Source organism: Triticum aestivum, chromosome 2A (assembly GCF_018294505.1).
Source record: "Triticum aestivum cultivar Chinese Spring chromosome 2A, IWGSC CS RefSeq v2.1, whole genome shotgun sequence".
NCBI classification, from domain to species: Eukaryota; Viridiplantae; Streptophyta; class Magnoliopsida; order Poales; family Poaceae; genus Triticum; species Triticum aestivum.
In genome coordinates, this window is record NC_057797.1 from 222298031 (window position 1) to 222442209 (window position 144179).

Below are 144179 nucleotides of genomic sequence, written 5' to 3' on the forward strand. Positions count from 1 at the left end.
GCGGACATGTCCGGCGGCGCGGAGGGAGTTGGGTCTAGGGTTGGACTGCGCGAAAAATTCGGGGAGAGCCACATATATATAGGTAGAGAGAGGTAAGAGAGTCCAAATGGGGTGCGGTTTTTGGCCACGCGATAGTGATCGAACGACCGAGAGGATGGAGGAGGTTTAGGTGGGTTTTGGGCCAAAATGGAGGGGTGTTGGGCTGCAAGTCACACGAGGCCTTCTCGGTCCCTCGGTTAACCGTTGGAGTATCAAACGAAGTCCAAATGATACGGAACTTGACAGGCGGTCTACCGGTAGTAAACCAAGGCCGCATGACAAGTCTTGGTGCAATCCGGAAATGTTTAATCCCCACACATGAAAGAAAGGTAGAAATGACCACCGGAGGAGAACGAAGCGCCGGATTGCAAAACGGACTACGGGGAAAATGCTCGGATGCATGAGATGAACCTGTATGCAAATGAAATTCACATGATGACATGATATGCAATGCCTGACATGCAAGAAATGACAAGGAAACAATAGCGAATAACTAGAGGACACCTGGCACATCGGTCTCGGGGCGTTACACCAACCACCTCTCAGGCCAGCGAAGGGGCGCACACCGCGACCTTCGGCCTCGGCGGACCGCCGCGCCATCACCCCCAAGATGGCGCTCCAAGCCAAGCTGTGTGGCATGCGGGGTGCTACAGCGAGGCGTACGGGGCGGCGACCCCGGAAGCTTATGTGCCCCGCATGGTAGATCTGGGGTGCGCACAGGAGGAAGATCATGGCTCATTCCTCGGGCTAGGCTGGGGCGAGGAGACGCCAGAAGTTGAGCTCTTTCAGGAACCCCAGGAGAGCCTCGACAACTGCAGCGGTGGCGGCAACTATCGGGTACCACTCATCCCTCAGGAGCAAGCTTATGCTAACCATGGGTCGCAGGAGATACACGTCGCCGCAGCAGGTGGCTGCCCCAATTCTGCAGCCTCATACCCCTCGGGAGGAGGGCGCAGGGGGCTGCAGGAGAGGGGCCGAGATTCAGGTTCGTCCCCACGGCGGTCGGAGCAAGGCGTTCTCAGGAGGTAGGCCCCCTGTCGGGGAGGTGCCCCAGGGCCTTCCCCCGGCAGGGGACCTGTGGTCATCGGGGGAACCGCTGGCGACCGCTCTGCCTCATTGGCGTCGTCCTGGTTTCCGGTCGCCATCGATGGCGGTAGAGTGAGGCGCAAGGCGGGGCCCTCGTCTGGCAATATGAAGCAAGGCATGTACCTATGAAGAAGGCCCAGTGCATGTGAAGCTCGCCGCCCGTGACACTCTCACGTAATAATGAGTGGGGCTGTACACGCCCCGGAGTCTCCAGAGAGCTGCCCTCGGGGGCTCCCGCCCATGCCCAGTTGCAGCACTTAGCTCCACGCTGGTGAGAAGACGTCGAAGACTAGACTAGGTGCCGGACGCGGCCTTTTGCTTTTGCCTTTCCATGTTGACAAAGTTCTTCGATTTGGATTTAAGTTGGATTTGAGCTTGATGCTTGCGTGTGTTTGGGGGAAGGGGTGTTTAGTCTTGTTCGAGCAATCTCTTGCGTTCTGGTTTTAGCTTTGCGTCCCAAGTTAGCATCGGCTGCCCCCCCCCTCGCGAGCCCCTCGCGAGCCGGGCCGGGCCAAGCACATTTACAACCAGGACCGCTGTTACCGCACCCATTCCGGAGGTTTTCATCCCGGAATCTACAAGTTAATCAGAAGACACCCGAGGTGCGGCGGCCCCGCAGGCCCGCTCGGGACTCGTCGGGGTCGGAAGGTACACAAGTCAGCTGACCCATCACCGGGCCAGCGGCTAATTTCACACGTAATGTTATATTTACCAGGGTACTAATTGCAAACCTTTACATGAGGGGCTTCCCCTCCCAAAATGCTCCTACATTCTTCGGGGCCAAGCCAGAACCTTCTTCGTGCAGGATAAATAGCAGTGACATGCGGTCAGTCGGACATATCACTCACCGCGTCTTCTTGGGCATCCTCGGAGGCATCACTGGAGTCATTAACATTGCCGTCGCCATCATCTCCGTCAGCGCCAGGCTCATCCACAACACCGCCTTCGTTGGCGGCCACGACCACGCCGTCATCATCAGACGCAAAGGCCCTGACAAGGGCGTCCACGTTGTCCTCCACCCATCGCGCCAGGCCACCCCGGACGACTATGGGCACGGGTGCGATGGCAGCGTTGAAGTCAAAGTGGGAGTCCCTGTCCAGCAGATAGCTAAAGACGTGGGAGAATGCATGCCCGAGCAAGGCTCGGCTCCTCTCTTCGACAAGCCAACGGGACCTTTCGGAGCAGTTCTCTAGAAGCGTCACGACATCGGTGAAAAAACTGGAGGTTGCCGGCGTAGTTAACCTCGTGCGGCTCCTTAGCGGCGGCCTCGCAGATGTTGCCCAAAGCTGTGTTGGCCCTTTCTCTGAGCGTCTGAAGCATGGGGGCATGCTCACGCTCCAGAACCCGCCGATGATGGATCTCGTCCTTGTTCCGCTGCGCGATGGCGTCGGCGTCATCAACCCTCTGATGGAGAAGAAGCTTCTCGGCCCTGGAAGAGGACAGCTCCGCCCGTGCTGCGCTGAGGGCAGCTGCGGAGGAGTCCGCACGCCGCGTCACTTCGGCCAGTTTGGCCTTGAGGGCTGCGGTCCTGCCCTCAGCCTTGGCCTTGATCAGCCCCAACCTTGTCTCGTATTTGCGCTCGAAGGCCGAGCGAGCTTCCGCCACGCGGCGATCGAATTCTTCCTGGGCCCGGGCTTCGTGCGCGGCAACGTCATCCTCCGCCTGAGCCACCAGGCGCTCCCTTGTCTCCAACCGCTCAAGATTAAGGTTGCGCTTAGCGGCCTCCAGCATTAGCGCCTCCTCGCGCTTCAGAAGCTCTGCCCAATCAACTTGCTACTCTAGGGGGTTGCCCCAGGAAATGAGCTCCCATGCGCGCTCCTCCGCATCCTTGTGCCTTCGGTTTGCTTCCCGAGCCTCCTCGACGGCCTAGGAGCAGGCCTCCCGCGAGGCTGCAAGCGACGCTTCAGCTTTCGCGTTGTCGAGATCACATTGGTGACGCGCAAGGGCAACGGCAACCTTGAGTTTGTGCCTCTCCTCAACAAGGCGCAAACCTTCGGCCTCGAGGCGCGCATCCTCGTCAGCAAGCTCTTCCTGATCTGGCTCATCGCATCTGCCGTCCTCTGGAGGAACTCTTCACGAAGGGCGCGTCGCTCCCGAGCACACCCGAGCACGTCTTCCGCATCACCCTCTTCCACCGGAACATGCGGAGGGCCCTGAGGCGGTAGGCCCCCTCTCGGCGCGGGGCTGGGGGCTGGCACCCTAGCCATCGCCAAACGGACCTCTTTGGGAATCTGTCCTGGCATCGGCCCACCCACAGAGGAGGAGCTGAAGACAGACTTCAGCCATTCACCATCTATGATTAGAGGAGGAACGTGGGGCAAGCCGGATGTGCCCCAGGAGGACTCATGAAGAAAGGACAGCAGGCGCGCAGGCTCGAGGTGCCCTATGGAACGGACCACTCCACCAACTGGTCTGGCAGCAGGGGTGCCGCTCAACCTCGGTGAGCCCAGGGCCAGCGAAGAAGGCAAAGCTAGAGGGGATGGCTCCCGGGCTGGCTCAGCGGGCTTTGCAGGGCAGGGCCTGAAAGGGCCACAATCAGTCGCAGGGATAGAAAAGTAAACGAGCAAGGAAAGAAGAAGACTTACTCGTCCATGGCAAAGTACTTCCTGCGCTTCAACAAGCGGCAAGGGCGGTCATTGCCACCCAAGGCCTCCTTCCTCTTGCGGAGGGCCTCGAAGTCTACATGGAACCGAACTAAGCGCCCGGCGCAGGGGTCGGCCCCTGGTGCGCAAGAAGCGTCAAGATGATCAGCGCTGGAGGATTCAGGGATCGCCTCGCGAGGAACGGCTGGGGGCTCGGAAGCCCCGGCCTCAGGAACCATAGGCCACAACTCCGCACCTGTCGCCGCTCCAGGGCGGGCCTCGGGAGACGCCACCTTCGAGGCTTCTCGCGGCATCGGCACCTCGACATCGGGCACCTCAACCCTCGCTGGTTCTCGTCTCCCCGCCCTGTCGCCCGAGGAAGGACTGCTGTGGGTGGCAGGGGAAGCAACCACGGTGGCTGGGTTCTCGCAGGGCCCCATGAAGCCAGCCGGGCGTAGTCCCCACTCGTCGAAGCTGGGCATCTGCCTCACAAAGTCGGCCCTGCCGGAGCAAAGATACAAGAGGATACCATTGCTCCGAAGGCTGCCGGGGGAAGGATCACCAGTCAAGACCCTGAGCACCGTCCGTAGCACTTCAGGCGCCAAGTCCTCCTCCTAAAGCCGCATGCGGTCTCCATGCCCTGCAAAGTCCCACATCCGACAAGAGTGGCACTGAAGAGGAGCAATGCGACATTGGAGGAACTCCTTCACCACCTTGGGCGCTGTCACATTGAGCGCCCTCAAACTCTGGAAGCGGCGTCAGACGAAGGCGAGCCTGGGGCTCGCGAGCACCTCATGGTCCCAACCCGCGTGAGGAACAGCAGGCGAGGTCGGGTGCGAGAGTAGAGGGTTGGGCACTCCAGCGTCCACGTATAGCCACCGCTCTCTGAACCTGGCCTCAGAAGGAGGAAGGCCGAAGTCGATCCCTGAAGCGGCCATCTCTGGTACGGCCAGGAAGCTCACACACCCTAAGAAATGAGTGGGATCGCTCTGGCGCAAGGAAAAGAAGTGGCGCAGCAGGGCCACGGAAGGGGGAATGCCTATCATCACCTCGCAAAAAAAAGCGAAGACAGCCAAAAGAGTAATGGACTCCGGCCCGAGGTGCATCATGCGGATCTGATAATGGGAGAGCACCGCATTGAAGAAGGCAGAAAAGGGGGGAACCAGACCCGCCCATAGGGCATCGGCGAAGAATCGGACCTCCGTGACGATCCTATCAAGGGAGGCATGGGACGCAGGCCAGACCGTGGCCCTGCCGCACTGCATGGATCTGATAATGGGAGAGCACCGCATTGAAGATAGTTGCAAGGGCGGAGCGGAACTTGTCCAAAGCTTCTGGATTGAGTATGATCGACCGGGCGACGGCGGGGGTCGCCGCTGGAGGTGTGCGGGGTGAAGACGCAGGCTTCTTTCCCCTTCCTTTCTTCGATGGAGCCATGGCGGTGAAGAGGAGGAATAACTCGAGCCGGATTGTTGGCGGAGGCTGAAGCTCGAAGAAGAAGGAAAGGTAGGAGGCGGGCGAGCAGCGGAAAGGTGGAACAACTGTGTGCAACTACAGGTCCGCTTAGCCGGGCGCGTAGCAAGGTGTCATGGGGAAGCGCAGACGCACACGTCCAATGAATCGCCACGCGGCGCCCAAGGCCACAGGCTATTGGGGCCTGCGGCGCTTCGCGCTCGCCCCTTCACTTCCCTGCTAGGCCAAGCCCGGGCGTGCCTTGGGCCTGGGGGCTACTGTCGGCGTTCTGGGAACGGGGGTCCCCAGACTTGCCTGCCTGCGGCCTGCGGCGTGGCTCAAGTGGGGGCCTAGCGCGGCCCACCTTCATCAGCTCAAGCTCAAGACCCTCACGAGGGGCCAAGCCTCGTGGGGCGGACGACAGGAAGCTTCCTCAGAGGCAGCCTCATCAGGCAGGCTTGCGAGGAGGCGGAGAGATCAAGGTAGGGGTACCTCGCGAGGAGCCTGTGACGCAAGCCATGACGATCGAGACCAGGCGGGCACTAGGCAGGCGTCGGCCTGCGCAGTGTCCTTGTTTCCCCTTTGGTGCAAAGGGGGCAAGCACAGGCCAAGGCACCGGGCAAAGGTTACCATTCTGGTGCAACGAGACCAAGACCAACAGAGCGGCAGGACGGAGGTCACCGTGGAGCCCAAGACGGCGTCATCACCAGTGCTTTTGGCAGCCGAAGACCGCCTTTGGTCAGGATATCTTGTACTATATGTTCCCCTTCAAAATGGCCAATTGTTGGCGCCCTTCCCGCTCATTATTTGGGGAGAGGCCCAGGGCCTCTATAAATAGAGCTAGCCACCATAGAGTAGAGGGACAACGAGAGATATGGTAGAACCCTCACAGAGAGAGAAAGAGATGACTGAACTCACCCCAGCAGTTCATCGCACTATCTCAAGAACACCTCTCGCGAGGCTATTCTTCCCTTGTACTATTCATCATCAACCCTGAGGCAATCCACCACACCACACACTGGAGTAGGGTATTACACTACAACGATGGCCCGAACCAGTATAAATCTCGTGTCCCTTATGTTGTTCGTTGTTTCCAGCTTAGATCACGCAAGGAGATTGGACGTAGATCGGTAGGGGAGAGATCTCCGCACGCACCCCAGTGTTCGAACCTTAAGGGTCTGCCGGAACCTGAAATCCGACAATCGCAAACGTTTTGGTTAGAACACCCGTATGCAAACCTACAGCTTCCCTAGGAAGCCAAGGGAAAATGTGCCGAGCAGGATTTGTGCAGCTCTTGATCGCAAGTGTTTTAGATAGAACACCCGTATGCAAAGTGAGAGCTATGGTCTTCCCTCGCAGTGCAGGATTTGTGCATCCCTTCAACGCAAACGGTTGTTTTGCATGACCTGCGTGCAACCACGTAGAAACAATTGGATAAGATTTGTATCTGTTATTTTGGGTATGTTGCCATTTGCATTTGTCAACCACGTAGTAACATTGCCATTTGTCAACCTTGTAACACTGTGATTTGTCAAAATATGCAGCTAAAAATCACTAGCACTATCTAATTTTTGCAACTAAAATCACTAGCACTGTTCATATGGACACCACTAGCAGGCGTGAGTTGATCGACGCATATGCAAATGTACCATTGATTACATACAACAAGTCATCAACCCACAATGACAACGACAATACACGTTGGATTATAGATCATTTCCAACAAAACATTCTAGTAAAGTAAAGTTTTTCTCACACAACAAATAACAAAGCGATGAAATGAACTTCAGCTCAACCACTCGTCAGTGTTGGAAATGCTTGCTATGAACCAGAAGTGATTCTCTGGGAAGGGCCAGCTATTGTCAATCTCGAGACCAACGTAGGACTGGTCATCTAGGCTGAAGCGGCCTATGTTAGGACCCATATTGGGACGGTAGGGAAGCATGGCAATGTCAGAGGTATAGATTCATTTGCTTCTCATAAATGGTAGTAACATTGTGTCAACAGCAGCTGGATCGCCTTCCACCATCATTGGATAGTTTTGTCCAAGGAAGAGTGAGTTTCCTCCAAGACTTTCAATACTGAACTAGGGAGAAGGTGTTGGCGCTAGTGCACTAGTATACGTCCCGAATACCCTGCAACGGATGTTGGAATAGGTCTGGAGAGTGCGACCATGCGAGACAACACCTGCTTCCTTAGTAACATCAGCAGTGCCCTGTATACAGACAAGAAGAGGTGATCCATCGGAATAAGTTGCCAGGCGCCACTCAGTATATGGGTCATGCTCGTCCTCATGCTCGTGATCATCAGCATCGTCATCTCCCCTTGGTTATAAAAATATTCAAGTATAGGTGGTGGAATGTGTCAGGACCCCGACTCGATGTCACATCGATCTAGCTGGTAACACCTCATATCACTTTGCGGCCTCACGCACGGTATCCCCATGGGTGTCATCTTACCTTTTCCCGGGACCGTTTGCGCCTTTTGGCTCACGTATATGATAGTGTCGCTAGCATCCATATGATAAGGAGCCCGGGCTGACATGACTAGTCGTAAACCCAAAGTGGCACAGACTTACAGGGACAGGCATCCATGACCCAGCTTCGAACGTGTCGGTCATCAGCAAGTGGGTCCGGGCTGTAGCACTGGGCTAGCAGGACTCCGGTAAACTGGGCTGTAGCGGGCTAACAGGACTCCGGACTCAAAGCGTGACATTTCCCCGAAGGGTCAGACACAGGAACGAAGAAGGACACATGCCGGCCAGCCTAAGTGTTCCAGAGCAGTAGCAAGCTACCATGGCTCAGCGGTAACACTAGGAGACATTTCCCGGTAAGAGAGGCTACTAAAGATAAACAACTAGATAGTCAGATCCCACACATACCAAGCATTTCAATCATACACACAATATGCTCGATATGCGCAAATACAACGAAGCATCACAACATGACTCTACGACACAAGTACTTTATTTAAGGCTCAGGGAGCCATACATATCATACACAAAGGTACGGGTCTCACGACCCAACATACAAGTCATACAGTCATACAAACCAGCAGCGGAAGTAACTTGTCTGAGTACAGACAACTAGTAAAATAAAAGAGGCTTGGAAAGCCTAGCTATACTACGTGGTCCTTCACAAGCTCAGGGTCACCACCTGGGTCTTTAGCCTACTCGTTGATGTCAACGTCTACATAGAACCCATCAGAAGGGGTTACAGCGTCTTCTGTAAAAATGTAGATTATAGCAACATGAGTACAAAGGTACTCAGCAAGACTTACATCAGATCCTACATACATGCATAGTATCAAGAAGGGTTGGTGGAGTTATTGCAGCAAGCCAGCTTTGACTCTTGGCTAGACTATCCTACGATACTCCAACTTGAAATGGTTTTGCGCACACGAGTCCACTACTCACCACTTCAATACACTACCGAGGATCCGCCTCCGTCTTCCTACGGAAGAGCCATCCTCGGCACTCACACTTATCTTGAGGCTTTTAGTAGTTTCCATTTACTTGTCTATGAACTGTATAGGCAACCAAGTAGTCCTTTACCGCGGACGCGGCTATTCGAATAGATTATGATAACCCTGCAGGGGTGTACTTCTTCACACACGCTCTCACCACTTACCGTCGTTTACACGACATGTACTCGGCAACCTTCAAGCGGAAGCCCAACGTGGGTGTCGGCCACGACCTACCTAACCACCTAAGCCTCCAGTCCAGGTTTATCGCCTATTCAGGTTCCATCCGCAGGGAGTCCGGCCGAGGTTTCCCATACGGCCCCGAACGATGTGAACAGGGTTCCCGAGATACCTAACGGGTATTCGGTACACCGTGCCACGTACCTACCGCATCACAGCCCACCCCTACGGTCAGCGCTGTCCACGGCCTCCAGTAGGCTACAAACACCAGAAACTACTTGCAACTCCTGGACAGAGAGCTAGGGTGAATAAGAAGTCGAGCGGGGTCATATTTCAGGGCCCAATGCATGGTAGTAGCTGTATCTTAAATCACATATACAGATCTCAGTGCTTAAGGTCGGCTTCAATGAAACAACCCACCATGTACTCCTACATGGCCTCTCATCGATACCTTTACCAAATCATGTTCACCACACCATTCTCATTACCGACATAATCATTTCACTCTAGCCCATCACCCAGATGAACCAGACCTGACACGACTCTAAGCATAGCAGGCATAGAAAGGTAGGAACAACACATACATAGGGCTCAATCAACTCCTACACATGCTAGTGGGTTTGATCTAGTTACTGTGGCAATGACAGGTCATGCAGAGGAAATGGGTTCAACTACCGTAGCACACAGCAGTTTGAATCGCGTTGTCTTAATGCAGTAAAAGAGAGCAGGAGCGAGAACATGGGATTGTATCGATATGATCAAATGGTTGGTTGCTTGCCTGATGGTTCGATGCACTGATATGGTTCTTCGTCAGGGTAATCACGGTACTCCTCGGAGGCAGAACCTGTCGCAAAGGACATCGATACACAAGCATCACCAAACAATGTGCAACAATATGATGCATGCATAAAACATGGCAATATGAGTGTGTTGGGCTAATGCAACTAAAACCAGAAGGGTTTGAACAAATTTGAATCAAAGATTCAAATTTCAAACTCCAAACATGGCCTTTTAAAGTGCTTTTCCTTGTTCTGCTTAAAACATCAATTTAACTTGTTTGATCATGCATGAAAATAGTACAGATGGATAGATTGGATTTTTCTGATCATTTTTCATATATAATTTGTCCAATTTGGAGTTACAGAATAAAAGTTATGAATTTTTGAAGTTTAAATAATATTCTGGAATTTCCTGATTTAATTTAAATCCAGAAAATCAATTACTGCGTCAGCCTGATGTCAGTGTGACGTCAGTGGTCAACTGAACAGGTCTGGGTCAAACCTGACAGTGGGTCCCGCATGTCAGGGTGATTATTTTAATTAAGATTTAATTAAAATTAATCATGTATAATTAGCAGGGCTGGGCCCCACCTGTCATTGACTCAGGGGAGTCAACCAGGGCCCACCCGGGGTCAAAGTCAAAGCCAGCGACGCCGGCGGTTAGCCGCCGGCGAGCCAGACGTGGCGGCGGGAGTGGTTTTGGCCATTTCGGCCACCAAAGGGGCCGCGGAGACCACCGGAGTGGAGCTGAGGACAAACCGCAGCTCTTGGCGGAGTCCGTTAGGGTCGGGGTGGCCGGAGTCGACGGCGGCGAGCTCGGCTGCGGCCGCCGGGGTTCGGTCGTGCACGGGAACAGGGTTGGAGCTCGAAGTCGAGCGAAGCGAGGCGCTAGGGATGCTCTACGGGCTCTTGCGAACTCGTTGGACTCGCCGGGGTGACCAAATGGTCACCGGAGTGCGTCGACGGCGAGCTCGGCGACGGCGGAGGTTCGGCCGTGGTGGGGAGGAGGCTACGGTGGGGGAACGAGGGGGAGGAGAGGGGGAAACGGTGGCGTAGCTCACCGCGGTTGCAGTGGGCGTCGAAGCGGGCTCGAGGACGCGCCGGAGACGACGAATTCGACGGCGACGATGGTCGGAGCCCGAAGAGGGGAACGGCGACGTGGCGGCGATGCAGGGCTTCCGGGGAGCTGTGGAGCGGTGGGGAGGAAGAGGGGGTCGTGGCGGAGCTTCTGAGCTAGTCGGGGGAGCGAGGGGTGGCCGGAGATGGCTGCTACGGCGAACGGCGGCGACGGTGGTGTTCGGCCATGTGAGAGAGAGAGCGAGGAAGAGGAGGGAAGAGCCGGGAGAGAGTGAGAGAGAGCAGGGGGGATCGGGACGGCCTGCGGGAGTCGTCCACGCGGCCAGGAGCTCGTCGGCAAGCAGGAGGTGGCCGCGCGGCCGTGCGCGTGCGGGCACGCAGCAGCTTCGGGGCGAGGGGAGGAAGACGACGGAGGGCTGCAGTGGTGGGCTGGGCCGGCTGCTGGCTGGGCCGGCCAGCTGGCTGGGCCGCACAGTGGAGGAGCCCAGGTAAGCTCCTCCTGTTATATATTTTTCTGTTTTCTAATTTCTGACATTTGTTTTGATTTAAAAACTATATTAAATCATTTATTTAACTTATGCCAATTTTTGCAGGAGCTATATATATTATTCCAGAGCTCTTTTATAAATGGCATAATATTTGGGCATATATTAATATATATAATTAATATATTTCCAATGCAAATACTTATGCATTAATTCCAAATGCCCAAAATAAATGTCCATGAGCCACTAAAAATATTGGTTTGATTTTTATCTCTGTCCAATATTTTCAGAGAGCAACATGAGCATTTTCTTGGATCCTTTTGGAGAAATTTTTATTTGGGTCATTTTCAAAATGATTCTGAGGGTTTCACAGATCCCCATTTCAAGTTTCTGATGAAGGAGTAAACATGATGCAACACTCTAATGCATGGCTAACTAGGATGTGACAACTCACCCCCACTCAAAAGAATCTCGTCCCAAGATTTGGGTTCCTCCGGGAAGAAGGCGGGATACTCGAGTCGAAGACGATCCTCCCTTTCCCAAGTTGCTTCATCCTCAGAATGGTGCGACCATTGAACCTTGAGAAACTTGATATTATGACGTCGCGTGGTACGTTCGGCTTGATCGAGGATACAAATGGGGTACTCTCGATATGTAAGATCATCTTGGAGATCAAGCGTTTCGTGGTCCACTCCACGGATAGGATCCGAGAAGCAACGCCTGAGTTGAGAAACGTGGAAGACATCGTGAACTCTGGAGAGGTGCGGAGGTAGTTCCAACTGGTAGGCAACTTCTCCTCGTTTGGCAAGAATGCGAAAAGGTCCAATGTAACGAGGAGCCAATTTGCCTTTGATACCGAAACGATGGGTTCCCTTCAGAGGGGTGACCCGAAGATAAGCCTTCTCGTCAACCTCGAAAGTCATAGCCTTATGTTTTCGGTCATATTGACTCTTTTGACGAGATTGGGCTGTTTTCAACTTTTCACGAACGATACGAACTTGTTCTTCTGCTTCCTGAATCATATCCGGGCCAAAGAATTGTCTTTCCCCGGTCTCTGACCAATTAAGGGGTGTTCGACATCGTCGTCCATAGAGAACTTCAAAAGGGGCTTTACCCAAGCTAGATTGATAGCTGTTGTTGTAAGCGAATTCGGCAAATGGAAGGCACTTCTCCCAGTCCATTCCGAAAGAGATAACGGAGGCTCGAAGCATGTCTTCTAGAATCTGATTGACGCGTTCCACTTGACCACTTGACTGAGGGTGGAAAGCGGTGCTAAAAGAGAGACGAGTTCCCATAGCATTTTGGAAACTTTCCCAAAATCGAGAGGTGAAAAGACTTCCTCGATCCGAATTGATTTCCAAAGGAACACCATGGAGAGACACTATCCGGGAGATGTATAAGTCTGCCAGCTGACTAGCGGTTATACTCTCACGAACAGGTAGGAAATGAGCTACTTTGGAAAGACGATCGACCACGACGAAAATAGCATTATTCCCTCTCTTGGTCCTGGGAAAACCGGTAATGAAATCCATACCAATTTTATCCCATTTCCATTCAGGAATAGCTAAGGGTTGAAGGGTGCCAGCAGGCCGTTGATGCTCTGCTTTTACACGACGACAGACGTCGCAATTAGCAATATACTGAGCAATTTCTCTTTTCATCCTAGTCCACCAGAACCTCTGGCGTAGGTCCTGATACATTTTAGTACTACCGGGATGAATGGTGAGAGGAGATTCATGAGCTTCCTTAAGGATCAAACGCCTCAGGTTTCGCACTTTGGGAACCACTAGTCGATTCCCGAAGTATACGACCCCTTGATCATTAATGGAGAAGCAATTCGCAATTCCTTTCTGAATGTTTCTCTTGATGCGGGAGATTCCCGGATCTACCTTCTGTGCTTTGATAATTTGATCCGTAAGGGTAGGTTTTGCCACCAAGGTGGAAAGAAAACCTTGAGGTACAATGTGAAGGTTAAGCTTCCGAAATTCCTCATGGAGGAGCGGTTGACTTTGTTGTAACATCAGGTTGTTACAATAAGATTTACGACTTAGCGCATCAGCCATGACGTTGGCTTTCCCTGGGGTGTAGGTTATTCCTAAGTCGAAGTCTGTGATCAGTTCAACCCAACGTCTTTGTCGGAGATTCAAATCCGGTTGGGTGAAAATATACTTCAGACTTTGGTGATCAGTGAATATTTCGCAACGATTACCGAGGAGGTAATGTCGCCAGGTCTTAAGTGCATAGACTACGGCTGCAAGCTCTAGATCATGAGTAGGATAATTCTCCTCATGTGGGTGCAATTGCCGTGAAGCGTAAGCAATTACGTGTCGATCTTGCATGAGAATGCAACCTAGTCCTTGTCGCGAGGCGTCGCAGTAGATAACAAAGTCCTTGGGGAAGTCTGGCGGTACCAGTACGGGAGCAGAAGTCAGGCGTCTTTTCAGTTCCTGAAAGCTGTGCTCACATTGTGGAGTCCATTCGAACTTCTTATCTTTCTTGAGGAGTTCGGTTAGGGGTTTAGCAACTTTGGAGAAGTTCTCGACAAAGCGACGGCAATAGCTCGCTAAGCCTAGGAAACTCCGAACTTGCTTGACCGATTCGGGTGGAGTCCAATTAAGGACGGCTTGAACTCGCTCAGGGTTAACAGCAATACCTTTACCAGATATTACATGGCCCAGATAGGTCACTTCAGACAACCAGAATTCACATTTAGAAAATTTGGCATAAAGGCGATGCTCTCGAAGTTTCTTCAACATAGCCTTAAATGTTCGGCATGTTCTTCCTCGTTCTTGGAGTAGATGAGTATATCATCGAGATAAACTACGACGAATTTATCCAAATACTCCATGAAGATTGAGTTCATTAACCGAGAAAAGGTGGCTGGAGCGTTGGTTAATCCGAAGGACATGACGGTGTACTCGTATTGGCCATAACGAGTAACAAAGGCCGTTTTAGGAATGTCCCCGTTTCTGATTTTGATTTGATGGTAGCCCAACCTCAAATCCATCTTGGAGAAGACTGAGGATCCAGCGAGCTGATCATACAGATCGTTGATCCTGGGAAGTGGATATTTGTTCTTGATTGTGACCAAATTGACAGGTCGGTAATCTACAACCATCCGGTCCGTACCATCCTTCTTCTTGACGAATAGGACGGGGCAAGCCCACGGAGATGAACTAGGGCGGATGAAACCCTTTTTCAAGGATTCATCGAGTTGTTTCTTAAGCTCGGCTAGTTCTAGTGGTGCCATCTTATAGGGTCTTCTAGCAATCGGAACGGTTCCGGGGATGAGGTCGATTACGAACTCAACATCCCTGTCAGGTGGAACACCTGGCAATTCCTCTGGAAAGACATCCGGGAAGTCACAGACTACCGGCACGTCCTCAAGGTCTAGCAAAGGGCTGGCGTTAAGAGAATATAATTGTCGCTTGGCTATTCGGGTCAAGACATTGACTATCTTCCCCGAAGGATGGGTGAGTTGAACAGTCCTAGAGAAGCAATCAATCTTGGCTTGATGAGCTGACATCCAGTCCATACCCAAAATGATATTAATATCTGAAGATTTAAGGGCTATCAAAGATGCGAGAAAAACAAGTCTGTCGACTTGGATTTCATTTCCATGGCTTACTCTAGAGGTTTGCCATTTGGATCCCGGAGTTTGAATTACCATAGTGGTTGGCATATCACCGAATGCGACGTTATGCAAGCGAGCATAGTTTTCAGATATAAAAGAATGAGAGGCTCCTGTATCGAAAAGAACAGATGCTGGGTGGCAATTAACAAGAAGCGTACCGAGAACGACGTTGGGATCCTCTTGAGCTTCTTCGGCAGAGATACAGTTGACATGGCCACGTGAAGCGGTGACCGGCTTGGCGTGGAATATTTTTCCTGTCGGCTTGCCACGGCCAACAGCTTTAGCAAACTGGTTGGGGTTGGTCTGGGGACACTCACGCATATAGTGACCAGATTCCCCACATTTGAAACAAGTCACGGAACTGGTACGTGGAGGAGCATTATTGGTTGGACCCCCATAGGGTTTGGTCGGTGCAGACTGTTGAACAGGGCGAGGCGCCTGGAAAGATGGCCTCGGTGTGAACCTGGGTGGCAGGGCGGTGTTGGGCACCCACACGCGGCGCTTCTGAGGACCAGCACCGGATGAGGAACCCATGTCACGGCCATGCTTGCGTGTTGCATCATAATCAGTCTGACCAGTTTCAGCACTGATGGCCTTGTTAACAAGTTTCTGAAAGGATGTGCACTCATGCAGACGGAGGTCACGGCGAAGCTCAGGACTAAGGCCCTTACGGAACCTTGCTTGCTTCTTGGCGTCAGTAGACACTTCCTCAGTTGCATATCGGGCGAGATTACCAAACTCCCTGCTATAGACATCCACAGAAAGTCGGCCTTGGGTGAAACTGCAAAATTCTTCACGTTTACGGTCCATGAGACCCTCCGGAATGTGATGTTCACGGAAAGCCTCGCTGAACTCAGCCCAAGTAGTGACATGGCCCGCTGGGCGCATAGCTCCATAATTCTCCCACCATAGACTGGCGGGGCCTTCAAGATGATATGCAGCAAAGGTGACCTTGTCAGCCTCCGCTACCAGCGTGGAACGCAGTTTGTGAGAGATACTGCGAAGCCAGTCATCAGCGTCGAGAGGCTCGACGGAGTGGTGGAACGTGGGTGGATGCAATTTGATAAAATCACTGAGTGACACCACGTTAGCCCTCTGATGGTGTGCTGTATTCTGTTCAATACGCTCCAACAAACGGTTGGTCTCCCGCTTGTTTCTCTCAGCTTCCATCATAACCTCGGCTAGTGAAGGAGGTTGAGGCAGATTTGCATCCCTGGCTTCACTGCCTTCGGCCTGCTCTTGGGAAGCAGGGTTAGCGCGCGTGTTGACCATCCTAGGTAAACAAGACAATGATTTAGTCAGAATGATAAAATTCCGACATAGGATACATAATGTAAGGAATAACTCGGAATGCAAGATGATCATCCGTATGACATGGTAGATACAGAAACTGCTTCTTTTATTCCATCGTCATACACACCATACAAGGTTTAGTACAAGACCAAACAAAGTACTATTACGGTGAGAAAAAGGATTACATCTCATCGGAGGCATTCCAAGCTCCTATACATTATTTTTCTACACCTCCGGAAAGAGTACAACTAGGTCATATCCCACGAGTCACGCGGGACGATAGATGACACAGCTAGTGCGAACTAGTGATACTACCCCTAACTCAGACCGATCCGTAGTAGTCCTCATAGAAGTCACCTCCATAGCCTGGAAGCTCAACATGATCATCCGGAAACAGACGGTCTCGCGGAGCTTGTGGACCATAGGGGCTAGGATGAGGCCTTGGACCAACAGACGGTGGCCTGCGGGGACCGCGAGGTGGGGTGATGCCTCCTACATCACGCCAAACCATCACGTCTGGCAGAGCAGATCTCACAGGATAGAGATCGCGCATATCTGAGAATCCAGCTTGTACCGCCGGTGCGAACCGAGTCAAAGTGGCCCAGTGGTCAGCACGGGTATTGAAAAGCTCTAACCTTAAGGCCCGATTTTCACGGTCCTTATCCTCGAGCATCTCAGCAGTGGTGCGAGTCCGTGAATCCTCCTGAGTGGAGTCAGCATAAATAGCCTGGAGATATCCTTGTGCTCCCGGAAGTGATCCTGGCATATACCGGAAATCAGAGTCCCGAAATAAACCAGATCTGACTCGCATAATGGTCATCATAGAGTAGGCGGCGTCCTGCACAGCCATCTCAATAGTAACCCCGAGTCCATAGGAGCAGTGAAGAGGCTCGGTGGATCCAGGATAAGATGGAAATATCCTGACAGTGCAGAGATACTGGCTTTGATTAAAATCTCGGAATTGCTCTTCGACCGTGTACTCGGGATACCAGCGGTATCCAGCCTCAGTCATTACCCTGACCAACTTAGCAGTATGGCCGGGTACATCTAGACATCGAGTCAGGCGAACCACTTGATTGAGGTCGCGAGTGGCCATCTGAAAGCACAATCATAATGCAAAGGCATTAGAATTTCTAGCAAAATTTCGGCAGCATAATAGCTGTAAATGCTCAAAAAGGATTTTGAGACATTTGACAAAGGATTTCGTACACACTCAACATCACCATATCAAAGTTCTGAAACCATTCTGGCAACATAATGTGGTAGTAGAACTGAACTAGGCTTGTAACCATCAAACTTATAAGGTAATACTAATTAGTAACACGTGATCCTGATAGAGAGAATAGATCCTAATTCCTTAACCCCCGGTGGAAGAATGGACTGACTCAGATCAGAAAGTCATAAGGTATAAGGAGTAAAAAGAGCCTTACGTTCCAACCCACAAACAATTCCCCTACATATAACTAAAGAATTTCTAGACTCAACATCGACCAGTTTGGCTTGGAGAACCTACAGGCAGTCCGGCTCTGATGCCAACGCTGTCAGGACCCCGACTCGATGTCACATCGATCTAGCTGGTAACACCTCATATCACTTTGCGGCCTCACGCACGGTATCCCCACGGGTGTTGTCTTACCTTTTCCCGGGACCGTTTGCGCCTTTTGGCTCACGTATATGATAGTGTCGCTAGCATCCATATGATAAGGAGCCCGGGCTGACATGACTAGTCGTAAACCCAAAGTGGCACAGACTTACAGGGACAGGCATCCATGACCCAGCTTCGAACGTGTCGGTCATCAGCAAGTGGGTCCGGGCTGTAGCACTGGGCTAGCAGGACTCCGGTAAACCGGGCTGTAGCGGGCTAACAGGACTCCGGTACTCAAAGCGTGACATTTCCCCGAAGGGACAGACACAGGAACGAAGAAGGACACAAGCCGGCCAGCCTAAGTGTTCCAGAGCAGTAGCAAGCTACCATGGCTCAGCGGTAACACTAGGAGACATTTCCCGGTAAGAGAGGCTACTAAAGATAAACAACTAGATAGTCAGATCCCACACATACCAAGCATTTCAATCATACACACAATATGCTCGATATGTGCAAATACAACGAAGCATCACAACATGACTCTATGACACAAGTACTTTATTTAAGGCTCAGGGAGCCATACATAACATACACAAAGGTACGGGTCTCACGACCCCACATACAAGTCATACAGTCATACAAACCAGCAGCGGAAGTAACTTGTCTGAGTACAGACAACTAGTAAAATAAAAGAGGCTTGGAAAGTCTAGCTATACTATGTGGTCCTTCACAAGCTCAGGGTCACCACCTGGGTCTTTAGCCTACTCGTTGATGTCAACGTCTACATAGAACCCATCAGAAGGGGTTGCAGCGTCTTCTGTAAAAATGTAGATTATAGCAACATGAGTACAAAGGTACTCAGCAAGACTTACATCAGATCCTACATACATGCATAGTATCAAGAAGGGTTGGTGGAGTTATTGCAGCAAGCCAGCTTTGACTCTTGGCTAGGCTATCCTACGATACTCCAACTTGAAATGGTTTTGCGCACACGAGTCCACTACTCACCACTTCAATACACTACCGAGGATCCACCTCCGTCTTCCTACGGAAGAGCCATCCTCGGCACTCACACTTATCTTGAGGCTTTTAGTCGTTTCCATTTACTTGTCTATGAACTGTATAGGCAACCAAGTAGTCCTTTACCGCGGACGCGGCTATTCGAATAGATCATGTTAACCCTGCAGGGGTGTACTTCTTCATACATGTTTCCACCACTTAGCGTCTGCACACGACATGTGCTCGGCAGACTTCAAGCGAAAGCCGACGTGGGTGTAGACCACGACCTACCTAAACACTTAAGCCTCTAGTCCAGGTTTATCGCCTATTCAGGTTCCATCCGCAGGGAGTCCGGCCGAGGTTTCCCATACGGCCCCGAACGATGTGAACAGGGTTCCCGAGATACCTAACGGGTATTCGGTACACCGTGCCACGTACCTACCGCATCACAGCCCACCCCTACGGTCAGCGCTGTCCACGGCCTCCAGTAGGCTACAAACACCAGAAACTACTTGCAACTCCTGGACAGAGAGCTAGGGTGAATAAGAAGTCGAGCGGGGTCATATTTCACGGCCCAATGCATGGTAGTAGCTGTATCTTAAATCACATATACAGATCTCAGTGCTTAAGGTTGGCTTCAATGAAACAACCCACCATGTACTCCTACATGGCCTCTCATCGATACCTTTACCAAATCGTGTTCACCACACCATTCTCATTACCGACATAATCATTTCACTCTAGCCCATCACCCAGATGAACCAGACCTGACACGACTCTAAGCATAGCAGGCATAGCAAGGTAGGAACAACACATACATAGGGCTCAATCAACTCCTACACATGCTAGTGGGTTTCATCTAGTTACTGTGGCAATGCAAGGTCATGCAGAGGAAATGGGTTCAACTACCGTAGCACACAGCAGTTTGAATCGCGTTGTCTTAATGCAGTAAAAGAGAGCAGGAGCGAGAACATGGGATTGTATCGATATGATCAAATGGTTGGTTGCTTGCCTGATGGTTCGATGCACTGATATGGTTCTTCGTTAGGGTAATCACGGTACTCCTCGGAGGCAGAACCTGTCGCAAAGGACATCGATACACAAGCATCACCAAACAATGTGCAACAATATGATGCATGCATAAAACATGGCAATATGAGTGTGTTGGGCTAATGCAACTAAAACCAGAAGGGTTTGAACAAATTTGAATCAAAGATTCAAATTTCAAACTCCAAACATGGCCTTTTAAAGTGCTTTTCCTTGTTCTGCTTAAAACATCAATTTAACTTGTTTGATCATGCATGAAAATAGTACAGATGGATAGATTGGATTTTTCTGATCATTTTTCATATATAATTTGTCCAATTTGGAGTTACAGAATAAAAGTTATGAATTTTTGAAGTTTAAATAATATTCTGGAATTTCCTGATTTAATTTAAATCCAGAAAATCAATTACTGCGTCAGCCTGACGTCAGTGTGACGTCAGTGGTCAACTGAACAGGTTTGGGTCAAACCTGACAGTGGGTCCCGCATGTCAGGGTGATTATTTTAATTAAGATTTAATTAAAACTAATCCTGTATAATTAGCAGGGCTGGGCCCCACCTGTCATTGACTCAGGGGAGTCAACCAGGGCCCACCCGGGGTCAAAGTCAAAGCCAGCGACGCCGGCGGTTAGCCGCCGGCGAGCCAGACGCGGCGGCGGGAGTGGTTTTGGCCATTTCGGCCACCAAAGGGGCCGCGGAGACCACCGGAGTGGAGCTGAGGACAAACCGCAGCTCTTGGCAGAGTCCGTTGGGGTCGGGGTGGCCGGAGTCGACGGCGGCGAGCTCGGCTGCGGCCGCCGGGGTTCGGTCGTGCACGGGAACAGGGTTGGAGCTCGAAGTCGAGCGAAGCGAGGCGCTAGGGATGCTCTACGGGGTCTTGCGAACTCGTTGGACTCACCGGGGTGACCAAATGGTCACCGGAGTGCGTCGACGGCGAGCTCGGCGACGGCGGAGGTTCGGCCGTGGTGGGGAGGAGGCTACGGTGGGGGAACGAGGGGGAGGAGAGGGGGAAACGGTGGCGTAGCTCACCGCGGTTGCAGTGGGCGTCGAAGCGGGCTCGGGGACGCGCCGGAGACGACGAATTCGACGGCGACGATGGTCGGAGCCCGAAGAGGGGAACGGCGACGTGGCAGCGATGCAGGGCTTCCGGGGAGCTGTGGAGCGGTGGGGAGGAAGAGGGGGTCGTGGCGGAGCTTCTGAGCTAGTCGGGGGAGCGAGGGGTGGCCGGAGATGGCTGCTACGGCGAACGGCGGCGACGGTGGTGTTCGGCCGTGTGAGAGAGAGAGCGAGGAAGAGGAGGGAAGAGCCTGGAGAGAGTGAGAGAGAGCAGGGGGGATCGGGATGGCCTGCGGGAGTCGTCCACGCGGCCAGGAGCTCGTCGGCAAGCAGGAGGTGGCCGCGCGGCCGTGCGCGTGCGGGCACGCAGCAGCTTCGGGGCGAGGGGAGGAAGACGACGGAGGGCTGCAGTGGTGGGCTGGGCCGGCTGCTGGCTGGGCCGGCCAGCTGGCTGGGCCGCACAGTGGAGGAGCCCAGGTAAGCTCCTCCTGTTATATATTTTTCTGTTTTCTAATTTCTGACATTTGTTTTGATTTAAAAAATATATTAAATCATTTATTTAACTTATGCCAATTTTTGCAGGAGCTATATATATTATTCCAGAGCTCTTTTATAAATGGCATAATATTTGGGCATATATTAATATATATAATTAATATATTTCCAATGCAAATACTTATGCATTAATTCCAAATGCCCAAAATAAATGTCCATGAGCCACTAAAAATATTGGTTTGATTTTTATCTCTGTCCAATATTTTCAGAGAGCAACATGAGCATTTTCTTGGATCCTTTTGGAGAAATTTTTATTTGGGTCATTTTCAAAATGATTCTGAGGGTTTCACAGATCCCCATTTCAAGTTTCTGATGAAGGAGTAAACATGATGCAACACTCTAATGCATGGCTAACTAGGATGTGACAGAATGTTCACAGGACCTTGGAAACACAAGAAGGTTAGTTAGTAAAGGGAAACTAGCTAACCCACATGCATGTGGATGAAACAATTATAATTACGGTGGAAGACAAACATACTGAAAGAATCAGGATTCCATGCTAAAACAGTGCCACGAGTGGTGGCAGCAAACACAAGACCCTCGTATTGAATTGCATCACAGTACTCATCCCTGTACAGAAACTGATTTTTGAGCAATATCCATCGAGGCGTGGAAGTAAGGATGGCAACAAGCTTGTTGAAGATAGCAACAACTTCATAGTACGTGTAATCCCAAGAGCGGCTTGGAACTCGACAAATTGCTATCTTCCGTAGAGGACATTCACCATGATCATATTTGAACTCACGTAGAATACCGATGTACTCAACCTCTAGGAAGTCTGAGTTTTTGGAAGTGGAACTAGGTGACGAGTGTACACATTCACTAGTTCCCACTCATAGTTGTACCCAATATAAACAACCCAATCTCCATTTACGCTTGCCCAAGCCTTGCCCTCAAGAGATGGCATCCTAACATCACATGTATCATTATCAAGCAGCATCAACTTGCACAAGGCGAGGCTTCCCTCGTCCTCGCACTAGTCAGCAGGGTCACGACGAAGAAGATAGGGGAGATCAAACCGCTCCTGGACCCTTGGGTTCCTTGTAATGATGTTATTAGTTGAGTCGAGGATGGTCTTGAACGAACTTGCCATGCTAGCCGAGGTGATGACGTCGCATCGATCAATGAGTTCCTCCACCACGTCATCTTTTATATCGGGGCAAGAATAACGGGGTCGTTTTCGGCCTGTTCCCTCCATGGAGGAGATGATCGAACAATGGCATAAGGAAGGTGAAGGAAAATGGAGGGACGAAGAGCATGCGATAGCAGTTCCAAATCGAGAGGGAAAGGCGAAGAGGCAATGGGCGGTTGCCACGGTACAAGAAGAGGCTAGTGTGGAGCGAATGGTTGCCACAGAGGTCACACACTGATGACAAGGCCGAGTGAACCGCATGTTGTATATCACACACACCTTGATCTGGCTAACCGTTTCTTTTCTGTTGCCTAATCACAAACAGTTCATCCAAGTGAAACGTATGATGTACATCGCACACACCTTCATCTGGCTGACCGTTTCTTTTGTGTTGCCTGATCACAAATAGTTCATCCGAGTGAACCGTATGATGTACATCGCACACACCTTCATCTGCCTGCCCGTTTCTTTTATGTTGCCTAATCACAAATAGTTCATCCGAGTGAACCGTGTGTTATACATCGCACACACCTTCATCTGGCTGCTTGTTTCTTTTGTGTTGCCTAATCACAAACAGTTCATCTGAGTGAACTGTATGATGTGTATCGCACACACCTTCATCTAGCTGCCTGTTTCTTTTGTTCCTCCTCATCGCAAATAGATAATTGAACTGAACCTTATGCCGTGCATTGCACACGCAACTAAAATCTGAACTGTGTTTGATGCATCCGTCATCGCAAACGTTTTGCACCTTTTTTGACAAGTTTTTTTACACCAACGTTTGCGATTATTGCATCGCACATAGTTTCCTCGAAGGGTGTCTGATCGTAGTATCATGTTAGTAGCATCCTGCACTAGTGCATCCAAGAACCCTTAAACCCAGTTTCATGTCATGAGAGTCCACTACACCTACCTATGGATTGAATAAGATCCTTCAAGTAAGTAGTCATCGATGCATAAGGCAATAAAAATTGCTTCTAAATATGTATGATCTTTTATTATAAGGGAAAATAATCTTTGTATGATCTTGTGATGGTAAAGAAATAAAAGCGACAGACTACATAATAAAGGTTGCTATCACAAGGGGCAATATAAAGTGATGTTCCTTTGCATTAAGAGCGCGCACATCCAAAAAAAAGCACATGACAACCTATGTTCCCCTCTGCGAAGGGCCTATCTTTTTTTATGTATTTACTTTTCATGCAAGAGTCAATAGTCTTCTCCCCTATTCCTTTTTATTTTTCTCTTTTGCAAGCATCATATGGTGGGGAAAGATCTAGACATGTATATCCAGTTATATATGAGTGATCATGAGTTATTGTTCTTGATGTTACCCTCAAGGTAAATGAGTTGGGAGGCAAAATTATAAGCCCCTATATTTCTATGTGTCTAGCTGAAACTTTTGCTCCATATATATGTCGAGAGTGTCAGTAATCATAGAATACTAAATGATAGCTGAGTATGTGTACTTGCTAAACAAAAGCTCCTACATGAGACCCTTCCTGAAAAGATGATGAATTGCAATTGCATTGTTGACTAAGAACATAGTTTATTAGTTTTCAAGAAAGTTTATGCCATATACTTCGTTGTTGTGATGAATTATTACTTGTCTATGGGAAGTTTTTTGATAATGTATATTGCTACTATAATAATGATCATGATGCTACTATACCCGTATTCTGGGTATGACCCATCCAGGAGGGGTCGGGTCATGCCACTGGCGGCTTAAGATGAGAAGGGCCCAGAGGATGATGACGACGACGGTCCATAAGAGCAAGCTGGTCGAAGGCCCAAGACCCGGGGGCAACTTGAGGCCCATGGGTATGAACCGCCATATGTTAACTTGTATTATAAGGCAAGCTTAGTTAGTCACCAAGCCAGACATGTTGTGTATGAGCCAGCTGATACTCTGTAAGCCATCGGGCATCAACCTATGTATATAAAGGGGTGACCCGGTGGCGGGTTAACTCAAGTAACAATCAATCAAGGGCTAGGTCAAGCGTATTCTCTCCCTGGTCATCGAAACCCAAGCAATACAGCCTAAAGCAGGAGTAGGCTTTTACCTTGTTGAGAGGGGCCGAACCTGGGTAAACTCTCCATGTCCTTTGTCCCGTTTAACCCCTTCAAGATAACTACGTTGCGATGGATCCACATCTAAGTCCTTTTGCTAGGGCATCTGCCGTGTTAAGTCCACGACAGTTGGCACCCACCATGGGCCCAGCACGCGGTGGTTTCGAGTTCTTGAAGGGCAGCTTCGCAGGGATCAAGGGATACGCCGTGGTTCGGATGACCAGGAGTCATTGTGGCAAGTTCTACATCGACGACGCTGGCTGGGGCCCCGATGCCGGATCAATTGAGTATGGGTACCAGGTCCCCTTCGGCAGAATCCACATCTTCATCGACAAGATTGGTGAGTCAGGACCTGAGCCGGACACCAGCACCGACATCGTCGAGACGGCTCAGCGCACACGACCCACCAAGGTTCAAGCCGCCGCGAAGTGCACCTTCATTGGTTTCATCCATGGGGCGGATCTTGAGGAAGGATTTGTGTCCAGGGGAGAGACGGTAATCTGCTCTGATGGCGATTCTTCAACTTGTGAGACCGACTCAATGTATCAATTACAGGACGGCAGGCTTGGTGGCTGTTCCGATGGTGACAGTATTCCAGACGCCTATGAGCCGCCGAACAGGGTTGTAATCTTCATGGCCGGCACACAACCGGTGCTTGTTCGACGACCACCACGGCTTTGACCTCCAGCTCAACGGCTACGGTGACGGCTGGTGCCAGCGGCTCTGCGCGCCCACCGGCTTAGGTTCGGACTGAATTGTTGGATGCTTTGGCGGCTTTAATGGGGGCGGAGGTAACCCCGGAGACTCAAGAACAACATAAAGTGGATGTGGCGATGCTACGTGATGAGATAGCTCAAGTCAGGGAAGAACTCGTGGCTGAGAACATTAGGATGGCCATGGAACAAGCTCCTTTCGACGCCCAGGCACAACGGATTCAGGCAGAGTCTTTTCGGCTTACCTTGGATCAAAACGCTTCAAATGCCATCATGAGGAGGAGGCACCAAACCCATCTACCTACAGAGTTTGAGGCTAGGAATCTTTTCAACATGCCCGGGGCAGGAACCAGCGACCCGCCCATGGTGCACCGGGCCGAGCCCGTGGCTAGAGCATCGATTCAGCCACATGCTGCAAACCCGCCTCGTTTGAATTGGACTCTGCCTCAGCATGTCCCGACATCACTGGGACATTATTCTAACCCTCTGGACAATATGATTGTCGTGGCTACACGATTAGCGGTTCCCCCCATTGAAGGCGGGTCACTGGCCGCGATGGAGATACAAATGGCCGGAGACCTTCTTCAAACAGTGGTGGCTCAACAGGCGGCTTATTCGTCCAGCCGTGAACGGATTCATTCAACCCCTCGCCCAAGCCAGAGTTATAGCAGGCATATCAAGTCGCCAGCTGTTTCAAGCAGTGAGCGGCACCATAGCCAGCCTAGCAGGCATGACCCGTCGCGTGCTGGTAACGATGCTCAGGCTCTGGTGGACCAGGGTAGGGTGCGGCGTCAGGCTGAGCTTGCAGCCCAGTTGGCGGCTCAACAACAATCTCCGGCTTACCAATCGGTGTCTGTGGAGGCAGGTGTGATCTCCAGAACCCTGGGTGTGCCATGTTTAGTGCCGGCTCTACATAATGAGCGTTTGCCTAAGGATTTCAAGGGCCCTCACAAAGTGCCTAATTACATAGCGGATCAACCCCTAGGGGCCTAGATTGAGAGCTATGATATGGCTATGGAGATTCTGGATGTTAGTGATGTTGCATGTACTAAATACTTCACCATGATGTTGGATGGGCCAGCACATACTTGGTTGAAGGGACTGCCTGCTAACTCCATCAGGTCATGGGCTAAGCTAAAAGTGTGTTTTATCCAAAATCTGAAAGACACATGCAAACATCCTATGTCGATCCTTGATTTAGACTCTTGCGTCCAGGGCGAGGGTGAGTCAACAACCAATTGGGTGCGCCGGATCTCATCCGTTATCCACTCATCAGACAGTACCAATGCCGGCCCAGTCGTCCTGATGTTGGAGAAGAATTGTCGTTTCCTTCCCCTTAAATAGAAGATGGGACGTCTTAAGCGCAACTGCAATGATATGGGAGAGCTCATGGCGGCTCTCATTAAGTACGTCGACTCTGATAGTACTAAAGACCCCGAGTCTGATGAAGAGAAGGCAGGCAGGGAAAGAAAAGCAGTAATGCAAAGGGACAGCGGCATAACACGGCGCGTCAAGGTGGCAATGGTAAGCGCAAAGTGGATGGCAGTTTAGACTTTGTGGCTAACACCAATACGCAGAATAATAGTTAGTGTCATAATGGAAAGCCACCCCGGCTTGGAGGGCCAAAGTTCAACCTCGAGGCGATGATGAACCAGCTTTGCCCAAAGCACGGTACGCAAGAGAAGCCAGCCAATCATCTATGGAAGGATTGCTTCATCATGAGGGAGTATAGAAATTCCAGTTTTTTCCAGAATAACCATGGTCCGAGTGGTTGGTCAGGATCCGGCTCTCATGGACCTGGCTTTGGAGGTGGCAGCTCAAACCCCGGTTTTCAGGTTCAAGGCAATCAAAGTGGTTTTAATCAGCAATCTGGTCAAGGGAATCAACAACAGCAGTCTGGTTATTAGAGTAATCCAAAGAAGTTGAATAGTGGTCACTATCATGTGTTTACCATGAGCTTGTGTAAAATAGATCAGAAGATCCATAAGCGGGTGGTCAATGTGGTTGAGCTGTGAGGATCACCCGCCCCGGGTTGACAATCTGGGTCAGCTGGCTTTGGTGGTTGCGCCTCAGGTTGGAGGGTACAAGTTCACTAAAGTGCTCATGGATGGAGGCAGCAACATCAATATCATTTATAATGATACTTTTCGCCATATGAATTTAACTGATAAGGATCTTAAGCCGTCCTCTACTGTTTTTCATGGAGTGGTACCTGGTAAGTCAGCGTACCCAGTGGGTAAGACAGCTTTGGAAGTGGCCTTTGGAGATGATCATGATTTCAGAGCTGAGACACTGACTTTTGAAGTGGTCAAGACCAAGAGACCTTACCACGCCCTGTTTGGACGGCTGGCTTATGCTAAATGCATGGCATGGCCTTGTTATATTTATCTCCAGCTTAAGATGCCGGGTCATAAAGGTACCATCACGGTACATGGCAACATGAAGATAGCTTTGGAGGGTGAAGAGGGCGACGTCTCTTATGCTGAGACTGCCTGTGCAACACAGGAGTTGAAGTTCTATAAAGATAATGTTAACCCAGCAGATATGACACCTTTGAAAAAGCCAACCACGAAGCATGACCCATTGTTGAAGTTTAAGTCGGTAGATGACACTAAGCTAGTTGATTTTGTTCCCGGCAACTCATCCAAGTAGTTCAGTATAAGTGCTAATATGGATACGAAATAGGAAAGTGCGCTCATTGAGTTCATCCCTGAGAACCGGGACATCTTTGCATGGAAGCCTTCAAACATGCCAGGTGTATCGAGGGAACTCGCTGAGCACACTCTCAAAGTTGATCCAAAGTATAAACTGTTCAAGCAATTCCTTCATTGTTTTAATGAAGAAAGGTGTAAGGCCATTGGTGAGGAAGTGGCCCGGCTCTTGGCAGCTGGGTTCATCATTGAAGTTTTTCATCCTGAATGGTTGGCTAACCCGGTATTGGTACTTAAGAAAAATGGCACTTGGCACACGTGTGTGGATTACAAAAACCTTAATAAGGCTTGTCCGGCTGATCCTTTTGCTCTCCTCATATTGATCAGATCATTGATGCTACATCAGGGTGTGAGCGTTTGAGTTTTGTGTATGCTTATTTGGGGTATCTTCAGATCAAGATGGCAGTTAAGGACCAGGAGAAAACAGCTTTTATCACTCCCTTCGGAGCCTTCTGCTATATGTTTATGCCTTTTGGGCTCAAGAGTGCCGAGGCGACTTATCAGCGGTGTGTTCAAAATTGCCTACATGGCCCGATTGGACGAAATGTTCATGCTTATGTGGATGATATTGTTGTGAATTCCAGAAAGAGGGAGACCTTGATAGATGATTTGAAAGAGACCTTTGACAATCTCCGGTTCTACAAGATGATGCTTAACACGGCCAAATGTGTCTTCGGTGTGCCATCAGGCAAACTCTTGGGTTTTTTGGTTTCTGAAAGAGGCATTGAAGCTAACCCGAAGAAAATCAAGGCTATCACTTCCTTGGCTAAGCCGGCGTGTATTAATGATGTCCAGCACCTGGCGGGTCGTATTGCGGCTTTAAGTTGGTTTATAAGCCGGTTGGGTTAAAATCCTATCCCTCTATATCAGATGATGAAGAAAACAAATCACTTTGTCTAGAGTGATGCTGCTGATCAAGCGTTTGAGGCATTGAAAAAGCAGTTGGCTGAACCACCGATCCTTGGAACTCCTATTGATAAAGATCCCTTAATGTTATATGTGGCTGCTAATAGCTGAGCCGTCAGTGTGGCAATTGTTGTGGAATGGAAGGAAGCAGGCAAGGAATATCCGGTTCAGCGGTTGGTTTATTATATCAGTGAGCTACTCATTGAATCCAAACAGAGGTATCCACATTGGCAGAAGCTGGTATATGGGGTGTTCATTGCTAGTCGTAAGCTCAAGCAATATTTCTTTGGTCCTCCCACCACTGTGGTCAGTTCTGTTCCTCTAGGGGATATTATTCAAAACAGAGAAGCCACTGGCCGGGTAGCTAAGTGGGCCATTGAGCTTGGTCCCCATGGTTTGAAATATATGCCTCGAACAGCCATCAAGTCTCAAGCACTTGCGGATTTCATCAATGACTGGACAGAGCTGCAGATGCCTGAGGAGAAGCCGGATAGCATATACTGGACTATTCACTTTGATGGATCCAGGCAATTGGAAGGCTCGGGGGCTGGAGTTATTTTGACTCCCCCACAAGGTGATAAATTTTGTTATGTCTTAAGGTTGATGTTCCCTTGTACTAACAATGCAGCTGAGTATGAAGCCTTGCTCCATGGTCTTCGAATGGCTCAGGAGATGAATCTAAGTCGGGTGAGGTGCCTTGGCGACTCAGATTTGCTGGCTTAGCAAGTTTCGGGAACTTGGGATTCCAAAGATCCACTCATGGCGGCTTATCGCCGAGAGGTTGATGCCATTGCTGGTCATTTCAAAGGTTATGAAGTGGAACATGTTGATTGAAGGAAAAATGAGGCAGCTGATGCTTTAAGCCGGCTAGGGTCCCAACATAAGTCGGTACCACCTAATGTTTTCCTTGATATTTTGCATAATCCTTCAGTTAAATTATCTATGGAGGAAGATCTTGCTATTCCTGACCCGGAGGCACAGTTGGTGGCGGCTCTTCATGCTATTCCTGATTGGACAGTTCCATATTTGACTTATATGACCCGGGGTGAGTTACCTGAAGATGAAACTTTGGCCAGGCAGATAACCCAGTGGTCGAAGTCAATGACTATTGTCAATGGAGAGTTGCACCGATGCAGTGTCACAGGGGCGTTTCAACGTTGTGTTTCTCCTGAGGAGGGCCGCAAGATTCTATAAGAGATTCGTGAAGGATATTATGGCCATCACTCTGGCTCTAAGTATCTCGTGGCTAAGGCTTTTCGTCATGGATTTTATTGGCTGACGGCTCATGCTGATGTAGAGGATTTGGTCAGTAAATGTGATGGTTGTCAAAAAAATCAAGACAAGCTCATGTGCCGGCACAAGTATTAAGGATGATTCCAATTACTTGGTCATTTGCAGCCTGGGGGCTGGATATGGTTGGGCCTTTTAAAAGATCTGTCGGCGTCCTAGGAACGAGAGTAGCCAAACTTGCCTGCTTGCGTCCCATGGCGTGGCTCCGTCGATGGCCCGGTTTTAGAAACGACAACCCAAGACCCTCGCGAGGGGCCAAGCCACACGAGGCGGATGACACCAGGACCTCCTTGGGGGTGACCTCACTAGGCTGGCTCCCGGGGAGCGGAGATATCAATGCAAGGTGCACCTCGCGAGGTTCACATGACGTGAGCCATGACGACCAAGGCCAGGTGAGCGCCAATGGGCGCAGTGTACCAGTTTCCCCTTTGGTGCCAAGGAGGCAAGTGCAGGCGCGGAGTCCAGAGGAATCAAGCAAATATTTCCATATCGGTGCAACAAGACCAAGACCGCCAGGACGACATGACGGAGGTCATCGCGGAGCCCACTGCGGCGTCACCACCAGAGCCTTTTGTAGGCGAAGACTACTTTTGTTAGGATAGCTTGTACTAGTTGTCTCCCTTTGAATTTGGCTGTTGTGGGATCCCTTCCCGCCTACATTTGGGAAGAGGACCAAGGCAACTATAAATAGGACCTAGCCACCACCGTAGAGAGGGGAGACACACAGATAGGGGGAATCCATTCCACCCTGACCGCCTCACTAGCTCATCGAGCTCAAGAACACCTCACCTCCTGAGGCTGTTCATCGACTATACTAGTTCATCCTCAGCCCCCCGAGGCAATCCACCACAAAGGTGCAGTAGGGTATTACACCGCAAGGTGGCCCAAACCAGGATAAACTACTATGTCCCTTGTCCCTTGGGTTCGTCGAGCTAGGCTATGAAATCGTTGAGTCGGCAGGTTGGGAAGAGGGAGTTCTTTACACGCACCCCAGTGTTCGAATGTCAAGGGTCTGCGGAACCCCGAATCTGACATTTGGCGCGCCAGGTAGGTGTGCATCGAAGCTTCTCTTCCGTTGATCGACTCGCCGCTGCTCCACTGTCTCCATGGCTGATGCCCATCAAGACCGTCCTGAGCGTCGAGCCGCTCTCGCTGCTCGGGTCGCCCAGATGGCGCCCGTCAGCGGGCCTCCCCATCGTTCTCCATCAGCCGCCGCCACCAGCCCAATAGGGCACAAGCAGCAAGCTTCGTCGTTGCACCCCTCCATGCTGCAGGATGGACGCACCGCCACCCCGTCGCTGACTCCGGCCGGCTTGTCATCCCACGCTTCTCATGGCCCGGCGAACGTGCAGGCTATGTTGCTCATGGCGTGTGAGCTCGTGCGCTACCACCTAGTCAATGACCTCTAGGAAGACTGGCTGGACCGCATCGCTGAGCTAGTCAGCGCGGCTGGGGGCTCGCCTACACCGTCCCTCCCGTTACCTCACCCGCCACCTGCTGCAGGCGATGTGGTCCATGGAGCTCCTCCGCCGCCTCCCTGTCAGGACGTCACCCTCGGTCCAAGACACGTGGCCCCATGGCGTGACCCACCATGCAGGGTGCCCGCACGCGAAGAAGAAAGCTGCCGGGAGGTCCAGCGGCCGCAAGAAGGTGCTGCAATGCTCCCTCCACCGCCAATTCAAGACAGCGCGCTGCTTGCAGTGGTAGGGCATGAGCACCAAGATTAGGCTCTGCCTCCACGACGGGCTCCGGTGACCATAGTGGGTTGCCGCGCCTTCACCCCTGAGCTACGCACCCCCGACCCTGTGGAGTTCTTGCAGCTCTACAAGCTGACAATCGAGGCATCCAGCGGCGACAAAAAGTTCATGGCGAACTAGTTCCCCATGGCCCTCAGGGATGGCGCGCGCTCATGGCTCCTGAATCGGCCCGCCGGATCGATCTCCTCCTAGGGCAAGATGTGCGAGCGTTTCGTCGCCAACTTCCAAGGCACTCGCGACCACCCGCCTGCCGCGGGTGACCAGCGGCGCATCAAGCAGCAGCCAGGGGAGACCCTACGGAAGTACATCCAGTGCTTCAACGCATTCGCCTCAAGATCCCCAAGGTTTCAGATGAAGCCATCATCTCGGTGTTCTCCGATGGCGTCTGTGATGTCAAGATGAAGGAGGAGCTTGCCATCCATGATGACATGTGCACATATCTGGAGATGTTCAACATGGCAACCAAGTGCGTGAGAGCTGAGGAGGGGTGCCTCTCCCTCCTCAAACTCCCAGCGGCCGACCCAGAAGACAAGCAGGCCAAGGCCAAGGACGTGAAGCGCAAGGGGGATGCCATGCTCGCGACTGAACCAGAAATGAAGCGTGGCTGCGACCACCCAGAATCATCCAAGGGCAGTTGTCCATTCTACATCTTCCACAACGTACATAGCCACAACACCAATGACCGTCAGGAGCTCAGGGCTATCCACGATGGGCGCCTTGGTTGATGCCCCGAGCGCAACGACCAAGGCTACGGCTACGGAGGAGGCAGAAGTGGAGGACATTGGGACGACCGTGGTCCCCGCTAGGAGTGGCGCCACCAACCTCGCGAGGACCGCTGGCAAGGCCAGCCTCGCGAGGGCGCCTGGAGAGACCAGCCTCGCGAGGACCATCCTCAGGGCAATGTTGGCCTCCCTCCACTGCCACCACCACCAAGAAGGAACGACGAACACCACTAGGACGAGGTGGATGGGGGCTTCCAGGAGCCTTGCACCATCGCTTGCAGCTTGGGTGGCGCTCAGGCCCCAGCCTCCCAGCGCATCTTCAAGCAGTTCGCTTGTGAGGTAAATGCGGCCCTCTCCAGGCTCGAGGGCACACGTCCGCTCAGGTGGTCCAAGTGCACCATCACCTTCAGCTCGTCCGACCAGCTCAAGTGCGCGGCAACTGCCGGTGCCCTCCCGATGCTTTGCTCACCCGTCATCAGCAAAGTCCTTGTCACCAAGACCCTCATCGATGGCGGTGCAGGACTCAATGTTCTTTCCATCGAGACGTTCGACCGCCTCCAAGTGCCATATGATCAGCTGCAGCCCACCAAGCCCTTCTCAGGATTGATCGACGGCTCCACCACTCCGATAGGGCAGATCCGCCTCCATGTCACCTTCGGCCAACACGACAACTACCGCACCGAGCTCATAGACTTCGACGTCGCCCACATCCGACCCCCGTGCAATGCCATCCTAGGGTATCCAGCCCTGGCCAAGTTCATGGAGGTGACCCACCATGGCTACAACGTCCTCAAGATGCCCGAGAACCACGGCGTCATCGCAATCTCCTGTGAGGAGAAGGACGCGGTGTGCTCCCTCGAGTGCACCTACCAAGCTGCGGCGATTGAAGACCCGGAAAACAAAGGTGTCGTCTACCCCCTGCGGCTATCCCCAAAAAGAAGAAGCAGCTGCTCCGCCAAGAGCCCCAAGAGAGCGGTGTCTCCAGCCGCACCACCTCAGGACCTGCGCCCACGGATGGGGCGCCTCCCTCCCTTGCGTATGAAAGCGCGCCCGGCACCCTCCTCAGGCTGGGCTCGGGGGCTCTCTTCTGGAGGGCCTCTGACTTAGCCAATGTCATGAGGGAGGCGCTCGGGCACCACCTGGAGGCATGCTTCATCGCATGCTTCCCTCACGAGGGCACAAGGCATGGGGTGCCAGGTGCTCAGGAGTTCATCACCAAGACGACTGAGGAGCTTCAAGAGGCGAGAGCCATGCGCGGCGACCGCTGTCCACCGTCTGGCACGGCTCCTTGTCCTGGCAAGGACAACAAGCTGTGCGTCTGCGTCAACATCCCAGGGCTCAACAGAGCCGCACCCTAGGAGCTCTTCTGGCCTTAGCGTGTTGGTCGGTACGAGGGTCCACCTCACAGCTACGTTCGCATGCCTTTTGTCTTGCCAAGTGCGGATGGTACCTTCCAGCGCCACCTGCGAGGCATCATGGCGGCTCAGGAGGCCAGGCAACACGCGGTCCTGGCGGGGATGGCGACGGTCTTTCACGAGCCTCCCGAGCCTCCAGGGCCTCCTAAGGTTAAGGACCCAAGCGGCTCATGAGGAGCAACCTCTTCAGCACGGATCTTCAGCTACTTCGACATCTCTGCACCAATGGTGATAGGTGACATTTTCCGGTTTACTTTGTTGGGGGCGCCCCTCGGACTGCATTATCCCCAGACCGCGTGGGCCTGTCCCTGCAGCATGTATCTTTCTTGCATCTTCCAGCTGTTCTATTAGGGGCGCCCCTCGGGCTGCATCATCCCCAGGCCGCGTGGGTCTGTCCCTGCAGCATGTATCATTCTTGCATCTATCAGGACTAGCTTTTTTTTGACTGAGGACTGCAGGGCTTACACCCCACAGCATTTTATTAAAATCAAGAACAGCAAGTACATAGAAAGGTTCCTTAAGAAAAGGAACAAAACAGAAGAAGATAAAAGAAAACTATGTACAATCTAACCTAAAAGAGAAGGAAAATCTAACTATACATGTCACCTCTCAAGGAGGAAGGAAATCAATCCATTTAAGCAGTGCCTCCCTGTGTTTTGACTTGATTCTGTGAGCCAAAAGGGAAATGTCATGGACAAAACCATTTCTCCACTGTCTGAAGGTAGGTCTGATATACCTGAAAGCTTTATCATTTCTGACTTTCCAGATATTCCACCAAGTAAGAAACACCACTTCAGAAAAGAAAGGCTTATTGAACTCCTTCCTAGCATGGCATGCAATCTGAACCATATCCTGATTGTTGGGCCATGAAATCTGCAGGTAATTCCAGACTCTCATGCTGAAGTTACACTGAAAAAACAGATGATTCATGTCTTCAAGAGCTCCTATAGGGCAAAGCACACATTCAGGCCCATCATTGATCTTCCACTTCCTGCGTTGAATCATATCCTTGGTGTTTACTCTATCCATAATGACAAGCCAGGCAAACATTTTGATTGTCATAGTACAGCATGACTTCCATATCCAACATAGCAAGGGGTTAGTTGGAATTGGCTCATGGACCAGATCATAATATTTCTTGGCTATGTATCCAGATTTCTTTCCATGTTTCCAATACCAGCAATCCTTAGCATTATCATCCAAGGAGATATCAGACAATATTCCAGAAAGTTGATTTAGCTCCCTGTAGGCCATTTCAGATAATGGCAGAGAGAACATGCTATGAAACTCACCAGTGGCCATTACTTCCAGAACAGAAGAATTTTTTTGTATGCAAAATGAGAACAGCCTGGGGAATCTATCCAGTAGTGGAATGCAAGAATTATCCACTTCCCAGGAATCTGACCAGAATAGCAAGGAGTCACCTTTTCCAACGCATACTGAAGACACAGCCCTGAATGTATCCATTAGCTTACATATGTCCCTCCACCAAAAAGAGCCACACATAGCAGTGTCATGTGGGACTCTCTGATAATAATAACTGTCCTAGATCAAATGAACCCATGGAACATCAACTTTGTTATAGAATTTATTGAGGAACTTCATTAACAAAGCTTCATTCTGCAGCCCCAGGTTCAGGATGCCAAGCCCACCCTTTAATTTAGGTCTACATACCAGAGGCCAGGCCGCCAAAGAGTTCCCCTTTTCCTGGCCATATTTTCTCCAAAGACACTGTCTTTGTATTCTTTCTAGTTGTTTCAAAATCCCTTGTGGAATAGATAAGCTACAGAGGAAGAATATTGGCAATGAGGAAATAATGGAATTTACCAACTGCAGTCTGCTACCTTGTGGTAGAAACCAAGAGCTAGCAGTCAACCTTCTTTCCATGCAGTCCACAAGTGGCAAAAGGTCCACAATTTTGGGCCTAGTGGTTCCCACTGGCAACCCCAGGTATGTGAAAGGCATCACCCCCAGTTGACATCCAAATTGAGCATCAAGAACATTGGCATAATTGGTATCCACATTAATTGGGTACATTGAAGATTTGTGGTAATTAATCTGCAAACCAGTTGCCAGAGAAAAGGAGTCTAGAATAGCTTTTAGCACCTCTAACTGAGCAGACTCAGCAGCCACAAACAATAATGTGTCGTCAGCATATTGAACCACTGGATAGTCAGGATCATGAGTTACTAGGGGTAAGGAAAGGAGTCCTTTGCTGAGTTGATCATTAATCATAGTCTACAGAAGGTCAGCAGCAAGCACAAAGAGCAAAGGTGAGATAGGATCACCCTGCTTTACCCCACATTTACACTTGAAATGGCTACCTAGAACCCCATTAAGCAGGATTGATGAGGTTGCAGAGGACAACAATTGTTGTATCCAAGAAATTCATCTATTATCAAATCCCTTTGCCACCATTATTTTTATAATTGCCTCATGCTGTATGGAATCAAATGCTTTTTCAAAATCCAACTTAAGCAACATGATTGGCCTTTTTGATTGATTGCACTGATGAATGTACTCAAAAGTCCATGCAATACAATCCTGAATGGATCTAGATTTGATAAAACCATACTGATTCTTGTGAACACATTTAGTTATTTCATCTTGAAATCTGTTTGCAGTAAGTTTAGTAAGGAACTTCAACCCCACACTTGTCAATGTTATTGGCCTAAAATCACTGGCAGTCTCACGTGACAGCTTTTTGGGTATCAGAGTGATATATGCCTCACTGAGATTCTCTAGTTTAACAGTTCTTGCATGAAACTCATTAACCAGGGAGATAAAGTCACCAGAAATGATTGGCCAACATTTTTTCATAAAAAGTCCATTAAAACCATCAGGCCCTGGGGCCTTGTCAATTGGCAACTCCTTGATAACTTGTTCAATCTCCTTGACCTCAAAAGGCTTGGTGAGAACATCCAGTCCCTGTACCCTAGGGATTAGAGAAAGAATGTCATTTCCCATGAAAATTGGTTTGACAGTACCCATTCTTCCTTTGAAAATCTCCAGAAATTCCTTGGCAATAGTGTTATGATCAGAAGACACTGATCCATCTGACAACTGCAGAGTGGCAATAGAATTTTTCCTATATCTTTCAGTTGCCATTGCCTGGAAGAATTTTGAGTTTTCCTCACCCACCTTAATATATCTAATAGTGCATCTCTTCTTCCAATATAAGAACTGTAGATGTAGCAGATGATCATGATGTGATTTCACCAATTTTCTGAAATTGGATTCAGGCAAAAATAAAGGCCTGTAGTCTTCCAAATCATCCAGCCACAAAATCACCCAGTTACATTTCTCAATAAGACCTTTAATATGAGATAAACCCTTCTGCCATTTCTTGAGAGCAAATCTCAAAGATTTCAGTTTATCCATAATAACTGCTGATATGTGAGACTTCTGAGACTGCCTTTGCCAGACTTGTTGAACACACTCCATAAAACCAGGTTGATGGATCCAATAATTTTCAAATCTGAAAATATGAGCTTTTGGGATTCTGGTGCTTATGGAAACCACACAAGGGACATGATCCGATGCAGTTTTGGCTAGAGGATTGACCTGCGTGTTTGGATATTGATCAATCCAACTGGCAGAGGTGAAAAACCAGTCCAACTGTTCAAGAAGTGGGAAATCCTGCATATTAGACCAGGTGAATCTTCTTCCTTTTAAAGGTAGCTCCAGCAGTCCCAAATGCCCAATGATCTCATTAAAAAGAAAAATATCATTGATATCACCCCCAGGAAGATTTCTATTATCCAGAGATCTTATGAAATTGAAATCTCCAAGCAGAAACCAGTTTTTCTCAGGTTCCACATTTAAATTATAAAGCCAGCTGACAAATTCATCTCTTAAGGTACCTTGACAGGGTCCATAAACATTAACCAGGTACCAAAAATCACCATTATGCATGGACTTAAAACTAATGACAATCCCATAAGGTTTTACTTCCACTAAATCCCCTGAGAAAACATCAGAGCGCCACACGACTAGAATGCCACCGGAAGCTCCCCTGGAAGGGGATTAAATAAAATGGTCAAAACCCGCAGGACAAATGCTCTTAATTAAAGCACGTGGGCACTCCGATAACTTTGTTTCTTGCAGACAAACAACTGCACAATGGCTCCCAAGAACTTTCTGCCGGACCGCACGTTGTCTTGCATCAGAATTAAGTCCACGTACATTCCAACAAAGTTCCTTCCAGCTACGCATGGGCATTTGATTCATATGATAACACAGGATAGCACATTAAAAATAGTGGGACACCTAGTGCCGCACAACCCATAACACATAATAGCAAAAGAGCCAAATCATAACCAGAGTGCCAAGTTTCAGAGATAACATAACAGTCAGCAATTTTGACAGGCTCGCTACACCTAGGAAACACATTAAACTTTAACATTTAAATGTTGTTGGAGGGGGTATCATCCTTAGGATCAGCCATAAGCTTCTCCCTAGAAAGCAGGTTGGGGTCCATCTCCAGCTCAGCTCCAATTGCCTGCAGCACCGCGATCGGCGTCTGCGTGTGGACCTCCTCAGGCTTGTCATGACGAACATCATCAGTGTTTTCCACTCCAGCAGCATCAAGTATCTGTATGGGCTGGGCCTTCTCTTCCATGGGCTTGGACCTTGGGCGTCGTTTAGCAGGCTGTAAAGAAAGCTGCTCAAAGACCATCGATTTGAAACCATCAAGTTTTGTCGTGCTCCTCGTACATCTTCTGACTGAGGTATCAACCAAAGGAGCAGAAATCTTGCGCCTACCGCGCTGGGCTTTCTGTCGTGGCGTCGCTTCAGACGCAAAAACCACAGGCAAGGGCCCCTCTTCCTGACCAATAGGACCCACGGGCTCCAAAGACAGCTGATTATTACTGAATCCCACAGGCTCAGCAATATCAGTAGGTTCATCGCTTGCAACTGAGCAACTAGGGGCTGCTAGAGAAGCAAACAAAGAGCGAGCAACAGGGCGCCGATTGACGGACGCAGAGCTTGACAAACAAGAGACCAGCGAAGACACTCTGTTGGTATCATCAAAAGCAATCGACCACTTGCGCTTGGAGAAAGTTACTGTCCCAAACTGCTTGAAGAATAGTGACCTTGGCACTTCTTTCACAGAAAATTCAGACATCAAATTCTCAAAAGACCGCTTCCAAAGCAGTTTAGGTGGAAGAGAGGGTCCAACCACCACCCTAGCCATCCCAATGGTGATCTGGTGGTGTTGAATCACCGGAGGTTGATAGGGGACAATAGCCAAAGGATTATCTTCCACAAAAGCAGGTTGTTCCTGAACTTCAGCAACCAAATCAACTATCTGCTGTTGTTGAGGCCCTTCATCATGCAGAAGCTGTTCCACAGACTCTGATTGTTCCGGTTGATCAATGATAATTGAGACTTGATCTTGTTCTGGCATTTCTGGCGGATGTGGGTGATTGATATTGTCATCATCGCCCCATAGAGGATTACCCCAATCAGCATCCACTGGATTCTCTGGGGGAGGAGCAGGTGCAAGAGGCGCTTCATTCCAGCCAATCATCGGGTAAGGCGGCAGAACAAACGGGATGTTGTCAGGAATGAGATGACCAGACATTGGATGAGGGTTACCATCCAGAGGCATCGGGCCTTCATCATTAGGCATCTGATCAGCAAAATCTGCCCCAAGAACATAACATGCAGCAGTCCAGGAAACTTGGGCACCACCCCACTCAGCATAGTCCCCAAAAACCACATCTCGTGGTACTAACGGTGTATCAGGAAAGCTGGCTTCAACAACAGCTCGTACCAGGTACGGGTCTTCACTATCCCAGGAATGAAATTTTCCAAAAGTACCAACTGCCTGAGAAATATATTCTGTCGTACGATAATCCAGGGGAATCCCAACAAACATTAACCAGCCCCTACGAAAACCAGTATTCCCTTTGAAGTTGTCACCCTCATCATGCTTCATAAATCTAACAAATCGATCATTACCCAAAGCAAACAGTGGGTGCTGAATCAGGGTGTATCTGACAGTGGGATCTCGAACTTGGAGCAAACCAACCCCATGAAACCAAGGCTGAGCAGAACAAACAAGAATACCTCTGTTCTGAAGAAATTGCACCACTTCCTCTCTAACCGGCCCTAGAGGTCCATCCGGCGCTGGCATGACTTCAGCAACCATATAATCTTCATGGCGACGGGGAGGGAGGGCCGCCGGCGTGAAGAAAGTGCGAGGTAAACGCCGATCACCACCATCAATGATGTGATGTCCCGGAGGCACTAGGCGATGTGGATCAAGCTCGAAGTTCGCCATGGGTGGCAACGGCGATGAACTTAGGGTTTCTTTGGAATGACAGGAGGTATCCTTGGCAGGTGGAAGAGGAGAATGGAGCAATGCAGGCGGAGATGATATGACAGGACTAGATATCCCAATAACTCCGGCTCCCTTCCCCTGAACAGCTGATGTTTCCGAAATACTCGTGTTTCGTTGCAGAGTGCTCTGCCTCCAAACCAATCCGTGCGAGCGCGCAAAATCATTATAGTCACGTCTAAAGTGACCCACCCTGGAGCAAGCCGAACAGACCCCTCGCCTTCCACAAGAGACTGCCATGTGGCCCTTCTGACCGCAATCAGTACATGTTAGAACTTGGTCCACCATGTCATCGACCATAGCTTCAAAAAGGCGCGCTGCCTCTTGTGAAGAAGGAATTTCCATAGGTTCACTAGACGGGTTGAGGTGCGCAGGCGAATCCAAACCAACATCAGAAGGTCTAGTAGAGGGGGTATCCTGTATTGGCCCAGTAAATGGATCATCATGGGCCATCAAGCCCACACCCTGCGGGTTCCCAAACTGAGCGGGCCGCCGGAGTAACTCCAGTGAACTATTAACCGTACCAAAAACTATGGGTGGCTGCGTCACCGTCCAATGCAAACCAGGAGCAGGAGGTTGCCGAATGACAACTCGCTCATGAGCAGAAAGATCATAACCCCCATCAACTATAGTATCAATGCAAGCCTGAGATGCAGGGTATCTATAGCCCTTGCAAGCCGAATACTTTTCAAAAGTGGCAAATGACAATTTCTTATTTGCAGAAGATCTAGATTTGAAAGCAGACTTAACAGGGGGTTTATGCATAGCCAATAAACCAAGCGAAGATCTACGCTTAGTGGGGCTAATCAAAATCCATTCAGCATCACATTCTTTACGCCAGATCTTAAGTTCTCTGACCCAATTTGGTCCTCCATTCCCCCATAGATGAAAATAGCACTTGAATAGATCGCAAGCAAAAGAGCGAAGATCCATAATAATAAAGCCAACTTGCATGCATGAAACTTGGAAAGAAAAAACTTTGTCCTTGACATGACTAACCCGAAGATCAATTGCAGAACCACCAAGCGCAGCTTCCAGCGCCGCTGCCACTGAATCCTCAGATAAACGGAAGGCATGTCTACTGAAGGACACAATCAATATGAAAGATCACCCTCTTCCCAGTGGATGAATTGTGCGACCAGTAGATCTGAAGACTTCATCCGAGAAAACCCTACCCTTGGAGAAATCCAAGCCAAGGGTAGTTCCCCCAGTAGAACCCATTGGAGATGGGTATTGCCTTGATCCAGAGAAGACGCTGAAGAGGATGATCGGAACCGATCAGCAGATCAGTGGAGAGAAAGGGAGATCGCCGGAGAAGAGACTAGCGTCGAGGTGGGAGGTGGGAGCGCCATCCCCTCCAAGTTGGATACATAATATATGCAAGTACTGGGTTGGTTGTTTATCAGGACTAGCTTTACCTCCTTCCATGAGTTACTTTAAGATTACTACATGCATGTCCGGTACTTCGATACCATGAACATCGTATGCTCTTGCAAACCCACCCACGACAGCCTCATGATTAAGGACTGGCACGGCGTATGTGCTCGGGTCCGTCCCTACAGCGTCGATAAAACCCAACGAATGAGCTCTGTCTGGAGGGCTGGCCCCGTTCACATCACCTCCCGAGTTCGTTGGTGTTTGGCCTTCTCATGTGAACACCTCAGGAGATTCATCCGGCGTAGGTTGTCTAACCATCTTGCAGGGCCATCACAGCTGTCAAGAATCAAATTCAGGTGCAACCCGCCTTGAGGTAGGGCCTTGTAAGTCCCGCACTGGCTCACGAGTGCCCATACACACCTCGTCCAGCCTTGTTGTGCAAGCCATGTGTCAGGGCAGGGCTGTACACGCCCCGGGGGTTCTACTCAGAGGGAGCCCCCACCCACGCACTAGTGGAAGCACCATGCTCCGCGCAGGCAGTCGACACGGTCGAGGAGCGGCTATGCCCGTACAAGTGCGGAAGCGCCATGCTCCGCGCTGGTGATAAACAACTGAGGGCGGCCCCTTGGCCGTATCAACCTCAGGGAGCCGCCAGGCTCAGTGTCCAGCCTCATCACAACACTTTCCCCTTGGGAGAGTCACGTGAGGGGGCTGGGCACGGGGGCTACGCTCAGGTCACACCTAGCGCACGCCACCCTGCTAGGTCCCTCGGACCTAGTCGTCGCGCCCCCCTCCCGAGCGAGGCCTTGGTGAGGAAAGGTATGGAGGTTGGTTTGTACGTCAAGGGGGACTCCCGAGCATCGCGACTCAGGAGCCTAACTGGTCACGTAGCCCCTCACCCCTTGGTCTCGTCCTGGTGATCCGTACGGCCCAACAATGACTGAGGTACGCGCGGGGCCGGGCCCTGCCGATGCAGAACGCTAAGGCCTACTCTCTTATCTCCTTCCCGCAGGCTGTTTGTATGTCAAGGGGGACTCCTAAGCATCGCGACTCAGGAGCCTAACTGGTCACATAGCCCCTCACCCCTTGGTCTCGTCCTGGTGATCCGGACGACCCAACGGCGGCTGAGGTATGCGCGGGGTTGGGCCCTGTCAACATAGAACATCAAGCAAGCGGGAAGGAAATCGCAAAATCGTAGCAAATTATTACAAGAAATGATGTCTCTCAAAAAGCACAGACACATAAAGTTTTAATGCCTCCACGAGGCACAGTGCATGTTGCAAGAAATAAAAATGGAGGGAAGTGCTGCCAGCAAGCCTCTTCTTCAGCCTTAGGCGTTGCCATCGCCCGCAAGGAGTGTCCCGTCGTCGACAACATCGCCGTCACCTGTACATCGGCTATGGCTGTAGGTTCGACGACGCCGTCAGTCGGGGGCGCGGGGTCGATGGCGAGGAACTTCTGCAGCAAGGCCTCCACTTGGTCCTTCACAGCTTCGACGGCGGCGGTGCAGTGCTCCTTGTCGGTGTCAAAACCGGCGGATCTCGGGTAGGGGGTCCCGAACTGTGCGTCTGAGGTTGATGGTAACAGGTGACAAGGGACACGAAGTTTTACCCAGGTTCAAGCCCTCTCGATGGAGGCAATACCATACGTCCTACTTGATTAATATTAATGAGTATGGGGTAACAAGAGTTGATCTACCACGAGAAGTCTAGCCTATATGATTATGATTGCCTCTCCGGACTAAACCCTCCAGTTTATATAAACACCAGAGGGGACTAGGGTTGTACAAAGTCGGTTACATAGAAAGGAATCTTCATATCCGAACGCCAAGCTTGCCATCCACGCTAAGGAGAGTCCCATCTGGACACGAGTGAGAGAATCTTTAGTCTTGTATCTTCATAGCCCAACAGTCCGGCCCATGTCGAACAGGCCAGACGCCCGAGGACCCCTTAGTCTAGGACTCCCTCAGTAGCCCCTGAATCAGGCTTCAATGACGAGGTGTCCAGCGCGCAGATTGTCTTCGGCATTGCAAGGTGGGTTCCTCCTCCGAACACTTCAAAACAGCTTTCAAACACAAAGAACGTGTCTGGCTATGCAAAACAAGCACCACACACAACTGTAGAGAATATAATATTTCACGAGTCCAATCCACAGACAAATTTTTGTAGCGTGACACCACATCACCACCCAGTCATTATCGAACCATTTTCGGCCTGCCGCTTCATATTTCGAGATGCGGTTTTATTGGCATGTCTTGTCAAAGTAGAGATCGTGTCTCCTTATTACGGGATTCTCTTAATACGGGTGTGGGTAATCCAACCGTGCCGCCTGCACGGCCCTTGGGAAACAGGTGAGTTTTAAGGCTAGTGGGGAGATGCTTGATATTCGATGCCTTTATAAAGGGATAAGGACTCACCCCCTTTCACCCATGCTTTTTATTTTTCCCTGCCCATCCGTTCTCGAGCTCCAGCGCCCAAGTTCTCATCTTTTCCGCCTCCAAACAGCACTCCGGTCATGTCTGGATCCAGAGCGCAGGGCAAGTGGATGGTCTCCTTCGTCAAGGAGAAGGACATCACCAGACTCCGGGACGCCGGGTATCTAGCCAAAGAAATCGCCCACCGGCTTCCGGCCAAGGGACAAATCGTCCCCACCCCAGAGCCCCATGAGAGGGTCGTGTTCATCGCCCACTTCATCCATGGGCTGGGATTTCCTCTCCACCCCTTCGTCAGTGGTCTCATGTTTTACTATCAGCTAGATTTTCATGATCTGGCCCCCAATTCCTTCCTCAACATCTCGGCATTCATTATCATGTGTCAGGCCTTCCTCCGTATCCCTCCCCACTTTGGACTGTGGCTGAAGGTATTCAACGTGAAGCCGAAGGTGGTGGATGGCCAACATGCAGAGTGCAGAGGCGCCATGGTGAGCAAGCTGCCCAATGTTACATGGCCCAAAGGTACCTTTGTGGAGACCGTCAAGGGGCGGCAACAACAGTGGTTCTAAGTCACAGAGCCCCGCGATACCACCTGGGCCGCAGCTCCCGATTTCCAATCCGGCACCCCAATGCGGCTCACCTCCTGGCTAGAGAAGGGCCTGGACTGGTCCTCGTCGGACGAGCTGACAGCCCTCCAAACGTGCATCAAGCGCATGGTGGACAAGGACGTCAAGCTTGTCAACGTGATCCAGGTGATGCTCGCTCGCTGGATCCTGTCGTGCCAAAGCTGGACTTGCCACTTGTGGGAGTTCGACCCGGCCAAGCACCGGACCTTGCAACAGTTCTTCAGCACACTACAAAAAAAACACTTCTGTGATGATACGTGTTTGTCACAGTAGGCCGCGTTTTCTGTCATGCATGTACATCCATGACAATTTTATGACAAAATCAAGATAGTCATACCTGTGATATCGTAGAAGTGTTCCATGACATTACCAAAATTATCATCACGGAAGTGTCCACTTCCATGACGATAAATCGCGCGTCACAGAAGTGCTTTTGTCAAGGGTGACCGACACGTGGCATCCACCATAACGGAACGCCGTTAAGCTATCGGGTCAGGTTTTGGATCCGATAACCCGTTAACAGCCCCGACCAATGGGGATTTTCCACGTGTAAAATCATCATTGGCTGGATGAAACAGGTGTCGTCTCATCGCTGGGACAGATGTCATCCACTCATTGGACAGAAGGTGCCTATGATACGTTGACACGTGGCACGGCCCAACAGAGGCCCATTCCTGTGAAAAGGCCGGCCTGTTTGATTTGGTCAAAAGGTGGCGGGCCGGCCCATGGAAAGCCTGTTAACGGCATGTTCGCATATAGCCCATTTACAGCCGCTAACCCAACGCTGTTACGCCCTATTCGAATTAGGCCCAGTAGTGTCATCTGGGCCATCCAATATGATTCCAGCCCGTTTTCAGTTCTGGCCCATGTATGGCCCATGACGATCCAACTCTAGCCCGTTTATGACCAGAATGCGGTCTATTTGGCCCATGTTTGGCCAATCAATCATACAGCCCGTATAAGGCCCATGGATGATACGGCCCGTAGAAGGCCCATTGTTTCTACGACCCATAGAAGGCCCATTGTTTCTATGGCCCGTTGAAGGCCCACTATTTTTACGGCCCGTAGAAGGCCCACTGTTTCTACGGCCCGTAGGAGGCCCAGTGTCACTACAGTAAATATTAGCCCATGGTTATTGTGGCCTAGTTTTAAAAAATAGGTTATTGCAACCACTAGCAAACCGCAGAAAAAGAACTGCACTGACTACAAGCAAACAAATAAACAAGACAACAAGGAAATAAATAAGCAAGCAACTTACACTAGGCTATTACGGCTATTACACATATTACATCCACTGGGCATCAAAGTTCGCCACCAGTGCAAATATAGGGAACACATCAGCATATAAACGCCGCAGCAAAACAAGTCCAGAACTGAAACCACTTCCGAAGAGCTCAAGAAACAATATCCTGGGTACCCATAATGCTGGCAATATGCTTAGCAAGCTTATTAACTTTCTCTTGTTTGGCGCTTAAGTCCTCCAACGCTTGTTGCACCAGAAAGAATGCATCTGAATTCTGCAGGGACTCCCTCAGTCCTTCGGCTTCCTGTCGCATAACATCCGATCGATGTCTTTCAAATTGAAGTTGAGACTCAAGAAGCCAAACTGATTCAGGCAACGAGTTCAAAGAGCTGGTGCCAGCAGTGGTAGCCAGTAATTCGAACACTACATCAAGACTGGACTTTGGGGTTGTCTCAGTGTCTTCAATATAGTTTTTATCGGCTTTCTTGGAGACCAACAGGGATGTCTCACTATCTTGAACTTTATCTGCATTACTTACTTTGCCATTGCATAACCTGGTACTCTTCTCCAATATTTTATCTGCGTTCTAAAAGAGAAACAAACAAACACATCTCAGGTTTACAATGTAGTATATGAAACTCATTTTGGTAAACCAGTTCAGTAGTAAGGTGGACAGGATAACAACATGAAACAAACATATATCTATGTAGTATGGTCACTGTATGGTCTATATCATTCTAGTTTATGTTGCCAAATCAAGATAGATACAGTTCGAATCATATCTATTTAAGACAAAGCAGCATAGACAGAATATAAGTGAGGGAAACTACACAGCGATAACAACACTTGTAATGTGCATGGCATGAGAACATAACTGTTTATTCAATTGAAACTTAAATCAACATAGAGCAAGTTACAACAGCAAACAGCCAAACACGTTGAAGAAACAGGTTTAAACATACCTATTGCGCCATTGGAGTTTCGACTGCATCCTTCAAATTTGAAATTAGTTGGTATCAGTAAATACAGTGATGCAAGAGCAAAGTAGTATGAACCATACCTACGGAATCTGACCTGAGAACAATTCTTCTTCTGCTTTAAGCATTGACTTCGGGTTCGGAGTGGTGGTCCTCGTGATTTGGGCACTGCAGTTGCCTTACTAACTGCTCGTGTTTGGGTGCTCTATGGTGGAGACGATGTTGTGTCAACGATAACTGGGTGTCTATCTGCTGGGGTTGGGGTTAGAAGGGGTGTAGCTGGTTCTCTGTCCAACTGGGTAGGGGTACAATCTGCATGAGTGTGGGTTATGTGTGGTGGGGCTGGTTCTTGGGCAAGTACAACCGTGGTTCTATCTGCATCGACGGGTAGCATGATCTTTTCTGAAGACCGTGTTTTTACTCCCACAGATACTGCCATCACTCCCTCCAATTGAAATGGCTAATAAACAAGAAAAGTAATTGAATGTACAGACATTGTAAGATAGACAGGTGCAATGGATAGTAGGGAAGAAAACAGGGCATGAAATAATTCACATTTATGTTGTCTAAGCAAACAGAATAGCAGGACATAATTTCACATATATGATGGCTAATTAAACAGGATAGCATGACATAATTTCACATGTATGATGGCTAACTAAACAGGATAGAATGACATACTTGAAAATATGATGACTATGTAAACAGGATGACATGATATAACTATACAATGTGTCTATTAAAGTGGTTGGCATGCCATAAATCACAAACATGTCGTCGTTGGAAACATGATGGCATGATATAATTCATGGATAGAATGACATAATTTAAAATATGATGACTATGTAAACAAGATGAGATGATATAACTATATTATGTCTTTAGAAAATGGGTTGGCATTCCATAATTCAGATACATGCTGTCTATGTAAACATCATGGCATGTCATAATTCAAATATATGATTTTTATACTAAGGAAGTGAGCATAGGGCAATCGCATATATGATATGTCAACTAAGGAGATGGCATTCAATATTGTGTATATGATGTAAAAACTAAGCATTGCAATACAACATATGCATTATATGAGTATTATAACCCTGCCAAGTTTGAGCATACACCTCAAGGAGATAATAGGACTGGTCATCTGCCTCTGAATCCTCCTCTAAAGAGCTATCTGTAACCAGCAAGATATCTGCTTTAGCAGGTAGCATTGTATGCTCTAAAGACCTTGTTTTCACTCCAGATTTCTCCATCACCAATTCAAATGGCTGATGCACAGGAAGAGAAGTTGAATATACAAACATCGTCGACAAAAGCAATGAGAAATACAAAAAAAGGATGGCATGATATAATTCACATATATGACGCTTGCCTAAACAGCATGGCATTGCATAATTCACATACATAATGCCTTGCAACAAGATAACATTGCATAATTCACATATATAATGTCTTGCAACAAGATGGCATTGCATAATTCACATATATGGTAATTAGACACTAAACAGGTGGCATTCACACAAAGCATGTCTAAACTAAGCAAATGACCTAGCAATGCAAGATACCATACGCACGATATGAGCAACATAACCCTGCCAAGTTAGGGCATGCACCTCGGGGGGGGGGGCGGAATATGACTGGTCATCTGTCTCTGAATCCTTCTCTGAGGAGCTATCGGTAACCAGCAAGACATGTGCTTCGTCAGATAGCATTGTCTGCTCTGAAGACCTTGTTTCCACTCCAGATTTTTCCATGACCGCCCCGAATGGCTGATGCACAGGAAGAGTAATTGAATGTACTAAACTTGTTGAAAAATTTAACACGTAATAAAAAATGATGGCATGATATAATTCACATATAAGATGACTGGCTAACCAGGGTGGCATTGCAAAATTCACATATATGATGCCTGGCTAGACAAGATGGCATTGCATGATTCACATATACGATAAAGAAACTAAACAGATGGCATTGACACAAAGCATGTCTAAACTAAGCAGATGACATCTTTAATGTATACAGTAAGCAATGCAAGGCACCATATGCATGATATTACCAACATCAGCATGCCAAGTTAGAGCGAAGACCTCATGGGGTAAATAGGAGTGGTCTTCTCCTTCTGAATCCCCCTCAGAATAGTTATCTTCCTCTTGATTACGATTCGAAATGGGTGGAGGGGGGCTGCCTTTGCACCCACCATGGAACGACGTCTGCATGAAATTTTATTGCCACACAAGGCTCATCTCTTTTGCTCTACATGATCAGTTCCATTGTGTACAATAACTGGCATGCATAGGGATAAAACATAGTGAGATTATGTAAGGAGTGCATGCACAAATCCAGAGTGATGGTAGCAAACTGTGGATAGACCCAAAACCAATGATAGCATGCACATAATAGCTTTAGTTAAAAAATACAGATAATGGCTCCTTTAATGTTTGTTTGCACCCAACATGAAACTCATAGTAGACACCGGAGATTAACCAGATATTAGACAGATAGTACTGATTGCTGCCCCAATATGTACCCCACAACCATTTAAAAACTCAAGTGTCAGCATTTAGTTTTGACCTGACTCGGAGTATAATAGGTGAACACGACGATAATGTAGCATGTCATCATATTAAGCGACGCATAACGTAAGCAGACACGGAAGAGTGTGACCTCTCTTGCGTACCCGTGTAGTCCTCAAGGTCATCTACTCAGTTGATGATGGTAATGCAGTTCTCGTGGCTGCCGGCGGCGGGGAAGAAGATCTGAGGCGGCGAAAGACAGTCTGGAGAGCGGATCCCTGCTGTGGTGAACCCTTCCGTCGTTGGAGCAGCTGAGCTGGGGTGGAACACAACGCCGCAGGAGCAGGACAAACCACACAAGGTTTTCTTTGACACATATCTGTAACAGAAGTAATTGAGTAAGGGCTTGTTTAAATTTGAGGATTCTAACCATGCAGGGATACGAAATAGACAGGAATGGGATAGGAATGCACGTGCAAAACAGAGAATTTAAAAACACAGGATTTCTGCCAATCTGGGTGTTTGATTCACAACAATTGGAAGATCACAGGATGCAAAAAAGCATGGTGAGATTAAGTCAAACCACAAGAAAATGTACGATAATAATGCTATTATGCTACTATCTCTTAGTCTTGTGCTTGATGAATAGGAATATGAAAAGGAGGAGAAATGGAAATTAGAATTCCTACGGTTTTTCTTTCAAGGAGACACTAAAGGAACAAATCCTACAGTTTTCCTTTGCTCCATTCCTTCGCACCAAATTCATGAAAAGTAGTACCATAGGAAACTTTCCAATTCCGATGTTTTTCATTCACTTTTCCTTTCAAGCACTAGCGATTCTAGTAGGCAGGCTTGACCAAGGAAAATCCTACACTAAAAAAATGTTTTTGTGCTACTTCTATTACTTTGGACCCAGGCCACTGCCATACTAGCTCAACTCCCAGGCCCATCGACAAATGCACAGCTCAAACGCGCAGAGATAAATAATGATGGCGTTCAAGAGAGTCCATCATGGATAGCTAAGTTGCCTGGTACCTCACTGCTTGTCATATAGTAGGATAAAATAATCGTATTTTTTGTTACTACGAGTGCTCAATGGACAATATATATAACATGTAGAGTAAAAAAGAGATGCAACAAGTGTACAACCTCTTTGGCGAAGCCATGTCGATCTCTGCATGATTGGGTTGGCCGGTGAGGATGCTCCGGCTGACTTGGCTGTTGGAGGAGGAGAAGAAGATCTTAGGCGCCTGGAGATGGAGCCCGAGGTACTGCTCCACTGTGATGGAGGGTTTCGTCATTGGAGCAGCTCCGATGAGTTGTACGACACCGAGGCTGAAGCAGGACAAGAGAGACAACGAACAACGTTAACCTGAGTGGAACTCTAATAGCATCTCCAATACATGACGTTAAATACATAACCACAAAGTGCTAGATGTAAAATACATCAGCCGCTCATCTCTAAACTTAACTATGAAACTGAATTTAACTGTCGAAACTGAACTTAACTGTTGAAACTGAACTTAACTGTCCAAACTGAATTTTGCTGTCGAAACTGAACGCACTAGCAAGGTGAGGCAACACGTCGGCCGACTGAATTTTTCATCTCTGGTATACGAAATCAACGGCCAGTCCGCCGCCGCCCCGACCATCCCTCTAGGCCCCCCCGTGCCGAGATTTTTCTCCGGCTATCCCCACGCCACCGCCCCATCCTGAACCCTAAGATAGATAGTGGGGTACCTCTCCAGCGAGCCCCCCTCCCCACTACGGGGGGTTCTTCTTTCACCCCGGCAAGCCCCCCCACCCCCTGAAAATTGACTGACCCAAAAGTCGATTCAGTCGACTGAAGTGTAGCTAAATCGGAGCAGCATCGCAAGCAAGAGCAAGAACGAGAGCAGCAACGCGAGCAAGAGAAATAGCAAGAGCAGACCAGGTAGGGGACCGAGAGCAAGAGCAGAGCAGCAGTGCGAGCAAGAGCTAAAGCAGCAGCAGCTCCTACTAATGTGGACATCGCCGCCGAGGGAGCGACGTCGTGGAGGAAGTGGCTGGCGACGCTGCCGTGGATGGAGCCGCGCCGTGTCGGCTCGGGACCGAGCGCCGGCAACACCGTGAGATCGAATCAAGAAGAAAATGCGGCGATTAGTGTACAACCTCTTTGGTGGCGCCGATTAGGCTGCAGCTTCATCCGAGGAAACGGTGATGATGATGCTCTTCTGGTGGTGCAGATGAAGATGGCGATGTGGGAATGGAGGTGGCGTGAAAGACGAGGGAATGTCAGGTCAGCTCCTTGGAGGTGGAGGATGGGGTGGCTGAACCGGCGGGGCGATGAGATCAACGATGGATCCTCATCCGGTACAGTGGATGAGGGACGTCGAGGTGTTGTTGTGGACGACGCCGTCGGGGAAGAGGCTCCGGCTGGGTGGCAGACGGAGCAAGGTGTGGGGTTTCGTCATGGGTTTTCGCGGCCTCGGTGTACGAATGGGTGGGCGGATGGGATGGCAGTGGAGAACCATGGCTTAGAGATGCGCTTGTCCGAAATGTGGGGTAAGTTACAAAAGTACCCCCACCGATTTGAGGCGGTTCTTTCGGTTCAGGGGTACCACGGGCATTTCGCGTGTCTGGATTTCACAGGAGGTGGGAGTTTTCGCGCGCGTTGTAATTTTGGAATAGCAAGGCACGGGTTGAGATGGAGGGAGTTGTCGGAGCACAACAAGACAAAGATATATCTTAAATATTTTGGGCTAACAAGGCGCGGGTTGAAGAGGCGGGAGTTTCGCAGCACGGTAGACAGAGACGCTAGCTTGAATTTTCGGCATAACAAGGCGCGGCTTGAAATTTTAGAAGAACAAGCTTAACGTGTACCCAAAAAAAGATAATTTGCACCTCAACACGCACAACACACACACACAAACATCATTTAGACTAGAGTAAGGTACACGTGCATTGCACGCATGAGATTTGGCAACCAAATTATGAATAAATACCACATTATAGTTGTCGGCGTTCTGGGAACGGGGGTCCTCAGACTTGCCTGCCTGCGGCCTGCAGCCTGCGGCGTGGCTCAAAGGGGGGCCCAGCACGGCCCATCTTCACCAACACAGACCCAAGACCCTCGCGAGGGGCCAAGCCTCGCGGGGCGGACGACGCGGAGCTTCCTCAGGCACGGCCTCATCAGGCTGGCTCGCGAGGAGGCAGATAAATCAAGGCGGGGTACCTCACGAGGTGCCCATGACGCGAGCCATGACGACCAAGGGCGCCAGGCGAGTGCCAGCCCGCGCAGCATCCTCCTTCCCTCTTTGGTGCAAAGGGAGCAAGCGCAGCTGCGGAGTACCAAGGCATCTGACGGCGTTCTGGGAACGGGGGTCCCCAGACTTGCCTGCCTGCGGCCTGCGGCGTGGCTCAAAAGGGGGCCCAGTGCGGCCCATCTTCACCAACACAAACCCAAGACCCTCGCGAGGAGCCAAGCCTCGCGGGGCGGACGACGCGGAGCTTCCTCAGGCACGGCCTCGTCAGGCTGGCTCACGAGGTGGCGGAGAGATCAAGGCGGGGTACCTCACGAGGTGCCCGTGACGCAAGCCATGACGACCGAGGGCGCCAGGCGGGTGCCAGCCCACGCAGTGTCCTCCTTTCCTCTTTGGTGCAAAGGGGGCAAGCGCAGCCGCAGAGTACCGAGGCATCAGGCAAAGGTTGCCATTTCGGTGCAATGAGACCAAGACCAGGAGGACTACGAGACGGAGGTCACCATGGAGCCCAAGACGGCGTCATCACCAGAGCTTTGCGCAGGCGAAGACTACTTTTGTCAGGATAGCTAGTACTAGCTGTCCCCCTTCAAATTTAACCCGCCATTGTTGGCTCCCTTCCCACTCGATATTTGGGAAGAGGACCAGGGCCCCTATAAATAGGACCGGCCACCCGCTAGACAGGGGAGAGAGGACCGAGGGCAAAGAGAGAGAGAGAGAGAGAGAGAGAGAGAGAGAGAGAAGGGCGACTGAGCTCCTCCCAGCAGTTCATCACCCCAGCCAAGAACAGACCCTCGCGAGGCTGTTCTTCCTTGTATTGTTCATCATCATCAGCCCAAGAGGCAATCCACCACACCACACACTGGAGTAGGGTATTACACCACAACGGTGGCCCGAACCAGTATAAACCCTGTGTCTCTTGTGTTGTTCTTTCCTTAGTTTAGATCCTAGCAAGGTGGAGGGGTGCAGGTAGGTAGGAGACGAAAGCTCCGCGCGCACCCCAGTGTTCGAACCTCGAGGGTCTGCCGGAACCCGAAATCCGACATTTGGCGCGCCAGGTAGGGGTGCGCCGGAGTCCACCTTCTACCGCTTCACGCCCTGTCGCGTCGTCATCACCATGTCCGGCGACCAGGCGGGCAACCCAGATCCGTGGGCGGCGTGGCCCGCCTGCGAAGAGCCGCTTGCCTCGGGCGACCCCGTACCCCAGGCAGCAAGGGCCTCCAATCACGCCGCGACCATGACGCCATACACTCGCAGGGAGTAGGCGAACTCGAGGGCCGCGCTCGCAGTGGCCTAAGAGCTGCTGCAGTGCAGGCTGCTAGAGGGCGGCCACGACATGCTGCTGGAGCGAGTGGCAGAGCTCCTAGGCTTCGCCGCCTCGGGGGATCACCCCTTGTGCACCCAGATCCCATCTCAAGCCCAGGGTGGCCCGCGCGGTGGCTCTGCGCGCGCCCGCGGGCTCCAAGGCTACTCCGACGCCAGCGAAGCTGTCAGCGCCGGACCGGCGGCGGCGCTGCCCCCGCTCCCGGTCCGTGAAGAAGAAGGACTCGACGCGACCCGCGGCCCCAGTGGGCGGCCGTGCTGCCACCCCACGGTGGGCGCGTCAGGCAGGACCGTGTGGCATGCGGGGCATTACGGCGTGGCATTCGGGATGACGGCGCCGGAGGAATACGTGCCCCTCATGATGGACCAAGGACATCCACACGAGAGCAAATAAGGCTCGCTCCTCAGCCCAGACTGGGGGGACGAGGTGCCAAAAGCTGAGCCTTTCCGGGAGCCCCGGGACGGTCCTACTGGCCGCGCTGGGGGCAACGATTATCGGGTACCGCTAATTCTTCAGGAGCTGGTATACGCTAACCATGGATCGCAGGAGGTGCAGGTCGCCACAACGAGTAGCTGCCCCGCTCCCATAGTCTCCTGCCGCTCGGGAGGAGGGCGCAGGGGGCTGCAGGAAAGGGGCAGGGATCCGACATCACCACCGCGGCGTTCGGAGCAAGGTGTTCTCAGGTGGTAGGCCCTCCGCCGGGGAGGTGCCTTAGAGCCTGCCCCCGGCGGAGGACCCGTGGTCGTCGGGGGAACCGCTGGCCACCGCTCTACCCTATCGGCGGCGTCCTCGTTTCCGGTCGTCGATGATGGCACTAGAGTGTGGCGCAAGGCGGGGCCCTCATCTAGCGATATGAAGCAAGGCCAGTACCTGTGAAGAAGGCCCAGTGCCTGTGAAGCTCGACGCCCCGTGACACTCTCACGTAATAATGAGTGGGGCTGTACACGCCCCGGAGTCTCAGGGGTGCCGGCCTCAGGCCCTGGGGCTCCCTCCCACGCCCAGTGGCAGCACTTAGCTCCGCGTTGGCGAGAAGACGTCCAAGACTAGACTAGGTGCCGGACGCAGCCTTTTGTTTGCCTTCGTTACTCTTCCCTTTGGTTGTCGCTTTCCCCCGCTGGATTCAAGTTGGATTCGAATTTGAGATTTGCGTGTGTTCGAGGAAGGGGTGCTTAGTCTCGTTCGAGCAATTTCTCGCGTTTTGGTTACCGCTTCGCCTCAGCCGCCACCCCTCGTGAGCCCCTCGCGAGCCGGGACGGGCCTAGCTTGCGCGCAGCCCAGACTGCCGCAGACGTGACCTCTCAGGAGGGTGTTTTACTGCAGATCCTACGAACCCAGTCAGGGAACACTCAAGACACCACAACCTCCCACAGGCTGCCTCAGGGCCAGCACGGGACAAAGGTAAACTAGCCGACCAGCGCGTCGCTTGGGCCAACCACTTGGCGCGGGCGCGTGGGCAATGTCGCGTATACTAATACGATGAACACAAGTTTTACATAAGGGGCTCCCCCTTCAAAATGCTCTCACTGCAATCAGGCCGAAACCTGAGTTCTATTCATGCAGGGTAAGGAAGTAGGAGTGATGCACAATCAGTCGGATGAATCCCCCAATGCGTTCTCAGGAGCTCCACCCGAGCCATTGCTGGCATCGCTGAACCCGCCATCACTGTCCGCGTCGCCGTTAGCAGCGTCAGGGCCGTTCACCACGCCGCCCTCGACGGCTGCCACAATCGCGTCGTCATTGTCTGAAGCGAAGGCCCTGATAAGAGCCTCCACATTGTCTTCCACCCAGTGCGCCAGGTCGCCTCGGACGGCCTGGGGGACTGGGGCGATGGCGGCGTCAAAATCAAAGTGGGGATCCTTGTTCCGGAGGTGGCTGAAGACGCGAGAAAAGGCGCGCCCAAGCAGCGCGCGGCTCCTCTCCTCCACCAACCTGTCAGCCCTGACCGACCGCGCCTCCAGCTGCGTCACCACGTCAGTGAAGAACTGATGATTGCCAGCATAGTTGACTGCGTGCGGCTTGCCAACAGCCGCCTCGCAGATGTTGCCCAAGGCTGCGTTGGCTCTCTCCCGGAGCGTGGCAAGCATGGGGTCGTGCTCATGCTCCAGGATCCGCCGCTGACGGATCTCGTTTGCATTCTGGCCCGCGACGACCTCAGCCTCCTCCACCCGCTGGCGGAGAAGGAGCACCTCGGCCTGGGAGGCGGTTAACTCACCTTGCGACACCTCAAGAGCGGCCCGGAAAGCGTCGGCCCGCTGTGTCGCCTCTTCCAGCTTGGCCCTCAAGGCAGCAGTCCTGCCTTCAGCTTCGGCCCGGATCAACCCCAGCTTCTCCTCGAACTCGTGCACGAGGTTCAAATGCGCCATCGCCACTCGACGTCCGACCTCCTCCAGGACGCGGGCTTCCTGTGCAGCAACATCATCCTCCGGCTACGTCACCAAGTGCTCCCTCGTCTCCAGGCACTCGTACTCACAGGTATGTTCGGCGGCTTCCAGCGTCAGCGCCTCCTCACGCTTCTGGAGCTCTGTTGAGTCGCCGGAGGCCACCTTCATCGACGTGAGGGCTGCCTCGCGCAGCTCCACCTGCTCCTCCGGCGAGTGGCACCAGGCCATGAGCTCCCGAGCCCGCTCCTCCGCCGCCGTTCTCCGCCGGTCAGCCTCCCGAGCCTCCTCAGCGGCCCAAGATCGGGCCTCCCAAGAGGCCACCAGTGACGCCTTGGCCTCTGCGTCATCAAGATCGCGCTAATGGCACGCGGGGGCAATGGCGCCCTCCAGCTCGCGCCTCTCTGCAGCCAAGCGCAGGCTCTTGGCCTCAAGGCGTGCGTCTTCATCGGCAAGCTCCTCTCCAAGCAGGCTTACCGCGTCAGCCGCCCTCCGAAGGAATCCTTGGCGAAGGGCGCGACGCTCCCGAGCGTGCTCAAGCACATCTTCTACACCACCATCTGCCCCATGCAAGCGCCGGGGGCCGCGAGTCAGCACTCCCCCTCTGGGCAGGGGGCTGGGGGCTGGCACCCTCGCGACGGCCGGGCACGCCGCGTCAGAAGCCCGGCCTGGGGCCAGCCCGTCCCCAGGTGAAGAGCGCAGGAAGCACCTCAGCCAATCGCAGTCCACGACCAAGCGAGAAGCCCACGGCAGGCTGGTTATGCCACGAGAAGGCCCGCGAAGGATTGCGAGGCGCGCGGGGCCACAATACGCCTCGGGACGGCTCGCCTCGTCGATCGCCCTCACCACAAGGGCTCCACTGTTTGGAGCGCTTGAGAATGGTGGAGGGGGCGAGGCCAAGGGGGACGTCTCCTTAGCCATCTCCGCAAGCTCGGCAGGAAGGGGCCTGCGGAGCAATGGTCAGTAAGAGCAGCAGAAGGATCGAGAGCTGGGAAAGGAGAAGGCTTACTCGTCAGTGGCGAAGTACTTCCTACGCTTCAGCTGGCGACAAGGGTAATCGTCGCCTAGGGCCTCCCTTCTCTTCTGGAGGGCCTCAAAGTCCACGCGGAAGCGGCCTAAGAGTCGGTTGCAGGGATCAACCAGCGACGAAGATGGAGCGTCAAGGCAATCTGCGTCAGCGGCGCCTACCTGATGTGCGCGGCCAATCGCCTCTCCAAGTGAAGCCACTGGAGCCTCAGTGGCCTCGATCGTAGGCGCGGAGGGCAGCTGCTTGTCACCCTCAGCCTCGGCGGCACGGGCCCTGATAACTTCTTCCTCATGAGCCTCGCCCAGCACTGTCACCCCGCCGGGAGCCCCCTCGGCCTCTAGCGCCTCGTGCCTCCCTGCTCCGCCACTTGAGGAAGAGTCGCCTTGGCCGACTGGAAGGGCAGTCACCACCACTGGGTTCTCGCGAGGCCCCTGAAGGCCGGCGGGGCACGGCCCCCACTCATCGAAGATAGGCATCTGCCTCATGAAATCGCCCCCGCTCTGGCAGAGGTACATCAAGGCCCCTCCCTGCTGGATACTGCCAGGGTTGGGGTCCCCCGTCAGGGTCAAGAGCGCCGTCCTCAGCACTTTAGGCGTCAGGTCCTCTTCCTGGAGCCTCATACAATCATCGCGCCCGCTGAAGGCCCACATCCGGCGGGAGTGACGCTGGAGAGGAGCAACGCGGCGTAGCAGGAACTCCTTCACCACCTTGGGCGCTGTCGTGCCAAGCGACCTCAAGAACGCGAAGCGGTGCCAGACAAAGACGAGCCGGGGGATCTCAAGCGTCTCCTGGCCCCAGCCCGAATTGGGGACATCAGGTGAAGTTGGCTCCGACGGCAGGGGGCTGGGCACCCCAACATCCACATGCAGCCACCGCTCGCAGAACCTAGCCGCGGGCGGAGGGAGCATGAAGTCAATCCCAGAGGCCACCGTCTCAGGCGCTGCAACGAAGCTCACACACGCCCAACATTGGGTAGGGTCAACAAGGCGCAGCGAGAAGAAGTGGCGCAGCAAGGCAACCAAAGGAAGGATGTCATCATAGCCTCGAAACAAAGGCGAAGACTGAAAGGAGAGTGATGGATTCAGGACCCAGATGCATCATGTGGATCTGATAATGGGAAAGCACGACATTGAAGATATCAGAAAAAGGAGGAACCAGACCCGCCCACAGGGCATCGGCAAATTACGGGACCTCGGTGGCTATCCTATTGATGGAGAAGTGGGACGCGGGCCAGGCCGTCGTCCTCCCGCATTCATTGAAGATGGTGGCCAGGGCCAAGCTAACCTTGCCGAGCCCTCGGCGGGGGCCGCCAATGGCGGCGGGCAAGGCGGAGACACGGATTTCTTCCCTCTTCCCTTCTTCATCGGAGCCATGGCGAGGGGAAGGGGAGGAAGGTTCAAGATTGAGTTGAGAACAGAAACCGGAGTTCGAGCGAAGGAAGGACAGAGGGCGCACGAGCAACCAAAAAGGGGAATGGCTGTGTACAACCACGGGTCCGCCTAGCATGGCGCAAAATAAGGAGGGCGTGGGGGGACAGTGCCGCCCACGTCCAATCAGCTGCCACGCGGCGCCCAAGGCCGCAGGCTGTTAGGGCCCGTTGCGCTTCACCCTTGCCCTTCCGCCTCCCTACACGGCCAAGTCCAGGCGCGCCATGGGCCCGGGGGCTACTGTCGGCGTTCTGGGAACGGGGGTCCCCAGACTTGCCTGCCTGCGGCCTGCGGCATGGCTCAAAAGGGGGCCCAGCGCGGCCCATCTTCACCAACACAAAGCCAAGACCCTCGCGAGGGGCCAAGCCACGCGGGGCGGATGAGGCGGAGCTTCCTCAGGCAAGGCCTCGTCAGGCTGGCTCACAAGGAGGCAGAGAGATCAAGGTGGGGTACCTCACGAGGTGCCCGTGACGCAAGCCATGACGACCGAGGGCGCCAGGCGGGTGCCAGCCCGCGCAGTGTCCTCCTTTCCTCTTTGGTGCAAAGGGGGCAAGCGCAGCCGCGGAGTACCGAGGCATCAGGCAAAGGTTGCCATTTCGGTGCAACAAGACCAAGACCAGGAGGACTACGAGACGGAGGTCACCGTGGAGCCCAAGACGGTGTCATCACCAGAGCTTTGCGCACGCGAAGACTACTTTTGTCAGGATAGCTAGTACTAGCTATCCCCCTTGAAATTAGCCCGCCATTGTTGGCTCCCTTCCCGCTCGATATTTGGGAAGAGGACCAGGGCCCCTATAAATAGGACCGGCCACCCGCTAGACAGGGGAGAGAGGACCGAGGGCAAAAAGAAAGAGAGAGAGAGAGAGAGAGAGAGAGAGAGGCGACTGAGCTCCTCCCAGCATTTCATCACCCCAGCCAAGAACGGACCCTCGCGAGGCTGTTCTTCCTTGTATTGTTCATCATCATCAGCCCAAGAGGCAATCCACCACACCACATACTGGAGTAGGGTATTACACCACAACGGTGGCCTGAACCAGTATAAACCCTGTGTCTCTTGTGTTGTTCTTTCCTTAGTTTAGATCCTAGCAAGGCGGAGGGGTGCAGGTAGGTAGGAGACGAAAGCTCCGCGTGCACCCCAGTGTTCGAACCTCAAGGGTCTGCCGGAACCCGAAATCCGACAGCATCATGTTGCCATTTCGGTGCAACAAGACCAAGACCAGGAGGACTGCAAGACGGAGGTCATTGTGGAGCCCAAGACGGCGTCACCACCAGAGCTTTGTGCAGGCGAAGACTACTTTTGTCAGGATAGCTAGTACTAGTTGTCCCCCTTCAAATTAGCCCGCCATTGTTGGCTCCCTTCCTGCTCGATATTTGGGAAGAGGACCAGGGCCTCTATAAATAGGACCAACCACCCACAGAACAAGGGGGACGGGGGGACGAAGGACGAGAAAAAGAGAAGAGAGAGAGAGAGAGAAGGGTGACTGAACTCCTCCCAGCAGTTCATCGCCCCAGCCAAGAGCAAACCCTCGCGAGGCTATTCTTCCTTGTATTGTTCATCATTGCCAGCCCAAGAGGCAATCCACCACACCACACACTGGAGTAGGGTATTACACCACAACAGTGGCCCGAACCAGTATAAACCCTGTGTCATTCGTGTTGTTCTTTCCATTGCTTAGATCTTACCGAGGCGGAGGGGTGCAGGTAGGTAGAAGGCGAAATCTCCACGCGCACCCCAGTGTTCGAACCTCAAGGGTCTGCCGGAACCCGAAATCCGACATTTGGCGCGCCAGGTAGGGGTGCACTGGAATTCGTCTTCCACCGCCCCGTTATCCTCCGACCATCGCGCCCATGTCTGATGCTCGTCGGGCCCGCGCCGAGCGCCGGGTCACTCTCGCTTCCCGTGTCGCCCAGACGGCTCCTATCGGCGGGCGTCCTCGCCGTTCCCCGTCACCTGCCGTCAACGCCGCCACCGGCCTGGCGGGGGACGAGCAGCAAGCATCGTCTCAGCATCCGTCCATGCGGCAAGACGGCCGCACCGCTACTCCCTCGCTCACCCCAGCTGGTTCTTCGTCCCACGCGCTCCGCGCACCCATGGAGGCTCGAGCTACACTCATCGCGGCAAACGAGCTCCTGCGCTACCATCCCGTCGACAACGTCTATGAAGAATGGCTCGACCGCGTCGCTGAGCTCGTCCACGCCGCAGGGGGCTCTCCTGCGTCGTCCGCTCCGCTGCACCGCACCCTGCCCCGCGCGGGCGACGAAGCTCCAGCGGCGCCCCGGCCGCCTCCTCCACAAGAAGGCACCATGGCTCCAAGGCGTGCGGCCCCTGGGCGGAACCCGCTCCGTCAGATGCCAGCGCTGCAAGAGCAGAGCTGCCAAGAAGTCCCTCGCCCGCAAGAATCTGCCCGGGCGCTCCCTGCTCTAGCACGTCGCGACCATGCTCCTACTCCCGCATGTCAAGACCCAGCTGCAGCGCGTGGGGACATGCAAGACCAAGCTCCCCGTCACCCAAGGCCTCCCGTGGCCACAGCAGGCTTCCGTGCCTTCACCGCCGAGCTACGCAGCGTCGCATGGCCCGGCAAGTTCAAGCCGGACCTGCCTCCTCGTTACGACGGCACGGCTGACCCTGCGGAGTTCCTCTAGCTCTACGAGCTGGGCATCGAAGCTGCCAACGGAGATGAGAAGGTCATGGCAAACTGGTTTCCCATGGCGCTCAAGGACGGGGCCCGCACCTAGCTCCTGAACCTGGCTCCAGGCACGATCTCCTCCCGGGACGAGATGCGAACCCGCTTCATCGCAAACTTCCAAGGTACTCGCGACCGGCCACCCGCCGTGAGCGACATGCGCCGCATCAAGCAACAACCCGGGGAGACCCTGCAGAAGTACATCCAGCGCTTCAACAACGCACGCCTCAAGATTCCCAAGGTGACTGAGGAGGCCATCATCTCAGCCTTCTCCGATGGCATGCGCGACGTCAAGATGAAGGAGGAGCTGGCGATGCATGAAGACCTATGCACTTTCTTGGAGCTGTTCAACTTGGCGACCAAGTGCGCCAGGGCTGAGGAAGGGCGTCTCTCCCTCCTCGAGCTGCCTGCCGCAGACCCAGAAGAGAAGAGGCCCAAGGCCAAGGACGTGAAGCGCAGGGGGCTGTCGTGCTCGCGGCAGAACCGAACACTAAGCGGGGAAGAGATCAGCCCGAACCTTCCAAGGGCAGCCGGTACTGTGTGTACCGCGACCTCCACACCCACAACACCAACGAATATCAAGAGCTCCGAGCCGTGCGAGAAGGAAGGATCGGCCGTCGCCCCGACTGCGGTGACCGGGGCTACAGTCGAGGAGGAGGAAGGAACGTAGGACGCTGGGAAGACCGTGGCCCGCGCCAAGGGTGGTGCGATTAACCTCGCGAGGATCGCTGGCAAGACCCGCCTCGCGAGGAAGACTGGAGGGATCAGCCTCGCGAGGATCGCCCGCATGGCAACGCAGGCCTCCCTCCGCTGCCGCCGCAGCCAAGGAGAAACGAGGACCGCCACCAAGACGAGGGGGCTGGGGGCTTCCAGGAGCCGCGCGCGATCGCCTGCATCCTGGGCGGGGCTCAGGCCCCAGCCTCTCAACGCATCTTCAAGCAGTTCGCCCGCGAAGTGAATGCAGTCCTCCCCAGGCTTGAAGCCACGCGCCCTCTCAGGTGGTCGGCGTGCACCATCACATTCAGCTCAGCAGATCAGCTCAAGTGTGCGGCTACAGCCGGAGTCCTCCCGATGCTTTGTTCCCCAATCATCAGCAATGTGGTGGTCACCAGGACCCTCATCGATGGCGGGGCAGGGCTCAACGTCCTGTCCGTGGAAACATTCAACAATCTCCAAGTGCCCTACAGCCAGCTTGAGCCAACCAAGCCCTTCTCTGGAATCACCGACGGCTCCACGGTCCCGATTGGGCAGGTCCGCCTCCCTGTCACCTTCGGGGCATGCGACAACTACCGCACCGAGCATATAGACTTCGACGTCGCTCACATTCGCCTGTCGTACAACGACATCCTTGGGTACTCGGCGCTGGCCAAGTTCATGGCCCTAACATACCACGGCTACAACGTCCTCAAGATGCCAGGAAGTGGCAGAGTCATCACGGTGCCCTGTGAAGAGAAGGACGCTGTGTGTTCCCTGGAACGAGCCTTTCAGGCCGCGTCACTGGAAGACCCGGATCGCGGAAGCAGGAGGCTTCCCGAGACCGCCCCCAAGAAGAAGAAGACATTGTCTGGCCCGGCCCCTCAGGAGGCAGGCCCCTCTGGGCCCGTGCCTGCCCAGGGGGAACCTCCTTCCGTCGCATAGGAAAGCGCGCCCGGTGCCCTCCTCAGGCAGGGCTCGGGGGCTCTCCCCTGGAAGGCCACCGACCTGGCTAGGGTCACGAGGGAGGTGCTTGGGCACCACATGGAGGCGTGCTTCGAAGAACGTTTCCCTCAAGAAGGAGTAAGGCAAGGAGAGCCAGACCCTCAGGAGTTCGTCAGCAAGGCCATTCAGGAGCTACTGGAGTCAAGGGTCATGAAAGGCGGCCGCCGTCTACGAGCAGTGGCCCCCCATCAAAGCGAGGATGGTGCGTTGCGCGTCTGCATCGACATACCAGGGCTCAACCGAGTCGCCTCTCTGGAGCGCCTCTGGCCCTCGCGAGTGGGGCGCTGCGGAGGTCCACCCCACAGCTGCGTTCGCATGCCTTACGGCTTGCCGAACGCGGCTGTCACGCCTCCAACGCCTCATGAGGGGCATCATGGAGGCACAAGAGGCCAGGCGTTCCGCAGCCCTGGCGGAGATGGAGATGGCCCGCAGGGAGCCACCAGCGCCCCCGGAGCCTCCTGAGGCCCCTGGGCCTGGGGGCTCGTGAGGATCGGCTTCCGGAGCCACCGAGTCCGCTACACCAACACCCCTTCGTCCTCAACGTCATCAGGTGACATCTTTCAAGTTTTACTTCCAGCTGGGAGCGCCCCCCAGGGCTGCATTATTCCCAGGCCGCGTGGGTCCGTCTCTGCGGCATGTATACCTTTAATTTCATGTTGTTAGCTTACCTTGTTGGGGGCGCCCCTCGGGCTGCACGATCCCCAAGTCGCTCGGGCCAGACCCAGCGATGTCCGCCTTCCCAGCATCTATTTGAATGAATCCACTCCTTTGCGGCTAATGTGTTCGACCTAGCTGCCTGCTCAACTGACGCCAACTGACGGAACTACTCTCAAACGGCACGACGCTTGCGCATGGGTCCGTCCCTGCAACGCCGACAAACCTGAATGGCTGAGCTCTGGCCACGGCAGCCCCGCATGGCGCCACCTCGTCAAGCCTTCAGTGCCTCGTACCCTTCGGAAGCAACCAACAGCTGACTGTCAATTGTCATGGCAACCCCTCGTTTTTTCTATGATGGGTCTACAGGATCTCCTGAAGGAGGTGCGTCAGGCGAGGCTCTTGCGGTGTCTCCTTCGCTCTCATCCGCGCGAACCGCTTGCACGTTAAAGGGGGGGTGCCTGAGCATCGCGACTCAGGGCTCCTACTGGCTCTCCAGCCCTCACCCTCTGGCCTTGTCCACTGCATCGCGACCTGGCATACCAGCGACGGCTGAGACTCGCTCGAGGGTCGGGACCCGAGGACGTAGAGCAGAAAGGTGAGCAAAGGTGAGAGGGGAGGGACACGCGAGGACCTCGCCGAGCAACCTCGCGCCTGCCGATGCATGGACCTGGCGACACGCCAGAGAGCGACCCCTGATTCTTGAGATAAGTCACCACCCGGAAGCACCAGCTATCGTGGCACCACCCCCGCACCTAATGCAATCCCGTGTTAACGATGCCGCTCTCCTTTCTCACCAAACGACGGCTGCTTGGGCGCCAAAGGGGACCTCCTGAGCATCGCTACTCAGGGGCTCTTATCGGACTCCGGGTCGCTCACATCCTGGCCTTGACCATGGCATCGCGACCTGGCATACCAGCGATGGTTGAAGACGCCTTGGGACTGGGACCTGTCGGCGCAGAGCACCAAGCCCTCGTGAGGTTCAAAAGGGAGGACAGAGCTAAGACGGAATGAGCAACTCGCACAGTTCTACGACAAGGGTTGTATTAACAAAACAGGATCACATGCACCTTACAAGCCCCCACGGGACGCATCTTTGATTCCTTGCAGGGAATAGATCCTAAAGGGACACTAACTACGCGCGCCCCTGCAGAAGACGTCATCATTAACAGTGGGCCATCAAGCACCGGCGCCAACCCCATCCAGATCAGAGTCAGCGGCGGCCTGACGAGCCCGCCCTGCTCCAGGAGCGGCGCCGGCTCGGGGGCTCGTAGCTGTCGTCGCTCGTCTCCGGAGTCGCGAAGAACTCGCCGGAGTCGCTGGAACCTCCGACGCCTCCACCGCCTGAGGAGCCGCCAAGGGAGCGGTCGGCGGGCCCAGTCCTCGCCACAGCAGGGTCCCGACCACCTCTCCCGGGACAGCACTCCAGCTGGCGCCCGTTCGCATCGAAGACCTTGAAGAACATCACCGAAGCACCGTCGTACTCCAAGTGGATCGCGAAGGCGCCTCTTGTCCAGCAAACCCGGGCGATTTCTCTCCAGCCTCGAGTCATGAAGACCTCGCCCGGGGCAACGACCGCGACCTCTGCCTCGGTTGCGAGGGTGCTGCAGCCGGCATGCTGCAGCCAAAGCTCTAGGGGCTCCCCCTGCGGGACGATGGAGGCGAAGAAGGGAGGAAGGAGGATCCAAGACTGAGGACCCCAGGGGGGACGACCCACACCTTCGTGACCTATTGACGCCGACGGCAGCGCCGCCCGTCGCGATCAGCATCAGCTCCTTCAGGGCCCTCGATGTGGGCATACAAGGGAAGCGGGAACCCCAGCGGTGCCTGCTCGCACCAAGGCCTCGGCACCACCTAATGGGCCCCCTCGTCCGGGCCACGGGGGACGAGCCATTTCTTCGGCGAGAGCGGGTCAGGTTCCTCTCGGGGAGCCTTTCCCTTCTCTGTCATCGAGAACCGGCGGATCGGAGCCATCGCAGCAAGACAGAGCAAGGACCGGGAAGAAGGAGAAGCAAGGGGGGATGAACTGGAAGGGCGTGTGCCGTTCCGTACTTATAGCCGGCGAAGGCCAACCGTCGACCTCAACGATCGCAGGTAATCATGACCCGCTTTGCATGCAGGGACTTGTCCAATCCGTGCAGTTGCCAGGGCCCCGTGGGGAAGTGGAGGCGCCCACTTCCAATCAACCGCCATGTGGCGCCCAAGGCCGCAGGCTGTTAGGGCCCGCGGCGCTTCTCTCTTGCCCTTCCGCCTCCCTGCACGGCCAAGTCCAGGCGCGCCTTGGGCCCGGGGGCTACTGTCGGCGTTCTGGGAACGGGGGTCCCCAGACTTGCCTGCCTGCGGCCTGCGGCATGGCTCAAAGGGGGGCCCAGCATGGCCCATCTTCACCAACACAGACCCAAGACCCTCGCGAGGGGCCAAGCCTCGCGGGGTGGACGACGCGGAGCTTCCTCAGGCACGACCTCATCAGGCTGGCTCGCGAGGAGGTGGAGAAATCAAGGCGGGGTACCTCACGAGGTGCCTGTGACGCGAGCCATGATGACCAAGGGCGCCAGGCGGGTACCAGCCCGCGCAGCGTCCTCCTTCCCTCTTTGGTGCAATGGGTGCAAGCGCAGCCGCGGAGTACCGAGGCATCAGGTTGCCATTTCGGTGCAACAAGACTAAGACTAGGAGGACTGCAAGACGGAGGTCATTGTGGAGCCCAAGATGGCGTCACCACCAGAGCTTTGTGCAGGCGAAGACTACCTTTGTCAGGATAGCTAGTACTAGTTGTCCCCCTTCAAATTAGCCCGCCATTGTTGGCTCCCTTCCCGCTCGATATTTGGGAAGAGGACCAGGGCCTCTATAAATAGGACCAACCACCCACAGAACAAGGGGGACGGGGGGACGAAGGACGAGAAAAAGAGAAGATAGAGAGAGAGAAGGGTGACTGAACTCCTCCCAGCAGTTCATCGCCCCAGCCAAGAGCAGACCCTCGTGAGGCTGTTCTTCCTTGTATTGTTCATCATCGCCAGCCCAAGAGGCAATCCACCACACCAAACACTGGAGTAGGGTATTACACCACAACGGTGGCCCGAACCAGTATAAACCCTGTGTCATTCATGTTGTTCTTTCCATTGCTTAGATCTTAGCGAGGCGGATGGGTGCAGGTAGGTAGAAGGCGAAATCTCCGCGCGCACCCCAGTGTTCGAACCTCAAGGGTCTGCCGGAACCCGAAATCCAACAATAGCATGCAAGATTTGAGTCATATATGCATGATGTAGATGTTCGTTTAATTCTTATAGTTCATTTCATTCAAAATCATCTAGTTTTTATAAGAAAGCTAATCTATTTTAAGATTCATGGAATTGTCCGTCGTAAGACATAAAGTAAAAACAAATAATGGCAAATCATGTAGAAAAACATTTGGGCAATTCTGATACGAAAGATTCTAGAACAAATAAGAAGTGCTTGTGTTTTGATGTTTGTGCATTATGCTTAAGTTCAACCATGGAGTCTTCTAGATTATACATGTGGCGAATTCTGGTGGAATCTAGATGATATCCAACGACCAGTAGTGCTCAAATTTGCCATCTTTGGACCATCGGATTCGCCTCATCCAATGACCATCTTTCAAAGTTAAAATTACCCGCACACAATATAAAAAATATAAAATATAATATATATAGGGGTATAGATATAGATATGTGATGCGAAAGCCGCCCATCATCTCCAATTAGAATAGTGTGTCCATGCACAGATGCGACGTCGCCAAATGATGTCTGCCATCGGTATCTCAAATTCAAATCAGTCCGACCTTGTTCAATGTGTATACATTACAACATGCTCGTTTCCAAACCACACCGTGCAAATCTCTGTTATATTCATGCATGCATGGGTTTCAAACATCAGGATCTCTTATTCAAATATTTGAATTCAACTTTACATTGATTATGACCTCCCACACAGTAGTCTTCTCTTTATAATTGTACCACTAACTTTCTCTCGTGCATGCATGCACACACACACTACCAGTCGGCATTATCCATCGCATGCATGCAATCTTTTTCTTCAGGTCGGTCTCCCATGAAGGCACACAACCACACACATCCCCCTCTCCATCATATCAGGCATTCTTTATCTCTCACGCATGCATGCGCAACGATCAATGTTCCTTTATGTATGTGTGTATATAGCTAGGTATTTCATAGTTTTCCACACAAACCGATCAATCGATATATCCAGTGAGGTCTCACCCTCTTTCCCACGTCCACATCGATCAATCTATACCTCTCTATATAGGATTAACATATATAGCTAATACACCCACATTAATTATATATCCAACATCCCCCTCTCATCATCCATGCCTTCCGCTTCATCTCTCAGACACGTGCACAATGGCGAAGACAGGGGCAGTAAGGGCCCTGCCTCCCCCCTAACATCACTATATATCGAGGCTATTATGAATGTGATCATTAGACAATTGCTGCTAAAAATGGTTTAAGTTCATGAATTGACCCTCCTCGTAAAGGATTAGCAATGCTTGGCCCCCTAGCTCATTTATTTTTCATGGCTCCACCACTGCGCGCAGCAGCGCACGTGTTCGCCCCCTCTCTCTAAATATCGATCTCGCACTTGTGCATTCCTTCATAGTCTCCCTCCACTTAGCCCCTCGCACCATCTTCTAGCCCCCCACCGGATTTTGCCACATGTACAATCTAGCAGACTCCATGGTTGAACTTAAGCATAATGCACAAACCTCAAAACAACAATGGTTCTCTTTTGTTCTAGAATCTTCCATATCATAACTGCCCAAACTTTTTTTCTAGTTGAATTGCCATTATTTGTTTTTACTTTATGCTTTACAACACACAATTCCATGAATCATAAAATAGATTAAGGGCTTCTTTGATTCAAAGGATTCTCAAAGGAATTTTGGAGGATTCTAATCATTAGGAATTTTTCCTATCTTGGTTGTTTGATTCGTAGGATTGTAAACCATAGGAATTTTTCCATATGATTCATTTGCACTAGATTTCATAGGAAACATCCCATCCACTCAAACCTCTTTGAAAGAATTCTGTGTTTTTTCTATGCACAATCAAACACTCGTACAATCCTGTAGGATTCAAGACGACATTCCACTATAATCCCATGTTTTCCTATTCCTGCATTCTTAGATTTTTTTATAAAAACTAATTGATTTTGAATGAGATGTACTATAAGAACTAAACAAAGGGCTACATCAGGCATATATGACTCAGAGCTTACATGCTATAGTGTGGTATTTATTCATAATTTGGTTGCAAAATCTGATGCCTGCAATGCACGTGTACCTTACTAGTACTTCGAGTATGTGCAAAACACGTAAATTAGAATACCAATGGCACGCTACACAATGTCTCTCTTATAGTTCATGAAGCCACGTGGCACATGTGGAGGCGTTGTCGCGACCTCCTTGCGTGGGTTGATCACAGTGACGTGCTACTAGATCCAGAAGAATTTACTCATCCTCCCTGAGCCATAATGGCAGTACATGCACGAAGCGAAGATGTGCACGCACGCCACGCACGCACACGCAGGTACACGGGCGGACACATTTTTGTACCAAGATCCACCCCATGTGATAATTTGACGCGTGTAAAGTCGTTCACTTCATTGATGGTCAATTAATACAGCGCATGCAATTGAGTGGACGTGAGGGCGGAAGAAAGACATTATTACTCCACTGGGCGCATGCGAGTAGTTAAATCGTGGGTTGCTAGTAGTACTTCCATTTGTCTCCTTCGTATTTTGTGCCAATTTTTGACAATAACATAATATTTACGCATTTGAGCAGTGTAGTACTTGAAATTTATGTTCCGCTAAACTCATCAGGAGCCGTTTCGGGCCTCGAAACCAAAACCATCAATTAATCTTTACCTTGTTCCCATCACATTCGAAAGCCTGCTCACACCTACTAGTATGTACCAAACCTGAACGTGTTCCCACTATGCAGGTATTAGTACTAGTGCTAGTACTTAGGTTATAAAAAGGGGAACTACCTAACCAAAAATTACTCTACCTTTCCTCCTCATAAGTGCTTCTTCTTCATCCGTCGTTGCCATGGCCGGTGAGCAGAGCTCTAGGTCGAGAACTACTCATAACAAGGGAGCGGCAACCAAGGCCGCGGAAAAAAAAGAGAGGGCTCGCCGCCACACAGAGACCTCGAAAGATCTCTCACGGGCAGGCGATGGCTCCCATTAGCACCCTAGCCGCGAAGGCTAACATGCCGAGCCGGCGGAGCTGGAGTCGTTATCCCTCGACGGCATGCCCGATCAGCTCAATAAGCACCTCAATAAGCAGAAGGAGTTCATCCAAGGCTTGATGGATTTGCTGAAGGAGAGCCTCGACGACATGCCCATTGAGCTCAATCAGCAGGGGGAGTTGACCGCCGGCTTGGTGATGCTGTTGAAGAAGAGCATTGCCTCGGAGAAGGCGACCAGCGAAATCCTACGACTTCAGGAGGACAAGGCGAAGCTCTGCCACGAGATCGACCTATTGAAGGAGAAGAACACCGACTGGAAGAAGCTGCATGAGAATAGTAGTTCCTTGATGAAGATGCTGCAGGCCCTCGTCATGGAACAGAAGGAGGAGTTGGCGAAGCTCCGCATCGAGCACCCGGTTGCTGTCAAGGTACGTAATGCGGCCGTGGAACAGATTATGAAGGCTCGCGTCGAGAAATCCCACGTCATGGACAGAATGAAGAAGATGGCAGAGGAGACGCGCAAGGAGATAGAGGTCGTGGAGGCGATGAAGAAGCAGTTACAACTCCGCGGCGAATTAGATCATTTGGGGTGATAATCTTCCTTCTTGTTTTGCTCCTGTGTTTCATCTTTTGCTTCGGGTGTTTCGTCGCACGTGTCACGTTCTCTGCGAGGCATGAATAGAACAATGGTTTTTTTAGGGAATGAATAGAACAATGCTAACAATGAGATGACTAGCAAATTAGATCATTTTTTATCGCCATATGGCACTGGGCAGTCGTGTTTCATGCTCCTCCGTCGCAGTACTACTCCAGTGGAAAACTTGAGTATACCGCACGGTTCTTTGCTCCTCCTCAATCAGGTCATCGGTGCATTTATATGAGCAGTCAAATCACAAGGCCCCGGCTTCTAGCAGTAATGATCCGTCAAATCACAAAGGCACTAGCCTCTCGTGAAACCGACCAAGCTAGATTGCCCGCCCTCTAGCCTTTAAAAAATGTATACTTTTGTACAGCAGTAGTATCGATGGATTGCGCCATGGAGCAAAACTTGAAATTAAAAAAAAGGTGGTACATATAGAGAGCGCTCGTCGCCAAATTATGCATATAGTACTATTAAAAAGGCTAGTCACAATAATGGTGTCCAGCACAACCCACCCCTCAAATAAAACTAAGAGGGTGCTTGGATACGTTTTAGTGCCATGACTAAAAGTAGTGGGACTAAAACATGCTAGCCTCACCCATGCTTGGATCCAAATACTAAAAAGGCTAAAATCAAGTTAATGAGCATTTATTATCCTCCAAACCCTCCAATCCAGAACTCGCCTGTGTTAAAGGAGAGTTGTTAAATGAGTAGAGAGAGGACTAATCCACATTTTAGTAGGGGTACCCCTGACTAAAAATTTTTAGTCTCAAGACTAGTTTTAGCCCCTCTTTAGTCAGGGGTTCTTAGAACTTTAGCCTCTTAAAGAGACTATTTTTAGTCAGACTAAAATAAGTCCCTTGGATCCAAGCACCTCTAAGCATCCTGGAATTCTTTGACAAAACTAAGCACCCTGAAATTCTTTGACAACTAAACTGCTGGCTATATGATGTTGGCCATATATATTGTACGTATATAATGTGAAGAAACGAGTGGTAGTACTATACCAACTAAAAGATGAAATGTAAGAAATACTAGTATGTACGTACTGAAGAGTTAAAGTAACGAGAAGAAACAGAACATAGTTCTGCTGGTGGCTCACCTGAAATTAAACTTTGCAACTATTCTGGTAGACACTGCATTAGAACCACCATGAGCAACAACACTGCCACCTTACTCAGAGTCCTCGTCAATGTCCTCGACTTCGTCCTTGTCCCTCTTCCTCTTGGCTGATACTTCTTTGCTTGAACCGCACACTTGGCTGTTGCTCTTCATCCAACCCTTGTAGATATTGAAGCAAAGGTAGCCATCCATTGCAGCATAGTGGATGTGGTCTATATTTAGTACATTCCGCTGCCATGCATGACGATGAAACATGTATGGAGGTTTTTCCAGTTTACCGTACAAAGGATGAACCATGGCTCCTGCCAGGGTCAGCATTGAAGGCTGACGAGAGGACACCAGCCGATTCTTCTAGAGGTCGAAGGGGTTGCCTACAACGAGACCTATCCAACGCAGGACATCCCTGTCGTTCTTAAAGTCTACAGTAACGAATTTCACTGTTTTGTCCTTGAGGAAGTTCTTAAAATCCTGGCACTCAATGTCGGCATGGCATATGTGGTAGACCAAGCAAACGTTATGTACGCAAACCTGGATCACGGCGGGCTTCTTCCTCTCTTCGTCCTTTAGATCCTTCCCTGGTCCCAGGACTGTGGTGTACTCAACATCTAGCCCAGCGACACACTCATCATCTGAGTTTTCGAACATGCGTCTGAAGCGAGAAAGGCATCCTTTCACCGTCGCGGAAGAACAGGTGTAGATGACGTCGAACTTATCGTTGGTGATGGTTCTAACCTTGTACTCACCGCCGATCATGGAGATTTGGGACGCCATGGATTTGGGAGGAGGGTTAGGATTAGTGGAACTACCGTAATTTGAATGGACGGGACCACTAGGAGCGAACCGCCGTAGTATTGAAGGACATGCGGGGATAAGTAGGAGCGAACTGCCAGCATGCGAACGGCAGGGTAGTAGCTTTCCATTCTCCCATGATACGGGCTTCCGAGAGCCCTTGGATCTGAAATCGAACGGTTTCATGGCGTGATTCTAGACCTATGGGTGAATATCCTATCCTAGAGGGTTATTCTGCAAATTTTCAGCAACTTAGCATGCGACCATTTGATCTCAGATCCAAGGGCTGCGAGCAGCCCGTATCATGGTCGCGCCTACCATGACCGTCGCGTCGCTTGCGCGGTCGCGCCCTTGGAGATTTAACACGGTGCGTTAGGCTATCTCATGTTGGCATGTCATACATCGTAATCACTTAGTCACTCATACTACAACAAGGTTGGCTATAAGGTTGGCTATAAGGTCAGGAATCGGGAGACTCACGCTCGGTCGTAGCGCCGCAGTTAAAATGATAATGGCAAGTCAAATCACGAGGCCCCACCTATCCAGCAGTAACTCGCTGTCAAATCACACAGCCCTACATTTGCAGCAGCCTACTCCCTCGTCTTCTCGCGTCTCTGTTGAACCGACTAGGCGGAACTGCCCCGCTGCCTACCGCGCAGGAAAAGCCCCGCCCTCGACTTTTAAATAGTATACAGTATACTAATTTTGTATCCATGGATTGCACCCGCGCCATGGAGCAAAGCGTCTAAAAAATGGAGGTACACATGTACGGAGTATACAGCACGCCCGTCACGTTCGCGTCGCACCCCAGACGGTCGGTCGGTCTGGCACGCTGCTCTCCGAATGGAACGCGTGTCATATTGCATTTGCACATACATGTGGGACGACAATTGAGAACTGACCATAGGCACACTCCTCGGCCCCGCAAGTCGGGTGACTTAATAGAAGAGGGAGACAAGAGATAGTACTAGAGAAGTGTTGTACTACGTTGGTGCCTGGACGATCCATGCAAGACACGGAAGATCAGTTCGTCCATGCATGTAACCAGACTCCAGCAGACACACCTGGATTAGCTATCGTCTACATATCATGCAGGTTGTGTTGTATATGTTTGTAGTTGTGGTGAGAAATCTAAAAAAGATTTCTTGTCATCTCGCAAAATTAGGTGATGAAGCTATGTACCTGGGGTAGGGTCACGGACCTGTCCCAACTGCCCTACCCAAGGACATCCCTAGAAGAAATCACCTTTCAATCGACTTGGAGGTGTTCCACTCGACAGACTCGAAGACACTCGACCAAGAAGCAATCACTCGACCAAGACCAAACCACTCGACGGCCAGGAGACCTAAAGGCACTCAGCATGCTAATGGTCAGTTATTAAGTAGCCTTTATGGTCATCATAGCACTTTATTAGGGGCGTTACCAGTAACGCCCGACCGTAATGTATTTAAAACCCTGCATAACTGAGGGCCGGAGGGGTCCGGCGAACTCTATATAAGCCACCCCCTCCTCAGTGTAAAGGGTTCGCACCCCTGTAATTCATACACGCATAATCCAGTCGACCGCCTCCGGGCTCCGAGACGTAGGGCTATTACTTCCTCTGAGAAGGGCCTAAACTCGTAAATCTCGTGTGCTTACAACTTCTCCATAGCTAAGATCTTGCCTCCCCATACTTACCCCCCTACATTACTGTCAGACTTAGAACCACGACAGTTGGCGCCCACCATGGGGTCGGTGTTTTAGCGATTTGTGGGAGGAGTTGCAATCTATCCCGATCCAAATCATCATGGTTTCTGGCGGAGTTTTGGTGGAGGGCCGCGAGATCCGTCTCGGCGCGCTCACGTTCATCGCCGACGACTCCGCTTGGCTTCAGGAGGCTCCGCTCGACGTGGATGCACTCCCCGTCCGCGGGGAAATGCACTTTAGCACGTGCGTCCGCGGAGTTCTCTTGCGGCAACCGTCGACCCCATACCGGTCAGCTCATGTGTTGTCCTCCCTCCCTGTTTCCCGCCGGCGCAAGCGCTCCAGTCGGTCGAGACTTCAACGGTGGGTGAGACACGTGGTGGCACGCCAGTCGGCCACCCCTCAAGTCGCGGCGATCGAGCCTGACGAATCCCTCTACGGCCTGTTCGACCTGTCGACTGGCTCCGCAGAAACCGCATCTGAGTGCGACAGCAGCGATCCAGCGGCGGAGGTTCTGATGGTTGATGGACCGCCCAGTCCTCCCGGTTTTCCCCGCACCGACGGAGGCGCAGGTGGAGGCGACCCATCGCGTCCCCATGAGGAATATCTCCCCGAGCCTCTCACATCGCTACAGAGAGAAGAACTTCGTCGCCGGAACATGGATACACTACATACTCCTATCGTTGGAGAAACCCCCGAGGCTCGTGCCTTGGAGGATGCGCGCCTAGCAAACTTGGCCGAGCACACTAGATTGGAGAACCTCCAGCGAGCACTCAACGAGCGTGCGCGACAACGGGCTCCAGAATCCAGTCGACGTCAGCTCTTTCGGCCCCCGCATGTATATCGAACTCCAATTCAGAATTTAGCAGCTGCAGCCCGGATAGTGGAGTCTATTCAGCTTTCCCAGTCGGAGGCTAGCAGAGGCTTGCTGCAGATCAGAGCATTACTCCAGGCAGTAGGAGACCAGAATTCCGCTGTTTCTCAGTCGCGGAACGGGATTCATAGCTGATCTGTTGCTGCAAACACAGTCCAGTCGGCTCATAACCCAAGATCGCCCCCGAGGCGTGAGGGACGTGGGGACCAGCAGAATCAGTACGGGAATCGTGAGCAGTACGATCACTGATTCGATCGTGACGATCGACGTCGAGTGCCCACCCCTCCCCTGAGGAGCGGGTCGTATGTGCCTCGACAGCAAGATGACAGGCGCCCTCATAGTGTTGGGCGAAGGATTCCAGTTGACCCCAGGGAGCCAGGATTTGATGCGAGATCCATTCTCGTTCAAGGTTTGGTCGACAGGAACAGAGCTCACCGAGAAGGTCATGACAGAGATGCACCTACCAGCAGCAGAGTACATGTTTCTGGGCTAGAGTGCTTTAGTAGAGCCATCAGGGCCGCTGTGATTCCTCCCAACTTCAGGTTGGCGACAGGAGTCAGTAAGTTCACTGGCGAGTCCAAGCCCGATACTTGGCTTGAAGACTACCGAGTGGCCGTCCAGATTGGCGGCGGCAATGATGAAGTGGCCATGAAGCACCTGCCTCTCATGTTGGAGGGCTCGGCCAGAGCATGGCTGAACCAGTTAGTGCCCAGCAGCATTTACACTTGGGAAGATCTCTCCCGAGTGTTTGTCACCACATTTGAAGGAACATGCAAGTGACCGGCAGGGCTGACAGAACCGCGGTCTTGCATGCAGAAGCCGAATGAAACTTTGCGGGATTACATCCAGAGATGGATCACGTTACATCACACGGTAGAGAATGTGCCTGACCACCAAGCAGTTTGTGCCTTCAAAGAAGGCGTCAAGTACAGAGAACTGAATCTGAAATTCGGTCGAACCGGAGATATGTCTCTGAATCGGATGATGGAGATTGCCACCAAGTACGCTAATGGTGAAGATGAGGATCGACTCAGGAGTGGCAAGCTCAAGTCAGTCGCCCAAGAATCCGGAGGAAATTCCAATCGGAAACAGAAGCGGAAAGCTGAGCCAGCTGCTCCCGGGGAAGCCTTGGCTATAACTCAAGGAAAGTTTAAGGGGAAACCCAAAGGACCTTGGAACCCCAAGAATGTTAAAGACCAGGACGGAAATGATGTGCTGGATTTTCCATGTCTCGTCCACACCAAGAAAGATAAAGAGCGTAATTTCATTTACCCGAAACATACGACTCGACAGTGTCGACTCTTGATCCAGCAGTTCCAGGGCAAGCAGCCCAAAGATAAGGAAAAGGAGTTGGACAAAGTTGAGGACAAGGAAGATAGTGACGATGGATACCCCCAGGTCAATTCCACCCTGATGATTTTTGCTGATGTTGAAAGCAAAAGTCAACTAAAAGTTATCAATCGAGAGGTGAATATGGTTGCTCCGACGACATCCAGTTATTTGAGGTGGTCTCAGACTGCCATAACATTCGACCGGTCCGATCACCCAACACACATCGCCACCCCTGGGAGGCAAGCTTTGGTGGTCGACCCAGTTGTTGAAGGCACTCGACTGACCAAAGTCTTGATGGATGGTGGCAGTGGTTTGAACATACTATATGCTGAGACGTTGAAAGGGATGGGCATTCCGATGTCCAGACTCAGTGCCAGCAATATGAGTTTCCATGGAGTCATTCCTGGGAAGAAGGCTGAATCACTCGGACAGATTGCTCTTGATGTGATTTTTGGTGATTCCAAGAATTACCGCATAGAAAAGTTGACGTTTGAAGTTGTAGACTTCCAGAGTGCCTATCACGCTATTTTGGGCAGGCCGGCTTATGCACGCTTCATGGCCCGACCATGTTATGTGTATCTCAAATTGAAGATGCCTGGTCCCAAAGGTGTGATCACTACTTCTCTGATCATTCCATTACAGTCGTCAGCGATGCTCCATTGTCAGAGATCCTGCATAACAGAGATGCAACTGGAGTGGCAAAATGGGCGATTGAACTCCTTCCTCTAGATGTCAAGTTTGAGGCAAAGAAAGCTATCAAGTCCCAGGCAATCGCAGATTTCGTCGCCGAGTGGATTGAATAGCAACTACCGACTCAGGTTCACTCGAAGCATTGGACCATGTTCTTCGACGGTTCCAAGATGTTGAATGGTTCCGGTGCCGGAGTGGTGTTGGTCTCCCCCAGAGGAGATAAACTCAGATATGTTCTTCAAATCCACTTTGATTTCTCCAATAACGAGGCAGAATACGAAGCACTTTTATATGGGTTGTGCATGGCCATTTCACTCGGCGTCCGTCGCCTCGTGGTCTATGGCGACTCAGATTTGGTGGTTAATCAGGTGATGAAGGAATGGGACGTCACAAGTCCAGCCATGACTGGTTATTGCAATGCAGTGAGAAAGCTGGAAAAGAAGTTCGAGGGGTTAGAGCTTCATCACATACCCCGACTGAAAAATCAAGCAGCTGATGACTTGGCAAAAATAGTTTCCAAAAGAGAAGCCATTCCCAGCAATGTGTTTTTGGAACACATCAACGCACCATCAGTTCAGGAGGATCCCTTCACTGAAGAGGCCTTGCAGCCAAAAAGTGCCACAGATCCGACTGAAGTTGAAGTTCCAGTTGTGGTCGACCTGATCATGGAAGTCTTGGTCATCACTCCCGACTAGACAGTATTGTACATCGTGTACATCCTAAGGAAAGAACTCCCAGAGGACGAAGAAGAGGCTCGACAGATCGTCTGTCGATCCAAGGCCTTTACAGTCATAAAGGGGCAGTTGTATAGGGAAAGTGCGACTAGAGTCAGTCAGAAGTGTATAACTCCAGAAGAAGGTCAGATGATCCTTGATGATATCCACTCGGAGACCTGTGGTCATCATGCATCCTCTCGGACCATTGTGTCTAAAGCATACCGAGTGGGATTCTACTAGCCAAGGGCCAATGAAATGGCAAAAGAGATAGTCGACAAATGTGAAGGATGTCAGTATTACTCCAATATGTCGCACAAGCCCGCGTCAGCTCTGAAAACCATTCCACTCGTCTCGCCCTTCGCTGTTTAGGGACTGGACATGGTTGGACCATTGAGAACAGGCAGGAGCGGCTTCACTCATGTGCTGGTAGCAGTCGACAAGTTCACCAAATGGATTGAAGCTAAGCCTATCAAGAATCTTGATGCTTGCACTGCTATCAGTTTCATCAGAGAGTTGATATTCAGATATGGAGTTCCGCACAGCATCATCACTGACAATGGGTCAAACTTCGATTCCGACAAATTCAGGGCATTTTGCGCCTCTCAGGGCACACGAGTCGACTATGCTTCGGTCGCTCACCCTCAGTCGCATGGACAAGCGGAAAGAGCAAACGGCCTAATTCTCAAAGGATTGAAACCTCAATTGATGCGCGACCTCAAGCATGCAGCAGGTGCATGGGTCGACGAGCTTCCATCAGTTCTTTGGGGATGGAGGACGACCCCGAACCGGTCAACTGGAAGAACCCCATTCTTTCTGGTCTACGGAGCTGAAGCAGTCTTGCCGAGTGACCTGCTTCACAATGCCCCCCGAGTCGAGCTCTACTCTAAAGATGAAGCAGAACAAGCCCGACAGGACGCAATCGACCTCCTGGAAGAAGAAATAGAAATGGCCATGGTCCGATCGACCATCTATCAACATGACTTGCGTCGATTCCATGCCAGAAATGTGAAGAGTCGAGCCTTCCAAGAAGGAGACTTAGTCCTTCGAGTGGATCAGCAAAAACCACACAAACTCGCTCCTACTTGGGAAGGCCCCTTCATAGTCACCAGAGTCCTCCACAATGGAGCGTACCACCTCAACAATGTCGATCGCCAGATTGATGAGCCACGAGCCTGGAATGCGGAGCTACTCCACCCCTTTTATACTTGAATTCTCACTCGGATGAGATGTAATAAGAAAAAACTCATGTAGTTCATTTATCAAAGACAAGAGCGTTATAATTTTCCCAGTGATTGTTATGGTTTTTGTTTGCGTAATAAATCCCCCAGTGGGTGGCTTAGCTGCAAATCCGCTTCGCCTAAGTTTGTAAAAATCCTACCGAGTGGAGAGCAGTCCTCCCACTCAGGGGCTTAGCTGCAGTCCAGTACTCGCCTAAGTTCTCTCACTCGGGGACTTAGCTGCAGTTTGGCACTCGCCTAAGTTTGAAAATATCCTACCGAGTGGAGAGCAGTCCTCCCACTCGGGGCTTAGCTGCAGTCCAGTACTCGCCTAAGTTCTCTCACTTGAGGACTTAGCTGCAGTCCGGCACTCGCCTAAGTTTGAAAAAATCCTACCGAGTGCAGAGCAGTCCTCCCACTCGGGTGCTTAGCTGCAGTCCAGAACTCGCCTAAGTACTCTCACTTGAGGACTTAGCTGCAGTCCGGTACTCGCCAGAGTTTGAAAAAATCCTACCGAGTGGAGAGCAACCCTCCCACTCGGGGGCTTAGCTGCAGTCCAGTACTCGCCTAAGTTTCCTCACTCGGAGACTTAGCTGCAGTCCGGCACTCGCCTAAGTTTGAAAAAAATCCTACCGAGTGGAGAGAAATCCTCCCACTTGAGGGCTTAGCTGCAGTCCAATACTCGCCTAAGTTTTCTCACTCGGAGACTTAGCTGCAATCCGGCACTCGCCTAAGTTTGAAAAAAAATCCTACCGAGTGGAGAGCAATCCTCCCACTCGGGGGCTTAGCTGCGGTCCAGGACTCGCCTAAGTTTTCTCACTAAGAGACTTAGCTGCAGTCCGGCACTCGCCTAAGTTTGAGAAAATCCTACCAAGTGGAGAGCAATCCTCCCACTCGGGGGGCTTAGCTGCAGTCCAGTACTCGCCTAAGTTCTCTCACTCGGAGACTTAGATGCAGTCCGGCACTCGCCTAAGTTTGAAAAAATCCTATCGAGTGGTGAGCGACCCTCCCACTCGGGGGCTTAGCTGCAGTCCAGTACTCGCCAAAGTATTTGAAAATCCTACCGAGTGGAGAGCAAACCTCCCACTCGGGGGCTTAGCTGCAGTCCAGTACTCGCCTAAGTTTGAAAAAATACCGAGTGGTGAGCGACCCTCCCACTCGGGGGCTTAGCTGCAGTCCAGTACTCGCCTAAGTATTTGAAAATCCTACCGAGTGGTGAGCCAGCCTCCCGCTCGGGGGCTTAGCTGCAGTCCAGTACTCGCCTAAGTACGAAACACATCTCAATCCTCAAAGGATGACGAGATGCGGGTCGACTGCCACCTTCTCCTGGAGAGCTTCGCCACAAATACAACGTGCGCTCCATCCCGCTCTGTAGTAACTAGGTGCAGGTCGACTGCCACCTTCTCCTGGGGAGCTTCGCCACAAATACAACATGCGCTCCATCCCGCTTTGCAGTAACGAGGTACAGGTCGACTGCCACCTTCTCCTGGGGAGCTTCGCCACAAATACAACATGCGCTCCATCCCGCCCTACAGTAACGAGGTGCAGGTCGACTGCCACCTTCTCCTGGGGAGCTTCGCCACAAATATAATGCGCGCTCCATCGCCGACCCGCAAGGACGACGAGGTGCAGGTCGACTGCTACCTTCTCCTTCGGAGTTGTGCCACAAATACAAAAGTTGTCTCGAATGAAGAACGATTTCCATTCGACGGGGGATTCATGAAGATATTCAACGATAAACCAAGTTCAGATAAAATCCTAAAGCTTCCGGACCACAGATCGAAGTGCTCGGGCATTTAGCCCGAAAGAGTTTAACGGTTACAAAAAACCACTCGGCATTCCGAGGAAAATTTAAGGTGAGGCATAAAAGTTTGTTCACTCCGCAGGAGGAGGCTGGCAGGCTCAACGAACTCGTCCAGGTCAACACCATCGGCGATCCGAGTGGCTGAAGCGATGAAAGTCTCCATAGAAGTTCGGAAGTCATGCTTCTGGGTATTGGCGACCTTGATTGCTGCCAGTTTATCTTGTCGCACCTCCTTGCAGTGGACACGAACCAAAGACAGAGCCACATCAGCGCCACATCGAGCAGAAGACTTCTTCCACTCCTGCACTCGGTCAGGGATTCCATTAAGTCGAGTCATCAGGGACTCAAGATCATTTTGGAGCGTGGCCTCTGGCCAAAGTTCCTGGTCGATCCGTGACATGGTGACCTTCAGTCGAGCCAAGTAGTCCACGACACCGTCAATGCGGGATTCCAGTCGGAGCAGATTCATGGCAGTTTCATCTTTCACGGGAGAATTGATTGGATCCAAACCTGGTTCGATCCGACCAGTCTCCTCCTCGAAGTTCTGGCAAAACTCTGCATTCACGATCCAAGGATAAGTCAATTTATATACGCTGAGTCGACGCAAAAAAAATCAGTCGGAACAAAATGTGCACCTTCAAGCTTGATGAACAACTTCTTGGCAAGGCTCCTCAGATAGCCGTCCAGATCGTCCCTCCTGCGAGCAATGCCTTCCATCTTCTCGCCCAGGTTGAGGTTCTCCTTCTTCCAGCGCGAGCACTCCTTGTTGGCTTCGTTCAGAGCAGATTTTAGCTTGGTATTCTCTTCTTCCAACTGGCCGACCGAAGCCAGTTTCTGTTCAGCCAGAGCGGTTCTGTCGTCAGCTTCCTTTCAAGCAGCAGCCAAATCCTGATCCTTCTTCGCCAGAGCTTCTCTCAGTTTTTCTGCAAAGAAATCATGCTTGATTCAGAAAGAGCAGAAGGGTACTCAAGCCTAAGACAAACCAGTCGACAAACTCGTCTTACCATTGGCGCCGTCCTTAGCCTTTTGCAGCTCTGTCTTGGCCAGCTCCAAGTCAAGGTTCAGTTGGATCTGCTGTTTCTCCAAGTCAGCAAAGCGAGCTCCAAGATCACAAGATTTCTGCAATCAAAGAGGAGAAGTGATTTTATAGCGAAAAACGACAAAGACAATAAGTACTAAGACTACGATCGACTGCCCGCAGTCCACCATAGTCTCGGGGACTACACCCAGTGGGTGCACTTTGCGTGCCCCCACCGATTCTGATCCCACTCGACCGGCCCGCCGGAGTCGAGTGCAGGAAGTAAAAAAAGAGAAGGGGGAGAGAAAGTAGAACTCAGACCACAGTCGACTGCCAGCAGTCGACCGCGGTCTCGGGGACTACACCCAGTGGGTGCACTTTGCGTGCCCCCACCGGTTCTGATCCCACTCGACCAGACCGAGTGGAAGAGACAAACTACCAGTTTGGTTTACATTCAACAAAATGCAATGACTACAGTCGACTTCCAGCAGTCCACCGTAGTCTCGGGGACTCCACCCAGTGGGAGCACTCAGCGTGCCCCCACTAGTTCAAAAATTCAATCGACGCACCCAGTGGGCATACCGATGCAAAGATTTTCGGAAAGAGTCTTTAGATAGCATATCCTAATAGAACAAGCAGTGACCAACTAAGCTGAACGTTGCTTTGAAGAGTCGAGCTGGCGTCGTAGGCGGCCTGACTGGCGTCCCGCACCATCTTCATCTTCTCCATCATGATGCCCGCCTGATGTATGGCTTCCTTGGCAGCATTCGCTTCGTCCTCTGGGACATGATGGGTCGCAAAAACTAAAGGTGGGTAGACAGGGGCCTGAGCAGTCGACGAAGAAGGCAAGGCACTCAACAGTGGCACAACAAAGGTAACAGAACCCCGATTGGCGTCGCTAGTGTCTTGAACAACTGGTTCCGCCGTCGGCGTCGACTGTGACACCTTGCTTGCTGGAGCTTGCCTATTCTTCCTCGTCAAAGGCCTCTCCGGCTCTTCATCATCATCGGGGAGGTCAATAATGTTGGGAGCTGTGCAAAGTTCAATTGCCAAAATCACATCACCCAATGGTGCACATTGCAGTTGAATCGACCAAACAAAGACAGAATGGCAGAAATCATACCCAGATTGGAAGTGACCACATCCTCCATCACCTCATCCTCGTCCCTGTAAGCTGAGGTCCCGGAAGTAGCAGCACTGCCAGTTCCAAAGTTCGTCTGGTTAAAACAAGAAAAACAAATAGCACAGAGCGTCGAGTGAATACAAAGGGAGACACTCACGCGGAAGCGACGGGGATGTCAATCTTAATCTTCGGCAACGCCTTCCGAGTCTTCGGCTCTGCAACTTTGGGGTGCTTTGGCGCTTTCTCGGTCGGGGTTGGTGAAGAAATCTAAGGACGCTTCAAAGACTGACTAGCCTGAGCAGTTGCCTTTTCGCGGGTGCTCGGTCGTTCTTGGTCAAGCTTGGATCACCTCTCCCTGCGAGGAGGCGACTCTACTTCTTCTCCGTCGCTTGAGTCGTCACTTTCTCCACCCCCTTCACCGTCGGAAGTCCATTCAACACTGTCGTCGCCACTCGCCTCGCCTTCTAGATCTTGCTCTTGCTCTCCGTTGGGCATTGAATACATTTCAATAATGGCCTTAAAGAAAGCAGGGAGAACAAAGTCAGTCGATGCAGTATAGGCAGCTACGCCAGTGAATTCAGATTACAAGCAAAAGCTTAGAATCAGACCTTCTCTGGTACATGGGACTGGTCGAATGGAGGAACTCTCCTGGCTCCCCTGGGGTTGTCCTTGTTTCCAGTCATGCCCGATAGCCACTTCTCCAGTGTGTCATCATCGACCTCCTCCGGGTGAATCCGAGTGGAGTCTTCAAGACCCGAATACATCCACATCGGATGGTCTCGGGCTTGAAGAGGCTGAATGCGCCACTGAGGGAAGACCTCCAAGAGATCCATACCGGTGACCCCGTCACGGATAAGCTGGACCACTCGCTCGACCAGCACCCTCACCTGCGCCTTCTCCTCCAGGAGCACCTTCAAAGGGGAGGGTTTGCTCACTCGGTCCATGGTAAAGGGATGGAGGCCAGTCGACTGCCCTGGCGTCGACTGTTCTTTACAGTAAAACCAGGTCGACTGCCATCCGCGAACCGAGTCGGGAAGAATCATGGCCAGAATGGAACTTCTCCCTCTCATCTGAACACCAAGACCCCCACACATCTGAATCACTTGAGTCCTCTCGTCACTTGGATTAGCCTTTTTCACCGTCTGGGAGCGACAAGTGAAAATGTGCTTGAAAAGGCCCCAGTGAGGCCGACAACCCAGGAAATTCTCACACAAAGAAACGAAAGCGGTGAGATAAACGATTGTGTTGGGAGTGAAGTGGTGGAGTTGTGCCCCAAAGAAGTTTAGAAATCCCCAAAAGAAAGGGTGAGGAAGCAAGGAAAATCCACGGTCGACGTGGGTGGCAAGGAGAACGCACTCACCCTCCCAAGGTTGCGGCTCGGATTCCTTCCCCGGAAGCCGCGCCGATTCATAGGGGATCAGCCCTCCTTCGGCTAGGTCGTCGAGGTCTTCTTGGGTGATCTTTGAGTGGATCCAGTCGCCCTGGATCCAGCCCTTTGGTAGGCCGGTTCACGAGGAGGATCCGCCCCGACTGGTCGCCTTCCCCTTCGACCTCGCCGTCGCCTTCTTTGCCTGCTCCAGAGCCGCCGTCTTCTCCTTCCCCATCGTCGCCGGCGAAACGCGTACAGAGCGGTGGCGCTGGGGCGAGAGCAAGCACAGCGAAGGAGCGTGAAGAGGAGAAGGGATAATGGGGACGCACTGTTCGAGAGACCCCGGTCCAACGCCTTATATGAGGCCGCTTCCGAGTGGCTGGCTGGTAGGCCCGGACGGCCCTGTCAAATCTTGTAACAATCGCGCGCGCGATACATGGAGAAAAAGGTGGCGCGGAGATCGAGGCGGCTCCGCCCTATCCCATCTGATTACTGCGGCCTCCCTCGTCCCGCGCGCTTCCCAAAATTCGGATCCCGCGACATCTGCGGGTAGCAGAACAACTTGTTAGACCGAAGATCTCCTCCACACCATCACTCGGAGCCTCTCAAGTAAAGAAACTCACTCGGCAAAAAAAACTAAGAATGGATCAAGGCGACTGAAAAGGATGTTGCTGTCATCACTCAGGTTCGTTGATCCAAAACAAGATATGCTCACGACATGAAAAATGAGTCGGAGAAGTGCTCAACCCCTTCCCCACTCAAACCTCGATCCATTCGGGGACTAATGATGAAGCTATGTACCTGCGGTAGGGTCACGGACCTGTGCCAACTGCCCTACCCAAGGACATCCCTAGAAGAAATCACCTTTCAATCGACTTGGAGGTGTTCCACTCGACAGACTCGAAGACACTCGACCAAGAAGCAATCACTCGACCAAGACCAAACCACTCGACGGCCAGAAGACCTAAAGGCACTCCGCATGCTAACGGTCGGTTATTAAGTAGCCTTTATGGTCATCATAGCACTTTATTAGGGGCGTTACCAGTAACGCCCGACCTTAATGTATTTAAAACCCTGCATAACTGAGGGTCGGAGGGGTCCGGCGAACTCTATATAAGCCACCCCCTCCTCAGTGTAAAGGGTTCGCACCCCTGTAATTCATACACGCATAATCCAGTCGACCGCCTCTGGGCTCCGAGACGTAGGGCTATTACTTCCTCTGAGAAGGGCCTGGACATGTAAATCTCGCGTGCTTACAACTTCTTCATAGCTAAGATATTGCCTCCCCATACTTACCCCCCTACATTACTATCAGACTTAGAACCACGACATTAGGTGTCATGTGCTTCTGATCACTGCGAGGGTTAAACAGCGACAACTGAGTTGGGCTAGTCATTGGGGGCACATGCACTAATAGTGACTACTCAGCTGCCATCTAGGTCAAGTCAGCTATGTTAATTAGGACATATATCGACGGACCCCTTTTCTACGAGTTTATCTTTAATTTGAGCTTTGTTCCTCATCTAGTTTGTCCGTCGGGATTCATGTTGTCTCCTTTGGGCAGTGAGGTTATGATTTCTTGTCATGTGGCATTTTTTCGTGTTATATGTTATAATCCGGCGCTTTAGATCAAAATGACGACAACTGCGCCTTCGGGCTACGTGCATGAGGAGGTGGTTTTGCAATGGAGAAGATCAGAAGAGGGAGAGGCAACACGGTGGTTTTGGAATGGAGATGATGGAGAGGAGAGGAGGTGGTTTTGCAATTGAGAAGATCAGAAGAGGGAGAGGCGAGACAGTGGTTTTGGAATGGAGATGATGGAGAGGAGAGGAGGTGGTTTTGCAATGGAGAAGAGGGAGAGGAGCGTGCGGCAGCGATTTAGGATTGGACGAGAGGGCCGGTGCGCTATGACTGGATCAAAATCAAAATCAATTTACCCTTCAATTAAGAAAGCGACCCCACATTAACTAGTCTCCTTTTTATTCTGGGTCATAATTGACCATGATTTTCGCACATAAAATATATGTTATACGTTGCAAAAATAATATAATTTGAAAGTACATTCAGATACGAACCAAACGATACAATTTTTGGTGACATGCATTCACATTTTGCTTGTCAAATACAGTACGTGGTTAAACTTTGACCCAAAATACGCAAAACAACAAAAAAATACTTCCAAGACAAGCACCGCTCTTCTGCTCTTCTCCTATTAAACCACCACCGCTCCTCTCCTGTAACAATATAAATGCAGCGCCGCTCCTCTCCTCTTCCATTTCAAAACCACCGCCCTCCTCTCCTATTCCAGTCCAAAACCAGCGTCGTTCCTCTCCCGTTCTAATCCAAAACCAGCGCTGCTCCTATCCTCTTCCATTCAAAAACCACCGCCGGCGAGTGAAGGTGCTGTGGAGAAGTAGATCGATGGAGGAGTACAACCGATACGTGAGGATCACAGACGGCGACCCTGTGAAGCTAGCTAGGATGTTGGAGATATAGTCTTGGTTTGACAACAAGGACCAACTAGCAGCGACGGCGACATCCATGGCCAAATATCTGCAATAGAGCGAAAAGGCGGCGATACTCCCAGAGGGAGTCGCGCCGGAGTACATAGAGCTGCTCCTCTAGGCCATGGAGCAAACAGATTCACCGAATCCGATCGTGAGGGAGCGGTGGTGGGAGTATCGATCCCAGATGGAGCATCCACTAGAGATTGAAGGATCGAGCATCTACAGGGTGTCGTTTGTGAGGATGTCCTGCCAGAGCGAGCCGGTGGAGTCTTCGTCGACCGAACCCAACTGCAAGAGGAGAAAAGCAATTGTCCCGACGATGCTTCCCCGCCATCGTCTCCCTCGCCGTTCACATCGTCTCATGGGGCGGCTGTTTGCCGCTGAGGAATAGGAGGGGGCTGCCCCCCAGCCCAATAGTCGAACAGGTTGTGAATTGTTAGGAGGAGCTTAGGGTTGTCAGTATTTGCAGGTTGTGAATTGTGTTTTGTGTTGTGTATTTTGAGAGTACTTTCAGATATGAATGTCTTTTGAATTTCAGATTTGCAGTATTGAGCATATGAAGTATTTTATGAATTCTAGAGATCTATTTTTAGCACTTAAAAAATGTAGTTTCATAGGAGTATAAAAGTGCAGACAATGTGATTCTCAGAGAAGAAACTGCAAGTTTTAGTTTTAGAGAAGAAACTGCAAGTTTCAGTTTCAGAGAAGAAACTACAACTTTCATTGGCAGGGCATTTATATTAACACGGCCTTTTCAAACAGGGTTAACATCATGTTGGAAGTTTTATTCATGGTCGAAAATGGAACTACCAGCCAGTTAACATCATGCTGATCAACATTCATGCATAGCACATCTTCATATGATGCACAGTCAAAATGCCCACACAATGTCGAGTGTGCGAAACACAGAGAAAATAAGGGACGAAGTTTTGGCAAGTGTTGGACGTGGTTTTGGGCTGCCCCGTCTAGGCTTTCATTTTTAACATGCGCAGCCCACGACCTCGGATGGGAGATCCATAGGCATGTTTGTATTTTCTTAGGGTCGTCATGTATCGACCGGCCTATGGACCTCCCATCCGAGGTTTTATTTTTGGCAGCCCAATTTATGTTTTTTTTAAGAAAACACAGAGGTCTGTTCTATTTTTCTATATAAGAATAGGAACACCGGGTCCAACTTATGTTTCCCTTCTAACTATATTATATATATTTAAATTATTTTATATGTTATTATATATTATTTTTATTGTCATCATATATTTAACAGATACTTACAAATGTAAGAAAACAATATCCCACATCTTATTAACTTATAAAAATAATTTCTTAACAAATAAAATCCTGGATTGTTTTGGCACGAAAATCCTAGTGATTGTGTACAAAAGCTTGGTAAGATTTAAGGACGAATGTAATAATATCACTTATTATTTAAATATATTTATAACAAAATGCTCAGCCCCTTTTTATTTTTTGATAACATTGCTGGCCCAACCCAACATTATAATTAGAATCAACCCAGCAAAATTGTGTATTTCGAGAAAGTGCAAATGGCCTGTAATTTTTTAGGAAATAAAATATATGGGCCGCATGGACACTACATTATTTGTTCACCCAGCCCAGCTAATGGCTGTAATTCAAAAAAATATCAAATTGACTGTAAATTCTACCACGCAAGAAAAAGAATGTAAATTCTGAAAAAATGTGTTGAATACGTGCCACATTTTTGGAGGCTGAAATGTGGGCCAATAGGTTGAAGCCAACGCAAGTCGTTGTCGATTTAGTCAACAAATGATTCTGACATGTTAGCTGTTGGATTTACATCTAATGACCGGCATCCATCTTCAATCTCTCGTCTTCTTACTCCAGCGCCGCCGGGACTGATATGTCTCTGTCGTATCTACTTTTCCAAACACTTTTGCCCTTGTTTTAGACTCTAACTTGTATGATTTGAATGGAGCTAACCCGGACTGACGATGTTTTCAGCAGAATTGCCATGATGTTGTTTTATGTGCAGAAAACAAAAGTTCTCGGAATGACCTGAAACTCCATGGAATACCTTACCATAAATAATAAAAAATCTTGGCCAAAGATGAAGACCAGGGGGCCACACCCTTCTCACGAGGGTGGGGGTGCCCCCCCCTAGGGCGCGCCCCCTACCTCGTGGGCCCCTTGGAGACCTCCTGACTCCAACTCTAACTCTATATAACTGCTTTCGAGGAGAGAAAAATCAGGAGAGAAGAAATCATCGTGTTTTACGATACGGAGCCGCCGCCAAGCCCTAAAACCTCTCGGGAGGGCTGATCTGGAGTCCGTTTGGGGCTCCGGAGAGGGGGATTCGTCGCTGTCGTCATCATCAACCATCCTCCAACACTAATTTCATGATGCTCACCGTCGTGCGTGAGTAATTCCATCGTAGGCTTGCTGGACAGTGATGGGCTGGATGAGATTCACCATGTAATCGAGTTAGTTTTGTTAGGGGTTGATCCCTAGTATCCATTATGTTCTGAGATTGATGTTGCTATGACTTTGCTATGCTTAACGCTTGTCACTAGGACCCGAGTGCCATGATTTCAGATCTGAACCTATTATGTTTTCATCAATATATGAGAGTCCTAGATCCTATCTTGCAAGTCTATAGTCACCTATTATGTGTTATGATCCGTTAACCCCGAAGTGACAATAATCGGGATACTTACCGGTGATGACTGTAGTTTGAGGAGTTCATGTATTCACTGTGTGCTAATGCTTTGTTCCGGTTCTCTATTAAAAGGAAGCCTTAATATCCCTTAGTTTCCACTAGGACCCCGCTGCCACGGGAGGGTAGGACAAAAGATGTCATGCAAGTTCTTTTCCATAAGCACGTATGACTATATTCGGAATACATGACTACTGAGGGAGTCCTGGATTAGGGGGTGTTCGGGTAGCTGGACTATACCTTCAGCCGGACTCCTGGACTATGAAGATACAAGATTGAAGACTTTGTCCCGTGTCCGGATGGGACTTTCCTTGGCGTGGAAGGCAAGCTTGGCGATGCGGATATTCAAGATCTCCTACCATTGTAACCGACTTTATGTAACCCTAACCCTATCCGGTGTCTATATAAACCAGAGGGTTGTAGTCCGTAGGCAATCAACTCCATATACAACAATCATACCGTAGGCTAGCTTCTAGGGTTTAGCCTCCTTGATCTCGTGGTAGATCTGCTCTTGTACTACCCATATCATCAATATTAATCAAGCAGGACATAGGGTTTTACCTCCATCAAGAGGGCCCGAACCTGGGTAAAACATCGTGTTCCCTGCCTCCTGTTACCATCCGGCCTAGACACACAGTTCGGGACCCCCTACCCAAGATCCGCCGGTTTTGACACCGACATTGGTGCTTTCATTGAGAGTTCCTCTGTGTTGTCGCCTTTAGGCCCGATGGCTCCTTTGATCATCGACAACGATGCGGTCCAGGGTGAGACTTTGCTCCCCGGACAGATCTTCGTCTTCGGCGGCTTCGCTCTGCGGGCCAATTCGCTCGGCCACCTGGAGCAGATCAAAAGCTGCGCCCCTGGCCATCAAGTCAGGTTTGGAAGCTTAAACTACATGTCTGACATCCGCGGAGACTTGATCTTCGACGGGCTCGAGCCACGGCCAAGCGTGCCGCACTATCTCGGGGGGCATGATCTAGCTCTGCCCCCGGACAATGTCCTGGAGGCCGCACACGCATCAGTTCGGACCCCTAACTCGGACCCCATTGCGCCAATCGAGGATGAGCAGTTGGACGTCACCTCAGGGGCTGCGATCCCGAAAGCAATCCAGCCGAATGCTAGCCCCGCACTCTGCACGACCCGTGACTCCGAGGATCCGGACTCCTCCCCGGACTCCGAACACCCCGCGCCCCTGCCAATCGAATCCGATTGGGCACCTATAATGGAGTTCACCGCCGCAGACATCTTTCAGCATTCGCCTTTTGGCGACATCCTGAATTCTCTTAAGTCTCCCTCTTTATCAGGAGAGCCTTGGCCGGACTACGGTCAGCAAGGGTGGGATACGGACGATGAGGAAATTCAAAGCCCACCCACCACCCACTTTGTAGCCACTGTCGACGATCGAACCGACATGCTTGACTTCAGCTCTGAAGACATCGACGGCATGGACGACGATGTAGGAGACGAACAGGAACCAGCACCCGTAGGGCGCTGGAAGGCCACCTCGTCATATGACATATATATGGTGGATACTCCAAAAGATGGAGATGGCGATGGAATAGTGGGGGATGATGCCCCCAAGAAACATCCAAAGTGCCGGCGTCAGCGGCGCCACTCTAAATCCCGCCAAAGCAAAAATGGTGATTCCGGCATGGGAGAGAATACTACCCCGGATAGCGCCGAAGAACACCCACCTCAGCAAGATTCGGCACAGGAAGATGGAGAAGCTAGCCCTCATGAGAGAGCGGCAGACCGAGAGGTCGGGGATGATAACTATACGCCTCCCTCCGAAGACGAGGCAAGCCTCGATAACGACGAATTCGTCATACCATCAGACCCCGCCGAACAAGAGCATTTTAAACGCAGGCTTTTAGCCATGGCAAGCAGCCTTAAGAAAAAGCAGCAACAACTTAGAGCTGCCCAAGATCTGCTAGCTGACAGATGGACTGAAGTCCTTGCGGCCGAAGAGTATGAACTGGAACGCCCCTCCAAGAGTTACCCGAAGCGCAGGCCGCTACCCCGATCAGAGGAGGAAGCACCTACATCACCAGCGCATGATATGGCAGACCGGCCACCTCGCGGCCACGACAGAGAGGCCTCTCGGCCCTCCACCCAAGCCATGCCCCGACGCCGCTCAACTAAGGCACAGGAAAATGCGCCCGACCTGCAAGACATACTGTAGGATAAGGCAAGACAAACAAGATCGATCTACGGATCGCGCAGGCGCCCTACAGCATGTGACAATGATCTTCACGCCGGATACAACAAATCCGGCCGGGCCGAACACAACAGACATAGCTCTTCCGAGCTGCATCGTGATATAGCCCAGTACAGAGGCGCCGCACACCCGCTATGCTTCACGAATGAAGTAATGGATCATAAAACCCCAGAGGGTTTCAAACCCGTAAACATCGAATCATACGATGGCACAATAGATCCGGCGGTATGGATCAAGGATTATCTCCTTCACATCCACATGGCACGCGGCGATGATCTACACGCCATCAAATACCTCCCGCTCAAACTTAAAGGACCGGCCCGGCATTGGCTTAACAACTTGCCAGCAGACTCAATCGGTTCTTGGGAGGACCTGGAAGCCACATTCCTCGACAACTTCCAGGGTACTTACGTGCGACCGCCGGATGCCGACAACTTAAGCCACATAATTCAGCAGCCAGAGGAATCGGCCAGACAATTCTGGATATGGTTCCTAACAAAGAAAAACCAGATAGTCAACTGTCCGGACGCAGAGGCCCTAGCAGCCTTCAAGCATAACATCCGCGACGAGTGGGTTGCCCGGCACCTGGGACAGGAAAAGCCGAAATCCATGACAGCCCTCACGACACTCATGACCCGCTTTTGCACGGGAGAAGACATCTGGCTAGCTCACAGTAACAACTTATCAAAGAACCCTGGTAATTCGGATACCAAGGACAAAAGTGGCAGGACATGTCGGAATAAGCAAAAACGCCGCTTTAACAGCGACAGCAATGAAGACACGGCAGTCAATGCCAGATTCAAAGGCTATAAATCCGGTCAGCGGAAAAAGCCATTCAAAAAGAATACTCAGGGCCCGTCCAGTGTGGACCGAATACTTGATCGCTTGGGCCAGATACATGGCACCCCCGAAAGGCCAGCCAATCACACTAACAGGGATTGTTGGGTGTTCAAGCAGGCAGGCAAGTTAAGGGCCGAAAACAGAGACAAGGGGCGGCACAACAACGACGAGGAGCCCAAGCCGCCGAACAACAATGGTCAGAAGGGCTTTCCCCCACAAGTGCGGACGGTGAACATGATATACGCAACCCACATTCCCAAGCGGGAATGGAAGCGTGCGCTACGGGACGTCTACGCGTTAGAGCCAGTCGCCCCAAAGTTCAACCCATGGTCCTCCTGCCCGATCACTTTTGATCGAAGGGACCATCCCACTAGCATCCGTCATGGCGGCTTCGCCGCATTGGTTCTCGACCCAATCATCGACGGATTTCATCTCACAAGAGTCCTCATGGACGGCGGCAGTATCTTGAACCTGCTTTATCAGGATACAGTGCGGAAAATGGGCATAGATCCCTCAAGGATTAAGCCCACAAGAACAACCTTTAAAGGCGTTATACCAGGTGTAGAAGCCAACTGTACAGGCTCAGTAACACTTGACGTGGTCTTCGGATCCCCAGACAATTTCCGAAGCGAAGAGTTAATCTTCGATATAGTCCCGTTTCGAAGTGGCTATCACGCCCTGCTCGGATGAACCGCATTCGCAAAGTTCAATGCGGTGCCGCACTACGCATATCTCAAGCTCAAGATGCCAGACCCTCTAGGAGTAATTACGGTCAACGGAAACACCAAACGCTCCCTCCGTACGGAGGAGCATACGGCGGCTCTCGCAGCGGAGGTACAAAGTAGCCTTCTCAGGCAATTCTCCAATCCGGCCATTAAAAAGCAAGACACTGCCAAGCGCGCCCGGAGTAACCCACAGCAGGACCGCCTGGCACACTCTGAGCAAGCATAGCAATGCGGCCCCAACCCCAGCTTTCGCGACATAGCAAAACTAGTACCTCGCGTACATAACTACGCCCTTGAAATACCATGGGCACAGGGGAAGGGGCACAATAACGGCATGCCCAAAATACGGCTTAAAACGTACTAGGGGCTGCCAGATTCTTTTTTTAATTTTTTTGTTACTTTCAGGACTCCATACTTAGGACGACCTGTTCGGCAATTCGACTGCCGCACAAACGATGCAAGATCCAGGGAGGCAGACAAGTCATGCCGCATTATGGAACTCCCAGGTGGTCTCTATTACGAGCGGTATGCCTGTTTTAAATACAATTCCACAGCCTGCCCCTGGTCAGGACATACTGAATAGTCCAATATCTTTTGCTTACCGCACTATTTGTATCGTTCGGCTTTGATAAATAGCCTCTCTATAAACAATGCTTAGCTTCTTGTCTATTTTTTGCATTATCCTCTTTTCACATTTATGTTTATTAAATGACATGATTGCACCCGTACACTCATGGTACGGCAAACACACCAGGGGCTTCAGTACCCGTCATAATGGTGTGAGAAGTCCATACACTTTCACAAGTGCGGCACCCCGAACTTATAGCACTATATGCATCGGCTCTGAATCATGATTTGGGTCAATAGTTGGGTTTGCCCGACTCCTATGTTTTGGTGCCTTACGTTCCGCTATATCGGCTAAGGTAGCACTAGGAGAACCACTGCGATTGTGCCCTAGTTGAGCTGGGTTAAGCACCTCAGTGGAGAAAGCTAAAACTGACTGTCATGATGAGGCGAGAGACCGGTCGCTGTTTGAGAGGTTTTTCGAGTCCCTAAAGACTTATGCCGCTTCGAGCGAGGAGCTGCCCCGAACTCGGTCTTCCGAACTAGGGGCTTCGCCGAAATTTAAAACTATAAAGTTCTATGGCTAAGTGAGAGTGTTCAAGCATTATAGTCCGATTGCTTGGTTCGTTGTGCTGAGCGCCTCCCTCGAAGGACCCAACTATGGGAAAAAGAGCGCTTAGGTTTATCCCGAACACCCCAGCACTAGTGGCATGGGGGCAGAAGCCGACGACTGGCCATCTCTCAATTTTTTGATAAACGGATGCATAGAAAGTAATATTTTAAATTCAAAGCATTGCTTAGCGCATATGAACAAGTTTTCAGCGCACAGGATAAACACGAGCGAGTTTCATTCAAAAATTACATCCTTGGTACATTCATCCGCCACAAGGCGGGCACCAGCAAGAACATCCTTGTAATAGTTCTCGGGCTTGCGATGCTCCTTCCCCGGCGGCGGCCCGTCCTTCACAAGCTTCTCACCGTCCAGCTTACCCCAGTGCACCTTTGCACGGGCAAGGGCCCTGATGGGCACCTTCGATGCAGACGGAGCGCTTGATGACCTCGAGCCTTGGACAGGCCTCCACCAGCCGCCACACCAGTCCGAAGTAGCTCCCAGGCAGGGCCTCTCTAGGCCACAGCCGAACTATGAAGCCCTTCAGGGCCTGTTCGGCCGCCTTGTGGAGCTCGACCAGCTGCTTCAGCTGGTCGCTCAAGGGCACAGGGTGTCCGGCCTCAGCGTACTGAGACCAGAACACCTTCTTCGTCGAGCTGCCCTCTTCAGCTCAGTAGAATGCGGCGGCGTCGGATACACTGCGGGGAAGATCTGCAAATGCCCCTGGAGAGCTCCGGATTCGGGTAAGTAACAAGTAGTTCACTTTTGTATTTCTGCTTTGCATAAAGAATGCCTTACCCGCTGCTATCTTCTTCATCTCCTCAAACTCTTGGAGGGCCTTTTGGGCTTCGGCCTTGGCAGACTTGGCAGTCTCAAGGGCCGCTGCGAGCTCGGACGCTTGGGGTCTTTGACTCAAGCTCCAAACTCTCATGTTTTTTCATGAGAGCCTGAAGCTCTTGCTGCACCTCCCCGACCTGAGCCCCAAGTTTCTCTCGCTCGGTGCGCTCCACGGCCGTTTTCTTTTCGGCCTCGGACAGCGCCTGCTTGAGGGTCGCCACCTCAGTCGTGGCCCCTATAATAAGTAGTGCAATCCTGTTATTTTTTGCAATCACGCCTCTCTATAGGCACTTTTTCTGTAAGGTATTTCTTACCTTCTTTCTCCTCGAGCTGCCGCTTGGCAAGGCCGAGCTCTTGCTCGGTCCGCTCGAGGTCCCTGCTTCAGGACACCCACCTCCGCAGTCAGTGCGGCGGTGGCTAGCAGCGAAGCCTGCATACGCATATTGACTCTTTTTGTTAGACTCCTGCGATATTTATAGATCCTCTATTCGGCTTTTCTTTCCGAACGCCAAACAGAGCATCAGGGGCTACTGTCTATGCGGTAATATTTTTACATATTTTTACTTACCTCGAAGCCTATTAGAAGGCTAGCACAAGCTTCAGTCAGTCCGCTCTTGGCGGACTGAACCTTCTGGATCACCGTACTCATAATAGTACGGTGCCCCTCGTCGATGGAGGCGTCGTCAAGCACCTCCAGCAGATTGTCCGGCACCTCCGGTTGGATGGAGGCCGCCGGCTCAGAAGGCTTGCTCCTCTTGGAAGGAGTTCGCCTACCGCGGTCCGGAACTGTTGAAGATTCCGGCGCGGTGTCCGGCACAAAGCCGGACTTGGAGCCCTGGGGGGTCTTGTCCCCTTTACTCCTGGAGTCCGGGAGGTCGCCTTGCGGCTCCTCCAGGACCACCTCCTCCTGCCCCGGAGCTCATTGCGACGCCACTTCAGCGTCATCCACGGTGCGGGGGAGACTGCGGGCGGAACTGAGTTCACGTCCGATGAATCCAGGGAGCCACTCGACGACTCGTTGAGTTCGGCCCGGGGCGGGCTGCATAATTATGTTCGACATTAGGGAAAGCTGTGCAACAAAGGAACATCATGAGTTATTCTGATATCCAAACTTACGATTTCGCCGGACGCCTTGGCCCTGTTTGGCCACTCCTCTTTGCCCTCTTCGGCGTTGGGGGCATAGTCCGGCGGAGGGGGTCTTCCTTTTCCTAAACCCCTCGGCCTCCCCCGTTGGGGCAGCCTTCCTCTTCTCTCCTCCCTCTGCTGGGGGGGGGGGGAAGTTTTTCTTCTTCCTCCTCGTTTTTCGCGGGAGGAGGGTGTCTCAGACTCATCAGACGACGAGTCCGACACCACCACGTTGCGGGCACTCTTTTCGAGTCCCCGTGGTCTTCTTCTTCTTGGCCTTCTTTCCAGCACCACATAAGGCGCCGGAGCCAGCAGCTTCACTAGTAGAGCTGGGGCTGGGTCTTCGAGCAGCGGAGCCGGACAGTTAATCGGTCCGGATATCACCCGCCATGCCTGTCAAAGGTAAGGGAGTTTAAATCCCGCATAGAGTTAAACTATGAAAAAAGCTGAACACCGTGTAAAAGGTGAAAATAGCTTACCTCGCTAGCGTGACGCTGCGAGCTGTATCCGCGGTCCTCGGAAGCGGATGCGGGAGCCTCGGCACCTTGATTAGCGCCTTGCAGACGTCTTCATACGTCGTGCCGAAGAGCCTGTTAAGGGTTCGGTGCTGTGCCGGGTCGAACTCCCACAGAGTAAAGTCCCGTTGTTGACACGGGAGGATTCGGCGGACGAGCATGACCTGGACTACATTTAACAAGCCTGATTGGCTTGTTATCAGGGACTGGATGCATGTCTTCAGTCCGGTCACCTCTTCCTCGTTACCCCATGATAGGCCCGTCTCTTTCCAGGACATAAGCCACGTGGGGGGTCCGGATCGGAACTCGGGGGCTGCGATCCAGTTTCGGATCGCGTGGCTCGGTGATGTAAAACCACCCGGATTGCCACCCCTTTAGGGTCTCCACAAAGAGCCCTCGAACCATAGGACGTTGGCCATCTTGCCCGCCATGGCGCCTCCGCACTCCGCCTGGCTGCCGTGCACCACCTTGGGCTTGACGTTGAAGGTCTTGAGCCAGAGGCCGAAATGAGGGCGGACGCGGAGGAAAGCCTCGCACACGACGATAAACACCGAGATGTTGAGGATGAAGTTCGGGACCAGATCGTGGAAATCCAGGCCGTAGTAGAACATGAGCCCCCGGACAAATGGGTGGAGTGGAAAACCCAGTCCGCGGAGGAAGTGGGGGAGAAATACTACCCTCTCATGGGGCCTTGGGGTGGGGAGAAGCTGCCCCTTTTCGGGAAGCCGGTGCGCGATGTCCTTGGACAGGTATCCGGCCTTCCTTAGCTTTTTGACGTCGCCCTCCATGATGGAGGAGACCTTCCACTTGCGTCCCGCTCCGGACATCGCTGGAGAAGGTCGAGGTGGGAAGTGCGGGCTTGGGCGCTGGAGCTCGAATGTGCAGGAGATGGATAGGCAAAGGAGGAAGAAGGCGTAGGTAAAAAGGTGGATCCTTATCCCCTTATATGGGCGGATGCGGTTGTGCGTCCCCGCCAGCCTGGTAAAACTCGCATGCCTCCCAAGCACCGTGATAAATGGTGCGGTTGGGTTACCCACATCCGTATTGATGAGAATCCCGTAAAGGGGGTACACGATCTCTGCTTTGACAAGACGTGCCAAGGAAACCGCCTTGCAAAACAATCTGAGGTGGAAAAGTAAAAAACGATTTGAGTAAAGGACTTGGTCGTAGTGTGATGGCGCACTGCGGAATACGTCAGCAGATTTGATTTGTTTTTATATCATTCTCTCTATGGCAATATGTGGAAGCTTATTTTGCAGAGCCGGACACTACTCTTGGTGTTTACAATCTTCTATGAAGGACTTGGAGGAGGCACCCGCCTTGCAATGCCGAAGACAATTTGCGCGTCGGACTCGTCGTCATTGAAGCCTGGTTCAGGGGCTACTGAGGGAGTCCTGGATTAGGGGGTGTTCGGGTAGCCGGACTATACCTTCAGCCAGACTCCTGGACTATGAAGATACAAGATTGAAGACTTCGTCCCGTGTCCGGATGGGACTTTCCTTGGCGTGGAAGGCAAGCTTGGCGATGCGGATATTCAAGATCTCCTACCATTGTAACAGACTTTATGTAACCCTAACCCTATCCGGTGTCTATATAAACCGGAGGGTTGTAGTCCGTAGGCAATCAACTCCATATACAACAATCATACCGTAGGCTAGCTTCTAGGGTTTAGCCTCCTTGATCTCGTGGTAGATCTACTCTTGTACTACCCATATCATCAATATTAATCAAGCAGGACATAGGGTTTTACCTCCATCAAGAGGGCCCGAACCTGGGAAAAAAACATCGTGTCCCTTGTCTCCTGTTACCATCCAGCCTTGACGCACAGTTCGGGACCCCGTACCCGAGATCCGCCGGTTTTGACACCGACAATCATCATCATCAACCATCCTCCATCACCAATTTCATGATGCTCACTGCCGTGCGTGAGTAATTCGATCATAGGCTTGCAGGACGGTGATGGGTTGGATGAGATTTATCATGTAATCGAGTTAGTTTTGTTAGGGTTTGATCCCTAGTATCCACTATGTTCTGAGATTGATGTTGCTATGACTTTGCTACGCTTAATGCTTGTCACTAGGGCCTGAGTGCCTTGATTTCAGATCTGAACCTATTATGTTTTCATCAATATATGAGTGTTCTAGATCCTATCTTGCAAGTCTATAGTCACCTATTATGTGTTATGATCCGTTAACCCCGAAGTGAAAATAATCGGGATACTTACCGGTGATGAACGTAGTTTGAGGAGTTCATGTATTCACTATGTGCTAATGCTTTGTTCCGGTCTGTATTAAAAGGAGGCCTTAATATCCCTTAGTTTCCATTAGGACCCCGCTGCCACGGGAGGGTAGGACAAAAGATGTCATGCAAGTTCTTTTCCATAAGCACGTATGACTATATTCGGAATACATGCCTACATTACATTGATGAACTGGAGCTAGTTCTGTGTCACCCTATGTTATGACTGTTACATGATGAACCGCATCCGGCATAATTATCCATCATTGATCCGATGCCTACGAGCTTTCCATATACTGGTTTCCGCTTATTTACTTTCCCGTTGCTATTGTTTACAATCACTACAAAATACCAAAAACATTACTTTGCTTTCATTACTCTTTTGTTACGGTTACCATCACTATCATATTATTTTGCTACTAAACACTTTGCTGCAGATACTATGTTTCCAGGTGTGGTTGAATTGACAACTCAGATGCTAATACTTGAGAATATTCTTGGCTCCCCTTGTGTCGAATCAATAAATTTGGGTTGAATACTCTACCCTCGAAAGCTGTTGCGATCCCCTATACTTGTGGGTTATCAAGACTAATTTCTGGCGCCGTTGCCGGGGAGCATAGCTCTATTCTTTGAGTCACTTGGGATTTATATCTGCTGGACACTATGAAGAATTTGAAAGACGCTAAGACAACAATTTATCCCTCAACTACGAGGGGAGGTAAGGAACTACCATCTAGCTCTGCACTTGATTCACCTTCTGTTATGAGTAAGCTTGTGACACCTAAACCTGCTTCTGTTATTCGTTCTGATATGTCGCATGTTATTGATGATGCTAATTCTGCTATACATGATACTTATGATGAAACTACCTCTATGCCTGATACTACTATGCCACTTAGTGATTTTCTCGAGGAACGACTTGCTAGGGCTAGAGAGATTGAAAATATTGAATCTGATTATGAAGATGAAAGTGATTATGAAGAATCACTTGTTATTCCTGAGGGTTATTTATTTGATCACGAAGCTTCTTTAGCTATTTTAGCTTGCAAACAAAGATATGAACTCAAAAGGTTATTAGCTAAATGGAATAAGCAATCTCTAAATGCTAGGATGAGACCTGACCCTGCTTTTGCTACTTCACCTATCTGTGTTGCTGATAAGGATTATGAATTCTCTGTTGATCCTGATATAATTACTTTGGTTGAATCTAATCCTTTTCATGGCTATGAATCTGAAACTGTTGTGGCACATCTTACTAAATTAAATGATATAGCCACCCTGTTCACTAATGATGAGAGATCTTGCTACTTTTATATCCTTAAAATATTTCCGTTCTCATTAAAAGGTGATGCTAAGATATGGTTTAATTCTCTTGATCCTGGTTGTGTGCGTAGTCCCCAGGATATGATCTATTACTTCTCTGCTAAATATTTCCCTGCTCATAAGAAACAAGCTGCTTTAAAGGAAATATACAACTTTGTGCAAATTAAAGAAGAGAGTCTCCCACAAGCTTGGGGGAGGATTCTCAAGTTACTTAATGCTTTGCCTGATCATCCTCTTAAGAAAAAACAAATACTTGATATCTTTTATAATGGACTAACTGATGCTTCCAAAGATTACCTGGATAGTTGTGCTGGTTCTCTTTTCAGGGAAAGAACACCAGATGAAGCTGAAATCTTATTGAATAATATGTTGACAAATGAAAATAATTGGGCACCTCCTGAGCCAGCTCTGGAGCCAGCTCCTGCTCCAATTAATGATCCTATTCCTAAACCAACTCCGAATAAGAGAGGTATTCTATTTCTCAGTCCCGAAGATATGCAAGAGGCAAAGAAATCTATGAAAGAAAAAGGTATTAAAGCTGAAGATGTTAAGAATTTACCTCCCATTGAAGAAATACATGGTCTTAATTTACCACCTGTTGAAGAAACATATGATCTTAATCCTTTATTTATTGAAGAACCTCCAGACCTCGATAATCCGACACAGGTAGTAAAGGTAAATTCTCTCTATAGATATGATAAAGCTGAAATCCCTCATACTAAAATTGCTAGTCAATGCTTGGATGAGTTTGATAATTTTATGTTTAAACAAGAAGACTTCAATGCTTATTTTGGTAGACAATTAAAACAAGATGCTGATATGATTACTTGGGTGATTATATGACTAATATTAGAGGTGAACTTAAACTTGTTAGCAAACATGCTTCTATGGTTACTACTCAAATAGAACAAGTAATTAAAGCTCAAAAAGAATTGCTCAATGAGATGAATAGTAAGAAAAATGATTATGTTGTTAAAGTGGCTACTAGAACCGGTAGAATGACTCGGGAACCTTTGTATCATGAAGGCCACCCTAAGAGAATTGAGCAAGATTCTCAGAGAAATAAAATTGATGCACCTAGTTCTTCTAAAAAGAAGAAAAAGAAAAATGATAGAACTGTGCAAACTTCTAGTGAACCTATTGCTGAACCACCTGATAATCCAAATGATATCTTTATCTATGATGCTGAAACACAATCTGGCAACAAACATGAACCTAATGAAAATGTTAATGATGATGTTCATAATAATGCTCAACCTAGTAATGATAATGATGTAGAAATTGAACATGTTGTTGATCTTGATAACCCACAATCAAAGAATCAACGTTATGATAAGAAAGACTTTGTTTCTAGGAAACACGGTAAAGAAAGAGAGCCTTGGGTTCAGAAACCCATGCCTTTTCCTCCCAACCATCCAAGAAAAAGGATGATGAGGATTTTGAGCGCTTTGCTGAAATGATTAGACCTTTCTTTTTGCGTATGCAATTGACTGATATGCTCAAAATGAATCCTTATGCTAAGTACATGAAAGATATTATTACAAATAAAAGAAAGATACCAGAAGCTGAAATTTCCACCATGCTTGCTAATTATACTTTTAAGGGTGGAATACCAAAGAAACTTGGAGATCCAGGAGTACCTACTATACCATGCTCCATTAAAAGAAACTATGTTAAAACTGCTTTATGTGATCTTGGAGTCGGTGTCAGTGATATGCCTCTCTCTTTATATCGTAGACTTGACTTGAATAAGTTGACACCTACTGAAATATCTTTGCAAATGGCTGATAAATCAACTGCTATACCTATCGGTATTTGTGAGGATGTGCCTGTTGTAGTTGCAAACGTTACTATTTTAACGGACTTTGTTATTCTTGATATTCCCGAGGATGATAGTATGTCTATTATTCTTGGAAAACCTTTTTTTAATACTGCAGGGGCTGTTATTGATTGCAACAAAAGGCAATGTCACTTTTCATGTTAATGGTAATGAGCATACGGTACACTTTCTGAGGAAACAACCTCAAGTTCATAGTATCAATTCTATCGGAAAAGTTCCATCGATTATATTTGGAGGTTTTGAATTTCCTCTTCCTACTGTCAAGAAGAAATAAGATATACTTGTTATTGGGGATGTGCATATCCCCGTTGAGGTAACCTAGTGTTATTCAAAATTTCTCCGGTTTCATGATAATCGGAATGAGTTTGTTAACAAGACTTGATCAACCTTGTTAGTGGATTCCTGTTGACGAGCATGAGATGGATTAAACTAGAAGCACAACCTTCTGTACGCCACTTTTACTTTCTGTTATTTAGTTGAAATAAAATAAAAATAAATAATTTCCTGTCTGTTATCTGATTATCCGTGCAATATAAAAATACCTCGAAAATAAAAGTTCTCCAAATGCCCTGGAAATTAAATATGATTTTTTATAGAATATTTGAGGATTTATGGAACAAAGAACACACCAGGGGGCCAACCACCTTGCCACGAGGGTGGAGGGCGCTCCCCCCTGCCTCGTGGGCCCACGGTGGCCCTCCTCCACTTATTCTTTCGGACACACACTTCATCTTCCTCCCCAAACACAAAAAACCAGCTCAAACCCGAGTCCAAGCTTGTTTTGCTGCCATTTTCAATCTCCTTGCTCAAAGCACCTCTCACAAAACTGCTTGGGGAGATTGTTCCTTGGTATGTGGCTCCTCCATTGGTCCAATTAGTTTTTGTTCTAGTGCTTTATTCATTGCAAATTTTTGCTGCTTAGGTGACCCTGTTCTTGAGCTTGCATGTCAAATATATATGGTCAAAAGTAGTTTTGATGCATGATATAGGCTCTAGGCACTTGTAGGAGTAGCTGCTATCAATATTATTGAGTTTGGTTTACTTTTATTTTGAAGTTACTAAAAAAATCAGAATTTTTTCAGAGGAAGAAATATGTTTAGGAAAATGTTCCAAGGTGGTTCTTCAAGGAAGCAAGGACCCAGGCTTGCAATGCGTGATGCTGATGAAGAGCCACCAAGAGATGCTCAAGTGCGTCCTTGTGAGTGGCCTTCTGAAAATTGTATGGATCGAGCAGGAATTAAAGAAGAATTTAACGCATATGTGTGTAATGCCGGTCTTGAGGACTTTGAGGCAGACAAATTCCCCCAGTATCATGAGCTCACAAGCTCTTTTGTGAGGAGGTTTGAGTATTCATCTTCGCGTAATTCTCCTTCAGTCATGTTTGATCTTTATAACAAATCTTATACCATGGACTTAGAGGATTTCACTTTTGCTTGCAAACTTCCACAATGGGGTAGTGTTAGGGATCCCCCTAAATCTGAATTTAGAAACTTTCTTTCTAGTATAACTGTAGGGGAATCTAGAGATATAACGCAAGCTACCATAGGGAGCATTCACTTTCCTGCTATACATTATTTTGCTCTCTTCATAGGTAGGTGCATAAATGCTAAGGATGAAGCATGTCACATGTGTGTCCCTGACCTTAGCATTCTCAAGAGTGCTGTGTTAGGAGACCAATCTTATCATATGGGAGCCATTGTAGCTCGTAGGTTGCATCATAATAGACATAATGGAGATTTCTTTGGAGGAATTTATGCAACCCGCTTAGCTAAATTTCTTGAGATATACGTTCGTGAAGGAGACATGGAGTTGCCTCCTGCTTATTTAGATTTTGATTCTATGGTTTCCCACCATTTTGTTGAGAGGAATGAAACACCTCTCCAGTACCGATTATTCTTTGACAGACGCCGTGATGTCCATATTACTCTCCCTACTCCTGCTTTTTTTTGATTATCAGGCAAGAGGAGGATATACTATTACCAGAGAGGAGGCAGATGAGTATGAGAGGAGAGCGGAGGCCGCTCGTCGCCACACTACAGCTCAGGAGGCAATAGATGCTGCATCACAGTACGACCACAACAACTATTATTATGGATATCAGCCAGGCCAGCCGTGGCCATAAACCAACTTAGGCCAAAAGCCTAAGCTTGGGGGAGTACGTATTTCTCACCGACATTACATTTATGTTCACACACACTCATTGCCAGATGTCGGTGCTCATACTTTTTCATTGTATCATCCATGCTAGTTTATTTTCTTTTATGCTTTCTTCTTGTGTGTTTAATAAACCTTAAGAAAAAACCAAAAAAATTAGTTGTAGCTTTTAATTAATTTACTTTCCATGCTTGTAGTAGTAATTAAAAAGAAAACCCAAAAATATTTCCTGTTCTTCTTTTGCTTGTTGGGAGCTTTCCCGTGTAAATAGTTATATTTTTTTTCTCTTTGGGGGTTAGTAGAAGAAGACCATGATTAAATTGTTGAAGTGGCTCTTATATGCTTTATTGTTGATTTGACCAAGAGCCCATATTGCTTTGTCTTCTCCTGTTTATTGAATGCTCGCAGATTCCGGCTTAGTCCAATGCACGTGCACTCTTATTATTATTCACATTGTTCGGTCATGCAAGTGAAAGGCAATTATGATGATATATGATGGACTGACTGAGATGAGAAAAGCTGGTACGAACTCGACCTCTTTTGTTTTTGTAAATATGATGAGTTCATCGTTCTTGATTCAGCTTGTTATGAATGAACATGTTTGCAATGAAAATTACAGATCATAGTTGCTTATGCCATGCTTGATTAGCTATGAGTTATAATGGTTTACCTTGCGTGCCAACATGCTATTAAAATGGTTATGATGTGGTATGATAGGGTGGTATCCTCCTCTGAATGGTTTAAGTGACTTGACTTGGCACATGTTCGCGCATGTAGTTGAGACAAATCAACATAGCCTTCACGATATTTATGTTCATGGTGGATTATATCCTACTCATGCTTGCATCCAATGTTTATTAATTTTAATGCATGCACATGGCTGTTGTCGCTCTCTAGTTGGTCGCTTCCTAGTCTTTTGCTAGCCTTCACCTGTACTAAGCGGGAATACTGCTTGTGCATCCAAACTCCTTAAACCCCAAAGTTATTCCACATGAGTCGACTATACCTTCCTATATGCGGTATCTACCTATCGTTCCAAGTAAATTTGTATGTGCCAAACTCTAAACCTTCAAATAAATATCCTGTTCTGTATGCTCGAATAGCTCATGTATCAACTAGGGCTGTCTGTATCTTCCATGTTAGGCGGGTTATTCTCAAGAGGAGTGGAGTCCGCTCCTCACTCATGAGATAAAGGGCTGGTCACCGGGATGCCCAGTCCCATGCTTTATGCCAACTAAATCAAAAATAATTGCAAACAAAACTCCCCCTGGGACCTGATGTATGTTGGAGGCACTTGTTGTTTCGAGCAAGCCATGGATTGATGTTTGTTGGTGGAGGGGGAGTATAAACTTTACCATTCTGTTTGGGAACCACCTATAATGTGTGTAGCATGGAAGATATCACCATCTCTTGGTTGTTATGTTGACAATGAAAGTATACCGCTCAAAATATTATTCACCTCTATTTCGAAACCGAGCTCTGGCACCTCTACAAATCCCTGCTTCCCTCTGCGAAGGGCCTATCTATTTACTTTTATGTTGAGTCATCACCCTCTTATTAAAAGGCACCAGTTGGAGAGCATCGCTGTCATTTGCATTCATTACTGTTAATTTATATTGGGTGTTACTATGATTGGATCTCTTTTACCATGAATTACAATGTCTAGTCAGTCCTTGATCTTTAAAGGTGCTTTGCATTTATGTTTTGCGGTCTCAGAAAGGGCTAGCGAGATACCATCTTGTTATACCATATTATGATTATTTTGAGAAAGTGTTGTCATCCGAGATTTATTATTATGGCTTGCTAGTTGATTATGCTATTGGTATGGGTAATCATGAGACCTGAGAATTATTGCAAATGTGGTTAGTTATAATATTTGCTGAAAACTTGAATGCTAGCTTGACATATTTACAACAACAAGAGCAAATAGAGTTTGTAAAAGTTTTTCTTTATTTCTTTCAGTTTGTCAACTGAATTGCTTGAGGACAAGCAAGGGTTTAAGCTTGGGAGAGTTGATACGTCTCCGTCGTATCTACTTTTCCAAACACTTTTGCCCTTGTTTTGGACTCTAACTTGTATGATTTGAATGGAACTAACCCGGATTGACGCTGTTTTCAGCAGAATTGCCATGATGTTGTTTTATGTGCAGAAAACAAAAGTTCTTGGAATGGCATGAAACTCCACGGAATACCTACAATAAATAATAAAAATCCTCGCCAAATATGAAGACCAGGGGGCCCACACCCTTCTCACGAGGGTGGGGGCGCGCCCTATGTTTTATGTGCAGAAAACAAAAGTTCTCGGAATGACCTGAAACTCCACGGAATACCTACAATAAATAATAAAAAATCCTCGCCAAAGATGAAGACCAGGGGGCCCACGCCCTTCTCACGAGGGTGGGGGCGCCCCCCTAGGGCGCGCACCCTACCTCGTAGGCCCCCTGGAGACCTCTCGACTCCAACTCCAACTCTATATAACTGCTTTCGGGGAGAAAAAAACTAGGAGAGAAGAAATCATCACGTTTTACGATACGGAGCCGCCGCCAAGCCCTAAAACCTCTCGGGAGGGCTGATCTGGAGTCCGTTCAGGGCTCCAGAGAGGGGGATTCGTCGCCGTCGTCATCATCAACCATCCTCCATCACCAATTTCATGATGCTCACCGCCGTGCGTGAGTAATTCCATCGTAGGCTTGCTGGACGGTCATGGGTTGGATGAGATTCACCATGTAATCGAGTTAGTTTTGTTAGGGTTTGATCCCTAGTATCCACTATGTTCTGAGATTGATGTTGCTATGACTTTGCTATGCTTAATGCTTGTCACTAGGGCCCGAGTGCCATGATTTCAGATCTGAACCTATTATGTTTTCATTAATATATGAGAGTTCTAGATCCTATCTTGCGAGTCTATAGTCACCTATTATGTGTTATGATCCGTTAACCCTGAAGTGACAATAATCGGGATACTTACCGGTGATGACCATAGTTTGAGGAGTTCATGTATTCACTATGTGCTAATGCTTTGTTCCGGTTCTCTATTAAAAGGAAGCCTTAATATCCCTTAGTTTCCATTAGGACCCCGGTGCCACGGGAGGGTAGGACAAAAGATGTCATGCAAGTTCTTTTCCATAAGCACGTATGACTATATTCGAAATACATGCCTACATTACATTGACGAATTGGAGCTAGTTCTGTGTCACCCTATGTTATGACTGTTACATGATGAACCGCATCCAGCATAATTATCCATCATTGATCCAATGCCTATGAGCTTTCCATATACTGGTTTACACTTATTTACTTTCTCGTTGCTATTGTTACAATCACTACAAAATACCAAAAATATTACTTTGCTTTGATTACTCTTTAGCACGCTTCGCTATGAAGCGCTACTCCACCATTGGCCAGGCCATCCCTCCACCCCTCCACACCTCTTGTTCTTCTCCACCAACTACCAAACCACACCGCACTAGAACCAGTTAACCCTCGTACACCTCTCCGTCTGCGACTCTAATCCCGCGTCTTCCCATCTCCGGCTCGTTGCTGTCCGAGGCCTTGCCGTCGTCCACCGCCTTGGATGCGCTCGGTGCGGCATGGTCAATGTGGTCAACGAACGACACCATTGGAAGTAGACTATGCGTGGAGAGGTTGACAGCTGGGTCCACGGCCGCACACAAGGAAATGCCTCCTTATTACGTACAAAATAATGATTCCTCCACCTGACATCTGGGACCCACCGGAAGGGCCTTTGTATTTCGCGAAAATAACGTGCCCCCCGCTGACATGTCGGACCCACCAGCTATCTTCGCACGGAAGGAAGTGCCTCCTTATTACGCACAAAAAATGAATATCCCCCTGCCAGCTAGAACCCAGCATAGAGGGAGGCTGACTTGTGGGCCTACCAAGTTGATGGGCACGAAGGGCTTTGTCAACTTAGTTAATATGAACGATTCTAGCTCCTGTTACCGTACGATGTTCATCCAACAGCCGTAGTGCTTCTTCAACCTCTGGTCTTCTTGCTCTAGCCGCCCAAACCAGCGCCGGTCGTGCCGCGTGCTCCTGCCTCCCGTGGCCGGCTGTGATGCCGCAGAGGCCTCACCGCCCCATACTACTCCCACCGCTGGCCAGGCCATCCCTCTACTCACCCACACCCCCTGTTATTCTGCGGTGACAGCAGCCTCACACCGTAGCCGAACCAATGAACCCTCGTACTCCTCTTCGCATGAGCATCCACTGCTGCGTCTTCCCCGGCTCCGAGTCGTCCCCTTCCAAGTCCTCACCGTCGTCCACCGCCGTGGTGCTCTCGGTGCGGCATTGTCAACGTGGTCAAGGAACTACTTTCATCGGACGTGGACTGTACGTGGAGAGGCTGACAGCTGGGTCCACGACCGCAGCAAGGAAGTGCCTCCTTATTACGCGCAAAATATTGAATCCTCCACCTGACAGCGGGGACCCACCAGACGGGCCACCATATTTCGCGAAAAAAACTTTCCCCCTGACTACTGGGACCCACCAGCTACATCTTCGCACGCAAGGAAGTGCGCCTAGGCAAAAAAAATGATTCGCCCCCCTGACTGTTTGGACCCACCAGCTACATTTTCACACGCAAGGAAGTGCGTCTGGGCAAAAAAATTGATTCACCCCCCTGACTGCTGGGACCCACCAGCTACATCTTCGCACGTAAGGAAGTGCCTGGCAGTCGGGACCCACCTGGTCGAAGCGTACGTAGCCTTGTAATTCTGGTCGTGAACGTGTATGTACATATATACTGGTGGATGTAGAGGCGCGCACGTGTCGTAGTAGAGGCGTGTACGTGTTGTAGTAGAGGCGCGCATGTAGCATGTACACATACGTACAACGGCCAGGGTGCAAGAAAGAAAATACAGCCACGTATGGGTACATACGGGCGGGGTCTCGAACGCCTACTTGCACATACGTACGGCCAGGGCTCATGTACATGGCTGGGTCGGAACAGAGAAACAGCGTCATCGTCGTGTTCATGGGGAGGCAACGAAATGTGTCGTGTTCATTGGGAGGCAACGGAATGCGTGGGAGCCAACCGGCTGGGCCGGAACAGAATGCGTGGTCGTGTTCATCGGGAGGGCTTGGACAGAACAGACGATGCAAACGAGGCCTGGCGTACCGCACAACGGAGGAAACGGACCTCCTACGTTCGGAACAGGGTCCTGTTGATTGGGAGGGGTCTGGTGTACCGCAAAACGGAGGAAACGGACCTCCTACGGTCGAAACTGGGGTCATGTTCATCGGGAGGGGTGTGGCGTACCGCAAAACGGACGAAACAGACCTCCTACGGTCGAAACGGCGGTCCTGTTGATCGGGAGGGGTGTGGCGTACCGCGAAACGGACGTGTATTGGAGTGCTACGATCGAAACAGGGGTCCTGTTCATCGGGAGCGGTGTGGCGTACCGCAAAACGGGACTCCACGGGATACTGTTCATCTCCACTGTCGACCTCCTCCAGCCTCCACGGGCTACCGTCGACCTCCTCCAGCCTCCACAGGCTCCTGTTCATCCAGCCTCCACTGCGCGCTACTCCACCGGCTACTGTTCAACCACCCCTCCACCTTCTACTATTCATCCAGCCCTCCACACCACGGGGTCCTGTTCAACCACCCCTCCACAGGCACCCCTCCAGCCTCTACTGTTCATCCAGCCCTCCACCACACCACGGGGTCCTGTTCATCCAGAGGCAACGCCACCGCTCACTGTTCATCCAACCCCCCCCCCCCCCCGCAATGCTCATTGTTCATCCAATCGATCGGCTTCAGTTAGCAGTAGTAGCAAAGGAATCACTCGATCGGGTTTAGTTAACAGCCATTGATCGATTGCTCGGGTTCAGTAACGCGTAGCCTGTAGTGCAATCGCTCGGGTTCAGTTAGAGCCCAACGCCTCGCTCGGGTTCAGTTAGAGCCAACACCTCGCACACACGTGCGTACGTGTACGAGAGAAACGCGCATCGCTCGGCCCCCGACCTCCCACCGTAACCGGGAACTCCCCAAAATTTTCCTCCCCCTCGCTTCTACCATGGTTTTTTCTGCCATGGACGGCCCAAAGAATGTCATGCAGCTGCGTCTCCGGCCCTCCCAGGACAAAAAGTGTCAGGACCCCGATTCCAAGTCACATCGATCTAGCCGGTAGCACCTCATATCACTTTCCGGCCTCACGCACGGTATTCCCACGGGTGTCGCCTTACCATGGCCCGGGACCATTTGCGCCTTTTGGCTCACGTATATGATGGTGTCGCTAGCATCCATATGACAGAGAACCCGGGCCGACATGGCTAGTCGTGAACCCAACACGACACTAACCTATGGGAACAGGCATACATGAATCACATCGAGCGTGTCGGTCAGCAGCGTGTGAATCCGGGCTGTAGCACTGGGCCAACAGGACTCCGAGAACCCGGGCTGTAGCAAGCTAGGCAGGACTCCGGATGTCACCGCGTGACATTTCCCCGAAGGGACAGACACAGGAACAAAGTGAAACACATGCCGGCCAGTCAAGTGTCCTGAGCAGTAGTGCTGGGCTAACAGGCCGGTGAACTGGGCTGTAGCTGATTAATATGGCTCATGGAAGCACTAGACTACATTTCCCCATAATAGAGGCTGCCAAGGATAAACAACTAGATTGTCGGATCCCACACATACCAAGCATTTCAATCATACACACAATATGCTCGATATGTGTAAATACAACATGGCATCACAACATAACTCTACAACTCAAGTATTTATTCATTAGGCTTCGAGGAGCGAGAAATTACAAACATGAGTCTCATGACCCAACAATCATAGCATACAAATCAAAGCACATGCAGAAGCTTAACATGTCTGAGTACAGACATGTACAAATGAAAAAGGCTAAGAAGCCTAACTAACTACCAGATCCTGCCGGGGGCACAAGATCGTAGCTGAGGTATAAAGCTAAACATCGAAGTCCACGCGAAACTACTAGCGAGACTGAAGTCTCTCTACAAAACATAAATTAAGCAAACATGAGTACAAAAGTACTCAGCAAGACTTACATCAGAACTAGCTACATATGCATCGGTATCAGCAAAGAGGGGTGGTGGAGTTTAACTGCAGCAAGCCAGCTTTGACTCGGTGGCTATCTTAAACTACGACTGCAAGTAACTTTTTGAGGTGGCGCACATGAGTCCACATATTCACCATTCAATACACCACTTTGGATCCGCTCTCGTCTCCCTACGAGAAGGCCATCCATAGCACTCACACTTATCTTGCGAGTTTTAGAGTATCCACTTTCACTTGTTTATGAACTATTATAGGCAACCCAGAAGTCCTTTACCGCGGACGCGGCTATTCAAATAGTTTTACACCCTGCAGGGGTGTACTTCTTCACACATGTTTCCACCACTTAGCGTCTGCACACGACATGTGCTCGGCAGACTTCAAGCGAAAGCCGACGTGGGTGTAGACCACGACATGACTAACCGCACAAGTCTCTAGTCCAGGTTTATCGCCTATTGGGGTTCCATCCGCAAGGAAATCCAGCCAGGGTGTCCTCAACGGCCCCAAATGATGTGTACAGGGTCCCGAGACGCCAAACGGGCACCCGGCATACCCGGCTGTCACAGCCCCAGTTCAGCCCTTGCTTGACTTTGCTTGTTCATCATGCCATCATGTTTATATTCCAAAGAAATTTGAAATGGGGATTGTTGAAACCCTAGTACCAAATGAAATTTAACTAGGTTCAATAAAAATATTTTCAATAACCCAGAATGCCCTTTGGAAATGTTCATAATTTCTGTTAGAGGTGAAAACCTCTTCCAAAAAATGATGAACATAATTATAGGCTATTCCTGGATTTTTGAATTAAATTATATAGTATTTGCATTTGGGCATTTAATTGCTAATAATATTTTAAATGCTCAAATAATCACAAACTGAAATGTTTACTGCTGGAAATATTCCAAACAGTGGCCACAGTCAGTTGCATGATTTTTGGAAATGCTCTGGCATTTTTAATAAATCCAAACACAATTACAGAAAATAGAAAACAGTAACTAAAATAGAAATAAAAAAAGGAGAGAAACCTTACCTGGCCTCACCGTGCAGCCCACCAGCCGGCCCAGCTTCCCCCCTGTTGGCCCAGCCCATCTCCACTCCCTTCTCCTGTCGTCTTCGTCCTCGGACAGAAGGACGAGCGTGTGGCCGCGGCGCGCACGCACGCGCCCGAGCCACCTCCTGCTTGCCGCCCCGCCCCGGACCGGCTAAGGATGCCACGACACCCCCCTGGAACCCCCTCGTCTGCTCCCTTGCCTCCCTGCTCTCTCCCTCTCACTCCCCTGTTCTTTTCCCCTCATGGCCGAAGCCGCCATGGCCACTCCGCTGAGAAACACCGCGGCCAGCCACTCCCTCGCTCCCTCTCCGTGTTTCCGAGATCCGTATCGCCTCCAGCGTCATCCCCGCCAAACCAAGCATCACCGGAAGCCCTGCAATGTCGGCGCCATCATCTTCTTCTTCCTCGGGCACCGAAGGCCGTCATCGTCGATTCGTCGCCGTCGTCGCTTCCCCGAGCCTGCTGACTGCCCCCTCGAACTCGCTGTGAGCTCCTGCGCCTTCCCCCTTGCTCCCCCCCTCCGTTCTCGTCCGTTAGCCGCCGCCCCACGAAACCGAGCTCCGCCCATCGCCATGGCCAGTGAGCCCCGTGCTCCCGAGCTCCTCCGCTCGCCCTAGTAGCACCCGCCTGCTAACCGTGCTCTTAGGAGCCGAACGCACACACCTGCTCCTTTCCCCGTGCACCGCAGCGCCGTCCTCACTGACGCCGAACTCCGGCCGCCGCTAAAGGTCGTCGCCGACCACTCTCCGGCCACTCCCCGGCCGCGCCACCACCCTGGTTGGATGCGGACGAGCGTCCGCATCCCGTAGTCGTGCTCCGCGTGCCAAACGGCGCTCTGTAGGCCATTTCCGAGCCCTCCGCCGCGTCTGGACTCGCCGGCGGCTAAACGCCGGCGACCGCTGACCCGATGACCGGCGTGGGTTGACCCACTGCCAGGTTTGACCCCCCCCCTCTCTCTCACTGACCTGCGGGCCCGCCCAGCTAATTAGGCTAGGATTAATGTTAACTAAATATTAGTTAGTTTATTAGACGCTGACCAGTGGGCCCAACCCCCCCCCCTAATCTTTTAATTAAACTAAATAAACCCCTGTTAACCCCCTGTCACTGACCAGTGGGCCCCACTGGTCAGGTTTGACCCGGACCAGCCCCTGTTGACTATGCTGAGGTCAGCATGACCTAGTGCTGACGCAATAATTCCTTTCTGGAATTTAGATAATTATTAAATGATTTATAAATTCCAGAAAATTATATAAACTTCTAAAAATCATAGAAAATTAACCGTAACTCCAAATTAAATAAATTATATATGAAAAATTATCAGAAAAATTCAAGGAATCCATCTGTACCATTTTCATGCATGTTAGAACAACTTATCACTACTGTTTAGGGCAAATGAAGTAAATGGCATTTGAATAATCACATATGGAGTTTAAATTTGAATCTTGTATTCAAACCAACCCCATATAATTGTTGCCAGTTGCATTAACTCAAAACACCAGCATGTTGCCATGTCATAGCATGCATCATATTGTGCATTGCATTGATTGTGTTTCCTTCTGTTTGCCGGTGTTGTTCCCCCCCCCCTCGATAGACGTTGTATCGATGATGTGATCGTTGACACTGATGAAGACCCAATGTTATCTTCAGAAGTGCCAGGCAAGCAAAACCCCCTTGTTCATTCCGATACAATCCTACTCTCTCGCTCCTGCTCTCTTTTACTGCATTAGGACAACACCGATTCATCTGTTACTTGCTGCGGTAGCTGAACCCCTTTATCCTCTGCATGACCTGTCATTGCCACAGTAAATAGATGAAACCCACTAGCATGAGTAGGAGTTGTTTGAGCCCTGTTGTGCCTACTCATTCATGCTTGTTTGTCATGCCTGCTATTGCTTAGAGTTGAGTCAGGTCTGATTCATCGGGGATGAATCAGAGGCGTGTGAACATGTCCTACTGTGTGTGAGCTAAGTGTGTGAACACGATTTGGTAAAGGTAGCGGTGAGAGGCCATGTAGGAGTACATGGTGGGTTGTCTCATTGTAGCCGTCCTCAGGAACTGAGTTCTGTGTTTGTGATCCATGATTCAGCTACTACCATACATTGGGCCCTGAAATATGACCCCGCTCGACTTCTTATTCACCCTTGTCCTCTGTCCAGGAGTTGCAAGTAGTTTCTGGTGTTTGTAGTATGCTGGAGGCCGTGGACAGCGCTGACCGTAGGGGTGGGCTGTGATGCGGTAGGCACGTGGCCGGGTAAACCGGGCGCCCGTTTGGTGTCACGGAACCCTGTTCACATCGTTTGGGGCTGTGAGCGAAACTCCGGCCGGATCTCCTCATGGATGGAACCCGAATAGGCGATAAACCTGGACTAGAGACTTGAGTGTTTAGGTAGGTCGTGGTCTACACCCACGTCGGCTTTCGCTTGAAGTCTGCCGAGCACATGTCGTGTGCAGACGCTAAGTGGTGGAAACATGTATGAAGAAGTACACCCCTGCAGGGTTAACATCATCTATTCGAATAGCCGTGTCCGCGGAAAAGGACTTCTGGGTTGCTTATATCAGTTCATAGACAAGTGAAAGTGGATACTCTAAAATACGCAAGATAAGCGTGAGTGCTATGGATGGCGTTCTCGTAGGGAGACGGGAGCGGATCCATAGTGGTGTATTGATATGGTGAATATGTGGACTCGTGTGCGCCACCTCAAAAGAGTTACTTGCAGTCGTAGTTAGGATAGCCACCGAGTCAAAGCTGGCTTGCTGCAGTTAAACCCCACCACCCCTTTGTTGATAATGATGCATATGTAGATAGTTCTGATGTAAGTCTTGCTGGGTACATTTGTACTCACGTTTGCCTATTTTATGTTTTTGCAGAGAGACTTCAGTCTCACTAGTATTTCCGCGTGGTCTTCGACGTTTAGCTTGATACCTCAGCTACGATCTTGTGCCCTCGGCAGGATCTGATAGATAGTCAGGCTTCTCAGCCTTTTTCATTTATAGATGTCTGTACTCAGACATGATAGCTTCCGCTTGTGCTTTGACTTGTATGCTCTGAGTGTTGGGTCGTGAGACCCATGTTTGTAATATCTCGCTCCTCGGAGCCTATTGAATAAATTACTTGAGTCGTAGAGTCATTTTGTGATGCCATGTTGTATTGCACATATCGAGCATATTGTGTGTATGTTATTGAAATGCTTGGTATGTGTGGGATCTGACCATCTAGTTGTTTATCTTTAGTAGCCTCTCTTACCGGGAAATGTCTCCTAGTGTTTCCACTGAGCCATGGTAGCTTGCTACTGCTCCGGAACACTTAGGCTGGCCGGCATGTGTCCTTCTTCGTTCCTGTGTCTGTCCCTTCGGGGAAATGTCACGCGGTGAATACCGGAGTCCTGTTAGCCCGCTACAGCCCGGTTCACCGGAGTCCTGCTAGCCCAGTGCTACAGCCTGGATTCACTCGCTGATGACCGACACGTTCGATGCTGGGTCATGGATGCCTGTCCCTGTAAGTCTGTGCCGCTTTGGGTTTACGACTAGCCATGTCAGCCCGGGCTCCTTATCATATGGATGCTAGCGACACTGTCATATACGTGTGCCAAAAGGCGCAAACGGTCCCGGGCAAAGGTAAGGCGACACCCGTGGGAATACCGTGCGTGAGGCCGCAAAGTGATATGAGGTGTTACATGCTAGATCGATGTGGCATCGAGTCGGGGTCCTGACAGCGTTGGTATCAGAGCTTGACTGCCTGTAGGATTACCAAGCCAAACTGGTCGAAGTTGAGTCTAGAAATTCTTTAGTTATATAAGGGAATTGATTGTGGGATGGAACGTAAGGCTCTTTTACTCCTTATACCTCATGCCTTCTGATCTGAGTCATCTTCTCTTCTACGGGGATTAAGAACTAGGCTATCTCTTCTTTCTATTAGGATCACGTGTTACTAATCCGTAGACTTATAGATTGTTGGACTTAAGCCTCGTTTCAGTTCCTATTACTTCCGTATGTTAAATTGTTGATCTCGAAACCTTGATATTGTGCTTCTGAGTGGTTATGCCACCATTTTTGTGAATGTCTCAAATCTTTTCTGAGCATTTACAGCCGTTATGCTGTCCGAGTCATCCCAGGTTTCTAAAGTAGTCTGATGCATTTGCAAATCCTTTCTTCCTGTTTCAATGTTCCCATGGGCCAGATTAACCACACTAATCAGTGAGTTGAGGTACTCCGTTACCTTGACATATATGTTGGAGATATTATTATGACCCTAGGTGTTTTAGGGAGTCACCTAGTAATCTAGCAATGTTTTGTGTTCCCAGTGTGATGATTCTGGCTTTATTCTCGAAAGCATCCCGTGATGCCACTTAGTAGTAGGTATTTATTCCTGGGCTTTGAACCCGAGATTCACTCTACTTACTTCATGTTGATAGGGTTTGCTAGTTCCTTTAGGATATTAGTAACTTTGCGATAGTCCTCGAGGTCCGTGGTATTCCTCTTCTTCCAAATACTATGAACTGCTTATGGCAGATGTTTATTGGATCAAAAAGATCACAATTAGAGTACTCTTGAGGAGTTCTCCATTCATAAATCGTGACTCTGCCAGTTCTACCTTTCTGCATGGGTTATCCGGAAGAAATATGTTGAACTTGGTTCGACATACTAATCTATGCATCCACAACTCAGAAAATTATATGTTCCTTTGAGTTGTTCTCCGTAGTTGCATTTTGACCCTCGTCTATCAATTGATAGTCAAGAGTATGCGTGCGTTCGTTTATCGATGCCTATTACTCTTGTGGTCCGTCAAGCCATTCTGTCCTGAATGACTAGGAGAAACAAACTCCAGTACCTCTTCCATATCTAGGATTGGGTCAAAGTAGTTGTATTCCGCAGATCAAATGCCAATCCAGCTTTTGGTTCTGCTCTACCTTGGAGTATTACATATTTTATATCGAGATTGTTATAGGAATTGCACACCATCCCATGAACTCTTGGTACAGTGACACTTCATGCCATCACTGTTCATTCCTCGGTCTTCGTGTTGATGCAACCGGAATACCGACAAATGAATTGTGATGTGTGAAATCAATACGCCTAGCAACCTCGTTGCTGGGTAGTTAAAGGACAATAATTTTATTCTTAGTGTGTTGGTTATTGAATCATCATTCTAAGATTGATCGTGCTACCTAGTCCATTCTCCTGGTTCACTCCTCGATCGATGAGTTAGGATTATTTCAAATTCTTACTCTATTGATCATATCGTCTTGCCCTGAAAAGCAAGATTATTCTCGAGCTCAGTAACATACCGGTGGCTCGTGATTCTCTGAATATCTTCTTAGAAGTATTACCAGGTTGTCACCTGACCGCTATGTTGAGCTCGTGATCAAGTTGGTTTCTTGTGAACCACCTTCTCCAAGAATCGGTGTTAGATATCCCTGAGCTAGTTGGTTAAGCTAGACAACAACTTGGAGAGTTGGAAGATAAAAGCTTGCCTGACTTAGTTCGTTCCAAAGGGATATTCTTGTGTAGTGTGTGTTGAAGAAAGATGATATCTTCATCGATTGGTCCCTGTGATCAGTTGCTGGACCTATTGTCTTATCAATCCTTTGATTTGAGTGTGGGCTATCGTCAAATCAAATCAGATACCAACGATGCTCGTAATGTTGTCTTATTCGTGGTTGATTCCTCGAGCATACACCATTACATCTTTGGTCTGACCAATGCTATCACCGTGTTCACTTAACTATGGAATTCCTTTTAAAAGGAACCTAGATGAATTGTTGTTGAGCCCATTGACAACATCCTTATCTCCTCCATGATTTTGTTGAACATTAAGTTAGTGTTGGAAACTTTTGAAAGCATTTCTTCATGCTAGTTCATGGAGCAAATGTTCGGATGTAAGAAGTGACTTCCTCCAGTCCATGTGCATTTGATGCAAGTTGCCGCCGTGGATTCGAGAAAGTCAATGTTGTTTCCTTTGGAATCATCCCAAGTCAGTCATGCATACGTGCGAAGTATTCTGTGGTCTGGAGATTTGCAACCTCCATTCTATATGTATATCCTAGCACACCAAGCCACTGATTGAGTTGTTCAAAGATAAAGGAGTCTGTCCAAGGTGAACTCTTTGGACTTCCACGCGTGGAGACTTCGATGTCATTAATGATGGTTCCCCTCCTGAACTCGGTAGTGTTTTATTATAAGACTACCTTGTGATCATGCTTGTCTTGGACAACATGTTCACATGTTTGTAGCAGAACCAGCTCATGTTTTGGAGCTTGCTATCGTAGTTCATCTCCCGAGAATCCCGCAACGTCATCTCGTCGATTTGTGTTGCAAACTTTCATTTTCTTCCTAGACTCGATGAGTCTGGAATATCCTGACACCAACCAGATCTGAATCTCAGGAAGATATGATGGTTTGGAACATTTCCCAAGAACTATAATATTTGTCCCTCGATAACCGGTAAAGTGGATGTCGTGGCCAGCACCACCCAGCCGAAGGACCTATTATTGTGGTATCTTGATTGAAGCAGTTGGCCACCTTCCCATAAGGACTTCGTAGGATTTACTTCCTAGTTGTGCCTTATGATTATTGTGTTCCCGATGTCCGACCTTTTACTTGATGTTCTAGTTATCAAACCATATCTATGAATGGGATACACTAGCACGTCAAGGAGAACATTAGAAGCGGAGTGCTAAATGTCTCTCGGTCGATCATCCAGATTTTGTTTCCTTGGCCTCGCTAAGGTGAAAACTGAGAAAGTGTTATCTTCCTTTGCATCTGCATCCTCCATCACCATTCATCATGGTAGTAAGTTGTGCTACCGGACCCTTGACACGGATGTTGGTAAAACCTTGATGAATGTGGAAATGCTTAAGTTCTTGAGAGCACGCACAAGCGCTACGTGTCATCATCGGCACTAGCTGGGATTGCCCCAGATTCTTCGGTTATGCTATAACCACTCCAACAGTGAATTCACTCTTTATTGTTGGGTTTTCCCCAGTTACCAGAATCATTCCCAGCATTTGCATTTTGTTCCCAGCTTGCACCACCAATGTCCCCTCCATTTCCGGTGATAAGCAAAAATCATCCATTACGTTGTCTTCAACAAGGTAATCCACATCATCCAAGTTTGAGTATGCCATTCTACCGACCCCCTCCAAACGATCGCTCGAGAATTGTCTTAGGCTGGTTTAAAGAGTTTCAATGATCTCTGAATCAAAAGTAATTCTTTTTGCCACTTAAGGGAATATCTCTACGAGTCACGGTTCCGAAGGTGTCTCGTTGTGGTATCATGGCAACTCAACTCCTCGCTACGTTGACAATCGATTACCACCTTCTTAGGTGTGGAATTGTTGTCCACCTAGTGAACCTTCGTCATCCGTTCTTTCCACCCCTCTTGATGTGTATCTCGTGTCTCAACCCGAGGGATGGTTCTATGTCCCATTTCGTGAGTTAATCCTGAGTTGCTCAACCTTCGAGTAGAACGATTCTTTTAGGGTCTTCCTTTCCTCTCGTTGTCATGATTAGCTGGAGTTCTCAGAACAAGACCTCAAGACAATGATGGTGAATGAATCAACGTTCATTTGAAGTGCAACCGGGATCGTGAAGATTATACTAGCTTGCGTTACCCCTTCACCCTACCCTACGCTTGAATCTCGAGACGAGATTCTTGTTTAGTGGGGGTGAGTTGTCACAGCCCCAGTTCAGCCCTTGCTTGACTTTGCTTGTTCATCATGCCATCATGTTTAAATTCCAAAGAAATTTGAAATGGGGATTGTTGAAACCCTAGTACCAAATGAAATTTAACTAGGTTCAATAAAAATATTTTCAATAACCCAGAATGCCCTTTGGAAATGTTCATAATTTCTGTTAGAGGTGAAAACCTCTTCCAAAAAATGATGAACATAATTATAGGCTATTCCTGGATTTTTGAATTAAATTATATAGTATTTGCATTTGGGCATTTAATTGCTAATAATATTTTAAATGCTCAAATAATCACAAACTGAAATGTTTACTGCTGGAAATATTCCAAACAGTGGCCACAGTCAGTTGCATGATTTTTGGAAATGCTCTGGCATTTTTAATAAATCCAAACACAATTACAGAAAATAGAAAACAGTAACTAAAATAGAAATAAAAAAAAAAGGAGAGAAACCTTACCTGGCCTCACCGTGCAGCCCACCAGCCAGCCCAGCTTCCCCCTGTTGGCCCAGCCCATCTCCACTCCCTTCTCCTGTCGTCTTCGTCCTCGGACAGAAGGACGAGCGTGTGGCCGCGGCGCGCACGCACGCGCCCGAGCCACCTCCTGCTTGCCGCCCCGCCCCGGACCGGCTAAGGATGCCACGACACCCCCCTGGAACCCCCTCGTCTGCTCCCTTGCCTCCCTGCTCTCTCCCTCTCACTCCCCTGTTCTTTTCCCCTCATGGCCGAAGCCGCCATGGCCACTCCGCTGAGAAACACCGCGGCCAGCCACTCCCTCGCTCCCTCTCCGTGTTTCCGAGATCCGTATCGCCTCCAGCGTCATCCCCGCCAAACCAAGCATCACCGGAAGCCCTGCAATGTCGGCGCCATCATCTTCTTCTTCCTCGGGCACCGAAGGCCGTCATCGTCGATTCGTCGCCGTCGTCGCTTCCCCGAGCCTGCTGACTGCCCCCTCGAACTCGCTGTGAGCTCCTGCGCCTTCCCCCTTGCTCCCCCCCTCCGTTCTCGTCCGTTAGCCGCCGCCCCACGAAACCGAGCTCCGCCCATCGCCATGGCCAGTGAGCCCCGTGCTCCCGAGCTCCTCCGCTCGCCCTAGTAGCACCCGCCTGCTAACCGTGCTCTTAGGAGCCGAACGCACACACCTGCTCCTTTCCCCGTGCACCGCAGCGCCGTCCTCACTGACGCCGAACTCCGGCCGCCGCTAAAGGTCGTCGCCGACCACTCTCCGGCCACTCCCCGGCCGCGCCACCACCCTGGTTGGATGCGGACGAGCGTCCGCATCCCGTAGTCGTGCTCCGCGCGCCAAACGGCGCTCTGTAGGCCATTTCCGAGCCCTCCGCCGCGTCTGGACTCGCCGGCGGCTAAACGCCGGCGACCGCTGACCCGATGACCGGCGTGGGTTGACCCACTGCCAGGTTTGACCCCCCCCCTCTCTCTCACTGACCTGCGGGCCCGCCCAGCTAATTAGGCTAGGATTAATGTTAACTAAATATTAGTTAGTTTATTAGACGCTGACCAGTGGGCCCAACCCCCCCCCCCCTAATCTTTTAATTAAACTAAATAAACCCCTGTTAACCCCCTGTCACTGACCAGTGGGCCCCACTGGTCAGGTTTGACCCGGACCAGCCCCTGTTGACTATGCTGAGGTCAGCATGACCTAGTGCTGACGCAATAATTCCTTTCTGGAATTTAGATAATTATTAAATGATTTATAAATTCCAGAAAATTATATAAACTTCTAAAAATCATAGAAAATTAACCGTAACTCCAAATTAAATAAATTATATATGAAAAATTATCAGAAAAATTCAAGGAATCCATCTGTACCATTTTCAAGCATGTTAGAACAACTTATCACTACTGTTTAGGGCAAATGAAGTAAATGGCATTTGAATAATCACATATGGAGTTTAAATTTGAATCTTGTATTCAAACCAACCCCATATAAGTTGTTGCCAGTTGCATTAACTCAAAACACCAGCATGTTGCCATGTCATAGCATGCATCATATTGTGCATTGCATTGATTGTGTTTCCTTCTGTTTGCCGGTGTTGTTCCCCCCCCCCTCGATAGACGTTGTATCGATGATGTGATCGTTGACACTGATGAAGACCCAATGTTATCTTCAGAAGTGCCAGGCAAGCAAAACCCCCTTGTTCATTCCGATACAATCCCACTCTCTCGCTTCTGCTCTCTTTTACTGCATTAGGACAACACCGATTCATCTGTTACTTGCTGCGGTAGCTGAACCCCTTATCCTTTGCATGACCTGTCATTGCCACAGTAAATAGATGAAACCCACTAGCATGAGTAGGAGTTGTTTGAGCCCTGTTGTGCCTACTCATTCATGCTTGCTTGTCATGCCTGCTACTGCTTAGAGTTGAGTCAGGTCTGATTCATCGGGGATGAATCAGAGGCGTGTGAACATGTCCTACTGTGTGTGAGCTAAGTGTGTGAACACGATTTGGTAAAGGTAGCGGTGAGAGGCCATGTAGGAGTACATGGTGGGTTGTCTCATTGTAGCCGTCCTCAGGAACTGAGTTCTGTGTTTGTGATCCATGATTCAGCTACTACCATACATTGGGCCCTGAAATATGACCCCGCTCGACTTCTTATTCACCCTTGTCCTCTGTCCAGGAGTTGCAAGTAGTTTCTGGTGTTTGTAGTATGCTGGAGGCCGTGGACAGCGCTGACCGTAGGGGTGGGCTGTGATGCGGTAGGCACGTGGCCGGGTAAACCGGGCGCCCGTTTGGTGTCACGGAACCCTGTTCACATCGTTTGGGGCTGTGAGCGAAACTCCGGCCGGATCTCCTCATGGATGGAACCCGAATAGGCGATAAACCTGGACTAGAGACTTGAGTGTTTAGGTAGGTCGTGGTCTACACCCACGTCGGCTTTCGCTTGAAGTCTGCCGAGCACATGTCGTGTGCAGACGCTAAGTGGTGGAAACATGTATGAAGAAGTACACCCCTGCAGGGTTAACATCATCTATTCGAATAGCCGTGTCCGCGGAAAAGGACTTCTGGGTTGCTTATATCAGTTCATAGACAAGTGAAAGTGGATACTCTAAAATACGCAAGATAAGCGTGAGTGCTATGGATGGCGTTCTCGTAGGGAGACGGGAGCGGATCCATAGTGGTGTATTGATATGGTGAATATGTGGACTCGTGTGCGCCACCTCAAAAGAGTTACTTGCAGTCGTAGTTAGGATAGCCACCGAGTCAAAGCTGGCTTGCTGCAGTTAAACCCCACCATCCCCTTTGTTGATAATGATGCATATGTAGATAGTTCTGATGTAAGTCTTGCTGGGTACATTTGTACTCACGTTTGCCTATTTTATGTTTTGCAGAGAGACTTCAGTCTCACTAGTAGTTTCCGCTTGGACTTCGACGTTTAGCTTGATACCTCAGCTACGATCTTGTGCCCTCGGCAGGATCTGATAGATAGTCAGGCTTCTCAGCCTTTTTCATTTATAGATGTCTGTACTCAGACATGATAGCTTCCGCTTGTGCTTTGACTTGTATGCTCTGATTGTTGGGTCGTGAGACCCATGTTTGTAATGTCTCGCTCCTCGGAGCCTATTGAATAAATTACTTGAGTCGTAGAGTCATTTTGTGATGCCATGTTGTATTGCACATATCGAGCATATTGTGTGTATGTTATTGAAATGCTTGGTATGTGTGGGATCTGACCATCTAGTTGTTTATCTTTAGTAGCCTCTCTTACCGGGAAATGTCTCCTAGTGTTTCCACTGAGCCATGGTAGCTTGCTACTGCTCCGGAACACTTAGGCTGGCCGGCATGTGTCCTTCTTCGTTCCTGTGTCTGTCCCTTCGGGGAAATGTCACGCTTTGAGTACCGGAGTCCTGTTAGCCCGCTACAGCCCGGTTTACCGGAGTCCTGCTAGCCCAGTGCTACAGCCCGGATCCACTTGCTGATGACCGACACGTTCGAAGCTGGGTCATGGATGCCTGTCCCTGTAAGTCTGTGCCGCTTTGGGTTTACGACTAGCCATGTCAGCCCGGGCTCCTTATCATATGGATGCTAGCGACACTGTCATATACGTGTGCCAAAAGGCGCAAACGGTCCCGGGCAAAGGTAAGGCGACACCCGTGGGAACACCGTGCGTGAGGCCGCAAAGTGATATGAAGTGTTACCGGCTAGATCGATGTGACATCGAGTCGGGGTCCTGACAGCGGCCACAGTGTATCTACCGCATCATAGCCCACCCCTAGGGTCAGCGCTACGCACGGCCGCCAACACATAACCTACTAACACCATAAACTAGTTGCAACTCCTGGACAGAGGACGAGAGGGGTCAATAAGTCGAGCGGGGTCATATTTCAGGGCCCAATGTGTGGTAGTAGCTGTTTCATGGATCACAAACACAGAACTCAGTTCCTGAGGACGGCTTCAATGAGACAACCCACCATGTACTCCTACATGGCCTCTCACCGCTACCTTTACCAAATAGTGTTCACACACTTAGCTCACACAAAGTAGGACATGTTCACAAATTTCCAATTCATCCCCTATGAATCAGACCTGACACAACTTGTAACGCCCTCGATGCGGCTATATCTCCCACGTGTCGAAGCACGACTTAGAGGCTTAACTGCATTGAAAGCAATGTCGCAAGTGAGGTAATCTTCACACAACCCATGTAATACATAAGGGAAAGAGATACATAGTTGGCTTACAATCGCCACTGCAAACAATTACATGAACAAAGCATTACAATAACCAAATACAATCAAGGTCCGACTATGGAACCAAAATAAAAGAAGAACCCCAAATGCGACACGGTCCCCAATTGACCCCAACTGGGCTCCACTACTGATCAGCTAGAATGAAACAACACAAAGGACAAGATCTTCATCGAGCTCCTCCTTGAGCTTGGTTGCATCACCTGCTCGGCAACATCAGCACCTGCAAACTGGTTTTTGAAGTAATCTGTGAGCCACGGGGACTCAGCAATCTCGCACCCTCGCGATCAAGACTATTTAAGCTTATAGGTAAGGTAAAGGTATGAGGTGGAGCTGCAGCAAACGACTAGCATGTTTGGTGGCTAACATACGCAAATGAGAGCGAGAAGAGAAGGCAAAGCACGATCGAGAAACTATGATCAAGAAGTGATCCTAGAACAACCTACGTCAAGCATAACTCCAACACCGTGTTCACTTCCCGGACTCTGTTGGAAAGAGACCATCACGGTTACACACGCGGTTGATGTGTTTTAATTAAGGTCAACTTCAGGTTTTCTACAACCGGACATTAACAAATTCCCATCTACCCATAACCGCGGGCACGGCTTTCGAAAGTTCAATCCCTGCAGGGGGTCCCAACTTAGCCCATGACAAGCTCTCACGGTCAACGAAGGATATTCCTTCTAGCGGGAAGACCCGATCAGACTCGGAATCCCGGTTACAAGACATTTCGACAAGGTAAAACTAAACCAGCAACACCGCCCGAATGTGCCGACAAATCTCGATAGGAGCTGCACATATCTCTTTCTCAGGGCACACTCAGGTTGTCCTAGGTACGGGTAGGCCAGCCCAGAGTTGCCCCTAGTGGCCACCAGCAGCTGACAGGTTGGACCAACACTCAGAGGAGCACTGGCCCGGGGGTTTAAATAAAGATGACCCTTGAGTCTGCAGAACCCAAGGGAAAGAAAAGGCTAGGTGGCGAATGGTAAAACCAATGTTGGGCATTGCTGGAGGAGTTTTATTCAAGGCGAACTGTCAAGGGGTTCCCATTATTACCCAACCGCGTAAGGAACGCAAAATCCGGGAACATAACACCGATATGACGGAAACTAGGGCGGCAAGAGTGGAACAAAACACCAAACATAAGGCCGAGCCTTCCACCCTTTACCAAGTATATAGTTGCATTAATTAAATAAGAGATATTGTGATATCCCAACAAGTAAACATGTTCCAACAAGGAACAACATCTCCATGTTCCAACAAGGAACAAACTTCAATCTTCACCTACAACTAACAACGCTATAAGAGGGGCTGAGCAAAGCGGTAACATAGCCAAACAAAGGTTTGCTAGGACAAGGTGGGTTAGAGGCTTGGTTCAAACAATATGGGAGGCATGATAAGCAAGTGGTAGGTATCGCAGCATAGGCATAGCAAAAGAGCGAGCAACTAGCAAGCAAAGATAGAAGTGATTTCGAGGGTATGGTCATCTTGCCTGAAATCCCGCAAGGAAGAAGAACGAGTCCATGAAGAAGACAAACGGACGTAGACGAATGGGTCCTCACAAACGCGACGTTATCGGAACCAACCCGAAGAAGCAACACCGGAAAGAAGCACACAACGTAGTAAACAACCCACAACAACATGGCACGATGCGCAAACAAGTATGATGCATGTCCGGTTTAAGGATACATGGCATGGAAAAGTGCACAAACAATCCTACAAATTAAGTGGAGCTCAACATGCAACGGTGCATATTGACGAAACACCACGACAAGTTATTTAGTTCGATCTCGTTTATGTACCCAACAATATTAAATGTTGTTAAACATGGCAAGAGGGTGAAGCAAAGAAAACTACCTATCTAGTCAAGTTTAAATGAGGCCGGAAACGACAAAACAACAAGTCCGGAAACTCCTCATATGCATATATTAGGTTTGGTATTGTTATGCCCTAAACATAATTTTAGAGTTATTAAACATGCAAAGTAAAGCCACCATGTTAAACTAGGCATTTTTCTACCCCATTTACATATAAAGATTATTAAATTCCGAGTTACGGTTATTTAGTTATGAATTAAATCATTTTTAACATGGCATAGGAGCAAAATTTAGTCAAACAACATTTTAAGCATTTTAAACATGGGTGAAAGTTGCATATTATGAAACTAGACAAAATTCTAAGCATATTTCATATATAAAGTTTTTCCATTGCTTTCAATGCGGTTATGCCTCTAAGTCGTGCTTCGACACATGGGAGATATAGCCGCATCGAGGGCGTTACACAACTCTAAGCAATAGAAGGCATGACAAGCAAACATGAATGAGTAGGCACATCAGGGCTCAAACAACTCCTACTCATGCTAGTGGGTTTCATCTATTTACTGTGGCAATGACAGGTCATGCAGAGGAAAAGGGGTTCAACTACCGCATCATGTAACAGATGAAACGTTGTTGTCCTAATGCAGTAAAAGAGAGTAGGAGCGAGAGAGTGGGAATGTATTAGAATGAACAAGGGGGTTTTGCTTGCCTGGCACTTCTGAAGATAGCATTGAGTCTTCATCAGTGTCAACGATCACAACGTCAAAACAACGTCTATCGACAGGGGACAAATACCGGCAACAGAGAAAGAAACACAATCAATGCAATGCATAATATGATGCATGATCATGACATGTCAATATGATGTGGTTTGAGCTAATGCAACTAGCAACATGTTAAATGGAGTTGGTTTGAACCCTAGGTTCAAATTAAAACTCCATATGTGAGGGTTTAAACTCCATTTATGTGAATTGGCCTAAACAGCAGCCATAAGTTGTTCTAAAATGCATGAAAATGCCATAAACATATTCCTTGAATTTTTCTGATAATTTTTCATATATAAATTATTTCATTTGGAGTTACGGTTTAATTTCTATGATTTTTTGAAGTTTAAGTCATTTTCTAGAATTTCCTGAATTGTTTTAAAACAGAAAATAATTACTGTGTCAGCATGACATCGTCATGATGTCAGCAGGTCAACGGGGCATGGTCCAGGTCAAGCCTGACCAGTGGGGCCCACTGGTTAGTGACCCAGAATAGGCTATTGACACAGACAAGTGGGGTCTGGTCAACAGGTGACGTGGCCAGGTCAAACTGACCTGTGGGGCCCTTGTGGTTAGTTAAAACTAAACAGAAACTAAACCAGGTTAATTAGAGAGTGGGGCCCATCCATCAGTGAGCTAGGAGTTAGTTTAGTGGGGTCATTAGTGGCTAATGACAGTGCCACGTTGGCTTTGCCGGAGTTCTGCCAGTGGCGACCAAAACGCGGCAGAGGGCTTCGGGATTTCGCTACGGGGGCCGGTTTGGCGCGCGGGAAGCATCAACGGGGAGCTAGCAGGGTGGCGCATCCAACGGTGGAGGTGGTCGAAGCTAGGGTGGCCTGCAGAGGCACCGGCGATGAGCGAGGCGGCGGCCGGAGCTCGGGTTGATGCGGGCGCGGGGCTGCAGGGTACGGCGAGGCCAGCTAAGGGGATCTACGGCCTCCAGGTACATCTAGGAGCTCGCTAGGCTCGTCGGCTTGAGTGGAGCAGCACGGCAGCGCCATGCCCAGCGTCCATGGCGGACGGTGGTGCTCGGTACGGTGGCTAGCACGGCTACGGAAAGCGACAAGCCACGGGGATAGGGGAAAACGACGGAGGAGCTCACTGGGAGGTCGAAGCGCAGCTTAGTGGGCTTGGGGACGTCCTTGATGGCGCAAATCGACCGGTGGTGATCCACGGGTCCAAGGAGGAAGAAGAGCTCGGGGTCGTCGTCACGGAGCTCCTGGCGGCGCCTGGATAGGTGCAGAGGACACGGGGGTCGAGGCGGAACTCGTGGCATAGCTGGATGGGCGTGGGGAGGTCGATGGCAATGGCAAACGGTGACGGTGCATCCATGGAGGCTTCGGCCATGGCGGGGAACGGGCGAGGGGGAGAGCGAGCAAGGGAGAGATCAATCCATACGGGTCTTGGGGGGCAGCGTGGCGCGACGGAAGGCTCAGGGCGCCCCGGGAAGCAGGAGGTGGCCGGGCGCGTGCGTGCCGCAGGCACACGCCCTCCTGCCCACTGGCAAGAGGTGGAAGACGACAGGGAGGTGGAGGTGGGCTGGGCTGGCTTTGCCCGGCTGGGCTGCTACAGTGGTGGGCCGGTTGGCCCACCAGGTAGGTTCTCCCTCTTTCTCTTTTAATTTGTTTTCTATTTTTCTGTAGTCTTTAGGGCTTTATTAAAAATACTTAGACCCTTTCAAAAATCACCAAACTGAACATGCCCACTGTTCAGAATATATCCAACATGGAACATTTCAGTTTAGGATTACTTGGGCATTTAAATTATTTACTAGCATTTAAATGCCCAAATTCAAATAACATATGATTTAATCCAGTGACCTTTGGATGACCTAGAAAGTATTGCACCATTTTTGTCAGAGGTTTTAGACCAAGACAAAGATGATGAACATTTTTGAAGGGCATTTCAGGATCATTGAAAAAATATTTTAGTAACCCTAGTTGGATTAAGTGGTGATGGGGGTTTCTGCCATCCCCATTTCAACTTTCAAACAAATATAGACATGATGCATGGATGCTTATGATACTAATTGCAATCAAATTCTAGGGCTGTGACAAAAAGCCCATTTTCTGTCATGACTTTTTATCATAGAAGTAGGAGCCCACCACATCTATGATGATACCGGGTTTTGTCACAATAATCGTCATAGAAGTGTCATATGTATGACAGAAAAAAATTTGTTCAGCCCAAAATGTCACGGATGTGTCTTTTTTTTGTAGTGGCACTACTCACGAAGACATCTGGAAGGTGCTCTTGAAGGCCAATGAGACGTGGCCGGCAATGACCAAGGACCGCGGGCACGACCTGGCCCATCCCACTAGTGCGGTAAGTGTTCTGTATTTCAAGGTGTACCCTCTACTTGTATACTCAAGGAAGATGTCTAAACTTCCCCGTTTTGTTTTTCAGGGCTAGACAAAGAAGGCGGAGCGGATTCAGTGTCCTGCTCCGCTGCCCGAAGAACCAGCAATCCTGCTTCTGACGAAGATGCTAGTTCCGGTGCCCTATCAGGCGCCAGAAAAGAAGGCCAAGAAGAAGGCCAAGGGGACCAGGGGTGGTCTCTGCCGTAAGGGTACTTCGGACATGATGTCTAAAGATGCCGACACCCGCTCCCCTCCCGCCACTTATGACGAGGAAGAGGAGGAAAGCGATTCTCCCTCTGAAGGGGGAGGGAAGAAAAGGGTGGCCTCCACGCATCTGGAGGCAGAGGCGTCTAAGAAGGGGAAGGCCTCCGCCGCGGACAACCCCACGTGGGATATCGACAGCAGCTCCGAGTGGCGCCCCAGTGATAAGCCCCTGGTTGAATCGTAAGTACTCAAAGACGCACTCAAATATCAGCTCCTTTACTTTATAGCTTTAACATGTTGAATCATGCACTTGCAGTCCGGCTTGTTCCGAACTCGAGCGATCCTCATCTTTAGGGAATTCGCTGGACCCGAAGGTGATGGACAGTGGGTCCCTTCCTGCGGCCTCCTCTCCCAAGGTCATGGATGACACCGAGGTACTGTCCCGAAGAACCCCAGGCCAGGGAAAGATGCAAGAGGCTGTCAGGGCGGTGCCAGAGGGTGAAATCTCGGCCGTCGGACACATGTGAGAGCGAATCCCCATGGAGACCGGTGATGGGGGCCATATCCAATTCGGCCCCCAGCCGAATACGGCCCCGGAGACCTATGCGGCTCCGGAATCCGGCAAGAAGCCTCGCTCGAAAGAAGGAGGTATGCCTATTTCGTCGGTGACCTCTGTCCAACCAGAGGCCCTAGATACTCTATTGGAAGCGTTGCGAAGTGCTTCCATTGTCGAGGAACATCGTACCCTCATGGGTGCGGTGATTGAGAAGATTCACTCCGTGAAGAGCGGACTGACCGAAGCATGCGCAACCCTTCTAATAGGCTTTGAGGTACGCACTGCATTTATGTGAAAAGAAACTTACAGTATAGACAGTAGCCCCTGAGACTCTGTCCGATGTTCGGAAAGAAGAGCCGAACAGAGGATCAAATAGTTTTTCGCGGGAGACTAACCATATATGTCTTTGTGAATAAGCAAGCGTTGCTGCTAGCCGCGACTTCGCATGCTGCCGAAGTCTCTAGACTAAAGCAGAGGCTGGAGCGGACCAAGGAAGAGCTCAGTCATGCGAAAAAGCAGCTGGAGGACACCCAAGGTATGCAATGACCTTGTGCGTGTCCAGAAAAGGGTGAATATTTTTGTGCTTACCACAGTGTTCTGATATTTATTAGGGGAAGCAACCGAGGTGGAGGCCCTCAAGAAGGCGATGACCGAGGTAGAGGAGAGAGCGGCAAAGGAACAAGCCGCCCGTGAAAGGCATGAGGCTAGGGTTGGTGAGGTCCAACAGGAGCTCCAGGATGCCATGAAGAAATGCGAGTCCTTGGAGCGCCAGAATGCAGATCAAGAGTCTGAACTCGCTAAGGCCCACCAAAGCGCAAAAGAGACCCAGACCAAAGCCCAAGGCGCCCTCCAGGAAATCCAAGAGGCTAAGAAAATCGCGGCAGGTAAGGCTTTCATTATGCAAAGCAAGTATGTGAAGAAGAGGTATCTCTTACTGACCCAGATTTGGAGTTCTCTAGGGGCGTGTGTGGATCTGCAGCGTAGCATTTCTGATGCTGCAGAATTCTTCTGAGCCAAAGAGGGGAGCTCAACGGAGAAGTTGTTCTGGTTGCAATACCTTGCGCCAGAACATCCGGTGCCCTTTAGCAATCAGCTTAAACAGCTGGTCAAGCTGCATAGGGTGGCCAAACTAGCCATGAAGGATTTGATAATCCGGCTATGGCATGCCGAAGCCGTACCCGGTAGCTACTTTGGCCTCCTAAAGCGGTTGGTCGATGCCTACCCTCGGCTTGATGCCATCAAGCGATCGGTCTGCATAGAAGGTGCGCGGATGGCCTTCACCTGTGTCAAGATACAATGGGCAAAGATGGATGTTGTCAAGCTTGCGACCGAAGGACCGCCCACGGGCAAGGAGCACCGCACGCCCGAGTGGTATTTTGAAGATGTCTTGAAGGGATCCCGTATTGTAGAAGGGCAGTGTTCGAAAGACATTATCTTTGAATGAAATCATTCATATTGTCCCTTCTTGTATGATGAAAACAAGGCTGATATGTAATATAATGCTTTGGTGTTTATTATTCAAAATTTTATGTCATGTGTGGCTGTTTTATTAAGTCTGAGAGTTGGCCAGTCATCGGCTTCAGCCCCCACGTAGGTAGTACGGGGGTGTTCGGGATGAATCTAAAACACTCTTTATCCAAAAGTTTGGTCCTTGAAGGAGGTGTTTAGTGCAACGAACCAGGCAATCGGACTATGTGGCTTTATCACCCTCACTTAGCCATAGGAGTTTGACAATAGAATTTTAGGCGCAACCCCTAGTATTCGTGAGTCCGAACTAGGGTGATGTAAACACCTGATCGGGTAAAGACCGATTTGTCGCATAATGCGGAAAAAATCGCAAAAGATTTCTAACCTCCAAACAGCTGACCGGCTCACGTTACATCATGACAGTCAGTTTTCGGCTTTCTCTACTGAGGTGCTCATCCGGATAAACCAGGACACAATTGCAGTAGTTCTCCCTTTATTACCCTAGCCGATAGAGCGGAACATAAGGCAGTAAGCACAGGAGCTGGGCAACCCAACTATTGACCAAAGACATGATTCGGAGCCAATGCATATAATGCTGAAATTCAGGGTGCCGAACTGTACTATAAAACTGTTTGGACTTTGTTGCCATAGAATGGAACGTGGTAAAGCTCCTAGCGATTTAATGCGTACCAAAGTGTATGAGTGTGATTGATAAGATTATCAAGAAAAAATGAAGTAGCAAGCTAGTGCCGCAAAAGTTCGGCCGCAAACTGTTTCCATTATAGTTTGATTAATACGTCAAAGTGTATTTTGTACAAATAGTACGATAAGCAACAGTGGCTATTTAACATGCCAAGACCAAGGAGGAGCTGCGTACGGTCCTGAAAGCAGGTGGAATGATCGTTGAGAAGAACATCTAGAGATTCCCCCACACGTCTGTGCTACTTGCCACCTTGGTATATCCGTCCTTCAAATGGACCAATTATGAGGCTGTCAAGAGGGGCCTGCGGAAAAGAAACCTGAAAAGGATAAAAAGTAAAGTAAAAGTATGTGTGTCCAAGGAAGGTCGAGCCATATTGTGGACAACAGTCTGGTTATGCCTCTGTCTCTAGTATTTTTAGTGCGTAATTATGTGCGCGTGGTACGTATGCCGCCACTTGGTCGGGACTGATACAGAGATCGAACTGCTAATCAAGCTCCTGACGAGCTGGACTGTCCTGTCGCAGAGTAGTCCGGACTCGTTTTACCGTGTCCGGGAGTATGGCCGCCGAATTAAGGTTCTGCTTGTGAAGGCCGCTCTATACCTCTGCAGCCAGGGCCGCGGTGTGCTCCTTGGTACGGAGCGAGCGCTCCATGTTTCCATTGACTGTTATGACACCGCATGGTCCAGGCATCTTGAGCTTGAGATAAGCATAGTGCGGCACCACACTGAATCCGGAAAACGCGGTTCGTCCGAGCAGTGCGTGATAGCCACTGCGGAAGGGGACAATATTGAAGATTAACTCTTCGCTTCGGAAGTTGTCTGGAGATCCGAAGACAACCTCCAATGTGATTGAGACCGAGCAGCGGGCCTCTACACCTGGTATAACTCCTTTAAAGGTAGTTTTGGTGGGCTTGATCCTTGATGGATCGATGCCCATTTTGCACAATGTATCCTGATAGAGTAGGTTGAGGCTGCTGCCACCGTCCATGAGGACTCGTGTGAGGTGGAATCCATCAATTATTGGGTCGAGGACCAGTGTGGCTGAATCGCCATGACGGATACTGGTCGGGTGGTCCCTGCGATCAAAGGTGATCGTGCATGACGACCATGGGTTGAATTTGGGGCGACTGGCTCTATTGCATAGACGTCCCTGAGCGCATGCTTGCGCTCCCTCTTGGGGATATGGGTAGTGTATATCATGTTCACCGGTTTAATTTGAGGGGGAAACTTCTTTTGTCCCCCTGTGTTCGGTGGACGGGGCTCCTCGTCGTCATTCTCACTTTGCGACCCCTTCTCCTTGTCTTCGGCATTTAACTTGTCGGCCTGTTTGAAGACCCAACAACTCTGGTGAGTATGACTAGCTGGTTTATCAAGGGTGCCATGGATCTGACATGGACAATCGAGTATGAGTCCATACTGGAAGGGCCCTGATTATTTCTTTTATATGGCTTCTTCCACTGACCGGACTTGGAGCCACTAAATTTGGCGTTGACCGATGTGTCATCAGTATTGTCACCATTGTTTTGGCGCTTGTGTCTGTTGCATCAGGGCTTGCCGTTGCTATTTCTGGCTTTCGAAGTGCCAAGTTCTCTTGCATTGTTATTGCTACAGGCTATCCAGCTATCTTCTCCCGCGCAAAAGCGGGTCATAAGCGTCATGAGGGCTGCCATGGACTTCGGCTTTTCTTGGCCGAGGTGTCAGGTGAGCCATTCATCCCGGGTGCTATGTTTAAAGGCCGCTAGGGCTTCGGCATCCGGACAGTCGATGATCTGGTTCTTTTTGGTTAAGAACCTAGTCCAGAATTTCCTGGCTGACTCTCTGGCTGTTGAATTATGTGACTTAAGTCGTCGGCATGTAGAGGTCGAGCATATGTACCTTGGAAGTTGTCAAGGAAGGCTTCTTCCAAGTCCTCCCAACTGCCAATGGAGTTTTTAGGCAGGCTATTCAGCCAGTGCCGGGCTGACCCCTTGAGTTTTAGGGGGAGGTATTTGATGGCATGAAGATCATCATCGTGGGCCATATGATTATGGAGAATGAAGTCTTCAATCCATACCGCAGGATCTGTGGTTCCATCATATGATTCGATATTCACGGGTTTGAGCCCTTCTGGGAATTCATGTTCCATTACTTCATTAGTGAAGCAGAGGGGATGTGTGGTGCCTCTATATTGGGCCAGATCATGACGTAGTTCGGATGGAGTCTGTCTGTGGCTTTCGGCTCGGAAGTGATTGTGCTTTCCATGTTCGGCTTGATAGCCATCGTCATGCATCGGGGCACGCCCCTATGATCCATAGATTGATCTAGCCGGACCTGCTTTATTCTTCAGGTCCTGCTGCAGGTGATACGTGTATCCCTGAGAAGTTTTGTCTCTGCCTTTACGGCGAGGTAGGACGGGCCGACGTTCGGCTTGAGTTGTCGTTTTGTCCCGGCCACGTGGTGGTCGATCAGCCGCATTACGCGCTGATGGTACGGGCTCAAGTGCCTCGTTATTGAATTGAGGTAGCAGTTTATGCTTCGGGTAACTTTTGGTTGGGCACTCGAGGTCGTATTCTTCTGTTGTTGATACGTCTCCAACGTATCTAGTTTTCCAAACACTTTTGCCCTTGTTTTGGACTCTAACTTGCATGATTTGAATGGAACTAACCCGGACTGACACTGTTTTCAACAGAATTGCTATGGTGTTATTTTTGTGCAGAAATAAAAGTTCTTGGAATGACCAGAAAATCAATGAAGAATATTTTTGTAATATGTAAAAAATACTGGCGAAAGAATCAAGGCCAGGGGGCCACACCCTGTCCACGATGGGCGCGCCCCCCTACCTCGTGGGCCCCCTGGTGCTCCATCGACCTCAACTCCAACTCCATATATTCACGCTCGGGGAGAAAAAATCAGAGAGAAGGATTCATCGCGTTTTACGATACGGAGCTACCACCAAGCCCTAATCTCTCTCAGGAGGGCTGATCTAGAGTCCGTTCGGGGCTTCGGAGTGGGGAATCCGTCGCCATCATCATCATTAACCTTCCTCCATCACCGATTTCATGATGCTCACTGCCGTGTGTGAGTAATTCCATCGTAGTCTTGCTGGACGCTGATGGGTTGGATGAGATTTATCATGTAATCGAGTTAGTTTTGTTATGGTTTTATCCCTAGTATCCTCTATGTTCTGAGATTGATGTTGCTATGACTTTGCCATGCTTAATGCTTGTCACTAGGGCCCGAGTGCCATGATTTTAGATTTGAACCTATTATGTTTTCATGAATATAGGAGAGTTCTTGATCCTATCTTGCAAGTCTATAGTCACCTATTATGTGTTATGATCCGTTAACCCTGAAGTGACAATAATCGGGATACTTACCGGTGATGACCGTAGTTTGAGGAGTTCATGTATTCACTAAGTGCTAATGATTTGTTCTGGTACTCTATTAAAAGGAGGCCTTAATATCCCTTAGTTTCCAATAGGACCCCGCTGCCACGGGAGGGTAGGACAAAAGATGTCATGCAAGTTCTTTTCCATAAGCACGTATGACTATATTCGGAACACATGCCTACATTACATTGATGAACTGGAGCTAGTTCTGTGTCACCCTATGTTATAAGTATTGCATGAGGAATCGCATCCGACATAATTATCCATCACTGATCCATTGCCTACGAGCTTTTCATATATTGATCTTCGCTTATTTACTTTTCCGTTTGTACTGTAACAATCACTATAAAACCAAAACTGCTACCGTTACTTTTGCAACCGTTAGCACTACTATCATATTACTTTGCTACTAAATACTTTGCTGCAGATATTAAGTTTCCGGGTTTTGTTGAATTGACAACTCAACTGCTAATACTTGAGTATATTCTTTGTCTCCCCTTGTGTCGAATCAATAAATTTGGGTTGAATACTCTACCCTCGAAAACTGTTGCGATCCCCTATACTTGTGGGTTATCAAGACTATTTTCTGGCGCCATTGTCGGGGAGCATAGATCCACTCTTTGAGTCACTTGGTATTTTATCTGCTGATCACTATGAAGAACTTGAAAGATAAAAGAACCAAGATTTTTCCCTCGACTACAAGGGGGGTAAGGAACTGCCATCTAGCTCTGCACTTGATTCACCTTCTGTTTTGAGTAAACTTGCGACACATACTCTTTCTATTCATTCTGATATGTCGCATGTTATTGATGATGCCACTTCTACTTTGCATGATACTTATGATGAAACTACTTCTATGCTTGATAATACTGTGCCACTAGGTGAATTTCTTGATGAACAACTTGCTATGGTTAGAGAGAATGGAATTATTGAAACTGATAATATTGATGAAAGTGATGATGAAGATTCTCCCCCTAGATATGAATTGCCTGTTGTTCCTGAGGGCTATGTTATGGATGAAGGAACTGCTAGAGACTTTCTTGCTTGCAATGATAGATATGATCTTAAGAAATTATTAGCTAAGCTTAAAGAAAAATCCTTGAATGCTAGAATGAAATATGACCCTGCTTTTGCTACTTCACCTATCTTTATTACTGATAAGGGTTATGATTTCTTTGTCGATCCTGAGTTAATTACTTTGGTTGAATCCGATCCTTTCTGTGGCTATGAATCTGAAATTGTTGTGGCACATCTTACTAAATTAAATGATATAGCCACCTTGTTTACTCATGATGAGAAAACTCGCTATTACTTTATCCTTGAGTTATTTCCATTCTCATTAAAGGGTGATGCTAAAACATGGTTTAATTCTCTTGATCCTGGTTGTGTGCGTAGTTCCCAGGATATGATTTATTACTTCTCTGCTGAATATTTCCCCGCTCATAAGAAACAAGCTGCCTTAAGGGAAATATATAACTTTGTGCAAATTGAAGAAGAGAGTCTCCCACAAGCTTGGGGGAGGCTTCTCCAATTACGTAATGCTTTGCCTGATCATCCTCTCAAGAAAAATGAAATACTTGATATCTTTTATAATGGACTAACCAATGCTTCCAGAGACTACCTGGATAGTTGTGCCGGTTGTGTTTTCAGGGAAAGAACTGTTGATCAAGCTGAATTGCTATTGAATAATATGTTGACTAATGAAAATAATTGGACACTTCCTGAACCAAGTCCTAAGCCAACTCCGAAGAAAAGGGGTATTCTATTTCTCAGTCCTGAAGATATGCAAGAGGCAAATAAATCTATGAAAGAAAAAGGTATTAAAGTTGAAGATGTTAATAATTTACCACCTATTGTAGAAATACATGGTCTTTATAACCCAACACAGGTAGTAAAAGTAAATTCTCTCTATAGATGTGATGAAGGTGATATTCCTCGTTATAAGTCTGCTAGCCAATGCTTAGATGAGTTTGATAATTTTATTGTTAAACAAGAAAACTTCAATGCTTATGTTGGTAGACAATTGAAACGCAATGCTTATATGATTGAACACTTGAGAGATTATATGTCTAGAGTTAAAGGTGAACTTAAACTTATTAATAAACATGCTTCTATGGTTACCACTCAAGTAGAACAAGTACTTAAGGCTCAGAATGATTTGGTCAATGAATTAAATAATAAGAAAAATGATAATGCTTTTAGAGTTATGACTAGATGGGGTAAAAGGACTCAGGAACCTTTGTACCCTAAGGGCCATCCTAAGAGAATTGAGCAAGATTCTCAGAGAACTAATGTTGATGCACCTAGTTCTTCTAAGAAGAAGAAGAAGAAGAAGAAAAATGATAGGATTGTGCATGCTTCTAGTGAACCTGTTGTTGACACGCCTGAGAATCCCAATGATATTTCTATTTATGATGCTGAAACACAATCTGGTAATGAACATGAACCTAGTGATAATGTTAATGATGATGTTCATGTTGATGCTCAACCTAGCAATGATAATGATGTAGAGATTGAACCTGTTGTTGATCTTGATAACCCACAATCAAAGAATCAACGTTATGATAAGAGAGACTTTGTTGCTAGGAAGCACGGTAAAGAAAGAGAACCATGGGTTCAGAAACCCATGCCTTTTCCTCCTAAACCATCCAAGAAAAAGGATGATGAGGATTTTGAGCGCTTTGCTGAAATGATTAGACCTATCTTTTTACATATGTGTTTGAATGATATGCTTAAAATGAACCCTTATGCTAAGTACATGAAGGATATTGTTACTAATAAAAGAAAGATACCAGAAGCTAAAACTTCCACCATGCTTTCTAATTACACTTTTAAAGGTGGAATACCAAAGAAACTTGGAGATCCAGGAGTACCAACTATACCATGCTCCATTAAAAGAAACTATATTAAAACTGCTTTATGTGATCTTGGAGCTGGTGTTAGTGTTATGCCTCTCTCTATATATCGTAGACTTGATTTGAATAAGTTGACACCTACTGAAATATCTCTGCAAATGGCTGATAAATCAACTGCTATACATGTCGGTATTTGTAATGATGTGCCTGTTGTGGTTGCAAACGTCATTATTTTAACGGACTTTGTTATTCTTGATATTCTCGAGGACGATGGTATGTCTATTATTCTTGGTAGACCCTTTCTGAATACTGCAGGGGCTCTTATTGATTGCAACAAAGGCAATGTCACTTTTCATGTTAATGGTAATGAGCATACGGTACATTTTCCAAGGAAACAACCTCAAGTCCACAGTATCAATTCTATTGGAAAAATTCCAACAATCACTATTGGAGGTTTCGAATTCTCTCTTCCTTCTGTCAAGAAGAAGTATGATACTTTTATTGTTGGGGATGTGCATATCCCAGTTGAGGTAACCTAGTGTTATTCAAAATTTCTTTGGTTTCGTGCAATTCTGAATGACTTTGTTAACAAGACTTGATCAACCTTGTTAGTGGATTCCTTTTGATAGGCATGAGATGGATGAAGTTAGAAAGCACAACTTTCTGTACCCTCTTTTTACTTTCTGTTATTTATCTTAAATAAAGTAAAAACAGTATTTTATGTCTATTTTCTGAATTATCCTTGCAATAAAAAATACCCCAAAAATAAAAGTTCTCCAAATGCCCTGAAAAATTAATATGATTTTTTCGAGAATATTAAAGAATTATTGGCACTGAGAACACACCAGGGGGACCCACCATGTGCCCACGAGGGTGGAGGGCATGCCCCCCTGCCTCGTGGACCCCACGTGGGTCCCCTCCACTTATTCTTGCACCCACACACTTCGTCTTCCTCCACAAAAAATCACCCACCAGCTCAAACCCGTGCTCTAGCTCATCTTGCTGCCAATTTTGATCTCCTTGCTCAAAGCTCCATTCACAAAACTGCTTTGGGGGATTGATCTTTGGTATGTGACTCCTCCAATGGTCCAATTAGTTTTTGTTCTAGTGCTTTATTTATTGCAAATTTTTGCTGCTTAGGTGACCCTGTTCTTGAGCTTGCATGTCAAATTTATGTGGTGAAAAGTAGTTTTAATGCATGATATAGCCTCTAGACACTTGTAGGAGCAGTTGCTATCAATTTTGTTGAGTTTGGTTCACTTTTATTTTAAGTTACTAAAAAATTTCAGAAATTTTCAGAAAAAGATGAAGAGATTTTTGAGGGGCTCATCGAGCCCAAGCTCTAAGGATAAGCAAAGTGAAGAAAATAAGAAGCCCAAGTATAATCTCCCTCGTACTGCGGAGATTCGGCCATGTGAATGGCCTTGTGATGAGTTCTTGAGAGAAGCCAGGATTTATGAAGATTTTTATTATTTGGCTGAGAATGCAGGCCTCACCGAATTCCTCCACGACCAGCATGAACAGTATCTCTTACTCACCAATATTTTTGTGCAAAATTTCCATTTCCATGCTAGGAGATCGCCACCTTCGGTGGAATTCTATTTATATGATGAGCATAAGGAGATGTCACTTTATGATTTTTGCCGGGTTTGTAGGATACCCTTTGAGGGCAGCATAGAGGAACCACATCGTAATGATGTGGAGGGATTTATTGATATGATTGTTGTAGGGGAAACGAGGAAAGTTTTCGATGCAAGAATCACTAGCATATATTTTCCTGTTCTACGTTACTTTGCAATATTGCTAGTAGATGCTTAATTGGTCGCGGGAACTGTGGAAATCTTAGTGCCCTTGATATTGTTATTTTGTGCCATGCTTTGTTTTGTGATACCACTTTCAGTTTAGGCGCTATTGTTGCTAAACGGTTAAATCTGAACCGTACAAAGGGTCCCGTCTTAGGAGGCATGAGGGAGTCCTAGATTAGGGGGTCTCCGGACGGCCGGACTATATACTTTTGCCGGATTGTTGCACTATGAAGATACAAGATTGAAGACTTCGTCTCGTGTCCGGATGGGACTCTACTTTGCGTGGAAGGCAAGCTAGGCAGTAGGGATATGGATATCTCCTCCTTTGTAACCGACCTTGTGTAACCCTAACCCTCTCCGGTGTCTATATAAACCGGAGGGTTTTAGTCCGTAGGACAACAACAACTAGAACATACAATCATACCATAGGCTAGCTTCTAGGGTTTAGCCTCTCCGATCTCGTGGTAGATCTACTCTTGTACTACCCATATCATCAATATTAATCAAGCAGGACGTAGGGTTTTACCTCCATCAAGAGGGCCCGAACCTGGGTAAAACATCATGTCCCCTGCCTCCTGTTACCATCCGCCTTAGACGCACAGTTCGGGACCCCCTACCTAAGATCCGCCGGTTTTGACACCGACATTGGTGCTTTCATTGAGAGTTCCTCTGTGTTGTCGCTGTTAGGCTTGATGGCTCCTACTATCATCGACAGCGATGCAGTCCAGGGTGAGACTTTTCTCCCTGGACAAATCTTCGTGTTCGGTGGCTTTGCACTGCGGGCCAATTCGCTTGGCCATCTGGAGCAGATTGAAAGTTACGCCCCTGGCCACCAGGTCAGGTTTGGAATCTTAAACTACATGGCCGATATCCGCGGAGACTTGATCTTCGACAGATTCGAGCCTCTGTCTTATGCGTCACACGGTCACGATGAGTACGATTTAGCTCTACCATCGGACAGTGTTCAGGAGATCGCACAGGCAGCCGCTCCGACCCTCAATTCAGAGCCAGTTGCGTCGTCCATGGACGGGTGGATGGACCCCGCCACGGAGGCCTTACCCTCAGCGGTGATCGAGCCGAACATCGACCTTACCTTGCATGAGAGCCGTGTTGTTAAACTGCCGGATCCTTCTCCGGCCACGGACTCCGAGCCACCTGCGCCCGTTCCTATCGAATCCGATTGGGCGCCAGTCACGGAGTTTACCTCCGTGGATATTTTTCAGCACTCGCCCTTTGGCGACATACTGAACTCATTAAGGTCTCTCTCCTTATCAGGAGGATCCTGGCCGAACTATGTCCGGCAGGACAGGGATGCGGATGACGAAGAAATTCGTGGCCCACCCACCACCCACTTAGTAGCCATTGTCGATGACTTAACCGGCATGCTCGACTTCGACTCCGAAGACATCGACGGTATGGACGACGATGCGGGAGACGAAGAGGAACCACTACCCACAGGGCACTGGACAGCCACCTCATCATACGATATATACATGGTGGATACACCCAAAGAAGGCAATGGCGAGGAGATAGCGGAGGATGACCCCTCCAAGAAGCCACCCAAGCGCCAACGTCAGCGGCGCCGCTCTAAGTCCTACCAAAGCAAAAGTGGTGATACTGGCACATGATATAATAACACTCCGGATAGTGCCGAAGACAACAACAATCCCCTCCAGCAAGATTTAGAGCAGAAGGATGGAGGAGCCTGCCCTCCTGAGAGAGCGGCAGATGGAGAGGCGGAAGATGATAATTACATGCCCCCCTCCGAAGACGAGGCAAGCCTCGGCGACGACGAATTCACCGTTCCAGAGGATCCCGTCGAACAAGAGCGCTTCAAACGCTGGCTTATAGCCATGGCAAATAGCCTTAAGAAAAAGCAGCAGCAGCTTCAAGCTGATCAAGATCTGCTAGCTGATAGATGGACTGAAGTCCTCGCAGCCGAGGAATATAAACTCGAGCGCCCCTCCAAGAGTTGCCCAAAATGCAGGTTGCTACCCCGACTGGAGGAAGAAGCGTATGACGCAGCTGGTCGGCCACCTCGTGGCCGCGATAGAGAGGCATTCCAGCCAAAAACTCAGCCCGCGCCCCGACGCCATTCAAATAAAAAGGCATGGGGAGATATTCCAGACCTGCGAGACATATTGGAGGACAAAGCAAAGCATGCAAGATCGATCTATGGATCATGGGGGCGCGCCACTATGAGAGACGATAAGCATCACGTCGGATACACTAAAAGTAAATCCGGCCGGGCCAAACACAGTGGGCAAGACCCATTCGAGCTGCGTCGCGATATAGCCCAATACAGAGGCGTCGCACACCCATTATGCTTCACAGACGAAGCAATGGATCATCAAATCCCAGAAGGTTTCAAACCTATAAATATTGAATCATACGACGGCACAACAGATCCCGCAGTATGGATTGAGGATTTCGTCCTCCACATCCACATGGCCCACGGTGATGACTTACACGCCATCAAATAACTCCCACTAAAGCTCAAGGGACCAGCGCGGCATTGGCTTAACAGCTTGCCAGCAGAGTCCATTAGCTGTTGGGAAGATCTAGAAGCCGCATTCCTCGACAACTTTCAGGGCACTTATGTGCGGCCACCGGATGCCGATGACTTGAGCCACATAATTCAGCAGCCAGAAGAATCGGCCAGGCAATTCTGGACTCGGTTCCTAACAAAGAAAAATCAAATTGTCGATTGTCCAGATGCAGAGGCCCTAGCGGCTTTCAAACACAACATCCGTGACGAATGGCTAGCCCGGCACCTTGGTTAGGAAAAGCCGAAATCTATGGCAGCCCTCACGACACTCATGACCTGCTTTTGCGCGGGAGAAGACAGCTGGCTGGCTCGCAGTAATAATATATCAAAGAACCATGGTACTTCGGATACCAAGGACGGCAATAGCAGGTCACGTCGCAACAAACATAAGCGCCGCATTAATAGCGATAATAATGAGGATACGGCAGTCAATGCCGGATTCAAAGGCTCTAAACCCGGTCAGTGGAAAAAGCCATT